This window comes from Pleurodeles waltl, chromosome 12 (assembly GCF_031143425.1).
Source record: "Pleurodeles waltl isolate 20211129_DDA chromosome 12, aPleWal1.hap1.20221129, whole genome shotgun sequence".
NCBI classification, from domain to species: domain Eukaryota; kingdom Metazoa; phylum Chordata; class Amphibia; order Caudata; family Salamandridae; genus Pleurodeles; species Pleurodeles waltl.
The window spans coordinates 102,950,378-103,094,556 of record NC_090451.1 but is presented as its reverse complement, the minus strand read 5'-3'; the positions used below and the strand labels follow the sequence as shown (position 1 = coordinate 103,094,556).

The window sequence follows — 144,179 nt, the reverse complement described above, 5'->3', positions numbered from 1 at the left end:
AATGTCTGTAAAGCACTTCGAAGCAAATTATGAAACAGACCAATGTCATTCAGGGAATGGGAGCGCATCATCCGTAGTGGACAACGCAGCTCAGTCCTAATCCTTGGACCTCAGATTACGCTGAGCATCAGCACCTACATATTCTCCCTCAGTGTTTTAAAATCATCGTCCTCACCATGATCTGTGTCTTCCCGCTTCAGGCTTGGAGAAGGAAGATGCTCCCGGATGTAGTAATGATGGAAAGGGAGGAAATGGCGGTGGAAGAGGTGGAGTAGATTGTGGCTAGACAGGTAAAAGTGCCACAACTAATAGTACAGATGCCTGTTGTGCTGCAGCTGGGGGTATAAACCCTGAAGGTGTAGAAGAGGGTTTCTAGATGATTAAAACCTTTGGCATAGGTCTGTTTTCATAGTCTGAAAGAAAGGCAATACGTTGAGAGGAAACTACATCACTGTAATCTACTAGCTGCATGTCATGCCTGCTGTAAGGCTGGAGAGTTAGTTCATGAAGATGCCGTTGGTGTTTATACCATGAACGAAGGGCCTCCTCTGGTTCGACTTGCATATGCATAAAACATTAAGGGGTGTATTTACAATCTTTTGATGCAGGGCAGCGCCGCAAGCCTTCTTGCTGCTCTGCGCTGCGTCAAAAGAGAAGGGCATGAATGTGCCAAATCTACAAGATGCGCTGTATCTACAAGATGACGCAGGGCAGCGCAGAATGCAGCACACATAGAAAAAGGAAAAAACAAGGAGACATTAAGGTATTTCTCCTTGCTGCGCCTCCTTTACGCCTCTCCTGAGGAGGCGTCAAATCAAAATCAAATCAAGGTTTATAGTTCGCAACTATTTACCCATAAGGGTCTTAAGGCGCTAAGGGGGTTTGTCCTCCGCTTCAGTTGAAGAGCCAGGTTTTAAGGTCCTTCCTGAATTGAGGCAGCGATGGTGACTGCCTAAGTAGCAGGGGCAGGGTAGGGTGTTCCAGCTCTTTGCCGCAAGGTAGGCAAAGGATCTCCCACCCGCTGTGGTCTTCTGTATGCGGGGTACAGGGGCTAGTGCTTGTTGAGTGTAGTGGCGAAGTCTGGTGGGGGAGCAGAAGGTGATGCTGTGGTTGAGATTGGTGGGTCCTAGGTCGTGGAGGACCTTGTATGCTTGGACAAGGAGTTTGAAATTAATTATTTTCTCGATAGGAAGCCAGTGAAGGTCTCTTAGGTGATTGGAGATGTGTTTGTGGCGGGGAATGTCCAGGATGAGTCTGGCGGAGGCATTTTCGATGTGCTGTAGTTTCTTCAGGTTTTTCTGGGTGGTGCCGGCGTAGAGGGCGTTGCCTTAGTCGAGCCTGTAGGTAACCCTTTGTAATCCATTTGTAGATCTTCCAGAGAAGAGCGAGGAGTCTAGGATGAAGCTGAGGTTGCATGTGTAGTTTGTTGGGGTCGGGGGTGGCGAGGATCGATGGCCACCAGGAGTCGTCCCAGGCTGATGTGGATGGTCCCAGGATGAGGATCTCGGTCTTGTCAGAGTTGAGCTTGAGGCTGCAGTCCTTCATCCAGGCAGCAATGGCTTCCATCCCGTTGTGGAAATTATTATTGGCAATAGTGGCGTTTTCTGTCAGTGAGATGATCAGCTGGGTATCATCAGCGTAGGAGACAATGTTCAGCCCGTGGTTCCTTATGATGGATGCGAGGGGGGCAATGTAGATGTTGAAGAGTGTGGGGCTCAGGGAGGAACCCTATGGAACTCTACAGCTGATCTTGATTTGTTCTGACAGGTAAGCTGGAAGTCTGACTCTGTGTTCTGCCAGACAAGAAGGAGCTTATCCATTGTAGGGCCTTTCCACGGATGCCAGCTACGTGGAGTCTGAAGGAGAGGGTGAGGCATAGGCTTTTGACACATTCCCAGGTTTACAAATCTTTGTAAATCTGGCAAAGCGTCAACATCCATAGGTGTTGCGTGGGAACACCCACCACAACATCCATGGATTGCCTCTGATGCAGAGTAAGTCAAGTCAACGGCTTGCGCTGAGTAGCCTTACTCCTAGCAAAGTGGCTTAGCGTGGTCTTGTAGATATGGGCCTACAATCTGCGCCATTGGTGCGTCACAAAATGTGACACACCGGTGGCGCCAGCTGCTTGTAAATATGGCCCTAAATCTTCAGCTCCAGTGGCTCTTTGGTCACTAATATCCTGACTATCCTACTCCTCACTAAATAAAGTGTCTACACTTTCCAGATCCTATTCCTCATCATCCTGGTCCATGTCCTCCTCTTCGTTTCACCTTCCTGCACTGAGAAGACTTCATCTGGAGGCTGACGAGGAACCCTGATGGGTGAACATGTAAATTAAAATTAGACTAAACAGGTAAAATGACTATAGCAGAAGATACTAAAAAGACTCAGGCAACCCAAGAAGCCGCTATTGAGGGAAGCACCTTCAGCTGAGGCAGGCACTGAAACGTCTCCAGAAGCTGACAGCAGTGCAACAGCTGACTGTGAAGGAACCAAGGGAACCCAAAAATTGAAGACACTGTTGATGGAGGAAGAACCAACAACTGTGAGTATGGAGCCACTATTCTGAACGTAAGAGTTGGCAGGTGAACAGCTGACAGTAAGACCCGACAATGCACACTGAGCGACTGTACAAGTGCATCACTATTAAAAAACTGACTAGAGAGGAGCCCTAGGACGACAACCAGTAATAATTCAAGCAAGTGAATCTATGAGAGATTAAGTACCCAAGTAGCATTTAAATTTTATCTAATAGGCTTCCATACGCAATTTATGAATCAAAAATTAAAAAGATGAATAATGTTCCATTATGAAGAATCCAAATTTGGTCAGAAGATCATAAGACAGACGGTATAAAGATAAACAGCAATTTGTCTTCTGTTTGGTTCCACACTATATTATGAATACTTGGATAAATACTAAATATACTGTTCGCTTTGCCTTTTAAGTTTAAATAACCACAACCACTTAATATTGGGTGAACCAATAAGTTACTTTAAAAAACAACATACAATTATTACATAAAATTATGTTTGGGAATAAAATTCAAAATATGTACTGAACGCTAAGATTGTGTTTTTAAAATGTAGACACATACAAGGTGCAACTTGGAGTTGTTTTTGCATGTATAGTATATAAACTAAAACATAAATAAAGCACAAATACAAAACGTGAGACCACAGTCCTCTTAGAAATGTACATCTGAATTATCCCTCTATAGGAAACCTTTCCATTTGTATATTTTCCCAGATTCCTACGAATCACAGGGTGCCTTATATCCCACAGCATAACGATGTAAGTAATTCTTTACATTTAAGTGGCTTAGTTGAAATCTTGAGACAGCTTTGAATATCCCCAAATACTAAGGTCTGGAATGAACAAGGGACATCAAGGCATAATGGGTTGGTTGCTGAACAGTAATGCTTCTTAGCAGGAAACCAAGAAACTGAATATGAGGTAAGTGTGTTGATAGCATAAGGAAAATGTTACTTACCCTATAAGTATCTGTTCATGACATGTAGTGCTATAGATTCAAGTACTGTGCATATTCCTGCCATCTACTGTTGGGATTGGATGTGTGCAAGTTGTTTTTCTTCAAATAAGTCTTTGAGTCAGGAGGTACAGTGACTTTTTCTCTTGATGATAATGTGCACGGTCATCGACTGACTCCATTGTTAGATTGTTTTCCCACACATCGGTGTGGATGGAATGTGAAGCAAAGTGATAAATAAAGATATGTTCATGCATAAGAGGAAAAGAGATAGTAAAAATACTGCAACAGCCACAGGCATCCAGGGAGGAGGGTGGGTACATGTGAATCTACAGCACTACATGCCACAAACCGATGCTTACAGGGTAAATAACTTTTTCAGTTTGAGGCATGTGTGGCAGTAGATACATATGCTGTGCATAGACTGTAAAGCAGTCCTCCCCAAAAACGGTGGCTAGTCTGTGGGTGTTGCAGTCAATTGGAAAAGTGTACGAAGAACTGCATGACCAACATGAGCTTGTTGACAGGTTAGGACATCCACACAGTGGTATTTTGTGAAAGTGTGCAGTGCATACCAGGTAGCTGCTTTGCATATATCAGCTATTGGGATGTTCCCCAAGAAGGCCACAGAGGCTCCTTTCTTTAGAGTAGAGTGTGCTCTAAGAGAGAGAGAGAGAGAGGGTAGAATTCTTTTGGCCTTAGCATAACATGTCTGAATGCATTTAACTATGCATCTGGCAATGCCTGACTTGGATACAGCCTTTGTTTTGTGAGGTTTGGAGAAAGCAGCAAAAAGTTGTGTCTTTCTAAAAATCTTAGTCCTATCAATGTAATACATGAAGGCTTCTTTTACATCCAATATATGGAGAGTCCATTCCGCAACTGAATCAGGTTGTGGAAAAAGCAGGTGGGTCAATTGATAATTTAAGATGGAACTGAGACAATACTTTAGGGAGGATTTTGGGGTTGGTGCAAAGGACAACCCTATCCACATGTATTTGGAATAAGGGTTCTTCCAGGGTTAATGCCTGAAGCTCACTGACATGCCCGAGTGAGGTCATTGCCGCTAGAAACGTCACTTTCCAAGAAAGAAACTGAAGAGGGCAAGTGTAAAGCGCCTCAAATGGTAGGCGCATGAGTCTAGTGAGTACATTGTTGAGACTGCATGAGGGTGTAGGAAAGTATCTGTTTTTGGCATGGTTAAACCCATTTTTTGCCTGTTTATCAGTGTGTTTAGACTGTTTTCACTGGGATTCTGCTAACCAGGACCCCAGTGATTGGACTCTCCTGTAAATTTGGTTGCTTTGGTACCCTTTACACCTCACAATTGGCACACTGGTGTACCTGTGTAAGTCCCTAGTATATGGTTCTTAGGTACCCAGGGCATTGATAAACCAGGGGTCCCCCATGGGCTGCAGCATGTATTATGCCACCCATCGGAGCCCAAGCAAACTATGTCTGCAGGCCTGCCATTGTACCCTGTGTGAAAAGGTGCATGCACCCTTTCACTGCTGGTCACTGTACAAGGTCACTGTAAGTAACCCCTATGGTAGGCCCTCCTAGCCCAGAGGGTAGGGTGCAGTTCCTGTGTGTGAGGGCACCCCTGCATGACCAGAGGTGCCCCTACGAACTCCACTTCCAATGCACTGGACATCGTAAGTGCGGGGAATCCATTTTATCCTTGTACTGGCCACAGGTCACTACCTATGGTCCAGCTACATAATGGTAACTCTGAACCTAGGCATGTTTGGTATCAAACATGTCGAAATCATACCCCAATACGAATGCCGGTATTGGTGGCATGATTTCAGGCACTCTGGGGGCTCCATAGAGGACTCCCCAGTATTGCCCCTACCAGTCTTCCAGGGTTTGTGGGAAGCACCACGATGCTGCAGCGCCTCAGACAGGTTTCTTCCCGCCTGCTGATTGAGCAGCTCAAGCAGGGAAAGACAGAACAAAAGATTTCCTGTGGGAGAGGGAGGCAACACCCTCTACCTTGGAAATAGGTGTTACGTGGCTAGGGAGGAGTAGTCTCCCCATGCCACCGGCTTTGTTTTGAAGGGCACATGGGAAGGCCAGTGGGAAGGCCTCCTTTGCTCCCTGCTCTGGCACCAAACCACACAAAGGAAAGGGGAGTGACCACTCCCCTGTGCATCACTACCCTGGGGTGGTTCCCAGAGCTCCTCCAGGTGGCCACTTGATTCTACCATCTTGGGAACGAGATGTGCAGAGGCCACTGAGAGCATCTGGTTGGTCAGGACAATTGACTGACGTCAGTGACCCTTCTGATAGGTGGCCACCCTCAAATGACCAAGCCTCCTGTTAGACCCATTTAGGGACTCCGTTGTGGGTGGGTCCCCAGATTCGGCGTGCAACACTCCACCTGGACTCCACTGCATCGACCTCTTCTGCCCCTGGCCACCGGAACCGCTGTTGAACTTCACAGGAACCAAACAAGCCTGCAACTTCTGAGACAACCTCACCTTGCAACATTATTTCTTCGGCTCCTTCCAGTAACTGCAACATTTCCACGGCTGTGCATCCTTTGGGTTTGGCAAGGCTTCAGATGCCCCAAAGAAGCAAGAAGGAATCTCCTTTGAAGTGAAGAAGCCACTCCCCTGCATCCACAGGCACCTAAGGCAACGACAACCGGCTACTGGGATCTTCTGTCATCTGGCTCCAGAAAGAATCTTCAACACAGATGATGGTTCTGAGTGGTCCTCTCTGCCTGCTGTCCAACTTGGGAGATGGTAAGCCCTTGCTTCCACTTGCAGGACAGTACCCCTGTGCACAGCGACTCTTGCAGTATCCAAGGCTTGTTGACTCCTGCTACAAGGGATCTTCAGGCTGCAAGTAGCCCCGTCCTCCAGCACTCCGTCCTTGCAAGGACAGTCTCTCCTCTATTGCTCCAGTGACGTGGGACTCCATTCCAGGTTTTCTGACTAGGCATCACTGCAAATTATTGTGCCTGCTATCAGGCTTTAGGGGCTGCGACTGCTTCTGCTGGCTCTCCTGACTGCTGAGGGTCAGCCCACACTGCCCTCAAGGGTCGAGTCCCCTGGACCTTGCTGGTCCTCTTTTTCGCTGCAAATCCTCTTCTGCCCAGATTTCCATTTGCCAAGGCTTGTTGATGGTCCTCCTGACCACTGATCATCTGCGATCCGGTGACCAACGTGGGACATCATCTGTATGACTCCAGGGACTTCTCTGCAGCTCCCGGGCTCCACATCTGATCGTCATCTTCCCTCGTCGTCCCGGATCTTCATCCGGTGGGTAGTGGCTCCTGGTCCGCCTGGACACTCGTGTGTGGACTGGACTCTGTCCCCTTCTTTTGCAGGTCATCTTTTTACGGAATCCACCATTGGGTTCCACTGGATTGGTTCCGTCCTTGCAATCTTCCTTCTCCTAGTCCCTTTGTTAGTCTTTGGGAAGATTAGGTAACTTACCTCTGCTCTCCTGGTCGCGACCTAGGTATTCACCTCTTGGGATCCCGAGTTCTCTCAGCTCCCTTCTAACTACTCCACATCCTTGGGTGGGGGACCTCACTTCTCATTCCACTATTTTAGTATATGCTTTGGACCCTATACGGCCCTAGCTATTTTCTGCTATTATTTGCCAGTGCTTGTTGTTTCTATATGCTAGTTCCTAATATTTACTGTATATGGAAAATGTCACTTACCTAGTATATGTCTGTTCGTGGCATGTAGTGCTGCAGATTCGCATGCTTTACATAGTCCGCCATCTAGTGTTGGGTTCAGAGTGTTACAAGTTGTTTTTCTTCGAAGAAGCTTTTTCGAGTCACGAGATCGAGTGACTCCTCCTCTTGGTAATACTGCGCATGGGCATCTAGTCCTTTGTAAGGTTGTTTTCCAGCAGGAGAGCGAAGTAAGGAGTGAAGAGTTGTATATGTACATATATATATAGTAAGTAAAGAAGATGTCTATGCGATGTATATACATATTTACAAAATACAGTACTGCTTCCGGGGAGGAGAGAGGGGGCATGTGAATTTGCAGCACTAAATGCCACGAACAGATGTACACTAGGTAAGTGACATTTTCCGTTTGATGGCATGTGTGCTTTGCATAGACTGAAAAGCAGTCCCCTCCTAAAATAAGAAGTGGCTAGCCTGTAGGAGTTGGAGTAGTTTAAAATAGTGTTTTAAGCACTGCTTGACCAACGTGCTTGTTGGCGAGAGAACACATCCACACAATAGTGTTTTGTAAATGTGTGTGGTGTAGACTATGTGGCTGCTTTGCATTTGTCTGCCATTGGTATATTTCCTAAGAATGCCAATGAAGCTCCATTCTTCCTAGTAGAATGTGCTTTAGGAGTTACTAATAGTTGTCTTTTAGCTTTAAGATAACAAGTTTGAATACACTTTACTATCCATCTGGCTAATCCTTGTTTGGAAATGGAATCACCTTTATGTGGCTGTTGAAAAGCCACAAAAAGTTGTTTAGATTTTCTAAAATCTTTTGTTCTGTCTATATAATACATAAGAGCTCTTTTGAGATCAAGAGTGTGAAGAGCTCTTCCAGCAACTGAATCCGGCTGTGGAAAGAAAACTGGCAATTCCACTGACTGATTGATGTGAAATGGTGAGCCCACTTTGGGTAGGAATTGTGGATTTGTTCTAAGTACTATTTTGTGTTTGTGAATTTGGAAGAAGGGCTCTTCTAAAGTGAATGCTTGAATTGTACTTACTCTCCTTAAGGAAGTGATTGCTACTAGGAAAACAGCTTTCCATGAGAGAAATTGAAGAGCGCAAGAATGCATGAGTTCAAATGGTGGACCCACAAGTCTTGTGAGCACAAACATTCCAGGCAGGAGCTGGCGGAGCTCTAGGTGGAATAACTCTTTTAAGGCCTACCATAAAAGCTTTTATGACAGGAATTCTAAGCAGAGAAGTATGCTGTTTTGGAGTTAGGCTGATATTGCTGTTAAATGAATTTTAATAGATGAATATGCAAGATTTGCTTTTTGTAAGGAAAGCAAATAACATACAATATGCTGTACAGATGCTTTAAATGAATCAACGTTTTAGGTTGACAGTAATGTACAAAACGTTTCCATTTAGCTGCAAAGCACTGCCTGGTTGTAGGTTTACATGCTTCTCTTAGAATACATTCTGATGGAAGCTGTAGATATCCAAACTCTATGACTTCAGGAGCCAAATCGCCAGGTTGAGCATACTGGGATTGGGATGCCTGATTTGACCTTTGCTTTGAGTCAATAGGTCTGGTCTGTTTGGAAGCTTGTGACGTGGTACTATAGATAGATCCAATAGTGTTGTGTACCAGAGTTGATGGGCCCTTGTGGAAGCTTTGAGTATCATAGCGAAGGAAGTGTGCCTAATCTTGTTGACCAGAAATTGAGTTAGTGGGAGAGGGGGGAAAGCATAAGCAAATATCCCTGACCAATTGATCCATAGAGCATTGCCCTTGGATCGAGGTTGTGGGTACCAGGATGCGAAGTCTGGCCATTTTGTGTTTTCGCTTGTTGCGAAAAGGTCTATGTATGGTGTTCCCCGATATGTGAAAGTCATGTTGGATTACTTGTGGGTGAATCTCCCATTCGTGTATTTGTTGCTGCGTCCTGCTGAAGAGGTCCATTAGTTGGTTGTGTATCTCTGGGATATACTGTGCTAGTAGGTGAATGAGACTGTGAATTGCCCACTTCCAAATTGTTTGTGCTAGAAGGGACAATTGGGATGAGTGTGTCCCCCCCATTTTTGCAGATAATATATTGTTGAGACTTCTGGTAATTGATTGTGAACCCTAGACTGTGTAGGGTATTGATTGGGTGTTGTTGAAAAGTTTAAATGGTACTGGCTTTTATTAGCCAGTGGTCTAGATAGGGAAGGACGTGTATGCACTGTCTTCTGAGGTATGCTGCAACCACTGCTAAGCATTTGGTAACTACTCTTGGTGCTGTTGTTACTCCAAAGGGTAGCACTTTGAACAGGTAGTGCTTGCCTGCTATTACAAACCTTAGGTACTTGCAGTGTGCTGGATGTATAGGAATCTGAAGTAAGCATCTTTTAAATCTAATGCTGTCATGTTGTCTTGTTTTTGTAACAAAGGGATGACATCCTGAAGAGCGACCATGTGGAAATTCTTGGAGAGAATATACTGATTGAGAGGTTTGAGATTAAGGATTGGGCTGAGAGTGCCATCCTTTTCTAGTATGAGGAAGTATAGAGAATATACTCCTGTTCCTTGTTGATTGATGGTAACTACCTATACTGCACCTTTGAGTAGAAGAGATTCTACCTCTTGTTTTAACAGAACAATGTGTTTGTGAGGAAGCCTGTGCGAATGAGGGGGAATGTTTGGTGGAGTGGAGAGGAGTTCTGGGCAATAACCATTGTGGATAATTGACAGTGCCCACTGATCTGATGTAACTTGTTGCCAATGACAGTGGAAATATTGCAGTCTTCCTCCCACAGGAGATGTATGCTGTGTGAGGATGCAGAGAGTGTCACTGCTTTGATGAGGCGGAGGCATCTCTTGTGGCAGTGGATTTGCCCCTACTTCTAAAATTGTGTCATCTATAGGAGCCCCTGAAAGATCCCCTGGAATAATATTGTTGTCCCTGTTTTTGTTGGGACGTAGATGCCTCTGATGTTTGAGGTTTAAAACCTCTGAATTAAGGCTTACCAAAAGTGCCCCAAAAAGGTGTTGTATAAAGGGCACCCATGGCTTTTGCTATATCTGAGTCCTTTTTTAATTTTTCAGTAATGGTATCCACTTCAGGTCCAAATAGTTGCTGTTTATTAAATGGCATATTAATGACTGCTTGCTGTATTTCAGGTTTGAATCCCGAGGACCGCAAGCAAGCATGCCTTCTGATCATAACACTAGTATTAATTCCCCTAGCTGCGGTATCAGCTGCGTCTAGTGCGGATCTAATCTGAGTGTTGGCAATAGCTTGTCCTTCTGCCACTACCTGCTTTGCCCTTTTTTGGTGTTCTGTACGGAGATACTGAAGGAACTCCTACATTTCGTCCCAATGGGCCATGTCATACCTGACTAAAAGAGATTGGGAGTTGACAATCCTCCACTAATTTGCAGCTGTAATTGCCACTCTTTTGCCTGCTGCATCAAATTTGTGGCTTTCTTTATTGGGGGAGGAGCATCCCCGGTGGACTGACTGTTGGCCCTTTTCCTAGCTGCACTGACCACAATGGAATCAAGCGATAATTGTTGTGATATAAAAATTTGGTCCGATAGTACAGATTTATATTTCTTATCCACCCTAGGTGTTAGTATCCTAGCCTTTGTCAGCTCTTTAAAAATGTCTTCAGGATGTTTTAACATGCCTGGTAACATTTGCATACATTGGTCCTGCTTATGTGTAGAGGAAAGAGTGTTGAATAGGAAATCATCCTCTATGGGCTAACAGTGCATCTGCACATTATGGTATGTGGCTGCTCTGGCAATTACCTGATTATAGGCTGTGGTGTCTTCAGTTGGAGATGGCCTTGTGGGATAAAGATCAGGGTCGTTAGATGGAATTGGATCAGAATCGTACATATCCCATGGGTCCATATTATAAGGATTATCACCCAAATAATCCGTGTGTGAGGAGACAGGAGACTGTGCAGAAAACTGTGTGGGTGAAGGTGGTGGTGGAGAATCAGAAAGGAAAGGCGAATGCGGTGGAGAAGGTTGATGCACTGTCTTTTGCTTCTCCTTGTGCTTAAATATTTTCGCTGGTGAAAGGCTAGGTTCCAAACTTTCTTGATATGACAGTTTCCTCTTGGTTATAGGAGGAAAAGCAATAATTTTCCCTGTATCCTTTTGGATCTGTATTTTCCTCTCCTTATGGTCCATGACCTCAAGAATGAGTCTATTGTCTGTTGACTCCCCTGAAGATGGAACCTGTTTACTTTCCACAAATTAATGCTCCAAAGCTTGGTGGTATACTCCTTTAAACAGGCCGAAAATGTGGTTTCTGAAGCAGATGGAAGTGTTTTCGTTGCGAAGAGGAGCCTGAATGTTTCAGCTCCGAAGAGGTATGTAGCCGTTTCGGTTCAGACGTGGAAGCTTGCATGTTACGACCCGATCCCGAAACAGGCATGGCAGTCTGTTCGGTGGAGTGCGTTTGGCCTTTTTCGACACCGAACCACAGGGTCGATGAGATGTAGTTTTCGGGTCCGACCATGGCCGGCAAGCAGTGGTGGACCCAAAACCTTCTGTGACTTTTTAAACTGCTTTTGGTGATGGGAAGGGGCTGGTGTATTCACGTACTGCGCCGCAGGAATAACTTGGCTGTCCCCATCTAAGTCACAGTCGGAGTCTGCGATGGAGACTGCAGTTTGTGCCTGTTCCTCACCGAAAATGTCAGGTGTTTGATCTGTTGATTTGGATGCCATCTCTAGCCATCTTGCTTTTTGATCCCGTAAAGTCTTCTTGGATCGGAAGGATTGGCATGCCTTGCAGATTTCCTCCTTATGATCTGGAGAGAGGCAAAGGTTGCACACCGAGTGTTGGTTGGTGTAAGGGATATTGGCGTGGCACCGATGACAGAATCAAAATGGAGTCCGATCCATGAGTCTGTGACGCAGTAGGCCACAGAAGGGCGCAGGGAACCGAAAGGGTGTTTAATCTATCCCGACGCTACATTCGGATCGAGTGTAGTCCGAAAACTTGTTAAAAAACGATATCGATGTTGAAGGGAAAGATAGAGAGGTTCAGATAGTACCAAACTATGATCTACCAGAGCGAGAGGGAACTTACCTCCACAGTTGGGGGGCTGCCTATAAGTAATCTAGTTCAGTGCTACCATAATAAAGTACCTTTAATTTTGTAACACTGTGTGGTTCCTTTCATGTGTGTTACGTTACTGTGTGACTGCTGTGGTACTGCAAGTGCTTTACACTCCTCCAAACTAAATCTTGGTTGCTCACCACAGCTACCCCTAGAGAGCCCTGGCTTCCTAGACACTGCCTCACTAACTGATAAGGGGTTGCCTAAACCTGGTATAAGGTGCAAACACCATAGGTGTCCACCACACACCAGGCCAGCTTCCTACAGAGGGAGCCAGTGGAACCCGGGAGGAATCACGCTTTGGAGACTTTCCATGAAGCCTTTAATGATGGTTATCCTGAAGAGAGAATTGTGTTGTCTATTCTGAAGACAGGCAGCTACTGCGGCTAGATGTAACTGTATGGAGGTAAAGGCTAGCCTAGAAATTTGCAAGTGAAGCAAGTAACAATGTTTTGTACTGTAGCTTTAAACAGGTCAATTTGCTTTGAGTGACGGTATCAGACAAATTTCTTCCATTTGGCTGCATAGCAGACACAGGTGGTAGGTCTGTGGGATTCCCTGAGAATGCTCATGCACTCAGGTGGAAGATTAAGGTATCCAGAATCTATGACTTCAGGAGCCAGATGACAAGTTTGAGGATCCTGGGATCTGGGTGTCTGATTTCTCCATGGTTCTGCATGAGAAGGTCCGGCCTTTTGGGGAGCCTGTCATGCGGAACCAGAGAGAGTTCGAGCAGTGTTGGGAACCATGGCTGGCGAGTCCATGTGGGAGCTACCAGGATAAGCATGAGGGACGTCTGCTGAAGCCTCCGAACCACAAACAAAAGAAGGGGTGGAAAAGAAAAGCATAGGCTAATATTCCTGACCAGTTCATCCATAGTCCATTGCTACTGGACTGTGGGTGTGTAAGCTGGATGCAAAGTTTTAGAATTTGGCAACTCTGGTGTTGTGAACAGATCTATCTGTGGAACCCCCATCTGTGAAAGTAACGAGGAGGACTTGCAGGTGAGTTCCCACTTGTGGACTTGTTGCAGAATCCTGCTGAGTAGGTCGGCAAAGTCATTGTCCATCCCCAGAAGGCCTTCTTCCAACAAATTATTTTTGTGGCAGGGAACCCAATGCCAAGTGGTCTGGGGTAACAGACAGCTGTGGAGAGCGTGTACCCCCCTTGTTTTTTAAGGTAGTACATGGCTGTCATACTTACTGTCCGCCCAGACATAGACAACTCTGCCTCTGAGGTGAGGTGAGGTAGCTAGGCTTTCAACGCTAGGTGAATGGCTAGAATTTCCAGATAGATGATGTGGAGAACCTGGCATTTAGTTCCCCACTGCCCCTGTACAATCAGATCCTGTGTGTGTCCCACCCCGTGAGGGAGACATCCGTTTTAACTATGATCTGCGGAACAGGGTTGAGGAAACGCCACCCACACAAGTTATTGGTGCCCCACCATTGCAGGGAGTGCGGCAGCCAATCAACATTGGATAATCCCAATGACCTTCTGCCTGAGAACACTTCTGTGCCAAACATTCCTGGAAACGTATACATGTGAAGTCTCACATAAGGTAATATAACAGTGCAGGAGGCCATCATGCCTAGTAGGTCCATGAGTGTCCTGACTGTGACTTGTTGATTTTGTTAGAAGAAGGGAAGCAGTGCCTGAAAGGACTGGATCCCAGCAGAATTTGGATAGGCTAACCCTACCTCCTTTATGAGAACAGCCACTAGGCAAGGCTGGATCTGTAGGGGTTTGGAGGTGGGATTTGGTGGTCGCTGACGGTAAACCCTAAGCGATGAATCAGACTGATTGTGACCTGTATATTTTCATGGCACTGCTTATGGGTGGCAGCTCTGATAAGCCAGTTGTCAAGATATGGAAAAACATGGATGCCCTGTATGCTACCACCGCAAGGCACTTGGTGAACACCAGAAGTGCAGTAGTGACCTCAAAGGGGAGCACTTTCATCTGCTAATACTTTCCGTAGACCACAAATCTGAGATATGGGTGATGAGCCGGATTTATTGGGAGTGAGGATGGGGGTCCTTTATGTCGAGCACTGCATTGCTAGAGAGGCAGGAAGACATCCTGAAGGGTTATCACGTGAAAATGCTCTGATAGGATGTATTCGTTTAGGAGCCTTAGGTCCAGAATGAGCCGATTGACCAGTCTTATTTGGGTCCTGTACCTTGCTGATGGCTGGGGGTGGGTTCTATAGCCCGTTTGAAAAGGAGTGCTTTAATTTCCTTTTTGTGTAGTTTTGATGTTCCGCTGATAGTTTGTGTCAGCGAGGTGGAATGGTGGGAGGTGTAAAAGTAAGCTCCAGACATTAGCGATGTTGGTTAATATCCAAAACCCACTGTTCTGAGGTGATGGTTTGCTATGTGGGAAAGAAATCTTGAAGGCGCCCCCCCACAAGTGTTGTGTGGTCGGGGGAAGAAGAGGCAAGTCAGGGTTTTGTGTTGGGTGTAGCTCCTTTTGGGGAACTACATTTGCTTGACAAAGGATTGCTGGCCCTGGGTGCGCTGGTAAGACGTGAAGGCTTCAGGGGAGGTGGTCTTTGAGCAGCACCGGTAAGGGGTGCAGTGAAAGGAGCTATGGAGAGCTGGTGTATGCAGTGCCCCCATCACTTTTGCTGAGTCTGTATCCTTTTCTATTTTTTCCAAAGTTTGGTCTACTTGTGGGCCAAAAAGGTGATCTCCATTAAAAGGCATGTATAGCAGGTTGTTCTGAACTTCCGGTTTAAAGCCAGCCATACCGAGCCATGCATGTCTGCATGGCAGAATGCTAATATTTACTTTACCCTTCTAGCAGCCGTGCCAGCTGAGTCTAGGGTGCAGTGAATAGATGTACTGGAAATGAGTTTGCCCTTAGGGACTATATCATGGCTCTATCTATGCTGTTTAAGGAGGTATTGGAGGAGCTCCTCCATTTTGTCCTAGTAGGCATGGTCGTATCTTGCAAGGAGACCCATAGAATTTGCAATGTGGCAGTGGTTGGCTGATTGCACAGCCACCAGTTTTCCTGCTGCATCTATGCATTTAGTTTCTTTATAAGGCATCTTCGCTGGCCTGGGAGCTAGCTTGCGTATGGGCAGTGGTGATTACTAGGGAGACAGGTAGGAGCTGACCACAAGTATGGAAAATGTCACTTACCCAGTGTACATCTGTTCGTGGCATGAGACGCTGCAGATTCACATGCTATGCTCTATCCTGCCATCTAGTGTTGGGCTCGGAGTGTTACAAGTTGTTTTTCTTCGAAGAAGTCTTTTCGAGTCAAGATAGCGAGGGACTCCTCCCTTTCGGCTCCATTGCGCATGGGCGTCGACTCCATCTTAGATTGTTTTTCCCGCAGAGGGTGAGGTAGGAGTTGTGTATATAGTAAAGGTGCCCATGCAATGGAGTAAGTATGTATGTACATAATGTGTATAAAAGTGATATATATTTACAAATTTACAAATGCACAAGTTTCATCAACCTATAATGTACAATTTTCATCAACTTATAACGGCTACAGGCTCCCGGGGAGGCGGGAGGGCGCATGTGAATCTGCAGCGTCTCATGCCACGAACAGATGTACACTGGATAAGTGACACTTTCCGTTCGATGGCATGTGTAGCTGCAGATACACATGCTGTGCATAGACTAGTAAGCAGTTATCTTCCCAAAAGCGGTGGCTTAGCCTGTAGGAGTTGAAGTTGTTTAAAATAATGTTCGTAATACAGCCTGTCCTACTGTGGCTTGTTGTGTTGTTAACACATCTACACAGTAATGTTTTGTGAATGTATGAGATGTAGACCATGTGGCTGCCTTACAGTTTTCTGACAAAGGTATATTTCCTAGAAAGGCCATTGTGGCACCTTTCTTCCTAGTGGAGTGTGCCTTTGGTGTAATAGGTAGATCTCTTTTTGCTTTAATATAGCAGATCTGAATACATTTCACTATCCATCTGGCAATGCCTTGTTTGGATATTGAATTTACTGCATGAGGTTTTTGGAAGGCTACAAACAATTGTTTTGTTTTGCGAAATTGTTTTGTTCTATCGATATAGTACATTAGTGCTCTTTTAATGTCTAATGTATGTAAGGCTCTTTCAGCTACTGAGTCTGGTTGTGGAAAAAAGACTGGGAGTTCCACTGTTTGGTTTAGGTGGAACTTTGATATGACCTTTGGTAAGAATTTGGGATTTGTACGGAGAACCCGTTTATGTATTTGTATAAAGGGTTCTTGTATAGTAAATGCTTGTATTTCACTCACCCTTCTAAGAGATGTGATAGCTATTAGGAAGGCTACTTTCCAGGTTAAGTATTGTATCTCACAAGAATGCATGGGTTCGAATGGTGGACCCATGAGTCGTGTTAATACAATATTGAGGTTCCACGAGGGAACTGGTGGTGTTCTTGGGGGTATGATTCTTTTTGAACCCTCCATAAATGCTTTGATGATTGGGATTCTGAAGAGTGATGTTGAATGTGTAATCTGCAGATAGGCAGATATTGCTGTGAGATGTATTTTAATGGAAGAAAAAGCTAGTTTAGATTTTTGTAAGTGTAATAAGTAGCTTACAATGTTTTTGGCGGAAGCATGTAGTGGTTGAATTCGATTATTATGGTAGTAATAAACACATCTTTTCCATTTGTTTGTGTAACAATGTCTTGTAGTAGGTTTTCTAGCTTGTTTAATGACCTCCATACATTCTTGTGTAAGGTCTAAATGTCCAAATTCTAAGACTTCAGGAGCCAGATTGCTAGATTGAGCGATGCTGGATTCGGGTGTCTGATCTGTTGTTTGTGTTGAGTTAACAGATCTGGTCTGTTTGGTAGTTTGATATGAGGTACTACTGACAAGTCCAGTAGTGTTGTATACCATGGTTGGCGAGCCCAGGTTGCTGCTATTAGTATTAGTTTGAGTTTGTTTTGACTCAATTTGTTTACCAGATAAGGAAGGAGAGGGGGAAAAGCATAAGCAAATATCCCTGACCAACTCATCCATAACGTATTGCCCTTGGACTGAGGGTGTGGATACCTGGACGCAAAGTTTTGGCATTTTGGGTTTTGTTTTGTTGCGCATAGGCCTATTTCTGGTGTTCCCCAGCGTAGAAAGTAAGTTTGTAGTATCTGGGGATGAATTTCCCATTCGTGTGTTTGTTGGTGATCTCGACTGAGATTGTCGGCCAACTGGTTTTGAATCCCTGGGATGTACTGTGCTAGTAGGCGAATGTGATTGTGAATCGCCCAATGCCAAATCTTTTGTGCTAAGAGACACAGTTGTGATGAGTGTGTCCCTCCTCGTTTGTTTAGATAATACATTGTTGTCATGTCTGTTTTGACAAGAATGTGTTTGTGCACTATTAGCGGTTGAAATGCTTTCAATGCTAGAAACACTGCTAACAGTTCTAAATGATTTATATGCAGTTGCTTTTGTTGAACGTCCCATTGTCCCTGTATAATGTGGTGGTTGAGGTGTGCTCCCCCACCCTATCATGGATGCATCTGTTGTGATCACGTATTGAGGCACAGGGTCTTGGAATGGCCGCCCTTGGTTTAAATTTATAGGATTCCACCATTGAAGCGAGGAGTGTGTTTGGCGGGCTATCAACACTAGATCTTGAAGTTGACCCTGTGCTTGTGTCCATTGTGTTGCTAGACACTGTTGTAAGGGCCGCATGTGTAGTCTTGCGTTTGGGACAATGGCTATGCATGAAGACATCATGCCTAGAAGTTTCATTACCAACCTCACTTGATAGTGTTGGTTCGGGTGCATGTTTAGTATTACATTTTGGAAGGCTTGCACCCTTTGTGGACTTGGAGTGGCAATCCCTTTTTGTGTGTTGATTGTTGCTCTTAAGTATTGTTGTATTTGACATGGTTGTCGATGTGATTTTTGGTAGTTTATGGAGAACCCTAGTTTGTGAAGGGTTTCTATGACGTATTTGGTGTGTAGAAGACACTGTTGTTGAGTGCTGGTTTTTATTAACCAATCGTCTACGTGCATGTGCTGTCTCCTGATATGAGCAACTACTACTGCAAGGCATTTTGTGAATACCCTTGGTGCTGTTGTTATCCCGAACGGTAACACTTTGAATTGGTAATGCACGCCTTGGATTACAAACTTCAAGTATTTCCTGTGGGAAGGATGCATGGGTATGTGGAAGTAAGCATCCTTGAGACCTAATGTTGACATGTAGTCCTGTTGTTTGAGCAAGGGAATCACGTCTTGAAGTGTCACCATGTGAAAATGATCTGATTTGATGTAAAGATTTAGTGTTCTGAGGTCTAATATGGGTCTCAGTGTTTTGTCCTTTTTTGGAATTAGGAAATACAGGGAGTAAACACCTGTTCCTTTTTGATGGTTGGGTACTAGCTCTATTGCTTCTTTTTGTAACAATGCTTGGACTTCTAGTTGTAACAGATCTAAGTGTTGTTTGGACATGTGTGCTCTTGGAGGCACATTTGGTGGCAAATGTAGGAATTCTATGCAATAACCATGTTGGATAATGGCTAGGACCCACGCGTCCGTAGTTGTGTGTTCCCAATTTTGGTAATAATCTGTGAGTCTCCCCCCCACTGGTGTTGTGTGGTGGGGGTTTGTGACGTTGGAGTCACTGTTTAGTTTGTGGGGTTTTTGGGCTTTAGAATTTCCCTCTTGTTTTAGGGAACTGTCCACCCCTATATTGTCCCCTAAAACCTCCTCTTTGATACTGTCCCTGGTATGTGGGTCTAGCTTGTGAGGTGGAAGGCTCTGTGGTCTGGCCCCGAAACCCCCTCTCTAAAGTGCGGCTTCCTAAAAGTCCCTCTGCTCTGTGGGGAGTAGAGCGCGCCCATGGCTTTGGCTGTGTCAGTGTCTTTCTTTAGTTTGTCTATTGCTGTGTCCACCTCCGGCCCAAACAATTGTTGTCCGTTGAAAGGCATATTCAGCACAGCCTGCTGGATTTCTGGCTTAAATCCGGAGGTACGTAGCCACGCGTGTCTCCGAATAGTTACAGTCGTGTTTACTGTTCTGGCCGCCGTGTCTGCTGAGTCCATAGCCGACCTTATTTGGTTGTTGGAGATAGTTTGGCCCTCCTCGACAACCTGTTGAGCACGTTTCTGGAACTCTTTGGGAAGGTGTTGAATGAAATGTTGCATTTCATCCCAATGTGCCCTGTCGTATCATGCCAGTAGAGCTTGCGAATTGGCAATTCGCCATTGATTGGCTGCTTGTGCTGCCACCCTTTTGCCTGCTGCATCGAATTTCCGACTTTCTTTGTCGGGTGGTGGTGCGTCTCCAGAAGTTTGTGAGTTTGCCCTTTTCTGGGCTGCTCCTACTACCACCGAATCAGGAGTTAACTGTTGTGTAATGTACACAGGGTCCGTAGGGGGAGGTTTATATTTCTTCTCCACTCTAGGTGTGATGGCTCTGCTTTTGACTGGGTCTTGAAACACCTGTTTGGCGTGTTTTAACATGCCTGGTAACATTGGCAAACTTTGATATTGGCTGTGCGTAGATGACAGGGTATTGAAATAGAAGTCATCTTCTATGGGCTCTGCATGCAGTGCTACGTTATGAAAAGTAGCTGCCCTGGAGACCACTTGTATGTAAGCAGTACTGTCCTCTGGTGGTGATGGCCTTGCCGGGTAGCAATCCGGACTATTATCTGAGACCGGTGCGTCGTACAGGTCCCATGCATCTGGGTCATCCTGGCTCATCTCTGTGTGCGTTGGTGACTGCATCATTGGGGGTGTTGCTACTGGGGACAGATGTGGCGATGGCTGTGGAGAACACTGTGGTGGTGTTTTTTCTTTAGCCACCTTAGCTTTTGGATTCATTTCCGCCTCATGGAATGCGAGCTTCCGCTTCATCTTGATTGGAGGAAGAGTTCTGATTTTCCCCGTGTCTTTTTGTATATGGAGTCTTCTCTGGGTATGGTCTGGCTCTCCCATGCCCAGCTCTTGTTCAAACCTGTGGCCTTGTAACTGTGAAGAAAGGCCCTGTTCTTCTGTATAGGAGCTGTGTTTTGGTTCCGAGGCTGCGTGTTTCGGCACCAAAACCTTTTCTGCAGTCTTTTTCGGCTCCGAAAGAAACCTTTTTGGTTTTCGGGGTGCCAACCTCTGGGTGCCGAATCTGGTCGGAGCAGGTATCTTGACCGGAGTCGGATGTCTTCGGCTGCTGGGAGGCCTTTTTCGGTGCCGATGTTTGGTCACCATGCTTTCGGGTAAAGCCATGGCCTGTTGGCGGTGGCGTCCCCTGGGCCTTCATGATTTTCGAGTGAGTTTTTGCCGGGGCTGGTTTACTCACGGTTTGTTGCCTCGTCGGCTGCTCGTCCAAGTCTGAATCTGGAATGGAGAATGTCTCCTCTTCTTCGACGTCGAGATGTCCAGCCGGTGTCGACGCCATCTGAAGTCTTCGAGCTCTACGATCCCGCAGAGTCTTCTTGGATCGAAATGCTCGACAGGCCTCACACGTATCCTCTTTGTGTTCAGGGGACAAACACAGATTACAGACCAAGTGTTGGTCTGTAAAAGGATACTTAGCGTGGCATTTGGGGCAGAAGCGGAATGGGGTCCGTTCCATGAGCTTTGAGGATGTATGCGGTCGGGCCGACCAGGCCCCGCCGAGGAGTGGAAGCCCCGAAGGGCTGCCGGAGCTCTTCTTTTCTTCGGTGTTGATGTGCTAGCACTAACCCGGTACCGAGCGCAAACAATACCGTCAAATTTTCCGATGAATAACTATCTTTTCCGAACCGAAACACGGAGCGAAGAGGAACACGTCCGAACCCGATGGCGGAAAAAAAACAATCTAAGATGGAGTCGAAAGGGAGGAGTCCCTCGGTCTCGTGACTCGAAAAGACTTCTTAGAAGAAAAACAACTTGTAACACTCCGAGCCCAACACTAGATGGCAGGATAGTGCACAGCATGTGTATCTGCAGCTACACATGCCATCGAACATATATATATATATATATGGAAAAAGTCACTTACCCAGTGTACATCTGTTCGTGGCATTAGTCGCTGCAGATTCACATGCTGTGCACATCCCGCCATCTGGTGTTGGGCTCGGAGTGTTACAAGTTGTTTTTCTTCAAAGAAGTCTTTTCGAGTCACGAGACCGAGGGACTCCTCCCATTTCGACTCCATTGCGCATGGGCGTCGACTCCATCTTAGATTGTTTTCCCCGCAGAGGGTGAGGTAGGAGTTGTGTATGCTAGTAATAGTGCCCATGCAATGGAGTGAATGCGTATGTACATAATGAAGTTTAAAGTAATATATTTACAAATGTACAAATGTTTAAGATCTACTTCTAAACGGCTACAGGCTCCCGGGGAGGCGGGTGGGCGCATGTGAATCTGCAGCGACTAATGCCACGAACAGATGTACACTGGGTAAGTGACATTTTCCGTTCTATGGCATGTGTAGCTGCAGATACACATGCTGTGCATAGACTAGTAAGCAGTTATCTCCCCAAAAGCGGTGGTTCAGCCTGTAGGAGTTGAAGTAGTTTGAAATAATGTTCTTAGTACAGCTTGACCTACTGTTGCCTGTTGTGCAGTTAACACATCTACACAGTAGTGCTTGGTAAATGTATGAGGCGTAGACCATGTTGCTGCCTTACATATTTCGTTCATTGGAATATTTCCTAGAAAGGCCATGGTAGCACCTTTCTTTCTGGTTGAGTGTGCCTTTGGTGTAATAGGCAGTTCTCTTTTAGCTTTAAGATAGCAGGTTTGAATGCACTTAACTATCCATCTAGCAATGCCTTGATTTGAAATTGGATTTCCTGTATGAGGTTTTTGAAAGGCAATAAATAGTTGTTTTGTCTTTCGAATTAGTTTTGTTCTGTCAATGTAGTACATTAGTGCTCTTTTGATGTCTAATGTATGTAGTGCTCTTTCAGCTACAGAATCTGGCTGTGGGAAGAACACTGGTCATTCTACCGTTTGATTCAAGTGGAACGGTGAGATTACTTTTGGTAAAAATATAGGATTTGTCCGTAGAACAACTTTATTTTTGTGTATTTGAATAAATGGTTCTTGAATGGTAAATGCTTGAATTTCACTCACTCTTCTTAGACATGTGATGGCAATTAAGAATGCAACTTTCCACGTTAAGTATTGCAGAGTGCATGGGCTCAAAAGGTGGACCCATGAGTCGTGTTAAGACAATGTTGAGGTTCCATGAAGGAACTGGTGGTGTTCTTGGTGGTATAATTCTCTTTAGGCCTTCCATAAACGCTTTTATGACTGGTATCCTAAATAATGAAGTTGAGTGCGTAATTTGCAGGTAAGCTGAAATTGCCGTAAAATGTATTTTAATGGAAGAGAAAGCTAGTTTTGATTTTTGCAAATGTAGTAAGTATCCTACTATATCTTTTGCAGATGCGTGTAAAGGTTGAATTTGATTATTTTGGCAGTAATAAACAAATCTTTTCCACTTATTTGCATAGCAGTGTCTAGTGGTAGGTTTTCTAGCTTGTTTTATGACCTCCATACATTCCTGTGTGAGGTCTAAGTGCCCGAATTCTAGGATTTCAGGAGCCATATTGCTAGATTCAGCGATGCTGGATTTGGATGTCTGATCTGTTGTTTGTGTTGTGTTAACAGATCTGGTCTGTTTGGTAGTTTGACATGAGGTACTACTGAAAGGTCTAGTAGTGTTGTGTACCAAGGTTGCCTTGCCCATGTTGGTGCTATTAGTATGAGTTTGAGTTTGTTTTGACTCAACTTGTTTACTGGATATGGAAGAAGTGGGAGAGGGGGAAAAGCGTACGCAAATATCCCTGACCAGTTCATCCATAGTGCATTGCCCTGAGACTGATGTTGTGGGTACCTGGATGCGAAGTTTTGGCATTTTGAGTTTTCTTTTGTTGCAAGTAGATCTATTTGTGGCGTTCCCCACATTCTGAAGTAAGTGTTCAGTATTTGGGGGTGAATTTCCCATTCGTGGATCTGTTGGTGATCCCGAGAGAGATTGTCTGCTAACTGATTCTGAATCCCTGGAATAAATTGTGCTATTAGGCGAATGTGGTTGTGAATCGCCCAATGCCATATTTTTTGTCAGGAGACCCAACTGTGTCGAGTGTGTTCCTCCCTGTTTGTTTAGGTAATACATTGTTGTCATGTTGTCTGTTTTGACAAGAGTGTATTTGTGGGTTATTATGGGTTGAAATGCTTTCAGCGCTAGAAACACCGCTAACAGTTCTAAGTGATTTATATGAAACTGTCTTTGCTGAATGTCCCATTGTCCTTGGATGCTGTGCTGATTGAGGTGTGCTCCCCACCCTGTCATGGATGCATCTGTCGTTATTACGTATTGTGGCACTGGGTCTTGAAAAGGCCACCCTTGGTTTAAATTTATACTGTTCCACCATTGAAGCGAGATGTATGTTTGGCGGTCTATCAACACCAGATCTAGAAGTTGACCCAGTGCCTGTGACCACTGTGATGCTAGGCACTGTGGTAAGGGCCGCATGTGCAACCTTGCGTTTGGGACAATGGCTATGCATGAGGACATCATGCCTAGGAGTTTCATTACTAATTTGACCTGTATCTTTTGGTTTGGATACATGGCTTGTATTACATTGTGAAATGTTTGGACTCTTTGTGGACTTGGAGTGGCAATTCCTTTTACTGTGTTGATTGTTGCTCCTAGGTATTGCAGTGTTTGACACGGCAGAAGGTGTGACTTTGAGTAATTGATTGAGAAACCTAGTTTGTGTAGGGTTTCTATGACATAATTTGTGTGTTGTGAACACTGTATTTGCGTGTTGGTTTTGATTAACCAATCGTCTAGGTACGGGAACACATGTATTTGCTGCCTTCTGATATGTGCAGCTACTACTGCTAGACATTTTGTAAAAACTCTTGGCGCAGTTGTTATTCCGAATGGCAACACTTTGAATTGGTAATGTATCCCTTGGAATACAAACCTTAGGTACTTTCTGTGTGAAGGATGTATTGGTATATGGAAATATGCATCCTTTAGATCCAGTGTTGTCATGTAGTCTTGTTGTTTGAGCAGTGGGATTACTTCTTGTAATGTAACCATGTGAAAGTGGTCTGATTTGATGTATGTATTTAATATTCTGAGATCTAGTATAGGTCTTAGACTTTTGTCTTTTTTGGGTATCAGAAAGTACAGTGAGTAAACTCCTGTGTTTAGTTCTTGTTTTGGTACTAATTCTATTGCCTCTTTTTGGAGCAATGCTTGAACTTCTAATCCTAGAAGATTTATATGTTGTTTAGACATACTGTGTGTTTTCGGTGGGACTGTTGGAGGGAATTCGAGAAATTCTATGCAATAACCATGCTGGATAATTGCTAGTACCCAAGTATCTGTTGTTATCTCCTCCCAATGTTTGTAAAATTGGCTTAGTCTTCCCTCCACAGGTGTTTTATTTTGATGGGGATGTGTGACTTGTAAGTCACTGCTTATTTTGAGGACTTTTGGGGTTTCGGAATTTTCCTCTATTTTTTTGGAATTGTCCCCCTCTATATTGCCCCTGAAAACCTCCCCGCTGATATTGGCTTTGGTAAGTGGGCCTTGTTTGTGATGTTGTGGTTTCAGTAGGTTGTCCTCGAAACCCTCCCCTAAAAGGTTTTTTGCGAAATGTTCCTCTGCTCTGCGGGGAGTAGAGTGCGCCCATGGCTTTTGCTGTATCAGTGTCTTTCTTGAGTTTATCAATAGCAGTGTCGACTTTTGGGCCAAACAACTGCTGTTCATTAACTGGCATATTTAGCACAGCTTGTTGAATTTCCGGCTTGAACCCTGACGTGCGCAGCCATGCGTGCCTTCTTATTGTTATTGCAGTAGTTACTGTCCTTGCAGCCGTATCTGCTGCATCCATTGAAGACCGTATCTGATTATTAGAGATACTTTGTCCTTCTTCCACCACTTGTTGTGCTCTTTTTTGGAACTCCTTGGGTAAGTGTTCTATCAAATGTTGCATCTCACCCCAGTGAGCTCTATCATATCTTGCCAAAAGTGCTTGTGAATTGGCAATGCGCCATTGGTTTGCTGCTTGTGCTGCAACCCTTTTGCCCGCAGCATCAAATTTGCGACTCTCTTTGTCTGGAGGTGGTGCGTCCCCCGAGGTATGAGAGTTTGCTCTCTTACGAGCTGCCCCGACAACTACTGAGTCTGGTGTTAACTGCGTTGTAATATAAACTGGATCTGTTGGCAGTGGCTTGTACTTTTTCTCCACCCTTGGAGTTATGGCTCGGCCTTTAACAGGATCCTGAAAGATTTGTTTTGAATGTTTTAGCATTCCTGGGAGCATAGGTAGGCTTTGGTATTGGCTATGAGTGAAGGATAGCGTGTTAAACAAAAAGTCATCCTCAATTGGTTCGGAATGCAAGGTGACGTTATGGAAAGCAGCTGCCCTTGCGATCACCTGTGTGTAAGATGTACTGTCCTCAGGTGGGGACGGCCTGGCAGGGTACGAGTCTGGGCTGTTGTCCGATACTGGAGCATCGTAAAGGTCCCATGCATCAGGATCATCTTGACTCATGGTAGTATGAGTCGGGGAGTGCATCAGTGGAGGAGTTGCTACTGGTGATGTGTGCACTGATGGTGGTGGAGACGGTGGTGGAGTTGTTTTCCTTGCCACCTTTGCCTGTGGCTCCTTGTCCTTTTCGTGAAAGGCAAGTTTTCTTTTTATTTTAATTGGAGGAAGAGTGGTTATCTTCCCTGTGTCTTGATGAATGTGGAGCCTCCTTTGAGTATAGTCTGGCTCTACAGCTTGAAGTTCCTCTCCAAATCTATGTTTTTTCATTTGGGAGGACAATCCTTGTTCCTCTGTATAGGAACCTGTTTTCGGCTCCGAGGCTGGATGTTTCGGAACCGAAACTTTTTCGGACGTCTTTTTAGGCTCCGAAGAAACCTTTGTAATTTTCGGCGTGGTGGTGTTTCGGTGCCGAATTTGTTCGGTGCCGCTGTGACGGTGCCGAAATTTCTCAGAGCCGATGTCTCGGGTCCGAGATTGCTGTGTGGCGGTATCTCGACCGGAGTCGGATGACTTCGACACCAGCGTGCCCTTTTTCGGTGCCTTGGCTCGGTCACCACTTGTTTGGGTTAAGCCATGGCCTGTTGGCGGTGGCGTCCCCTGGGCTTTTGTTGACTTCTCGTGAGTCTTATGTTTCGACGTCTTACTCACGGTTTTCGGCGTTTCTTCGGCCTCGAGCTCTTCCGGGTCCGACTCTTGGATAGAGAAAGCTTCCTCTTCTTCCTCGAAACGCTCTTGTTCTGTCGGCGTCGACGCCATCTGCAGTCTTCTGGCTCTTCGGTCTCTTAACGTTTTTCTGGACCGAAATGCTCGACAGGCCTCACAAGTATCTTCCTTGTGCTCTGGGGACAAGCACAAGTTACAGACCAGATGCTGATCCGTATACGGATACTTGTTATGGCATTTTGGACAGAAGCGGAATGGGGTCCGTTCCATCAGCCTTGAATTCACACGTGGCCGGGCCGACCAGGCCCCGACGGGGGATCGAAAAGAACCCCGAAGGGCCACCGGAACTCTTCTAAATTCGGTGTCGATCTGTTGTAACTAACCCGATACCGAACGCAAACAATACCAACGTTTTTTCCGAGATTCTAACTAACTTTCTGACCCGAAACACGGAGCGAAAAGGAACACATCCGAACCCGATGGCGGAAAAAAAACAATCTAAGATGGAGTCGACGCCCATGCGCAATGGAGTCGAAATGGGAGGAGTCCCTCGGTCTCGTGACTCGAAAAGACTTCTTCGAAGAAAAACAACTTGTAACACTCCGAGCCCAACACCAGATGGCGGGATGTGCACAGCATGTGTATCTGCAGCTACACATGCCATCGAACATATATATATATATAGGGTCAGAAGGAGAGGCCTTATATTTTTTATCTATCCTAGGTGTTATGACCCTAGCTTAGACAGGATTTTTAAAAATGTCAGGGGTGTGACACACCATGCCCTTGAGCATGGGGAGATACTGTGTGGAGGAAAGAGTCTCAAATAGGAAGTCCTCCTATAAAGCCTCCCTCTGAAGCTCTACCTTATGGCAGGAGGCAGCTCTACTGATGAGTTCTTGAAAGGATGCAGAATCATTGGGAGGGGCAGGTAGGGTACAGATCTGGGTCCCCTGGTGGCTCTATAATCGTAGGAGTCCCATGGGTCACCTTGTGGGGGAGGCCCAAATGTGTCCTGACCCCATCACATCCACCTGTGTCAGAATGTGGAGACCCCAGAGTTGCGATGTTAAGGGGAGCCCCTGGAGAAGGAGATGGGGAGGCTGAAGGTTGAGGCAGAGGGGTAAGTGGAGGTGATGGTGGTGCAAGGGGTAAAGGGTTGATAGCCTTACCCGCCTTTTTGTGCAGTTTTGTAGGAACTGGAACGTCAAAGTCCTCCTTGAAGGGCAGCTGACATTTGGAGGACAGAGCATCAGGGCCTAAGAGGGAAGCAAGGATGTGGCCTATGTGTGGGTGGATAACCAGCTGTTTATGTCTCTTATGGAGGATGGACCCAACGGGTCTGTTGTCGAACTTGGGAGGTCGATGCCACTCTGAGGGTGTCTTCTGTTTTGGCTCTGAGGTGTCCCTCGGCGCAGAGGTGGATGATGCAGAGGCCAAGGGTCAGATTTGTGCCTGTGCTGGCGTGGCCAGCGACGAAAAGCTCAGTCTAAAAGGCTTCTTTGGCATAGAGCTGGGCAGGGTTTCTCAAGCAATTAATTGGTGCCAACCATAGCCCTGAAGGCAGTGGCAGTCTGAAAGCCTGTCTCTGATGTTACAGAGGGGTTGCATGCCTTTTGGCTGAAGGCTGCTCTGAATGCATGCAGTGTCGAGGGGGTGCCGTAATCACAGCCTGCTGAGCAGATGGGAGGTCACTGATCGCCATGTTGGAAGCAAAACTTTCCTTGAGGGAGAAAGCCTCTTCATCCACAGCTGATGGTTGAAGTTGTTGTACCCACTCTAAGTCCCCTGGACCGAAAAAGTCTGGCGTGTCTTCTCCGCACATATTGAGTTTATGAGCTTGACTGCCACAAAGAGTCTTTTTGGAGTGGAAGGAGCGGCAGGCATCACCAGCTGCCTCGGTGTTCTTCCGGTGACAAACACAGATTGCAGACCTAATGGAGGTAAGTCTGAGGATATTTCGCATAGCAACGAGGACAATACCAAAAAGTACTCTGTTCCATCACTGATGAGGCATGGTGGAAAGATGCAATGAAAACAGGAGTAGGCCTTGACAGGTGGGGCCCAGGAGGGGCCGTGGTCGATACAGACCTTGCTTGAGTAGAATATTAAAACGTCGACCCTCAAAGGAAAGCAGGGGAATGCAGTAGAAGTACAGTACCAATGGAAGGAAGGTTCCCTGTGGACCGAAAAGAGCATCGGAAAGGTGTTGAACCAGAGTACAGGATCACATGTCTAAACCCGACTGTGGAAAGAAAACAGTCTAATAATGGAGCCGCATTATCACTAAGAGGAAGAGTCACTCCACCACGTGACTTGAAAGACTTCTTTGAAGAAAAACAACTTGCACACACCCGGGCCCAACACTAGAAAGCAGGAATATGCACATTTGTATCTACAGCCACAGATGCTTCCAGCATGCTTTTTTCCTCTGTTGATGTGGTATTCTGTTGGTGAGGCTTGCATGAATTTCATTATTTAGGCTTTCTTATTTTTGCTTTAGTTATTATGGATGATGGATACTGAGAGTGACATCCTAATAAGCTTAACCGTTGGTACCTGATTTTGGAGTGGCTTTTGAGAGAATCTGGAACAATACAGAGTCGTGATGAAGAAGTATAATGAATAGGTAAGAGGGAATTTAGGACGTTGGAATTTAGGAATATTAAACCCAGAGTTTGGAGATTATCACTTTTTGTGTTTGACTCTAGAGCTGTATTGCAGTTTTCTTGTGATGGTCAGTAGTCAATGGCACTGCAGATAGCATTGAGAATACTATGTTGCGCCAGCCAAGCCAGTTATCAAAGGCTTAGAAATTATATACAGATAAAAACATTCCTCTAGATGAGCCACTAATACTATAAATTCTCCCTTTAGAACTTTCCCTTAATTTCTCTCTTTTCTTTAATTCTAGTTGAGGAGACTTCTTTCTTTGAGTTTATATTTACAAACATGCATAAATGTTGTGCCGTTGTGTAGTGTAAAGACATTAATTTTTATGTGAACATAGTATCTGGACTATTTTGACTTGTTGAATTTCACTATTTTGTTATGCATTAGAGTTATTAATTGAGTATAACAGAGATGCGAAAGTCCAGATTCAAATCTGTTATTTTACAGCCCTGAAGAAGCAGTGGTGTTACGTAACATACGTGGGCTGTTCATGTGCTGTTTAGCGTTAGAATATTTCATCTATTTTCTGTGAAAAAAGGACTTCAGTACCAATACTGTCTGAAGAGAAAAATGGAATCTGGAACTTTGATAATTAATTGACATCATTAGTCAATGTTGGTTTTGATGAAATCTGATTTAGATATTGGTGGATCAGTTACTCTGTCACAAAGGTGACGGATGTCCCGTCCGCCGAAATCTAAATACAATTTTTTTCCTATGGGGATTTAGATTTCAGCTGACGGGATATCTGTCACTTTTGTGCCGGAGTAACCCATCAGCCAATATCTAAATCAGGCCCTTAGACTTGCCAATCATTGATGAATCAATGCATCGTCATGCTGCATAACATGCATTGGTGATTATGTAGAATTTACCATTAATCCCCATGCTTTTGTATTAATTGTTATAAACGTTTTAAGCCAGAGAAGAAACTGGCCTAATGGTTGAGTACACAGAGCGTACTGTTCTGCTGTCCCCAAATTAGGTGGAGTATTCAACAGGTCCCAAAGGTGAGACCTGCTGGCTTTGTTTTTCTCTATTTTAGTGGGTGCACATGCTCTAATAAATGCTTCATAATCTCAAATCGTTGATCATTTTTATTTGTCCTTTGATTGATTGGACTGGCCCTGGAATTAACCTGAATTTTTCGACACAGAAACACGAAGGAAGAGGTTTCAAAATCAATAAATTAAATCTTTATTTATCGTGTATTTAAAAAACACAAACGCACACTGACCCAAGGCCAGCGTTCAATTATTCAAATTAAAAAAGCACCTATAAGAGAGAGAGACATTACATTGTGCTACTTAGAAAGTCTAAGGAGAGAAACACACAGAGAGAAGGGCTGAGGGAGACGCGGTGCTGAAAAGGTATAAGGAGCTGGGAGGCGACATAACAAGCAACAGAAGGAACAGATAGAGCACAGCAGGGAAGACCTGCTGCATTTCTGTAGAGTGGAGAAGAAAGCAATGTTGGAGGGAGAAACACGTGCAGACACAGAGCGAAACACTGCAAGTGAGGTGGCTGCAATGCGGTGTACTGAGGGTCTCCCTGGGTCTGAAGGAAATACTGGAGACCATGGCTCAGATGGGATCTCCCAATGAGTCAGTAACTAACGATACTGGGGATAATGCAAGAGACTGCTATGAGGTCATCAACCAAATGTCAATAACTAGCCATAATGGCTACACTGTGATACATGGATGTGAAATGCTCTATCGAGTTTCACTTCCAGGAATCAATTGGTGGAGGGACACATGGGGGAGATAATTGAAGCAATCTTCCACGTTTCCTCCCATGAGTGAGCGCACTGGCTATAACGGGGAAACTGAGAGAGATGGTGATCTCCCAAGAGGCATTCCGATGGGTCTGTGAGTGGCTTTAAAACACATAGTGGGGTAATGGCCGAGGAAGTAAACCCCAAGGGTCCTACCATGTGTGTAACAGCCTCTTATGGAAATAATGGGATAGTTACTGCATGGTTCAGCTCTTGGGTTTGCGACCGGCTATAATAAAAATACTGAGAGAGGTGGCTGGACAACGACCTCTCGGGGTGACCCCAATGGGCTGTAAGGGCAATAATGGCAAAGATGGTTGGGAAACTACTTCTATAAGTCCCTTTCCTTAGTGTGGGTACCGGATGCAGTGAGAGATACTGGGAGAACAACTGCTGTGAATAAACTCCCCTTTGATCTCAGTCTCTTATGGATGGAGAGTGTGAATGACTGCAGGGCTACAGGGCCAAAAACTTCCTCACAACCTGTCCCTCGTGCAGTCTCTCTGTACTCCCTTTTTAACATTACTGGAAGACATAAGGTACACTAATATAAGAAACATTCCGCCCAACCCCTGGTATAAGACACTAAGCCAAGCTGGGCACAGCCCTGATTCAGCAGAAGTGAGCCCCAATCCCACCCACTAAAAGAAGCATCCCAAACCCCTTCATAGAACAGACACATTCTTGCAGTGCGCTCCCTGTTCCTGCTTAAACAGGGACAATCTCACATATATCCAAGAATACTGAAAAAGAATCCTGACAGAGGGGGCCGAGAAGAGTCCAGTGTGCTCCAGGCACTCGTTGACCCCGATAAACATTTGCACTGCCCAAACCAGCAATCGCCTAACACCATTCCGCCTCCCACATTCTCAAAGTTCAGACCCCGAACCCACTTTTTACAAACTGAGAAGACCCGGGTTCAGTCCAAGGTCTGCGGGCAGGGTAGTGTGCCACTATAATAAAAGTTGCCCCTTGCTCTGCTATTTGAATTGGCCTCTCCAGCTGATATACAGGATATTGTGGCAAAGCCTCAGAGGCACTGGCTCAGTAAGCTGTATACCATTTAAATAAAGGAAAGATCAGGGTGCAAGGGATAAGGGAGCAATGTTACCAACTGGAGAGGCATCTGAGGCAAGAGAAAGGAAAATCAGACAAAGTCCATCCTCAAGTCTGGAGGGGTCTTGTTGGCGATGACCCCACTGGTCAGTGCTGAAGTAAATGGTCCCCCGCCATTGTACCATTTAGCGAGCTAGCGATTTCCCTGTAGGGCATGGATACAAGGGGCTACCGCCAGCACCAGGTGAGCAGGAGGAGCCCCAAGAGCATTAATATGGGGGAAATCTCCACGGAGAGGCCACAGTTAGGTTGGTTTTGCCGATTGCCCTTTCCCGGTCGCTCTTTACGTGTACTGCGGCCCTCGTCTTGCCGGACACCCGGCTTTGGTCCTAAGGGCCGGTCTTCGATATAGCGCTCACCACCGCCAGATCCTCCGCTACCATCGTCATCTGTGAAAAGAAAATGGTAATTCATTGTACTGGCCATAAAGCTATCACATAACTTCCTTCTGCACTGCACTTTACAGTCATTCACAGAGCTGCCAACTGCAGTCCCTACTCGAGCTTAAGGCAAATCGTTACGCTGCGTACTGCGCATCCAACCTCTGAGGTGCTCAATAGACTTCTTCTGGTTTAAAGAAACACATTCAGACTCACACCTTCCCCAAAGCAATGCAGATCAGACACATTGCCCCGTCTGTGTTTGTAGTGGCTCTACCCATGTATTACTTATTCTGTGCATGAGAGAAGATTTCACTGTTACCAAGTGTGTTTTACTTGTGTTGTAAGCGAGGGAAGCTTTTATTCCAATCCAGCATGTGACAGCACTGGCCTTGTACCAAATGCTATGTAATCACTATCTTATGTGCAGTGTGATATCTGTGTACAACTCCACAATATGAGTAATGAGAAGGGAACAGCCTGCATGCACTTATGACAGGGAAAGATTGGAATCTGTGACACAGTAGCCCATTCAAGCACTCACAGGCTCCATCCTGAAAGTCCACATCGTTGCCACTGTAGGCGCTGCGCAGACGGTTGGTGGTAATGCGCAGTTGCATTATCTGCTGGCGAGTGCGTACATCCAACTGTTCAATGTTCACTTCCACCTCAGGGTTGTTTATCTGGTTCACCAGCCCATCCCCAGTCACATCCGGCAGATACCTGGCGGAGAGGTGAGAAAAAGCGAGAGAGGAGCGATGAGAGGAAGAGAGCAATAAAGTGAAAACTGGATGTGAAGCTCGGATCCCAGAGAACTCATAGTTCTCTTCCAGGGGAATCCTCATCAAAGTCATAAACATTGAATATTCCCGCCCTTGTGCGGGGACCCCGGAGCATGTATAAAATACACACATATAAAATATGCAATATGCACGAAAAAAAAAATATATATAGCATTTTTAGTAGCCATATCTTTCATACTAAATTCATATATACACGTGTAAAACAGCAATGCAGACTATATTCATAAATAAGCTAAAATGCTTTATTTCTATGGAGTTTTTTTTTTTTTAACATTATAAAATTACAAAAGAGAATAAATATCTACCCAATCCCCCAAAACTGGGCTTAGGGAAAATAAGCAGCAGCAGTATCTAGAGAAAAAAGAGAAAAAACTACATTGAAAAACAATGGAGCATTCTTAGCCAATAGGCTGCATGCAGGTTAACACAGGAGAACCATAAAAACTTTGGCACCGTGCCTTTAAGACCCTGAGCACCTCCAGTATCCCACCATGCCTCAGGGGTGAAGGAAAGGTGACAGTTGGTTCACAGTTAGGTCAGTTCTTTTTTCTGGCTTCTTCTGAGAGGATCCTGGAGCATTGAGCTCTCTATTTTTCTGAGTTTTTCTCAGAAAAATCCTTTAAAACAGCGTTTTTTCCTGTTTCACTCGACAGATAACATCTTTGTCTGAGTTTGGCAGTTTTTTCCTGACAGAAAAATGCCTTCACTTTTTGTCAAATGCCCTTCTTGTGGGAAGAAGAAAGCCCAGTCAGACCCACACTCTCTTTGTATTGTGTGTGTAAGGAAATGCCTCCTTGGCATGGTTGCCCCCTGACTTTTTGCCTTTGCTGATGCTATGTTTACAATTGAAAGTGTGCTGAGGCCTGCTAACCAGGCCCCAGCACCAGTGTTCTTTCCCTAACCTGTACTTTTGTATCCACAATTGGCAGACCCTGGCATCCAGATAAGTCCCTTGTAACTGGTACTTCTAGTACCAAGGGCCCTGATGCCAAGGAAGGTCTCTAAGGGCTGAAGCATGTCTTATGCCACCCTGGGGACCTCTCACTCAGCACAGACACACTGCTTGCCAGCTTGTGTGTGCTAGTGAGGACAAAACGAGTAAGTCGACATGGCACTCCCCTCAGGGTGCCATGCCAGCCTCTCACTGCCTATGCAAGTATAGGTCAGTCACCCCTCTAGCAGGCCTTACAGCCCTAAGGCAGGGTGCACTATACCATAGGTGAGGGTACCAGTGCACGAGCATGGTACCCCTACAGTGTCTAAACAAAACCTTAGACATTGTAAGTGCAGGGTAGCCATAAGAGTATATGGTCTGGGAGTTTGTCAAACACGAACTCCACAGCACCATAATGGCTACACTGAAAACTGGGAAGTTTGGTATCAAACTTCTCAGCACAATAAATGCACACTGATGCCAGTGTACATTTTATTGCAAAATACACCCCAGAGGGCACCTTAGAGGTGCCCCCTGAAACTTAACCGACTGTCTGTGTAGGCTGACTAGTTCCAGCAGCCTGCCACACTAGAGACATGTTGCTGGCCCCATGGGGAGAGTGCCTTTGTCACTCTGAGGCCAGTAACAAAGCCTGCACTGGGTGGAGATGCTAACACCTCCCCCAGGCAGGAGCTGTGACACCTGGCGGTGAGCCTCAAAGGCTCACCCCTTTGTCACAGCCCAGCAGGGCACTCCAGCTTAGTGGAGTTGCCCGCCCCCTCCGGCCACGGCCCCCACTTTTGGCGGCAAGGCTGGAGGGAACAAAGAAAGCAACAAGGAGGAGTCACTGGCCAGTCAGGACAGCCCCTAAGGTGTCCTGAGCTGAGGTGACTCTAACTTTTAGAAATCCTCCATCTTGCAGATGGAGGATTCCCCCAATAGGGTTAGGATTGTGACCCCCTCCCCTTGGGAGGAGGCACAAAGAAGGTGTACCCACCCTCAGGGCTAGTAGCCATTGGCTACTAACCCCCCAGACCTAAACACGCCCTTAAATTTAGTATTTAAGGGCTACCCTGAACCCTAGAAAATTAGATTCCTGCAACAACAAGAAGAAGGACTGCCTAGCTGAAAACCCCTGCAGAGGAAGACCAGAAGACAACAACTGCCTTGGCTCCAGAAACTCACCGGCCTGTCTCCTGCCTTCCAAAGAACTCTGCTCCAGCGACGCCTTCCAAAGGGACCAGCGACCTCTGAATCCTCTGAGGACTGCCCTGCTTCGACGACGACAAGAAACTCCCGAGGACAGCGGACCTGCTCCAAAAAGACTGCAACTTTGTTTCAAGAAGCAGCTTTAAAGAACTCTGCAATTCCCCGCAAGAAGCGTGAGACTTGCAACACTGCACCCGGCGACCCCGACTCGGCTGGTGGAGAACCAACACCTCAGGGAGGACCCCCGGACTACTCTACGACTGTGAGTACCAAAACCTGTCCCCCCTGAGTCCCCACAGCGCCGCCTGCAGAGGGAATCCCGAGGCTTCCCCTGACCGCGACTCTCTGAAACCTAAGTCCCGATGCCTGGAAAAGACCCTGCACCCGCAGCCCCCAGGACCTGAAGGACCGGACTTTCACTGCAGAAGTGACCCCCAGGAGTCCCTCTCCCTTGCCCAAGTGGAGGTTTCCCCGAGGAAGCCCCCCCTTGCCTGCCTGCAGCGCTGAAGAGATCCCTTGATCTCTCATTGACTTCCATTGCGAACCCGACGCTTGTTCTAACACTGCACCCGGCCGCCCCCGCACCGCTGAGGGTGAAATTTCTGTGTGGGCTTGTGTCCCCCCCGGTGCCCTACAAAACCCCCCTGGTCTGCCCTCCGAAGACGCGGGTACTTACCTGTTGGCAGACTGGAACCGGGGCACCCCCTTCTCTCCATTGAAGCCTATGCGTTTTGGGCACCACTTTGAACTCTGCACCTGACTGGCCCTGAGCTGCTGGTGTGGTAACTTTGGGGTTGCTCTGAACCCTCACCGGTGGGCTACCTTGGACCAAGAACTGAACCCTGTAAGTGTCTTACTTACCTGGTAAAACTAACAAAAACTTACCTCCCCCAGGAACTGTGAAAATTGCACTAAGTGTCCACTTTTAAAATAGCTATTTGTGAATAACTTGAAAAGTATACATGCAATTGAAATGATTCAAAGTTCCTAATGTACTTACATGCAATACCTTTCAAACAAGATATTACATGTTAACTTTGAACCTGTGGTTCTTAAAATAAACTAAGAAAATATATTTTTCTACAACAAAACCTATTGGCTGGATTTGTCTCTGAGTGTGTGTACCTCATTTATTGTCTATGTGTATGTACAACAAATGCTTAACACTACTCCTTGGATAAGCCTACTGCTCGACCACACTACCACAAAATAGAGCATTAGTATTATCTCTTTTTACCACTATTTTACCTCTAAGGGGAACCCTTGGACTCTGTGCATGCTATTCCTTACTTTGAAATAGCACATACAGAGCCAACTTCCTACAGTGTGCCTTCCTCAGAGTCACTGCCCTGACACTTGCAAGCACTGCAAGAACATGTCAAAGAGGACTCTGAAGGACAGAGAGAAGATCAGGCTACATGGGCTTCATGAGAGGCAAAAGACATCGTCCTCTTCACTTCCCAGGCAACCAGCAGGCCATTCTCAGGAGAGAATGGCCAGGTCGACGTCAACAGGTAGGAAAGTACCTGTTTGTTCCCCGTCGACGTCGTCGCTACCACCATCTCACCGGCATAGATCGCCGTCGACGGCGACTCGCCCGACGTCGAAGGATGCGGCGTCGAGGGAACATGGTCATCGCAGGGGCATATCTCCGTCAACGGCAGCCCGCCAATCGACGTCGATCCATCACCGGCGCGCCCGTTCGCCGCCGAAGACTTCTCGCCCCTTGACGTCAAGAGACACGACGTCGAAATCGCCACGACGGCATGAGCGACATCCGCCGTCGGCCACTCGCCGCTCCACGTAGAGGCACACGACGGCGAGTAGGTCAAGGTCCACAGATCGCCGCTCGACGTCAAGACACTCTACGTCGAGGCATTCAACGTCGAGACCGGACCAACCAGTGTGCCCTTCGACGTCGGCACAGCAGTCGACGTCGACACAGGTTTTACCTGTCGCGCAGGGAGTAGAGCATCGTCCTCCAGCAGATAAGGCACCATCTCCAGTGGTCTCCATACGGAGTGACTCATCTCATTCGAGAGCGGCATCATCGGGGCATGTTTCTCCCATCAACCTATCACCTAGATGGTTGGAGAGCCTGAATAGACCAGCGGCCTCCCCGGATTCACAATACTCTCAAATGTACTCTCCTACTGCCTCTCTCCTGAGAACACCATCGCCGACAGCGAGGGCAGGACGGGCTCGTTCTGCTCCTCGTCAACCGACCGCGAGGCCTGGGCGCTCTGTTACAGCGTCTCGCAGTAGGTCTCGTTCCCATCGGAGATCCAGGTCGCGATCAAGACACAGAAGATCACCCTCTTGGTCGTCGTCAGGATCATCTGTTGGGCGTTACTCCCCCACCTTAACAGATTCTCCACCTGCTAGGATCTCCCCGGTGGATGACATTACCACTTTTAACGAGGTGCTGTTAAGGGGAGCGCAGAAATTGAGTATAGAGGTTCCGGAGCCAACTACCTCCTCCTCAGTCATCTTTGAGACTCTGCAGCACAGATCAGTGTCGAGAAAGCTACTACCACTAGTGCCTGGCTTATTGCAGCCAACCATGGACACTTTTCTGACCCCAGCCACACTCAAGTCTGCCCCGGCTAGGATTCAAAAGAAATACAAGGCTCCCGAACAGGATCCTTTATTCCTAAGAAAGGATCCTCCACCGGATTCTGTTATATTGGCTGCAGCCCGAAAAACCCACTCGGTGGCATCATCCTCCACGGTCCCCCCAGATAAAGAGAGCAGGCATCTAGACTCTCTGGGGAGAAAGATGTGTGGTACGGCGGCATCTGCAATGAAAGTCTCTAGCGCTTCTGCACTCTTGGGCAGGTATGACCGTTCTCTGTGGGACTCCCTCCACAGATTCACAGAAAAATTGCCCAGAGAAGACAGACAGGACTTTCAAGAAATCCTGCAAGAGGGATGCCTGGTATCCAACCAGGTCATCAGCGCGGCGGCGGATGGGGCGGATTTAGCTGCGCATGGGTACGCGCATGGAATCTGTGCTAGAAGGTCTTCCTGGCTCAGACTGACTGGTTTAAAGCAGGAAGCACAACAGCGCATCCTAAACCTCCCATTCAGCGGGAACTCACTGTTCGGTACCCATGCAGATGAAGAGATGGCCCGCATGAAGACAGAGGTGGATACCATGAGGGTGGTGGGCCTGGAAAGGAAGAAAGATTTCAGGCGGAGGTACAGGCCTTATGACAGGCGCCCGTTCCAGCAGAGGGTTCAAACCCCTCACTGGTCCCAAAGGCCACAACAACGGCAAGGACGCCCCCCTTTTCAGGCTCGTAAACCCACAAGGGAGCGAGGGTCCAGTAGACCTCAACAGTCCACACCGAAGGCGCCGGCCAAACAATGAGATCTCGCTTCCCTCGACACTGTACACCACTCCGGTGGGGGGAAGTATCACGGATTATCTTCACGAGTGGCACTCTATCACAAAAGACAAATGGGTGCTCAACATTGTCGAAAATGGCTACTCTCTTCTTTTCAGACAGCCTCCACCACACTTGCCACCAGCCAGATGCATTCCATCTCATCTCAGCCTGCTGCACAAAGAGGCTCTCGCCCTCTTACAAAAGAAAGCAATAGAAAAGGTTCCACCTGCGCACAGAGGAAAGGGGGTTTACTCCCGTTATTTTCTGGTGGCGAAAAAGGGCCGAGAGGGCGTTTTCAGACCAATTCTGGACTTACGGCTGCTGAACAAGTACATAAGGAAACAGAAGTTCAGGATGCTAGCCCTTCACCAGATTTTCCCGCAACTACATCAGGGAGACTGGATGTGCTCCATCGATCTGCAGGATGCATATTTTCACATCCTAATAGCTGCCAAGCATCGGAAATTCTTGCGTTTCCTAATAGCTTCACAGCACTATCAGTTCAGAGTTCTACCATTTGGCCTGAAATCTGCCCCCGCGTCTTCTCGAAATGTGTGGCAGTGGTAGCGGCACATCTTCAAAAACAAAAGATCTTCATCTACCCATACCTAGACGACTGGTTACTGAAGGCTTACTCTCCGGATCAGGCGAGAAGCCATCGGGACATTGTGCTCAGGGTTTTCGAGTCTCTAGGTCTTCAAATCAACTACCAAAAGTCAACCTTGATTCCAACACAGAACCTTCACTACCTGGGAGCTGTACTAAACACAGAGCTCCAAAGAGTGTATCCTTCGGAGGAACGACTTTTATCGATACACAGGAAGTGTCAAGACCTGTTAAAAGCAGACGCACCTACTGCCCGTCAGGTGACATCGCTACTGGGCTCCATGGCTTCATGCATTTTCATTGTCCCAAATGCCAGGCTGCACATGAGGCCCCTTCAAGAGGCATTGGAGAGCAACTGGAGCCAAAGGACAGGTCGCTGGGAGGACAGAGTGCGGCTACCGACAGCGGCGCTTCAGTCATTGCAATGGTGGATGCACAGACCTCACCTGTCAGTAGGTTCTCCGTTTCACCAGGTAGTTCCATCCGACACTCTGGTAACGGATGCGTCTCTTCAGGGATGGGGGGCTCATCTGGGTCCCCTCCAAGCTCAGGGCCTGTGGTCCGACAAGGAAAGGAACTACCACATCAATCTGCTGGAACTCAGAGCAGTCCATCTGGCTCTCAAGTCTTTTTCTCCATTGATTCAGGGGAAATCTCTCCTAATACAAACGGACAATACAACCACAATGTATTATTTGAACAGACAGGGGGGAACGAGATCCCAATCTCGAGAGTCCCAAACGAAATGGCATTGGCTCCTGGCCAGGGGAATGTCAAATTACAGCGGTTCACCTGCCAGGTCAACAAAACGTGGAAGCAGATTTCCTGAGCAGACACCTAGAGGACGCACACGATTGGGTCCTACACGGCGAAGTCGCCGAGGACATCTTCGCTCAATGGGGTCGACCTCAATTGGATCTCTTCGCAGACGAAGTAAACAAGAAATGCCCAGACTTCGCATCCAGGTTCTACCGTCCGGGATCTCGAGGGAATGCCCTGTTGATCGACTGGTCAGGGATATTTCTCTACGCTTTTCCGCCGACTCCCCTCATACCGGCAGTGATCAACAAACTTTACAAATCCAGAACCAGAATGATTCTCATAGCGCCACAATGGCCCAGTCAATTCTGGTACACAGATCTCCTCAACTTTCGGAAAAACCTCACAGGAGGCTGCCGTGCAGACCGGATCTTCTGAGCAGGATGGAGGGCAGGATTCTACATCCCAACCTACCCTCTCTGAGCTTAACAGCATGGCTCCTGAATTCCTGCAGTATGGACACCTAGGGCTCTCGCAGGAGTGTATGAACATCTTGAAGGAGTCCAAACGGCCTTCCACGCGGCGTTCTTACGCTTTTAAGTGGAAGAGATTCTACATATGGTGCTGTCAACAAGGGCACAATCCCATACGGGCTCAGGAGGATGTCATACTGTCTTATTTACTTCATCTGGCCAAGTCCGGTCTGCAGGTATCATCTATTAAGGTACATTTGTCTGCCATTACAGCCTATCGTAAGTCACCTTCTCAGGAATCCTTTTTTACGAAACCAGTAGTCAAGGATTTCTTAGAAGGTTTGAAGAAAGTTTTTCCACCCATTCGGAGACCCTCTCCTCCATGGGAACTGAACATAGTACTGTCAAAACTTATGGGCCCTCCTTTCGAACCTATACACAAGGCCTCTTTACGACAACTTACGTGGAAGACAGCATTTTTGGTAGCCATTACTTCCGCGAGGTGGGTCAGTGAAATTCAGGCTTTGTCTTCAAAAGAACCGTACACAGTTTTTCACGATAATAGAGTGGTTCTGCGAACTCACCCATCTTTCCTTCCGAAGGTGGTGTCAGAATTCCACATCAATCAAACTATATCTTTACCAACTTTCTTTCCCCATCCCGAGACTCCGGCGGAGAAAGCATTGCACTCCTTAGACTTGAAAAGAGTGCTGAAATTTTATTTGGATAAGACAAAATCGATTAGACATTCCAACCACTTGTTTGTAAATTATGGCCATTTGAGGACAGGAGAGGCAGCATCTAAACGAACGATATTAAGATGGATAGTTTCTTGTATTGTTAATACTTACCAGCTGGCTAATAAACAATTACTAGCTAGGCCTAAAGCGCATTCCACAAGGGGAAAAGCGGCTACTGCTGCCCTCCTTAACAATGTCCCAATCTCTGAGATTTGTAAGGCTGCTACATGGAAGTCTGTACATACTTTTACTAGACATTACTGTTTAGATTCAGATGCAAGAGCAGACGCCCAGGTTGGGCAGGCCTCTCTGAGAAATTTATTTGCATAATACGTATCTACTCCTGCACTTCTATTAGACAGTCCGCAGAGTTTAGGGATGGGCTTGCTAATCTATTCAATGTTTATGACTATTGATGAGGATCCCCTGGAAGAGAAGGATTAGTTACTTACCTGTAAATCCTAGTTCTCTTCCAGGGGTATCCTCATCAAAGTCATAAACAACCCACCCTCCTCCCCGGATGCACGTCTCCTAGAAGTGCAGGACAGACCGTCTTTCGAATCAGTTTCACAGATTGTCACCGTAAAAAAGTACTGACCTAACTGTGAACCAACTGTCACCTTTCCTTCATCCTTGAGGCATGGTGGGATACTGGAGGTGCTCAGGGTCTTAAAGGCACGGTGCCAAAAGTTTTATGGTTCTCCTGTGTTAACCTGCATGCAGCCTACCGGCTAAGAATGCTCCATTGTTTTTCAATGTAGTTTTTTCTCTTTTTTCTCTAGATACTGCTGCTGCTTATTTTCCCTCAGCCCAGTTTTGGGGGCTTGGGTAGATATTTATTCTCTTTTGTAATTTTATAATGTTAAAAAAAAAAACTCCATAGAAATAAAGCATTTTAGCTTATTTATGAATATAGTCTGCATTGCTGTTTTACACATGTATATATGAATTTAGTATGAAAGATATGGCTACTAAAAATGCTATATATATATATTTTTTCGTGCATAATTCATATTTTATGTGTGTATTTTATACATGCTCCGGGGTCCCCGCACAAGGGCGGGAATATTCAATGTTTATGACTTTGATGAGGATACCCCTGGAAGAGAACTAGGATTTACAGGTAAGTAACTAATCCTTCTTGTAGCTTCCAAATTGCCACTCAACGTCACCCATCTACCCCATCCCCTGCAGTACCACATCTACAGATCCACATGAAGTTGCTGTGATCTGCCCTGTGAATTTGTGGCAACTTAGTTCCCGATCCTCACAATGTCTCACTTGTTCTCTTAGTTTACCTGGATCTATTGACTTATCTTAGAGCCTCAAACACCCCACCATCATGTGCCGATGACATGGCCACCTCCCCTCTCCTCTTTCGCTTTTCCACTGCTGTTACCTGCCCCGGGCCTGACCGTTCCAGCACTTGTCTTCATTGGTCACATCAGCTGCCACCTTGTCATCGCTGCAGAGTGTGTGTGGAAGGGTTACCCAGAAACGCTTCATGAGCTTCAGCTTCTCCTTCACGTCTGTGATCTGAGAAAGCGGCAAAGATAGACACTGATTATTCTCATATGGGCACTTGTGGGATGTCAATCCTTTAGGGCAAGCATACAAGGGAAAGTTTCAGCTCCACAAGAGGTTACCCTTAGAAGCCCTGTCTCTTTTATATCAAGTATCTCCTCTTTAACAAAGACTACTCATTGAAGATGAAGGACAAGGTGAGTGCAACTTCTAGAGGACAGTGGACGAATGACTACCTGTATCACAGTCATTATTAGCAACTTGTACTTACTGTTACCTCCTCGAGATTTTGGAAGATTTTAAAGCATCAGTATAAAAAGGTGGTTCACAACAAAGGCAACAATCATATTACAAAGCAGGAGACCTACATGAGAGGTGAAAACTGCTACTTGTTTTGACTCCCTGGAAATAAAATTAACAAAACAAAAAGACAAGAACATCGTAAATATATCCAGGGAAAGCTACAAGAGTGCAGCTGACGCGAACAAAATGTCTAATCCACAGGAAGACATCGGGTATTCATTATCAAGATTGCTTAACTCTTGCACGAGGTGGGATACACACAAGCAAAGTGAATTAAAACGAAATGAAGATAAACCCATGATGAATATACAATCAATACCAGAGTGGAGCAAATTAACAGGTACCAGGCTCAAATCCCCAAGGCAGGTCACACCGGACCACTGGAACTCAAGTAGATGCAGGGAACCTACAGAGAGGACAATCGTCCTAGGTCGTATATTATGACAGCCCGAATCCCCACAATCACAAAACTGTGTGTGCAGGAGTCTCATTTCACAAGGCATGGATTCACATTCTTAACAGAATTTATTTACGTGGAATCATAAACCAGGATATTGAAAAATTATGCCTGAGCAAATCTGCTCCCAGTAGTGGAAAGTGGACTTTTGCAGGCAAGCGTGCCTTGGAAAGTTGGTCAACAACCACAGACCTGTGAGTTTGGTAGTATTCATAAACCTATCCAAGGTACATTCCAACTCTGGATACATTAGAGACTTACCCCAGTCAACACCAGAAACAAAATGTATATACATGGTGGTGTGGGATTATGGACAATCTCAAATTTGTTGGAGAGTATATTTGAAGGGGTTTGTTCATGGGGAAAACATTTTTGTTGTAGAGAAAAAAAAAACATCAAGGGCAAATGCATTGTTCTATAACATTTATACATGCCCAAAAATGTCCGACTTTTACATTTGCGCCTATGTAAATGTTTACAAATGCGAGGACTCCTGGAAAGCTGTAACAATCACAGCATCCTAGGAGTACCATGGAATTTTTTTAATTTAAAAAATGATATTAAGGTAAATTCCCAAGAGTATTTTTTTTTTTTATAAAGCATTTTATTGCCGTTTTATACAATAATAACAACAACAACTTTTGCCCGTCCCAAGCTACGAACCACTTTCCAATACAGCAGAATCAGATTGTACTCCCAGCTAGCTGTGAGGGATGCAGAGCCCACAATTGCAACGGCTTGGTGTCAACATATTGTGATAGTCCCACCATTTTTTCCACACCTTGCCATATTTGTTGGGGCATCCCCGGGGCTCGTAAATAACTTCTTCCAATTTACCACCCCAGTTTATGCCATGAGTCCATGTCGGGATAGAGGGTGTCGGCGAAGAAGTCCAGGTGCGGGCAATGTCCCTTTTAGCAATCACCATGCTCACCCCCATCTCCAAGAGTAAACTAATTATTTATTTGGGAATATAGCCCTAAAAGATGAAGATGTAATGGGGGCAGCTAGGTAAGCAAGGGCAGAAACACACCAAGACCTAAAATGGACGAAAGGTTTTACTTACCTGTACTAATAGTTATTAGCTTCATGCTATTGAAATTCACATGTTGTGCATTACTCAGCCATCCAGTCAATGGTTCCAGAAATCACAGAAAATGTAAAAAAAAAAAAAAAAAACAATCCTTTCAAAAGTACTACCCCAAATGAAATAAAGTAAAGGGAAGTGTGCAGACAAAATTTAAGGCAGGACTTCCAAACACCTTGCGGCAAGTGCTTAAACAAGTCACAAAGATGCTATGTATTTTTGCACGTATGTTTTGGTATTTCTAAAGATTGAACCTAGCTTAACAGCAATGCAGCACTGTACGGGGTGCACACTCCAAAGGGATACAAGGTGGGGAGAGGATGTAGGGAGGAGGTAGAGATAGGGAAAAGAGTGAAAAATAAACCTATCTTAGATAGATTTCCTGGATGGAGTTCTTGTGCATAAGTTTAAAACGGGCTTCTCATGATGGCCACTAACACTCTGTTGTATTCCCGAATGGAGTTGTCAGATACGTGGAAGGAAAGTGCCGAACAGTCCTCTCTAATTCTCCTGATAGTCATGGTAAAAAACAAACAAGGGAAACTGGGTTGTGATAGAACACTTGCTGTGGTCTTTCATCAGGAGGAAAGGAGCTGCCTTGAACTGGAGCAACTTGTCCATTCAAAAGTTCTGTAAAACACACGTTGGGATGACCTGGTACAGTCTCTGGAGACAAATGAAACTCATGGAAAAGCATAGCCAAGGGTTATTGACCATAATATTAAACTATCCACTGGCACCAGACTGGATCAGGAAGATTTAACAGCCATTCTCCTTGTTGGTGTTATTTCGCTGAAGAAGTGACAAGCAGAACCGCATATAAGTGCCACCCCTGCGTGCTACCATCAGTTTGTTTTCTGACACTGTCCACACCCTCAACATGGAGCGCTCTCTTTACGTCTAATGCGTGGAAAGCTATTTCAGCAACAGAATTTGGGAGCAGAAAGAAGACTGGCAAATCAATGGTTTGATTTAGGTGAAACTGAGATACCACTATTGGTGAGAATATTTGATTGGTGCGGGCACGTATTTTATCCTTGTCTATTTGGAAAAAAGGATTCTTGCAGGGTTAATGCCTGGAACTCACTTACAAGCCTAAGTGAAGTGATAGCAACTAAGAATGCCACGTTCCATGAGAGAAATTGAAAAGGACATCAATGTAAAAGTTCAAATGGTGGACCCATGAGCCTAGTGAGTACAATGTTAACATTCCAATAACGCACTGGAGTTACCCTTTGCAGAATTACTCTCTTAATTCCTTCCATAAAAGCTTTAATGACTGAAATCTTGAAAGGGAAGTATGCTGTCTGTTTTGAAGGTAGGCAGCTGTAGCTGCTAGATGTAATCTTCTGGAAGTGTACGCAAAGTCTGCTTTCTGCAAATGAAGAAGGTACAAAAGAAAACCCTGCACTGACGTTTTGAAAGGATCCCATTGTTTGGATAGACAGTAGCAGACAAAATGTTTCCATTTTGCTGAGTACTGTGCTGTAGTAGTGGGTTGAAGTGCCTCTTTAAGGATATCCATGAATTCCTGAGGTAGTTTAAGGTATCCAAACTCTGAGCTCAGGAGCCATATCACAAAATGTAATTCCTTGGGATTTGGGTGCCTGACTTGACCATGGTTCTGAGTGAGAAGGCCCGGGTTGAGAGGAAGCTTCTCAAGAAGAACCACTGACAGTTCTAGAAGAGTGGTGAACCATGGTTGTCTGGCCCACATGGGGGCTCCCAGTATCAACGTGAAGGTTGTTTGTCTGAGCTTCCAAACCAGAAACGGAAGAAAAGGAAGAGGTGTAAAAGCGTAAGCAAGTATCCCTGACCAGCTTATCCATTGAGCATTGCCCTTGGACTGAGGGTACAGAAACCTGGAGGCGAAGTGTGGGCATTTTGCATTTTCTTTTGTTGCAAACAGGTCTTTGTCTGGGTACCCCCACTTTTGAAATTAGGGAAGCAGGACTTATGGGTGGAGTTCTCACTCGAGGACTTGTTGCTGCATCCTGCTGAGGAGGTCAGCAAAGTTGTTGTGTGTCGCTGGGAGATATTCTGCTAGCAGGAGAATGCTGTGCTGAATGGCTTGTCTGTGCTAGACGAAACAGTTGTAGAAAGTGTGTCCCCCTGTTTCTGCACATAGTACTTGATTGTCATGTTGACTGTGCGATTTAGGACAACTTTATTGATGAGGTGAGCTGTGAACGCTTACAACACTAGTTGAACAGCTAGAAGCTTGAATAACAGATGTTCATAGTGCGTTGTTTGGGAACCCAGAGACCTCAGGCTGTGAGATCCTGAAAGTGAGCAATCTACCCCATATGAGATGCATCCGTTGTTAGAATGAGCTGTGGAACAGGGTCTAGAAAAGGCTGCCCCTTTAACAAGTTGGTTTTGTTCCACCACTGCAGGGAGCGATGGGTGCGGCTGCCTACCAACACTAGATCCTCTAGACGACCATGCGCCTGAGACCATTGGCATGCGAGACACTCTTGCAACGGGCGCATGTGAAGACGGGAATGTGGCACTATGGCAATGCAAGAGGCCATCATGTCTAAAAGCCTCATAACACATTTGACTCTGATTTGGTGATTGGGGCAGAAATACAAGAGTTGTGTTTGAAAGTTTTGTATTCTTGCTGTGTTGGGATAAGCAAATTCCAGTTGCGTGTTGAGAACAGCCCTGAGATAGGGTTGGATTTGAAGAGGACGCAGGTGAAAATATTGAAAGTTGATAGTGAAGCCTAGTTGATTAAGTAAGTTTATGGTGAACTGAGTGTGATGTAGACATAGGGGCATATTTACACTCTTCGCCAAATCTGTGTTTTTTTTATTTTTTTATGCAAATTCGGTGCAAACAACTCCATATTTATATTGTGGCGCTAGACATGTCTAGCATCAAAATATTGGGAGTTTGCACAATTTTTTGGATGCATGAACCTACCTTGCGTCAATGAGATGCAAGGTAGGCATTCCCATCTACAAAATTGTGCTATCCCCATAGCTCCATATTTATTCCCCCATGCTAAAATGCCGCATGGATGGGAGGAGGGGCTAAATTATGGTGCAAAGCTTGCTTTGCACTATTATTTTACGCCTGGTCACACCAGACATTAGGGGACCTGTGAACCCATTTCCATGGTCAAACACCATGGAATGATTCACAGGTGCCCTCCCCAATCCCCAGGAACACCCCCACCCACACCAGAGGGACACCAGAGGATGGGGGACCCCATCCCAAGTAAGTAGGGTAAGTATTGGTAAGTTTTTTTTTTTTTTTTTTTAATCGGTTCCATTGGGGGCCCTAACTTGGGCCCCCCTGCATGGCACAGGGTGCAATGGCCAGGCCCAGGGGACACTTGTCCCCTGTGCTGGCCACTGGGGTGGTGGGCATGACTCCTGTCATTCTAAGACAGGAGTCATGTTTTGGGTAGTTGTGCGCCAGGAAATGGCGCTAGTTTGGTTAGAGGCAATTTTTTGCCTCTAACCAGGCTAGTGTTATTTTTTTACGCAAAACACTGACAAGTTCCAGCTGTTCCCAGGGAGTGTGTTTCTGTGTCATTGCTACCGCATGGTGAGTCCATCTTTTTCCCTCACCTTCCACGTCTCAGGCTGAAATTCAGCAAACACTTTGTCATCCTCAGACTGACAGTCGCTCTGCAAACAGAGGTTACACACTCAGTGTGGCTGCATTTTTGGGAGGATTTGTGATGCGGTTAGGGCAGAACCGGAAAGGTGTATGCTCTATACACTCTCTTCATTTTCTGACAAATGTCAGAAAGTCCTCGTGGGCCATCTGAAACTGTTGAATATCTTTCAGCATTTCCTTCAATATCTGTTGGTTCTTCACCTAATCAAGTTTTTTTGGTGCATTTCCTAAAAAAAAGTCTACTTTTCTGCTTTTCAACCCAGAACTCTCACCGGTGCTGACAGACTCAACAGTGTTACAACAGAAGCTAAAGATAGCAACCACGAAGAGTGCCTTCAAGGGTGTACAGCTGATATCACCCAAGAAGGCACATACCATTAAATGGTCGACACAGATGTCCACGTTAAAAAAGAGAGAGAGAGAAAAGATACTAAAAAGATTGTTCCAAACCCAATTAATCAATGGTGGAATAAAGCACAACATGTGAATGCAGAAAAGATTCACACTGTAAAACACCAATTACAAATGCGGCATAGCTAGCAAAAGCCATACCCACATAACTACACTTCGACTGATGTTATTGTCACAGTTCCGCTTCTTTCTCCTAGTAGCCTAAATTTAGTTTTCGAGTTCTGAGCAAGGCTCCCTTTGAGCCTGCGTCTTTTAAAACTGTTTTTGTGGTAAATCCCCACTTAAGCAGAAGGTTAGTGAAAACCAAGGCTCTCATAGTGATCCTCAAGGCAACAGGATTTTTTGAGGCAATTCTTTTGCATAGATGAATTGGTATACTTTTTTCAAACAATCACAATATCTAGCCAGGCTCTTTATATGTCTCTAAATGTAGAGGTCCACACAACTCACTAGATGCAAAAGGGAACCCCTGTTTGTCTCTTCAAGGGCAGGCTAATTTAGGTGTGAAAAACCTCTTTCTAGAGTCCCGAATAGATGTCTCACAAGACAGTTATCAAGTTTGCTGCCCACAGCATGACTTGGAGTAGCTACAGCGCAAGGGTCAGGAGAGATTGGGATAACTTTATAAGGGAAAGTGAATTGTTTATTCTTTTAGGTACATTTCTAAATGCAACTATCTACCTTACAGCTTCAGGTCCTGTGCTTCTAATACAAGTCTAAACTCATTTATCTTCAGAAAGCAGCTACTCTGTTTCCTAGCTTGAACAACCATGTGATAAGACGATATGGCCTATGCCTTACATAAATCATCTATTTGGCTTCTAATCCCACAACTACTGCAGCACATATGAGCCTTTCTCTGTTTTTGAACCACATGCCACAAATAATATCCTCTGTTCTGGCTTTAGGCAGCACATCCTGAACATATATGTTCTCCCCTAAACCGTTTATCTGACTCCAGGACCTGTGGCTATAACAGCCTAAAGACTATGAATGACATGTCATCCTTTTCTTATCTTCAGACTAGAAGACCTGCATCTCACATATGATACCCTTTCTGCCTTCCATCACATTCTACCCTGTGCTTTGCCTTCAGACCCCAAGAACTGCCTTTCATATCAAGCTCTGATGTCAATGCAAAAAAATCTCTTGCTCTCATACCAGTCTGTCCAAGTTTGTACCAGCTGCAGTGGTAGGCTTCTCTTCAGGAGAATACGTTCGGAACCTTCGTTTTGTTTCATCCTTGGGGGCCCGCTTGGTTCGGCCTGGGGCTGGTCGTGGATTTCCGCATCCTTGGTATACCTGGAAAGAGGAGAATACAAACAAAAATACTTTTTTTTTTCAACAAGGAATTTCAGATGTCCTGAGTCACGTTTTTTGAGGAACAACCAAGATGAGATCTTAGCACTACAAAAGCCACATTGTCAGAGTAATAACAGTTTTCAAACTAGAACTTTCTGCATAGCTGCCAAGGTTTCAAATTGCTATGTGTGAGATTTTCATAATTTCAGTGTAATTATGATTGACATTTCAATGACTATAAGTGACACTTTCTCACGAGCAAAACCAAGCAAATGAAGATAAAGGAAACAAAAATCTTAAATTACACCCATTTGAGCAACAACAAACTCCAAGACCTTAAAACTGCTGCATAGCACCAGAAATGGAAAGGCACTAACCTAGTGCCCTTATAACGTGATCGTACTGTTAAACAAATGTGGCAATCAATTAATTGCAAAAGAGTATCACTGCTGAGGCTGCATCTCAGTGTCCCATGTGGGACACCTGGGCCGAGGGAGTCTGAAAGGGGATATGAGAGGCCCCGAACCCGGATCACTCAGCTGCTGGTCAACCTTCATAAATTATAGTAGTCAGGCCTTGGCAAATCCGCAGCCGCCGCAGATAGTCACAACATGAATGGTGCGGGAGCAAGCCTCAGGAGGGGCTGACTGAGGCACACACATTGACACAGCCTAGGTCACAGCCCAGCAGCCACAGTGCCTGGCTGTATTATTTCAAAAAGAATTTGCAATGCAATGGGTCTCGCATTTGCTTGAGTTAGAGCTATTGACATTGTAAAAACTGGACTTTTCTTGCCACATGAAATGGTCAACCCTGCCTCATAAGTTGGTATTTTCCTGCCACATAATTCCAGAGGCCCTGCATATAAGTAAAGCACTTTTATTTACCTTCTTCCGCTATCTGTAGCCAAAAATGAAAATGTTGCCATTTAGCATCCTAATTTAAATCTGCCATGCTAATTCCAATAGAATACCACTTTCACCATCCCACCATCAGAGTTGCTGGCCGGCTAACACACAAGAGAAATAAGGAGAGATTAATAAAACATTAACAATTATCATATAAACCCAATAAAAACCTTTGTCAGAAATAGACTTTTGGCATTAGACTGTAGTGCTCAGAACAGCATCTAAAGGACACCACAATGAAAATAGAATTTGTAAGAAACATGGTCATGTACCCATATAGTTAGCCCATAGACTACATAACCTCGTGAAAAGAAAATGACCAAAAGTAATTCAGTGTAACCATATATTTAGTCCCTAGAGAAAATAGTGCATTATACATTTTCAGGCTAGCAGGCATACTGCAATGCTATTACAAGCAAGACCGTTAAAAGAGAAATTACTCTCAGCTGTAAAACTAAATTTCAAGCCATGAGAAACGTGAAAAAGACAGTGAAATGTGAGAGGGGTTATTATTTTGGGATCCCCAATAACCTAGTGTGGGACCCAGGGATGATCTAGACAGAAAGAGCAAGTTGTGGTGAACATTTTGAAGGTGGTGCAGGGAATATTGGACAATGTTGACTGTAATGCTCAGAACAGCCCCTAGAGGACACCACAATAAAAATATAATTTGTAAGAAACATAGGGGGTAATTCTGACCCTGGCGGTAAAATCCGCCAGGGCCAACGACCGCGGGAGCACCGCCAACAGGCTGGCGGTGCTCCCATGGGCATTCTGACCGCGGCGGTACAGCCGCGGTCAGAAACGGAAAACCGGCGGTGTTCCCTTGCTGCGCCGCCATGGGGATTCCGAGCCCCATATGGGGTGTCGTGGGGCCCTTGGGGGCCCCTGCAGTGCCCATGCCAATGGCATGGGCACTGCAGGGGCCCCCGTAACAGGGCCCCACAAAGATTTTCAGTGTCTGCCATGCAGACACTGAAAATCGCGACGGGTGCAACTGCACCCGTCGCACCCCTTCCACTCCGCCGGCTCCATTCGGAGCCGGCATCCTCATGGAAGGGTGTTTCCCGCTGGGCTGGCGGCCGGCCTTCTGGCGGTCGCCCGCCAGCCCAGCGGGAAACCCAGAATACCCACGGCGGTCTTTTGACCGCGCAGCGGTATTCTGGCGGGCCCCGCCAGGCCGGCGGCTACTGCCGCCGGTCGGGGTCAGAATGACCCCCATAGTCATGTAACCGTATAGTTAGCCCCTAGAGGACATGAAAACAGAATGGCAGAAAGTAATGCAGTGCAACCAACCATATATTTGGCCCCTAGAGGGCGTAGTGTACTATATGTTTTCAGAGCTAATATGCTTGCTGCAACAGCAAGCCTCTTAGAGCCAGCTCTAAAACAAAAGTTCCAGCCATAAGAGACCTTAAAAAGGGACTGAATGGTGGGAGGAATTATTATTTGGGTGTTCCCATTAACCTAGTGTGGGGACCCAGAGATGACCTAAACAGAAACACTGCATCGTGCAGAAAGTTTTGGTGGTGGTCCTATTGTCCTAGGACCACCACAGGCTGAGTTATGGGCACAAATGTTGTGAAAAAGAACACTTGCAAAGCATTATGGGTTGAGTTTTCCAGAGTGCAGTGAATATTGTAGTATCAGTTCTCCCACTGTGCCAGAACAACTCGTTGCGGATTTCTGTGTTTTCAGGACAGCTATGGAGAACAAAGGGGAGAGCCAAAAGAAATGACTCTGATTATGTAACAGTGTGAACAATGTGACCAGCGCTCCAATACCGCAGATGGAGTTTGCGCTGTTGGGGCTGTGAGGGCCACGGCTGCCATGGAGTACAACAGGGAGAGACAAAAGAAACAATTAGTTTGCCCATGCTGAAGAATATCGACAATCGAGCAATTATCCATGTAACAGGGTCAGTCTGCAAGGCGGTAACAAAACCTTCCCAAGGTGGAACAACCATATAAAACATTTACCAATGACATCACAGGATGTTTGAAAGGCATGCCCACAAGAGAGTGAAAGTGATGGGTGTGAAATGGGTGGGGTTAAAAGCCCACAGATAAATAACAACAGGTTGGGAAGCTCTTGCTCACTCAACGTAAAAAAAAACATTCTGTTCAGTATAAAAATCCGACCACTGCTCCTGGGTCGGCGTGCCCCCGCTAATAACATGGCATGTGAGTCCGTTGAGCACATAGCTCAGTCTAACAAGCAGTTTATACCTGGCAGTCACAAAAGTGTTTACTTTATTAATTACATCTTTTTTAATTATATTACTGGCTCTCACTCACAGGCACTTATTGTTTATTCATCATGATGGATGAAATGTTAGGCAGCTCAGCCTAGTCGCCGGCGCTGTGGCCCAGTCGGCTGGGGTCGGATCCCGCTCACGTGATACAGCTACCGCAGTGCCTAATGCGAGCATCTTCTATTTGCTGCACCCACTCTCACAACGACTGGCCTGCCTCAGTGACTTCAGTCAGCCAAGCTCTGGACCTGTGGTCCAGGGATCCCATCCAGATCACTGGATCCATATTCAGCAGCTCTCAGTCTGGCTTGCCCTGCACTGACGATGGCGAGGGTCAGCCATGCGGCCGTCGTTGGGGTGGGGAATAGATCCTACCACTTCAACCCCGCCACATCTGTCGCGGTGTGAGCGGCGAGGTCAGGGGGAGCTTTATATTTTGACTTAAAAGAAGCACAGCTAAAATGTAATGAATTGAAAAGTAGCTGCTCGCACCACGGGCAGCAGCACTCCAGGACGGTCCTGTGACTCACCTAGCCTATTAAACTGTGTAATTCACTCACTCACAGTCTACTTCTTACTAGTCAAGCCATTCGGCACTGACTGTAGTCACTTTCAGTTATGCTTGTGTCTCGGCCCGGCGGGGGGTGTCTCACAAGCTGGATACATTGTAGCAGTACTCACAGAGAGCTGCAAGCAGATCTAGCCAATCCTCTTAGCCTCTGCATGCCAGGAGCAGCACTGCAGCTCAGTTGATCATATGCATTATAGTAGCACTCCGCTTGACAGCAGGGGAGGAGCTATAATGCTTGATTTTCCATTTTAGGCCCATATTTATACTTTGTTTTGCGCCGTATTTGCGTCATTTTTATACGCAAAAGCAGCGCAAACTTACAAAATACAATTGTATTTTGTAAGTTTGCGCTGCTTTTGCGTCAAAAAGCGGTGCAAATGCGGCGCTAAAAAAGTATAAATATGGGCCTTAGTGCGCTGATACGGACCAACACACTGAAATGCATTAAACTAATGCCTGATGTGTGGTACTTGGCAGGGATGTTTTTGCCTGCACTCCTTGACATGCTGGGGAGAATCTTCTTCCCCTCTGCACTGATTCAAAACCCAAGACAAATGACCAAAGTGACACAGCTGGACCAAAAGAACAAGTTACTTACCTTCGGTAACGCTTTTTCTGGCAGATACAATAGCTACCTGTGGATTCCTTACCTTATGAATTCGTCCTTGCGCCAGCTCCCGACGGAAAGTCTTCTTCCCAGCTCTCCACGTCTACGAGGACATCACAATTGCACAGCTCCACGCGACTCCGTCTGACGTCACCGTGCCAATAAGAGGTCCTCGCCGGCGTGCTGACGTCAGTTTCACCCATTTTTTACGTGCCTTTGAGGCGAACAGGTGAGAACCGACTTCCACAACAACTTCAATAAATACATATATACATAAAACCTTCATGATGCAACATAATCAAAAACCATCATTTATATGTACAGGATAAAATATCAATATATACATATCTTTACAACCACTTATCCTAGTGCAATCAGACAGGCAACGGGGAGACGGGTGGGATTGTGAGGAATCCACAGGTAGCTATTGTATCCACCAGAAAAAGCATTACCGAAGGTAAGTAACTTGTTCTTCTGATGGATACAAACTACCTGTGGATTCCTCACCTTATGAATAGAGTCCCAAAGCAGTACCGCACTCGGAGGTGGGTGCCTGTCTGATTACACCAAGAAATCCTGTAAGACAGATCGTGCAAAATGGGCGGCCCGTCCAAACCTCCGAATCCAAGCAGTAATGCTTTACAAAGGTATGGAGGGACGCCCAAGTTGCCGCCTTGCAAACGTCCACCACCGGGACCCCCCTTGCCAGGGCCGAAGTGGCTGATATCCTCAGGAGGAACTTTCTTTGCCAGTGAGTAGCAAACTTTTATACAAAGAATGACCCACCTGGAGATTGTTCTTTTATGGACTGCTCTGCCCTTCAGCTGACCTACATACCCCACAAACAGCTGATCCTCCAGTCGAAAGTCTTTCGTCCTCTCAATATAAAAACTGAAAGCCCTTCTAGGGTCCAATTGATGGAGTCTCTCTTCCTCTTTAGAGGGGTGGGGAGGAGGGTAGAAAGAGGGAAGGGTAATAGTTTGCCCTATATGAAAAGGAGTGACAACTTTTGGCAGGAAAGCCGCCCTGGTTTTCAGTACCACTTTATCAGGGAAAAACAAGGTAAAGGGGGGGCTTTATGGAAAGGGCTTGAAGCTCTCCAACTCTCCTAGCAGAGGTTATAGGAAAACAGTCTTAAGGACCAAATACCTTAAAGGACATGAATGCATGGGCTCAAACGGTGAACGGTGAACCCATCAGAAATGTTAAAACAAGATTTAAATCCCACTGAGGCATATGAAAGGGTGTGCGAGGAAACTTATTAAGCAAGCCCTTAATAAATCTATTTACAATCGGAGATTTAAATAAAGAGGGCTGGTCCGGGAGGCAAAGAAAAGCAGATAGAGCAGCCAAATAACCTTTAACTGTAGCCACTGCACAGCCTTTCTTTGCTAAATCAAGAGCAAATAACAAAACATCTGAAAGGTGGGCATTCAAGGGATCTTTCTGTTTCTCTCCACACCAAATCACAAATTTAGCCCACCTACCGGCATAAATGGAGTTAGTGGAGTGTCGCCTGGACGATAGAATAACATCCACTACATCCGGTGGGAGAGAAAAGGAACTCAGATTGCCCCGTTCAATCTCCAGGCATGAAGGTGCAGGCTCTGGAGGTGGGGGTGTAGACCCTGCCCCTGCGACAGGAGGTCTGCCCTGAGTGGGAGACGGAGCGGATGGTACTTTCAGAGTTGCAGAAGGTCTGTGTACCACACCCTTCTCGGCCAATCCGGTGCCACCAAGATGACTTGGGCCCAGTCTTGGTGAATCTTCCTCAGGATCGAGGAATCAAGGGTATGGGGGGAACACGTAAAGCAACTGTCCGTCCCAGGGTATTTGAAATGCACCCCCCCCCAATGCTCCTTGCATCGGATACTGGAGACTGCAGAACGACGGGCAGTTTGTGTTCTCCAGAGTGGTGAATAGATCTACCTACGGAGATCCCTACATCCCGAAGATGTACCGCACGTATGTTCAGAACCCCGGCCAAATTATTTGCTATCAAACAAATCTGATGGTCCTGAGCCCAGGACCAGAGCCGCAGAGCTTCTCCGCAGAGAAGGTACGACCCTATTCCTCCCTGCTTGTTTACGTACCACATCGCAGTAGTGTTGTCCGTGAGGACTTGAACCGACGGACAGCGAAGGGAAGGGTGGAAGGCCTGGAGATCCAGGCGTATCACCCGCAGTTCCAACAGATTTATATAAAACATCTATTCAACCGGAGACCAATGACCCTTGATCTCCAGATTCCCCAGATGAGCACCCCACCCTAGAGTGGAGGCATCCGTTACAACTGTGGCCACTGGAGGTGGTAGTGAGAACGGCCTTCCTTGGGAAAGGTTGCCGTCCACTGCCCACCATTGGAGATCCGCTGCAGTGTCCCTGGAGATCCTTATCGAATCCCCGAGATCTCCTTTGTGCTGAAACCACTGCCTGCGGAGGCACCACTGAAGAGCCCTCATATGCCAGCGCGCATGAGTGACCAACAGAATGCAAGAAGCAAACAGACCAAGCAGGTGTAAGACCTTGAGGACTGGAATAACCGCTCCATTTCGAAACATTGGAATCAGCGCCTGAATGACACGAATCCACTGAGGCGGGGGATAGGCCTGATACAATGTTGTGTCCAGTACTGCCTCTATGAACAGGAGGTGTTTAGAGGGCTCCAGGTGAGACTTGGGCACGTTTACCGAAACCCCCAGATCGAACAACAACTGGGTTGTCACCTGCAGGTGATGCAGCACCAGCTCTGGAGACTTGGCTTTGATCAACCAATCGTCCAGGTAGGGGAATACGGCTATTCCCTTCCGCCTGAGATGTGCAGCAACCACTGCCATCACCTTTGTGAGGACTCGAGGTGCTGAAGTAAGCCCAAACGGAAGGACCGCAAACTGGTAGTGTTGCGACCCCACCACAAACCGGAGATACTTCCTGTGCGACTTGAGTATAGGGATATGAAAGTACGCATCCTGCAAGTCGACAGACACCATCCAATCCTCTTTGTTCAACGCCATAAGTACCTGCGCTAGCTTTTTGAATTTCTCCTGCTTGAGGAACCAATTCAAAATCCTCAGGTCTAGGATTGGTCTCAGGTGACTGTCCTTCTTGGGGATCAGGAAATATCTTGAATAACAATCCTGACCCCTTTCTGCTCTGGGACCAACTCTACTGCACCCTTTGATAACATGGGCAGAACCTCCTGTTGTAACAACAGGAGATGGTCTTCTGAACAAAACGAGGGACGGGGGGTGGGGAGGAGGGAACTCCTTAAAAGGGAGAGCATATCCTTTTTCCACAATATTCAACACCCAGGAGTCTGTTGTTATCAACTCCCAATCGCGGAGAAAAAGACAAAGCCTTCCCCCTACAGGAGAGGCATGTTCGATAAAGTGGGGAAAACTAGGGTTGCTTCCCATGCTGTTGTCCACCAGAGGAGGCGGATGAAGATGAAGGGTGCTGCTGGGCTGCCCCTCTAGCTGTAGCCCTCCCTCACCCTCAAAGGGATCGATAGGATGGATTGGCAGGTTGGGCCGAGTACTGGGGCCTCCGAAAAACTGCCCCACGACCAAACCCTCTGAACCTGCGAAAAGGCCTATAAGGGGTAGCAGGGGTAGCCTGTAAGCCTAAGGACTTTGCTGTAGCCCGGCTCTCCTTAAAACGTTCAAGGGCAGAGCCTGCTTTCTCGCCAAACAGCCTTTCACCATCGAAGGGCAAGTCTAGTAAGGTGGTCTGTACATCTGAGGAGAATCCGGAGGACCTCAGCCAAGCAGCCACCTTGTAGCAACAGATGTCCCCATTGCCCTGGCAACTGAGTCCGTTGTATCAAGGCCAGATTGTATAATCTGCTGCGCGGCAGCCTTTGCGTCCGAAAAGAGTGTTCCAAAAGGCCTCTGAGCTTCCTGTGGCAGATCCCTGACCATAGCCTTGGCTGAGTCCATAAGGGCGTGGACATACCTGCCCAGCACACAGGTAGCGTTTGCAGCCTTGAGCGCCATGCTGCAAGACGAAAATACCTTTTTCGAAGACTGTTCCATTCGTTTGGACTCTCTATCAGACGGGACTACAGAGAATGAACCAGGAGCAGACTTTGTGGAGCAAGATGCTTGAACCACTAAACTCTCCGGGGTTGGATGACGTGAAAGGAACGCAGGAACCCCGGTTGCTCCCCTATGCCTCCTTGCTACAGCTCTATTCACAGCCGGAGACAAAACTGGTTTCCTCCACAAGTCCATAATAGGCTCCAACAATGCCTCGTTGAAGGGCAGAGAAGGATCAGCCGAGGACGTAGAGGGATGCAGCACCTCAGTTAGCAGATTTGTCTTCACCTCTGCTGCAGATAAAAGCAGGTCTCAATAGTCCGCTGCCTTTCTAATGACCGAATGAAATGTCGCTGCCTCCTCCGTAAACTCCCCTGGAGATGAAATGTCCCATTCCGGGGAAGTATCCAGCCCACTAGCTGACCCCAATCCTTGGTATTCATCTGAAGGCTCTACAAGCTCACCCTCTTCCAACTGCCGGTATTCTTCTTCTTCAAGGAGACGCAAGGACTTCCTTTGAGATCTCAAGCGGGATTCTAGCCTCGGCGTCAACATCGAATCCACCGACGCCGAAGACACCGCTTCTGAATCCCGACCGGGCACAGAAGAGGATGGATGGATCCGAGAATCCCTCAGACCCGGCGCCGATACGGACTCCAACGGCACCTTCTTCGGAGTCGGCCGGCACGCAGGTAATGGAGCCGGGTGGCCAGGGGATAGCATCCGCGTCGGCTGACGCGGTGATGGCAACGGCGCCACGGATCTCGATGGTGACGCCATACCTCGTGGAGACATCATCGGCGTCGACCCGGCGCCCTCAACCGGGCATAACGGCATAAACGGCCCCATCTTTTCCTGTACATATAAATGATGGTTTTTGATTATGTTGCATCATGAAGGTTTTATGTATATATGTATTTATTGAAGTTGTTGTGGAAGTCGGTTCTCACTTGTTCGCCTCAAAGGCACGTAAAAAATGGGTGAAACTGACGTCAGCACGCCGGCGAGGACCTCTTATTGGCACGGTGACGTCAGACGGAGTCGCGTGGAGCCGTGCAATTGTGACGTCCTCGTCGATGTGGAGAGCTGGGAAGAAGACTTTCCGTCGGAAGTTGGCGCAAGGACGAATTCATAAGGTGTGGAATCCACAGGTAGTTTGTATCCATCAGAATATATCTCTACACATATTTCACTGACAATCATCTCACAGAGTAATATATGACACACTACTGTGCAAATACAACTATTATCAAAATGCTGTTATACAGTATTTACATGACTATCTCACCTTGGTTGACGTCTGCACTGTGTTTTCCTGCATATACATTATCCCTTCTGAGATTTTCACTCCAATAGAGTCTGCAGCCAGCTCAAAGTTGAAAGGGCCTTCCAGTCTCTCCGCCACCTGAATCAGAGCATCTGATGGAAAACACATATGCATATTGAATTTTACAACTCAAGAATTGATGGGCATAAAGCCTCTCCTACAGTGTTTAGGTTATTAGCCACCAAAGGGTGAAACTAGCCCAATAACCTATACCCATACACCATGAACCCAATGTAGTCTCTACCCTACCCCCACAGCAGCCTGCTAGGTATCCATGTTACATCTAGCTATTACCCAACGTAAAGGTAGTATCCCTTCGGTGGCATTGTGGAGGAGGAGGCATATGCAAGCAGTATTACAGCCTTTACCTACCACTACTGCCCTAGGGAGGAACCTTTAGCCTCCAGTCTTGTCACTGTATCTGTTCTACCACCAGCATAGAGAAATGTGGTGTGTGCACACATGGCAGCTTCCACCCTCAGCACTCCCTACTCCAACGCTCTCTTCATCTCGATAGGAAAACATATTGATTAGGCAGTGCGATCAGGACGCCCTTTTAGTCTCTTCCTATTTCAGAGTATGCAACAAAATTAAAGAAAATCTGATTCACTTTTTTGATATACATCAATCCCCTAAACATGATAGGAAAAAAATTTGAAACCTATGTTGAATAGAATCAATATTAGAACTTGCACTCTTGCTATACATTTTATGTGACGTGGCCAATACATGATTATGTTCAACAATGTGATTCAGTGTGCAGACATCGGCTGAACAAAATTGACACTGGATGACAGTTTTATTTATAATGTTATTTACTCCTCAGATTTTTTTAATGAACTATCTATTTTACTGTACTATGGTTCAACTCAGTGATTAACAATGTAATGCGTTTCTGTATTGTAGGCCAGTCTTTGACTTCTTGATATGTTTTTGGTTGAGCCTGCCAGACAACACAAGCTATATGGGTGTGAAAGACCTATGGTGGCCTTACCAAGCACTTACAGTGGGCTTTCAGACCATTTATTTATTTATATTTTTACCAACGTTTGACTTTATTGTCACTCTCATTTGCTTGCTATTTGGTGGCTTTCTTTGTCAATCTTGGTTTTATCCCTCCCCAGAGGCACAGGCTCTTTACCAACCTCTTGTCTGACTGACTTGTGTCATTCTGCTGCTCACTTTTCAAGAACTACTTGCTAGTTTTTGTTGTGTACTCCATCAGAGAGCATGAATTTTCCAGCTCTCTTCCTCTTGTGTTTCTCCCAACTCCCTCAAACACCTTCCTCATCATCGTCTGTGTGTGCTCTCGCTCTCATGGCTGCATGCTCTCTTTCCTGTGTACTATCTGAGTACTTCCTGTGTATCACCTCATGCTCCTTGGTTTGCGTCCCTTGTGTGATTCTCTCAGTGCATTGCTGTCTCCCTCCTGTGCCTCTCCCCCCACATATCTCTCAAATGTGTTCCTCCACTGCTCCCAACCTCTGCGGTTCTTTTCTTGAAATACATTTTTAAAATATATTTTCATCAGGGCCAAGCTGCCAATTGCTGCCAGTCTCCCCAATCCTCGCTTTACAGGTGAGACAGTAGTGTAAAATTAAAATACCAAAAATGAAAACAACTAATAAAACAGGAACCAAGCCCTTCCGTCAAAAAGCCCTGCTTGGTAAAATGTCATAATGAATGCTGAGAATGTTCATCCCGTTGTCTTATTCCCCGTTGTATTATACAGGTTCCATAACTCAACTCTACAATATGGTTCAACTGTATAAAAACTCACATAACTTTAATTAATTGACTCGCCTTTCTGAAAACTCTGCTCCTCTAAATTAATCTTTCAAACGCAGCGCTACGAGGCCTCCGGGTAGCTGGCGCTATATAAGTCTCAATAACATAACATAACATGAAATCCTGAATGTAAAATATGCCTATATAATCAAATTAGAACTGGGTGGAGTGGTAAAATTACTTGGGAAGCCCAACCTTCCACAACACTTTTATCAAAGACCCACCCCCTCCATGGGGCCCAATCTGTGGGAAACCTTATAACCAACAAGTGCTCCTCATCAGCACCAAAGATAGGCACAAACACAAGACTCCTCCCCTGTAAACTCAAAACTCTTTAGCGCATATCAAATTGACTTCTCCCACATGGATGTTGCGGTAATCCGGTTGCAAGAGCCAGTATTTCTACCATGCTCATGTAGAAAAACCTAAAAACTGAGGATATCACTATGCTAAGTGAAACCGCTAACCAAGCAAGGAGACATACTCTATGGTGTTGCAAAACCAGACCACTCTAGATGGCTGTCGTTGGAAATCCCACAGTAGACATTGCTCTTTAAACTGAGACACACAACAGCACCAAGAGCTACCAGCATGAACACTAGGTTCCTCTGCACGGGAACCCTAAACATCAGAGCAACATTCCCACACACACACACACACACACACACACACACACACGTATGCCATTACATACACTGGTGTCGGGATGACCGCAACCCCAATCCTGTATGGGACTCCCCCTACAGGCAAACACACAAAAAGCAAAAGTCAATCTGCAGCAATCAACCCTGGCAACAGTCAGTGTAAATGGCAAGCTGACTACACAAGAACCACCTAACATGACATAACCAGAGCTGCAGAACACTCACCTATGAAGTTGTTCCATTCTACGTCTAGGTCGGCCAGGTTAGCCAGGCAGCCCTTCATGACGTTAAGACAGAAACCATTGCAGGGCTTGAGACTAGGCATACCACGACACAGAGGGCAGTAGGTCATCCTCATGACAGCACGAAGGCACTCACCCGTTGGGCTGATCTGCAGAGGGAGAGAGCAAAGATATGCAGTCGGAGTATACACGAAGATGCAGATTAAGTATCATAATAAAACCCTGGCATCAAGTTAAAAACCACAGGAAGCTGGAAGAAAAGGAGAGCTGCGCTGCTGCTCTGTGAGCCCCTCTGACAGCTGCTAACATAGAACACGCGTTAGTGCCTGAGAGAACAGAGACAGCTTTAGGGGGGTGCGAGCGGTGCAGCCGCACCGGGTGCTGACCTGGATTGAGGGGTGCTGACCTCAGGGAGAGGTTGTGTTTAGCAATAACTTAAAAACGTGGGATTTAAAAGCACCTGCTGAAAGTTCCTTGTGCGTTCAGCCTTCAGGAAGCAATTAAAATGTCAAGATACCTCTTGTGATTAAAGCTCTTGCTAGGAAGAGAGATGGGAGTTTTGGCCAGCAGCAGCTCTAACTCACCATAAAACAACACAGAGGGTTATTACACCTGCTGAAAAACTATATTTTATGTGATAGCTGAGTGGATTAGTAAAGCCAGCCTTTACAAGCGCTTAAAAAAAAAAAAAAAACGAATGTATGTGAGAGGCGGGGGCTACGGAGAGATGAGGGGCACATTTTCCGGGTGGTAGTTAGGGAATCAAAGGAGGTGGTCTTGGGGTGGAGGGTGCCGAAAAAGACTGTCGCACAGGGTGACACCAGCGCTAAAGCCGGCCCTGAACAGAGATATCAAGTGATACAGCAACACACTTGCCACACCTCAATCCTCGTTGATTCCATTATAGAATGTAATGACACACACTGTCTGTCCAAAGAACGAAAATAACTAACACATAGATGGTAGTATGTACTCCTCTTTCACTGCTTAGAGTAGTGGTTCCCAACATTTTGATTTCTGTGGACCCCCACTTTAACATTAATAGAACCCAGGGACCCCCACTGAATCATCATTGGAATCCGGGGACCCCTGCCTGAATCATTACTGGAAGCTGGTGACCTAATTTGTCAATATTTGTTAATATTTTTTTATTTTCTTAGTTGTCGCAGACCCCCTGAGAAGGCTTCACGGACCCCTAGGGGTCCCCGGACCACAGGTTGGGAACCACTGGTTTAGAGGAAGAAATTCTGAACAATCAGAGACACCACTTTAGTTCAACTGGTTCAAGGTTGGTACCACACATTGGGGAGGAGGAATTGGTGCAGAGAAAAGGTAACATGTATGCTGAATGCTGAGGTGGAACTTAAAAGAAACCCACTGGATAAAAAAAACACAATCATATTAAGTAAATTAAAGAAACCTCAACCCTATTCCAGAATTGTGGATTTTTGGCACAATCCAGATCAAAAGTGGTGGGTTCATGGAAAATCTCTCAGCATATGTGCAGATCAAAGGAACAGTCCCAGAAAATAAATCCGTGATCCACCCAACAGGCCCATGCGGTAGAAGTGGATTAAAAGAACATCCCTTGCAGAGGAGGTAAATTCGAGAGTGGCAATAGCAAATTAAGTAAATCTACAGTCACAGCAGAAACATGTGAATCTATAAAATAGTTCCAGTTGTTGTATTCCCAGTAGTGTTAAAATTGAAAAACCAATAATAAAAACATAACAATAAAATAGAAACTAAGCCCTTCCATCAAAAAAAACCTGGCTTGGTAAAATGTTATGAATGCTGAGAAAGTTGACTTTTAAAGCTGCATTATATAAACAGCAGAGGTGGTGTATAAAGAAAATGAGGCAGATATAAAAATAAAAAACATCTCAGAGTCAGTGTATCATTGGAAAATGGCGAGTTAGTAGTAAAGGCGGACTTGTCAACAAGCCTCTCATCAGAGCTGGTGGATGGATGGAACAGCCTCCAACACATTGGTGGATCAGTGGGACATCTCAGCTATGGATGGTGCACTCATATATCAGCACCACAGAGATGCGGTGGATCCACCCACACCACACGTGGCAATCTAATTTAAACATGGGGCTCCACAGAGAGAAATATTCCTCTGAATCAAATGTACCCCCTTTCTACAGCCTGAAAGCTTTTTTTTTTTATTTTTTTTTTTAAGTCTTTATTTACCACAATCTGACTCAAGGTGGGGCCCAGAGAACTTAGGCAACCTCCAACCACTCTTTGCCTCTCTCCATCAGGAGGCTCTAGTCTGGAAAACAGAGCTGAGTCACCGATCGTGTGGTGCTTAAGGTCCACAAATCAAGCTTAGGATCAGAGGCAGTGTAATCATCGGACAATCAAGGCCCCAGGAGGGGAAACTGATGATGTGAACTTTCCAACCAATCTCTCAAGGGAGCCCAAAGTTCCTGCTCCTTCCTCCCCCTCTTCAAGTCCCAAGTAGAGTTACTATTAGCGCCTCCAACCAATCGTGCAATGTAGGGGGGAAGCAGTCACCCTTTTTCTTCAAATTTCTCGTCTAGCCAACAAAATCATATAAAAGAGTAGCTTAATCTTTCTCCTCTTATGTGTTAACTGGCTTTGTTCCTGAAAAACCCCAAAGACAACCAGGGAGGGGCCAACCTGACAATTGATCCAGAGTACCTCCCTTATTCCCTCCTCCACCTTACTCCAAAACTTGGTGAACTGGGGGCAGCTCATAAACATATGAAGACCATCTGAGCTGTCAAGACGACATTTCTTACAGGATAAAACTGTTCCTTGCCCCATCCTGGATAGTTTTGCAGGTGTCCAGTAGGCCCTATGAATAGTGAAAAAGTGATTGCTTCTCAAAGACGCCGGTTGTACTGTCTCGTATAAAAGGGCATTATAAGCTTGCCATAGATCTATAAGCTGCTGACCGACAGGTCCTTCCCACATACTTTCTCCGGAAGAGAAAACGCTCCATCCACTGTCTCCATAAGCAACCAGTACAGCTTTGTTATCTTCCACCTTGGGGGTGGGGGGGATTAGAGCATCGAGACTCTTCCAACTTATCCGAGACCCCTACTTCCTCCTTCACATTCTTCAACCAACCTGAAAGCTTCTTGTGCTAGAAAGAGTTCCTCACCTTGGAAGCCTTGGTGACAATATCACGCCCTGTTGCAAGTCCTTGCATGAAGGCCCTGGCTGCAATGAATGCCCGAGTAACCTGGGGGTAAAAGGAAAAAAAACATTATTCTTTATTATGCACTTCAATTATATCTGGGATCATTAGCTGTATGATTCAATATTATTGAACATCATGAATATTGATTATTTACTATCATTCATAATAAAAAACAAATGTTTATTGCTCATCATTATCTGATATTATTTACATTCATTATTGTTGGCTATATCTTTTCAACAAGATTAAGGGTTATAGTTAAACATTAGTCAACTACATAAAATGTGAGTTTAATAATATCCATCATTCTATCAAATGCCAATAATATTGATTCTTCTTTCTTGTTCAACTAAGTCTAATATAATTCCTAAATCATATTAAGGGTAATAATTATTACCTAATATCATTAGTATTTACATTTTAATACCACTCATTATCCTTGACTCAAATATACAGGTCTCAGCCATAAAGTAAACCTTGTTTACTGAGCACAACCGGGGCACCCTTCCAACTACGGAAATACATTTTTTGAATTTATCACTACCATAACGCTGAATGCCCATACAATATTAACACCAACACCATCTAAAGGCTTCTAACCCAAACTCTTGTTTGCTGGAAGACATTTTTAGGCACTATGACACTACTACCTATGTAGTAAATAAAAACATTTTAACAGGTAACTTTAGTATTTGGGTTCAGGTGAAAAACAGCACTGATGGCCTCATTGGGTCACAGTTGCGGTTGGACTTCCGCCAAAGCGGTGGTCTGACAGCAACATTACGACTGTGGTAAAAGCGCCACGTTCAGACCACCGGCACTGCCACTTTTCGTCCGCCAGTTGGCATGGCGGTGCCGACTGTCCCAATCTGCCAGGGCAGCGCTGCCCTGGGGATTACAACACCTCTCTCCACTGGCGTTTACATGGCAGTGAAGCCGCCATGTAAATTCTGGCGGAAACAGGGTGCCAGGGGGCCCCTGCACTGCCCATGACTTGGCATGGGCAGTGCGTGGCCCCCCTGGCCAGCACCGTCGTGCTAAGCAGACAGTGATTTGCATGACGGGTGCTAGTGCACCCGATGTAATACAGCATTGCAGCCGGCCGTATTATGAGCCGGCGTCAATGTTGTTGTGCGTTTCCCGCTGGGCTAGCGGACGGAAATGAAAATGTCACTTACCCAGTGTACATCTCTTCGTGGCATCAGTCGCTGAAGATTCACATGTTGTGCATAGCCCGCCATCTGGTGTTGGGTCGGAGTGTTACAAGTTGTTTTTCTTCGAAGAAGTCTTTCGAGTCACGGGACCGAGGGACTCCTCCTCTTTGTCTCCATTGCGCATGGGCGTCGACTCCATCTTCGATTGTTTTCCCCGCAGAGGGTGAGGTAGGAGTTGTTTGTCAGTAATAGTGCCCATGCAATGGAGTGAATAAGTATGTACGTATCTAAGATTTAATATATTTACAAATGTACAAAGTTGAAGCTAACTTCCAAGCGGCTACAGGCTCCCGGGGAGGTGGGTGGGCACATGTGAATCTTCAGCGACTGATGCCACGAACAGATGTACACTGGGTAAGTGACATTTTCAGTTCGATGGCATCTGTCGCTGTAGAAACACATGTTGTGCATAGACTAGTAAGCAGTTATCTCCCCAAAAGCGGTGGCTCAGCCTGTAGGAGTGGAAGTAGTGTGAAATAAGGTTCTTAGTACGGCTTGGCCTACTGTGGCTTGTTGGGCTGATAGCACGTCTACACAGTATTGCTTGGTAAATGTGTGAGGCGTAGACCATGTGGCTGCCTTACATATTTCGTGCATTGGAATATTCCCTAGGAAGGCCATGGTAGCACCTTTCTTTCTGGTTGAGCGTGCCCTTGGTGTAATGGGCAGTTGTCTTTTTGCTTTAAGGTAGCAGATTTGGATGCACTTAACTATCCATCTGGCTATACCCTGTTTCGATATTGGGTTTCCTGCGTGAGGTTTTTGAAATGCAATAAACAGTTGTTTAGTTTTTCTGATGTTTTTAGTTCTGTCGATGTAGTACATTAGTGCTCTTTTGACGTCTAATGTATGTAGTGCCCTTTCAGCTATGGAATCTGGCTGTGGGAAGAACACTGGTAGCTCTACCGTTTGATTTAGGTGGAACGGTGAAATAACCTTTGGCAAAAATTTAGGATTGGTCCTTAGGACTACTTTATTTTTGTGTAGTTGGATAAAAGGTTCTTGTATTGTAAACGCCTGAATTTCACTTACTCTTCTTAGAGATGTGATGGCGATGAGAAATGCAACTTTCCATGTTAGGAATTGTATTTCGCAAGAGTGCATAGGTTCAAAGGGTGGACCCATGAGCCTTGTTAAGACGATGTTGAGGTTCCATGAAGGAACGGGTGGTGTCCTTGGTGGTATAATTCTTTTGAGGCCTTCCATAAATGCTTTAATGACAGGTATCCTAAATAGTGAAGTTGAATGGGTAATCTGCAGGTATGCAGATATTGCTGCTAGGTGTATCTTAATGGAAGAGAATGCCAGGTTCGATTTTTGTAAGTGTAGTAAGTAACCCACTACATCTTTTGAAGATGCGTGTAATGGTTGAATTTGATTATGATGGCAATAGCAAACAAATCTTTTCCATTTGCTTGCATAGCAGTGTCTAGTGGATGGTCTTCTGGCTTGCTTTATGACTTCCATACATTCTTGTGTGAGGTTTAAGTGTCCGAATTCTAGGATTTCAGGAGCCAGATTGCTAGATTCAGCGATGCTGGATTTGGATGCCTGATCTGTTGTTTGTGTTGCGTTAACAGATCTGGCCTGTTGGGCAACTTGACGTGGGGTACTACTGATAGGTCTAGCAGTGTTGTGTACCATGGTTGCCTTGCCCACGTTGGTGCTATCAGTATGAGTTTGAGTTTGTTTTGACTCAATTTGTTTACTAGATATGGAAGGAGAGGGAGAGGGGGAAAAGCGTACGCAAATATCCCTGACCAGTTCAACCATAGGGCATTGCCTTGAGACTGCCTGTGTGGGTATCTGGATGCGAAGTTTTGGCATTTTGCGTTCTCCTTTGTTGCAAATAAGTCTATTTGAGGTGTTCCCCAACGTTTGAAGTAAGTGTTTAGAATTTGGGGGTGAATTTCCCACTCGTGGACCTGTTGGTGATCTCGAGAGAGATTGTCTGCAAGTTGATTCTGGATCCCTGGAATAAACTGTGCTATTAGGCGAATGTGGTTGTGAATTGCCCATTGCCATATTTTTTGTGCCAGCAGGCACAGCTGTGTCGAGTGTGTCCCCCCCTGTTTGTTTAGATAATACATTGTTGTCATGTTGTCTGTTTTGACAAGAATGTATTTGTGAGTTATGATTGGTTGAAATGCTTTTAATGCTTGGAAAACTGCTAGTAGTTCGAGGTGATTTATATGCAGCTTTCTTTGATGTACGTCCCATTGTCCTTGTATGCTGTGGTGATTGAGGTGTGCTCCCCACCCTGTCATGGAAGCATCTGTTGTTATCACGTATTGTGGCACTGGGTCTTGGAAAGGCCGCCCTTTGTTTAAATTTATGTTGTTCCACCATAGAAGCGAGAGGTATGTTAGGCGGTCTATCAACACCAGATCTAGAAGCTGACCCTGTGCTTGAGACCATTGTGATGCTAGGCACTGTTGTAAGGGCCGCATGTGCAACCTTAAGTGTGGGACAATGGCTATGCATGAGGACATCATGCCTAGTAGTTGTAATATCATCTTCGCCTGTATTTTTTGTGTTGGATACATGCGTTGTATAATCTTTTGGAAATTTTGAACCCTTTGTGGACTTGGAGTGGCTATTCCCTTTGTTGTATCTATTGTGGCTCCTAGGTATTGTTGTACCTTGCACGGCAGAATGTGTGATTTTGCACAGTTGATGGTGAAACCGAGTTTGTAGAGGGTTTGCATGACCTGATCTGTGTGGTGCGAGCACCTTGTCAGTGAGTCGGTCTTGATTAGCCAGTCGTCTAGATACGGGAATACGTGTATTTGCTGCCTTCTGATGTGTGCAGCCACTACTGCTAGGCACTTTGTGAAGACTCTTGGTGCAGTTGTTAAACCGAAGGGCAATACTTTGAATTGGTAATGTATTCCTTTGAATACGAACCTTAGGTATTTCCTGTGCGACGGATGTATTGGTATGTGGAAATACGCGTCTTTGAGATCTAAGGTTGTCATGTAGTCCTGTTGCTTTAGCAATGGTAACACTTCTTGTAGCGTGACCATGTGAAAGTGTTCTGATTTGATGTAGGTGTTTAGTGTTCTGAGGTCTAGGATTGGTCTCAGTGTTTTGTCCTTTTTTGGTATTAGGAAGTACAGTGAATAAACTCCTGTGTTTATTTGTGTCTTTGGTACTAGTTCTATTGCGTTCTTTTGCAATAATGCTTGAACTTCTATTTCCAGAAGGTCTGAATGTTGTTTTGATAAATTCTGTGCTTTTGGTGGTATGTTTGGAGGGATTTGTAGAAATTCTATGCAATAACCATGTTGGATAATTGCTAAGACCCAAGTGTCTGTAGTTATTTCCTCCCATGCTTGGTAATACTGACCTATTCTTCCCCCCACTGGTGTTGTGTGGAGGGGATGAGTGACATGTGAGTCACTGTTTGGTTGTAGGGGTTTTGGGGCTTTGAAATTTTCCCCTATTCCTAGGGAATTGTCCTCTGTATTGGCCCCGAAAGCCTCCCCTTTGGTACTGTCCCTGGTAGCTGGACGGTGTGGCCTGTGAGGTGCTGGCTTGTGTGGCTTGACCCCGAAACCCCCCTCTAAAGGTTGTTTTGCGGAAGGTGCTGTAAGTGCCTCTGCTCTGCGGGGAGTAGAGTGCGCCCATGGCTTTAGCAGTGTCAGTGTCCTTCTTGAGTTTCTCAATCGCCGTGTCCACTTCTGGTCCGAACAGTTGTTTCTCATTGAATGGCATATTGAGCACTGCCTGCTGTATCTCTGGTTTAAAACCAGACGTTCGTAGCCATGCGTGCCTTCTGATAGTCACAGATGTGTTAATTGTTCTTGCAGCTGTGTCCGCTGCATCCATAGAGGAGCGTATCTGATTATTAGATATGTTCTGTCCTTCCTCAACCACCTGTTTCGCCCTTTTTTGTAGCTCTTTGGGTAGATGCTCAATGAGGTGTTGCATCTCGTCCCAATGGGCTCTGTCATAGCGCGCAAGTAGTGCTTGAGAGTTAGCGATGCGCCACTGGTTTGCAGCTTGTACTGCGACTCTCTTTCCGGCTGCATCGAACTTGCGGCTCTCTTTATCTGGGGGCGGTGCATCCCCAGATGTGTGGGAGTTGGCTCTCTTGCGAGCTGCTCCTACTACGACGGAATCTGGTGGCAGCTGTGAGCTGATGAAAACAGGGTCTGTGGGAGGTGCTTTATATTTCTTTTCCACTCTTGGTGTTATTGCTCTACTCTTGACCGGCTCCTTGAAGATTTCCTTTGCGTGCCGAAGCATTCCTGGGAGCATAGGCAGGCTTTGGTAGGAGCTATGGGTGGAGGAGAGGGTGTTGAATAAGAAGTCATCCTCGACTGGTTCCGAGTGTAGGGACACGTTGTGGAACTCTGCTGCTCTAGCCACCACTTGTGAGTATGCTGTGCTATCTTCCGGTGGTGAGGGCTTTGTAGGATACGCCTCTGGACTGTTGTCCGACACTGGGGCGTCGTATAAGTCACAAGCGTCTTGGTCCTGATCACCTTGGCTCATGGTGGTGTGAGCCGGGGAATGTGATGGAGTTTGTGCCGGTGAAACGTTAGTTACAGGTGGAGGAGAGGGTGGCGGAGTTACCTTTTTCACCATTTTTGTTTGTGGTGCTTGGTCTGATTGAAACTCCAGTCTCCTTTTTCTCCTAATAGGGGGAAGGGTGCTTATTTTCCCCGTTCCTTCCTGTATAAAAATACGTTTCTGAGTGTGGTCCACTTCAGTGGATTGCAACTCTTCCTCAAATCTATGCTTTCGCATCTGAGAGGACAGTGATTGCTCCTCTGAATAGGAACCAGTAGTTGGGTCGGTTGCGGGTTGTTTTGGCACCGAAACCCTGTCTGTACTCTTTTTCGGCTCCGAGGTGACCTTCTTCTTTTTCGGAGTCGAACCCTCTCGGCGTCGATCTTCCTCGGTGTCGCTGTCTCTGCGTCGAGCAGTTTCGGCTCCGCTATCTCGGCGTCGATGTTTTTCAGCAGCACTTTCTCTGTCCCGAGAAGGCTGCGTGCCGGTGTCTCGACCGGAGTCGGACGATCTCGGCACTATTTCGGCCTTTTTCGGTGCCGACGGTCGGTCACCGAATTTATGGGTCGAGCCATGGCCTGGTGGCAGTGGCGTCCCCTGGGCCTTGTCACTTTTCTTGTGTGCTGGCTTCGACGTCTTACTCACAGTTTTTTGGTCGTCGAATTCCTCGGAGTCCGAATCATTGATCGAGAAGGTTTCTTCTTCCTCTTGTTCCTCGAACTCTCGGTGAGCTGTCGGCGTGGACGCCATCTGCAGTCTTCTGGCTCGACGATCACGGAGTGTTTTTCGGGACCGGAACGCACGACAGGCCTCGCAAGTCTCTTCACTGTGCTCAGGCGACAGGCACAGGTTACAGGCCAAATGTTGGTCTGTATACGGGTATTTGTTGTGGCATTTAGGACAGAAACAGAACGGGGTCCGTTCCATCAGCGTTGTTTTACACGCGGTCGGGCCGACCAGGCCCCGAAGGGGGATCGAAAACTACCCCGAAGGGTACCGGAGCTCTTCACTCTTCGATTCGGTGTCTATTCTAACTAAGCCGATCCTGAACGCAACAATACCGACGTAATTTTTCCGATATTTAGCTAACTTTCCGTTCCGAAACCCGGAGCGAAAGGAACACGTCCGAACCCGATGGCGGAAAGAAAACAATCGAAGATGGAGTCGACGCCCATGCGCAATGGAGACAAAGAGGAGGAGTCCCTCGGTCCCGTGACTCGAAAGACTTCTTCGAAGAAAAACAACTTGTAACACTCCGACCCAACACCAGATGGCGGGCTATGCACAACATGTGTATCTACAGCGACAGATGCCATCGAACCTGTGTTTCTGCCTGCTGGCCCAGCGGGAAACTCATAATAGGGCCAGCGAGAAGGAGACCGCACTGGCGGTCTCCTGACCTGCGGGAGTTTGGCGGGCGGCCTTTCCCACCCGCCAACCTCCTAATGAGGGCCTGAGTCTTCAAAGTCTTCCACAATGCCAACTTCTCAGTTTACCTATCTAGACCTACAGAGCTTATACCAAACAGTGTGCTTGCTGGATCATCCCTTTGTGCCGCCTTCTGGGACTTGAAGATAGGCATACTGCCCTAAGGTAATAAAGGGCAGATACTAGGAGCTGTGTTATTTACTTGGTTGCCCATTACTTAAACTCTGTATGGCAACTCAGGAAAGGAAGTAATAAGTCTCTACTGCACCATGCACTTTAATTTTAACTGGGATAGTGTTTTTTAATGTTTTTAATATACTTGGGTTGTCCGTTATTTTAATTTCGGAGGCCATTTTAGGAAATGAAGTAATAAGTCCTCAATGCATTTTAACTTTTATTGGGTTTGTCTTTTCCGAATGATCTTAAGTGACCTTCTGTACCTCTTGTTCAAGTACAATAATCAGGCAATATGACTGTGGAAAGGCCCTATTAAGCTACTGGCTTTTTGGAAATTTAAAATTGTGCTTAAGGTTTTTTATTGTATGAATTGTTTTTATTGCTTTGTTTTATACTGATGTTCTTGTATGTATACTTTTATGGTTTTCTATAACCGAAATAAGGTTAAATGATGATGATGACACTACTATGTAGGCACTAAAAACATTACAACAGCTAATTTCAACATTTGAGTTGAGGTTAAAAACACCACTGAGTCCTCAAAGTTTTCCACAATTAAAAACTTTTTACGAACAATCAGGTTTGCAGGCACGTAGAAAGAAAATGTGGAAATCGGGATAGGATAAGGATTAACTTGGCTGCTGAATTAAACGAGCATTTGCAATGCAATGGGTCTCGCGTTTGCTCGAGTTAGAGTTATTAGCGTTTTTAAATCCTAACCGGACTTTTCTTGCCACATAAACTGAAAAGTAAAATAGTTTCATAAAAGCGAGCCAACGGCTGCCATGAGCGCGAAGCAGACACACAAAAGGAAACAGATCTTCGCTCACAGTGAAACTTTTCAGCTAAAGTGCAATTATCAATGTAACCAGCAAAAGTGCAATCATCCATTAACAGGGTTGAAAAAAGTAGTCCAGACGCCATGCAGAAAACATGGAGTCTCGTATGTTTTCAGTAGCTGGTCGGCGAGCTCGAGGAGGGCTAAACACTGGAAAAGGCATGACGTATGCATGCCTTTCACTAATGAAATCAAGCAAATTTTAAAAGGAAAGCCCACAAACCAACCAAACTGATGGGTGTGGTTAAAAGCCCATAGAGAGATTACACCAGGGACAGAGCGCTTTGCGCGCAACCTTAAAAAGAGGCTTGAAGAGTGCCATCACTGTGGCAAAACAAGGTTTCAAAGTCCCTGCAAACGAATAGGCTAAAAAAAAAAACACAGAATGTCTTTACTAGCTAAATATATTGACTGAACGCAATATGTTTTCAAATGATTCTGGGCCTTCTCTTACAAACTGATCTAGTGTTTCTAAAACAGAACAGTCTCCACACCAACCCTTTTATATCCCTGCTTACATTCGCCCAATCTATGTTCCATCAGATTCTAAAAAACCTTCATATAATTCTGAAAGCACCAAGTTTACTGGTGACTCACATCAACCCAGCAGATAGCCACCTGTCAGGGTTTTCAACAGGGCTTCAGTGATGGCCATTCACTAGATAATTCACAAATTCTTTTAAGAGGGCGCAGCTCGATCTGCCTTGAAGCACACCATAATTACGTATTTGGGCTCAACTCACTGATCAGTGGTGGCCCACTGGAAATCTTCCTCACATCTCCAGGATTATGGGCAGATTAGCTTTGAAACAAATTCAAGACAGCATCATAAATAACAGACTATTGAGCATCAATCATGATTTTGACCTAAACATGGAACCAAGTCAACACTTGCACTAAAGAATGCATTATATAAATTCTAGCTAAGGGCCAACGTACTATCTTCATCCTGCTTTTGGCCTTCGATGTGGCCTACCACAACATCTTATTTTGGTGCATTAAGAACTGGCTCAAACACTTTCCTACAGTCTAGATTGACTGTGCTCCTTTCTCTCCAGCAACAACCAAATAGCCAAGGTAATCTCTTATTGCTCAACCAGCAAACTGATGATCCTACAAAGTTCTACACATCTATCTACATTTCCCCGCACTGAATACTTTTTCTGTTCTTTTTTTTTAAACAATGTTGCAGGATTGTTATCGAGAACAGAGATTCCAGCTGGCCACACATGTTCAGAAATGGTTTGTGGTCACTACAAATTCCGATGGAGGAAAAGGCAACTTCTGAGGGAACAAATGGGGCCAATAATGGCATTTAAACAAGCTGATCAGGAAAAAGATTCCTCCTTTTCAAATGTACTTAGTTGTGTGGGGCTCCAAAAGTTGCTGCTGTATCTAAAGATCACCCTTACTAAACCTAGCTAATCCTTAAACTCCTTGCTGGTTAAGCTGTAACACAGTATCTATGCCACCCTCATAGAACAAGCCACAGCTGAATAAAGGAAAATAAAACAGGGCATCAAATCTACTAACAAGTAATTCAATATGGAACTAGCAGAGCGGAAAGGCACCATCCATATGTATGATCATAGAAAAAGCAAGTCAATTTTGGTCGAAGACAACCTCATCTGTAAGAGATACATGACACACTACCACAAAGCCATTGGGAGAGCCAAAAAGCCTACTTTTTAAAATGCACCTACAAGGTCTATAACGAAGTAAGAATAAAATCACCATCTATTAAGAAATGGCTAATCCAGATGACCTCAAATGTACCTCAAACACCTCTCAACAATATTCTAAAGATCTGCTAGATATTCTCTGATTCCAAACTAAGCACTGGTATTGCAGTCTCTAACAGTGCTTCACCATCTTGCTAGTCATCAACCATTACAATGCACAATACACTTTTAAAACGTTAGCTGGAAACGGAGGAGATGTGATAATTGGCTGTCCGTGACTTAAACATCTAACTTAACAGCTGATCAGTCCCCTGCTGGACGTAACAAACCATTTTGCACATTCTTATTTGAGGTATCACCTTTTTTTTCTTCAATGGAGCAGTTTCTGGCCCTTTACAACATGCCATATCACCTCAGTTCTGGTAAAAACATTGTGTAAATTTACTGACTAATCTCTAATAAGAACTGGTGCAGGTGCAGATGAACAACTGGTGAAACTGCTGCAGGGACATGGGCACAGCCTGTAAGCAGGAGTACCGTCCATCCCCCACATAACCACTGCAAAGCCACATGGGGAGCAGGCAATCCTCTCTCAGCTTTCTAAAACACTGTCCTGGCCTGCCCTGACCCTCTGATCATCCTTAGACTTCTAAGCCCGACCAGCCCTCCCTCTGACATCTTCTGCAAGTTCTAAGCAGATTGAAAACGTCACTAGATTTGTCCCTAGCATCAAGAAAAAAACAGCAGAAAAGAACCTGTTATTCCGGAGACCAGCTGGTTATTCCTCATTCTGGACCAACCCCCTTCAGCACAAACCCTTTGGCTGCCAGTTTACAGTAACACTGATCAGGAAAGGGCGCTGTCTTCAGTTAAGGTAATATCTGTGTCCATATGTTAATGCTGCTTGAACTTGCACTAATGGTTGATTAATGCTAAGTCTTTATTATTAGGGCGCGCGCTTTAAGGAAACGTCGTTGAACTCGGTCTGCACTGCTGACAGTAGCCTCAGTATAAAAATGTGTACCCACGTTTGCAAAGTTTAACAATATGAGACTACGTATAATGATCTCAGAATTCCCTCTAATGAGATGGAAATATTTTCAGAAGCTTGAAAGCAAGTTTGATGAGTCAAATTAAATGTTCACAATAAAGAGCAACTAGGAACAAATGTTTTACTAAACTGCTGTGAAACTGTAGGTACCATTACTTTGAAGCATCATCTACTAAAATGTGTTGCTGCATGCTAGTATTCCCCACAAATACTCATATTGGAAAATCAGTGCAACCAGTTTCAACAAGATTATGGCAAATATGAAAATAAATATGGCAAAGCCAATAGGTCTGACATTGCGTGTCTTACTTTGACATGGTTTTTATTAAAACCCTGTTGTTGTGAGAGCTGCCAGGCCCCCATCATTATAATAAACATTGGCAAAAAGCAATTATATTTCTTGGTGTCAAAAAGCACACATTGCCACAGTAGTCACTGGCACTAAACAAAACTTTGTGTGCTAATATGCTCCTTGTGAAAGAGCAGTATGCTTTGGCTCACAGCCAGTCTACAGACAGATGGAGAGAGACAGAATTTTAATGAAAACAAAGGATCTTGGTTAATGTCAGACTGAATTAGGGGCCCAATTCTTAAATAAAGTCACAAAAGTGCACCCATGATATATGCCCTTACATTAGTGAAGATTTACAGCTTTCAAAAATTCACAAGAATTTACATAAGTAGGCCAGGAGATCATACTCCTAGAAAATATTTGTGAACTGCATTTTAGCATGAGCAAATGTGTATGTGTAGATTTGCTCATGCAAAAATCTGTTGAGCGTTTACAAGTTCACTTTTCCTCTAACCACTTTTTTCCTAAACCTGGAAGAAGTTTCACTTCTGACCCTTGTCAGGACTACATTTCCAATCTTCCTGGCATGGGAAATAATTAGAAACGAGCTGGTGAAGACCCCTAAAACATGCAAGTTAGCGGGCTTGCACAGGCTGCAAGGCGCATTCCAACCCTGGACCTGTTGCTTAATTTTACCTCCATCCCCAGTATGTAGATCTGTGCAAAGGTAGCAAAATGTGAGAATACCTAGATTTCAAACCCCACTTTAGTATGAGCCCTGGCGTAATCTGTAGGCTATTATCACAGCTCTTACATAATGAGATTGCTGCTATTTTATATCGCTGCACTATGGTACCAAAAGGACAGGTGGATTTTTTTACAGGACAAGAAGATTTATGAAGCAACCTGTCCCATGAAGAAGTAGATATTTTATTAAATGCCACAATCGGGGACCTAAACCACCTACAGTCACACCACAAAATAATCCAGAAAACTCATAATGAGTGATGATGACAGCCTCAGTTGCAATTTTTAAAAAGGAATAACAAAACAGTATTCTTAAGCGAACGCAAACTGTTGTTTACTTTGGTTCTACTCTCACACTAGTCTAATATGTACGCAGAGACCTAGACCTGTTCATTCAATGAGTGACGTCCCGGACCTGTCCTGTAAACTGGAGGGGCACTCTAAACGTTTTCTCCTTGTGTCCACAGTGTACTACTGTGCCTGAAATGCGTTTAGCAGGTACAGCTGTGGAGTAGCTAACCGTGTTGTGAATTAATAGTTGTGACCAGTCCTTTTTATCAGTGCCACTGGTGTGGAGATCTACGGGGCCGCACATGTAGCATTCTGCTTCTATGTGCTAACCCAGATCTTATCACTAACATCTCAAGTGTGTTTGCATGTGGCCTAAATGACACATTGATTGTGTGTGTATGAATGAGCCAGTGTAATGGAGGCCTTTGGGCCCATCTTTGAAACCCCTGGCCTCTTACTACACACGAGATGGAGGTGAGGCTATTTCCCCAGATGATGGGAGTGTCCTGCTGACATTCCTCAGAGGTGGAGGGAAAAGGCATTTGTGTTACTGTTAGAGGTATACTTTGTTATGTATTTTTGTGTATTGTTTTGAGGTTCAAATCGTAGAAGTTGCCTTCGCCGGGTTCCTGGTCTTCCAGTAGTGATTCAGTGAGGCTCCACAGAACTCTAAAGGTTAAGAATCGCTACCTCTTTCCTTGCCTTACTATATCTGACTCTGCTTCCTCCTCTTACGCTTCTCCCGTTTCCACCATTCTCTTTTCCTCTTCTTGCCAACTCCCAACTTCTAGTTATTATGATGCTATTCCCATCTTTGGGGACCAATTGCCCACCTAACTTGTATTCTGTTTACATACATTTTTGTATGCATAATTAATATAAACTGTTTGAGTTTTCACAGAATTTTTCCCAACAGCATGTATTGAGTCTGTCGAGTAACACTGCCCGAAACCCTACCCCTGTAGGTGGGTGACTGCAGACTACGCCATGCCTCTGTTGCACGTGCTAGAAATTACTGTTGTAAGGCCTGGGTAACCAAGTCTGAACGCTTTACTTTAGCCGCCTGAAAAGAAGGTGTACAGGGCGCGGAGCCTGCTGTGCACTGAGGAAACTTCAATACCCGAAGCTCCTGCATGCCTCCCTTACCGGTGATGCTCGATGGAGTGGAGGCGTGAGACAAACTAGATGTGGTATGTGAGTGGGTGGGGAAGTGAAGGTATTCCGACTGCCATCTGAGGGGTCAGCACTAGATCAGCTAATCCTGTGAGCCGCCACTCTCCCCTTCTGTGGAGACATGAGGGACACAATGTTGGGAGATTATTTATGAGAAGCTGTACTGCGACCAATGAAACGTTAGAGAATGAGATGGGGAGAAGTCAAGCCTCCCAGAGAAACTAGCGCTGCACCAGTGTCGATGGATAAAGTTGGCGAGGATTTCTGCCTTGGAGGTGCAGTTGGATGTTTCAGTCCTTGATGGTGATTTCTTTCTGGGCCACTTGACCAGGGTCCAACAAACAGAGACTGGAGGCAGGGAGGCTCTCATGGTTATCCAGACGACTGATCCTGTGTGGAGGCAGGGGAATCTGCCAGGTCCCTTGTCTGTAGCTGGCACTGACAATGCTGTCCGTATAACAGAGGTTTACATGTCAAAGCCCTTTTGATTCTCAACCTCTGGGTTGGTTACATGTTCCCCCTCTCTTCACCTGCGCTCTACAGTAGCCATAATGGAAGCACTCTCTGCAGTCTGGCCATTCCCATATGAGATACAGAAATAGCAAACACGTGTTAATGTCCCAAACCAAGATGACCGCTCTATTTAGTTAGATTACCCAATCCATCATGGTGGTTGCATTTCCAGAGTGATTAACATAAGCCAATCCTGCTGTATAGCCCTTGGCCACTATTTACCAGTTCTCTGCTCCACATTTTAGCCTTTGCAACAGTTTATCCTGAACCTTGAGGCGACATGCCTGTGCTGCTGCTTACTGGGAATCTCGGTTGGTTTAGAGCTCTGCGCTACTCTTGTTTGTTTTGATACAGCCCCTGTATCCAGAACTGGGCTGGTGTACAGCGGATTGTGTGGATTTTGGCAGGTGTTGAGTGGAAGCTTACATAAGCATACACTAGTATTTAGAACCGAACTTACAGTGGGGGTGGGGAGGACCTAATGTTTCTTGTGGTACCAGAACATTTCCCTTTACTTATGATTTTGCTGTTCCACAACAGCTCCTGTTGATCTCTGCTTCCGCGCCAAACCAGTCCACCTGTAATCAATGCTCCACAGAAATCTATTCAGCACATAAAAATCCAGGGTACATTCAAGGAGGGCATTTTAGAAGTGAAGTTGGATGGTGGAAAACAAAATCAACAAACAGTGGAACAATCAGACCAACTCAACTCTGCATTAGAAATAGAAAATAAGGTGATAAGAGTGGACATTCAACAAAGAGACAGTTTACAATTACTTCTGTCATACATCTGAAAGATAAAGTAGAATTTCTTGAAAATGCCACAACTGCCACCGGGTTCAGAATACTGAGTGCCCCCCATATCTCTTCTACATGACAGATGGAGGTTTGCAGTCATGAGCCATTTGACCATTCAGAGCAGGCAGTAGTTACACTTGTGACACAATACCTACTATCTTGAGCTCTGAGGCATCTCAATGGCTCTCACCAAGATTGAAGGTAAACTACGAGGGGGAACTAGATATCTCTGCTCACCCTGAGGCTGCCCACAAATCTGTGAAAGACCAAAGAAGCAAGCAGGCAGGTGATGCTGAGTTGAGCCTACATCAGTTCTAACCCGTTGTGCAATGTCAGGTTCCTGACGGGACTGCAGTAACATTTGCCCTCTGTCCTGGGACAGAAGGAATCAAGATGTATGCTTCTGTTGTCCAACTCTTTGTTGGAGTTTATAGTTCTGCGTACTCATGCTGCAATTTGTATTTCCCTCCGGCTCCTTTACTGTTTCCCTTCTAGAACACGGTTACTGAAGATTAGTCGTGTGACTTGAAATCATTAAATAAGCAGAGTTGTTTGTAGCTTGATGACAGCACTGTATTATCACTATTTGAGTTATTATTTGTTGTGAGTATTGCTGACTGCTAGTGATCTCTGTTGTTTCCTTTTTCTTTCCAGTAGTAAAATATTCCAACATAAAGTGGTTCGCAAACATGGCATGCTGCATTAGAAAGCACGTGTTTTGACAGGTGAGACCTTATCTGCAAGGTCTGTTCCCAGAAAAATTGGTTGTTTCGCTCTTAAGGACTCTGAACTTTGTTGGCACAGCCCACTCTCAAATGTAAAATGTTAATTTGCACTGCTTTAAAGCTTTTTCTGCAAATGACCAATTGATATGGACCTGAGACCACAGGCTGCAGAGTTCAGTGGGTACACTAGCACTACAAGGATTGACTGAATATATAGTATGGGTCACTGACATGTGAAACACCTAACCAAACTCTTCCTATCTTTACGTTTATGACCATAACTTGTGTGCAGATAAACTTTTTTGGACCATACATGTATTTTTGACTTTCCTCCTGTCTCCCTAATGGACTCACCTGGACCTTCAGCTTGCGTGGTACGTCCCCAAAAGGGCGCAGCTGCTCGGAGTGTTTGCTCACACACTCCAGGTAGTCTTCTGTGAACTGGTATTGGGGGTTCACGAGCTGGAACATGCGCTCTAGGAGGCGGGTCCAGAAGTCACCCAGTGCGTCTTCTAGGTGCACCTTCCCTCCCAGGTAGTACTGGTGCAGCTCCTTGAAGAGCTCATCGAAGACCTGAGCGTTCTGTGTGTACAGGCGCCCGTATGTCTGCGTAAACATCTGGCTCATAGACTTTTCTGAAATGTAGATCAGCTCACGGAAGAACTCTGCAAAGAGAAGGGAGATAGGGAACAGGTTGTTAGAAAACATCTGGATAGCCTGAAGGGTAGAAAAAAGAATAAGGCAGGTGGAGAGAGAAAGGGAACTTTCAAGCAGGTAAAAAGGGCAAGGAGGCAGGCAAGGGGCAAAATGGACAGTTAAAGGGGATTAAAACAGTGATTCCTAGTCAAAGCAGTAAGCATCACTGACAATCCTCATGACGCAAATATTAAAATGTTGTCACTTGGACTACTGTAATCTTACAGACTTTGGCCTCAGTCAAAAGAACGTCTGTTTAAATTACACAGAGCTCAGACATCTCAGCCGTCCCTCAGGTTATGAAGATCCTGCTGCCTTAGGTTTCAGAAAAGGAGCGCTACTAATCAGATTAACCGGTCATCTAAGGCTCGGGCCTGAAGTAGCAGGGCCATCCCATGACAACTGCTTCAACAGTAAGACATGATCCGCCTCTCCTTCATTCCCTAATCACACCTAACTCGTGTCTTCTGTATCCCAGTCATATGATTTCAGGCGGAGAGTAAAGGAGATACCGCCCACCTTCCTGACATTTTCTGCTGTCACTTGGCAGACTCCAGCCCTCACCTCCCACACTAAGCTGTCAGACACGGAAGCAGTGACCCCCTCACCGTGGAACTTGCGGTGACGCTCTGTGAATACAGTGAGCAGGAAGTTGCTGCTGTCCTCCACCAGCGCCTTGAAGTCCATCTCGCTCTGCCAGTTGAGACGCTCCTCCGTCTCGCTAGCGCAGCAGGTGTAGTCCTGAGGACAAATGCGAAGGTGCTCGCCTGGAAGAGGGAGAGAAGAAAATGAAGGCACAAACATTCATGAACTCAGGAAAAATAAGACCTGTACCAGAATTTATCAGCACAAATAACAGACCAGATGAAAACCCTCAAATGCCATCAAAGAAAATCTTTTTGTTCTCAGTATTTTCAGATGAAATATAAATTAGTTAGGGAGTGCTCATCAAAGAAGCTGGACTAATGTGATTTTAGGTGTTTCTTTAGAGGTCAGAGTAAGAGTAACATAAAGTTATCCAGATTTGTTGTGGTACAAGATACAAAATAGGAAAAGGCAAAGAAACAAACCTCTTAATTCCAGAAAATGATGACAACAAGCCCTAGATGTATGGTATTTGCCAGGACTCCGCTGAGAGTCCAATTCTCTGAGTTGGTTCCAACTAAGGGGAGGACAGACAGCAATAGCAGGCCGCACTCTAGGGCATAAATGGGTGCTGTAGAACTACCAGTGGACCAGTGACTGCCATTGGTCTACAAGAGAAGTGAAAAGCTGCTGAGGAGAGCTGGGTGCTGAGGCAGTACTGGGCTCCTCAACAATCGTTCAAAGGAGCCTCAAGCTAACTTGTGGGTGTAGGATTGCAGAACATAGTGATACTATGTGAAGGAGACTCAGCTCAGATGCGCGCCAAGCACATGAGGGAGCACAAAAGAGATACCAGCTAGCATGGAGAAAGGGAGAGGTGACCCATTGACAGATGAAACTCAAGAACGGAAATGGGGGGCTTTGGTTTGTTGACTGAGAATTGTTTAATGGTGCAAGGCTGGCTGGAGCACGTGCTGAGTCTTGGAGGCGAAGAGAGTGACTTGGGAGACATAAGACAGAGGAAGTGAAGCAAGGCGTGTGCTCTGGGGATAACACAGTGGCCATGGAGGAGCTGGAATGGAAGGAGATGGGAATCAACGCAAAGCCTTTGGAATAAGCCGAAGGAACAAGATTAGAAGACATTCCTGGGAAAGCTTACTTAGCAAAGGTTGAGTAAGAGCCGATATTTTGCACCTATAAACAAGAAAGATACACTGAAATATGGTAAGCACAGAAGCTCACATCTGACCAGATAAAATAATACACGATCAGGAATCAGTGTTCATGCCATTATGGACAATGAGGAAAGACTTCGATGGAGGCCCCAAAGTCGGCACATTTTTATGAATTATCTTGCTGGTAATCCTATGGAAGACCAGTTGGGAGGGGGGTGGGGGGGAGGGGGGCAAAGCCTATTTTGCCGTGGCTATGGGGCCTGAGATCCACGAAACTCAGGTTTTACTATTTAATAACATTCAGAAGTATTATACAAGGCAAAATGCGCAGTGAGCATTTATTTCTATCTCAAGACCTGGAGGACAGAATAAATGAATGGGTGAATAACTCCATGTAATCGCTATTAAAACTGTGAAAACTTGCTGTCTGCGAAGTATCGTTTGCAAACACAAAATAAATCTGTGTAATCAAAGAAATATTTCTGGGGTGGAAGGAATACAACTCATGTTTGATTGAACAGCAATGGAAGCAATTATAAAACTGTAATACTCCAGAAGGACTTGAAACTCCCTACGTTTATTTCCAGATTTAACCCAGACTCTACATTGATTTAGGGTTCAGAGCGCAGACGCCCAGTGACCACGCTGTTAGTCAGCCCCATCCAACAATAAACCGTAGCTCATGACCACGAAAAAGGTCACTGGCAAAAGACCCATTCCTGGAAATGACAGTGGTGAGAAATTCCAGCCGTGGTTGACTCAGCCAGTAAATGATGCCAGGCGCCGAGACACAGTCCCTGGCACTGCAACTGAGCCCAGGAACGAGGGAAGAAAACCTCAGTGGTATATCTGACTTAGACCTCCCACCACACTACAGGGCACTAGAGTGGCAAAAACACCAAACTCCCAACCTCCAACTAAAGATCGTCGGGGCAGTGCTAGATCTCTGCCATACCAACTTCTGGTGCCTCTTAGACCTCTGAAATACTTCCCACAGTAGTCCGACAAAAATGAAATAAAAAAATACAGATGATGCAAAATAAATTCATCAAAGTGCCAAAATCCTGATGAAAACCAGCCACCGCTTTGAAACTGCTCCTGGAGAACAGAAAATTAAATTCAAGACCCTCTGTCTTGTGTATAAAGCCTGTGGGGCAAAGGTACAAAGTGTCTATGGAAAGTGACCCCATATGACAATCCCCTTAGTCTAGCCTCTCTGGAGCAGTTCACTGAGCAAAGACCAAGCACAGGGGTGGTGCATACATGTGTAAGACAGGGTCACTGGCAGCTCTGGAAGCCTGACAGCAACACCTAGTCTCTGATCACAGGAGCAAAAGCAGAGTGAAAGCTGTGACACAGGGTTTAAGGAGACAGTAAGTTGCTGTGCATGTAATATATCTAGGGTTTCAAGGCATTACACACTGCAGATGGTGTACTAGTTGTGCCAGGACTCCTGGAGAGGTAGGTGCAAGGGCAACTGATGCAGCCTGAAGAAGTTGAAGAGTTGTAAGCCTTGAGAGGCCACGATCCGCGAGAGATAGAAAGGCATGATGAAGGAGAACCTGTTTGCTGCGGAGAGCTGTGAGAAATTCACAGACATATATGTATGTTTGTATGCAGAATTTCCACAGCACAAACTAAGCCACAAGGCAGCAAGGTCAAAGGCGAACATAAGGTCAATGAGTGACAGAAGAGGTAGCTGGGTTGAAGAATGTTAATGCATTGTGATGTGATGCTCTTTAAAGAGTTGAGTCTTCAACTCTTTCCTAAACTGGAGTGGCACTGGGGTGGTCCCCTTGGATACGGGGATGCTGTTCCAGATCCTGGGTGCACAGATGGAAAGAGCTAGCAGTCTTTAAACAGCTGAGTCTGCAGTCTGAAGATGTCTTGGCTGTGAGTGTGTCGAGAACCATCAGAGATAGTGAGCATTTGAGGGCCGTGGGCTCAGAGTGCTGGTTAGGTCCAAGGCCACCCTCTCACCGCTCCCAGTGAACGTGTGAAGGAGCAGCAGACAGTACAAGGGTCTGGAGCTGAGAGCACCAGAAAACTGCACGAAGTGCAAGACCAACAAACAATGTCAATCTGCCCGAGGGCTAGGGTTGGAGAAGTGCAGGAAGTGTGGCCCAGGAGTCCTATATTTTTCTGTGTGAAATCTCTGCCCCAAATGCAGTCTTCGCCCACGTAGGTATACATTTTAATAGTAAATATGGGCAGGCCGGGGGAAAGGGGCTGGAAAATGGGAATTACTACTAAAGAGGAGGAGGTTAAGGAAGGACTAGGCAGGAATGTGCAGCACCTACAAAGGGAGTAAGCTAATCCCTATTTACAAACAGCACTTCTACAGCCCAAAAGGACCCTAAAGGGTGTTAATTGTACTACAGCTCAGAGCTGAAGTAAGTCCAGCGCCACTCATGGACAACTAGTGGTACTGCAACACCATCCCTTAGAAAATAATAGAGGCAGAAACTTAAAATAAAAGCCCATCAGAAATAAGGTTACATTTAATTATTTAAAATGATTCAAAATATACATACATTTAATTTAATGTGAAGAAATCATCTCAAAATGAAACATTTTTTAGTTTTAATCTATTTTAACAATAGTTTTTAAATTTAAAATTAATGTAACATTAATTTCTAATTAAAATATAAATGATTTGCTTTTAATTAGTTCTCCCTAAGAGAAAGTATAAGGAAATATATTTAATTTGATTATTTTAAAAAAGTATTTAGGCATAAAATAAGTAAAATAATGTAAAATATTTCTCATGCACAAAGCACTATTCAGACCTTATCCATTGGCTATGCTGAATCACATTTTATTAAGACAAGCTATTTTTAGGGCATGCTGGCCCAGCCTGGCAAGAGCTATCCAGCTGGCAAAGAACATGTGTTTTTTTCCCCCATAAAGAAAGTGAATGAATCTTATTTCTATTTTGTTACGTTTGCTGTGCATTCAAAGACTGAGGTCAAATATCAGCTAATGTCTTCTTACAAACTGCTGCTTATTTTATACTAGAGACTGGTGTTTACTTTTCTTTCTGTGACTGCAAAGTAGAGGCTTTTGTAAAGTGAACTGCAGACAACGTTGCTGGACACACAACATGTAAATAGCTTGTAAATGAATTGTACAAATATTTCAAAATATATTTCAGTAGTTATGAAAGCCCTTTTTTGTAACTCTGAAGTGAGATGGAAACAAAGATTTTAATAGGATCAAAACAAATTAGAATACTTGGTAATGGGCAAATGATAAATATTTGCTGAAACACTTCCACACATTATCGATAATCAGTAAAACTACATGTGAGTAGAAAAGACTGTGGTCATTTTAATGGAAAATGTCTGTCTGTTAATGATGGTGTGCTACCACACCAGGCTTTAGTAATATCTTTATTAAAAGGGAGAGTTTTGAAATACGAACTGAGAAATATTCCTCCCCTGATGACAATGTTATTAGTGAACTAAAAGGCATGTCACGGGCCATGTGTACCCTCTGTGTGGGCTTGATTCTCATTATAGATGGAGCAAAAGTTTAGTCGATCAAATTAAAAAAATGTACAGCAGACACGCTCAACTCACATATTTGAAGGTGATCTCCTATGTGAAAATGACGAAAAAAAGTAGATTTTCCAAGTAACTAGACCTGTAGGTCTGATCAGATTTTTCGAGGCCTGCTATTAAAAGAAATGTTACAGCATATTAACTCATATTAAATGAGCATCAAATTATTAATTAAAATGTATTTATTTAATTTAATTAATAAGTAACATTTATCAGAGTAATTTTAAAATACCATCCTCCACGGTAATATTTTTATTCAATATGCATTAAAATCTTGATAAGATTTAACTGGAGAATGAATTTAAATGATTTTTATTTTGTAACAAAAACGTAACTTATTTTTATTTTCGAATTAAATTTGTATTCTTTTTTAGAACAATTACGTCACATATTGTGTGTGTGTGACAATAAAATATATACATGGTCACTGTTCTATATGGCAGTGGTTTGCAATACCTGTGAGTGGCCATGTGTCAAGGCTGGGCTGGAGTACATTTATTAACACGGTATCACTTTTAGGGCTGTAGTAACTTTAGAAGCGAGGTTTGTGAAAAACAATGAGCTTACTCTTTAGTGATTGTAGTAGCCTGCCTTTCTCTTTCTTACTTTGACCAAAACCCATTTTGTTGTGAGTATTCCCCTTTTTTTCAGTCACTCCCCCTTGTACCTCCCACATTTACTACTAAAATGTCACGTTATGAGTGCGGAGGTGGAGATGGCCAGACAGAAAAAATAGGAGAGGCGTAGGTCTCCTTAGCGAATAACTGTATAGTACATGAGTGGTACTGCTGTAGCACTACTTCAGGAACTACAAAATGCATTTTGTGAATAGGCCCCAAAATGTGTACTAAGTGTATAGTGAAGGAGTTTCCTTCTTAAAACAGCTTAACATTTTCTTTACACAGCATCTCTGGAGCTTTTCTGTGGATTCATTGGTACGGCCTGCTTCACATGGCCATTCCCAGCATCTGTCCTCCTTGACAGGACACCTTCTCCACTCTTCCCCTCTCTGCAGGTCTTCTCTCACCAGATTTACCCTGCAGCCTTAAAGGCTTTACGCCAGGCTTCCCCAACTAGTGGCTCGCGAGCTACTGGTAGCTCTCCAGCTACCTGTGAGTAGCTCTTCTGTGTGCAGACCAGCCCACTACATTATATTTTGCTTGACTGAACTAATATATGTGTACTAAAAGTGAAAGTTTTTATTTTTCAGAAATCAGAAGGTGATGCTTGGAGAAAAAAGGTTAAATTCCCAAAATAGTTTTAATGATGATATTTGACTGGTAAGACTTTGGGCACTGGGGTGACTTATTACTAATATCATTACTTTGGTGTCAGAGGCATTGCAGCTATGGCTGATATATATTAGACATATACAGGCATTCCACAATGACAAAGCCTTTTTACATTACTACTGGCAACTCTGCCCCGATGCACTGAGGCAATCACTGCTGGTTATCTTGCATGGGGTGGCCACTAATGTAATCGGGTCTAATGGGGACACTATTACAACCCTAATACCATCAATCGCTCAGACTTATTTTTACAGAACATAAGTAGCTCTTATTACAGAAAATGCTGGAGACCCCGGCCCTACTGTTCTTCTCATCAAGTCAAATACAGCTTTATGCTTCTGCGAGTCTTCCAAATGTTTGGGCACTGGTGGCGTTTCTCATTTCCTTGTCCACTGGTTCTCTTTTCCTTTAATTTCGGTTTCCTTCGTTGATTATTGTACCACTTCCGGTAGGTCTCCCCCCTGCCTGGTGCATTGATAGAAAGAAGTCTACACATGTTCAGGTACAACATACAGCATTGATCTATTGCTGCTGGTTACGTATAAGGTTAAATAAAGTACTTAGGTAACACTGAAGCCCAGCAGTAGCGACTGATGTTTCCAGCTCACTCTCCAAATCCTCTTTGACCCTTTTCAACAGCCACTAATGGAGTCAGTCAGGGCATTCACAGCATCATCACAAATGTAAGGGTTGTGCATCTGTAAGTACACAGAGCATCCACAGCACTCCGCGTGAAAAGCAAATATGCATACACAGGGCACTTCATTAACTACACAATCTGCCCACATACAGAGGGCTCATGCACTCATTTGTAACAGAGCTACTGTATTCACACCGAGCCATTACATGTTATTTTATGACACACAAACAATCACACACCCAGGCCATCTGCACGCACGTCATGTCACGTACAGATATGTGCACAAACAAGCAGTCTGTACACACTATCTGTAAGACCATACAACACTCACATCTGACAGGATTGCACTCTACAACCACATTCTGTAAATAACCACCCAACGCAAGGAATACAACGTGAATACATCTTTAAGGAAATCTTTATTGCCTATCAACTTACACACAAACACAAACACTAGCATTTAGAGAGGCCGCATGTGTGCACATTGTAGCATGCCCTGACAACACAAATCTCAGCACCCTGGAATGTCCCAGAGAGCAAGTAAAACATCTCATCAGTACACTGTGCAACCATCCATGAAAATCGATATTGCAGTAAACGTTTCATATAAAGCCTTCAGCCTGCACTCATATGGCATTCACACCACACACACACACATCTTAAACAGATCTGCAGAAGTTTTTAGTATGCTGATAAACTATATTTTAACGATCACACAACATAAGTCTCAAAGCACAAATGGCTTGATTACAGCCTTGCGATGGCGGTCTGACCGCCCCATTATGACCGCGGCGGAGCCGCCACGGTCAAATCGCCGACACCGCCACGATGCAGCCAGCCTACAGCCTTGTGATTGTAATCCGCTAGCCTTTCTATGGTGGTACACACCACCATGGAAAGGCTGGAGGAAAGGGGGTGTCGGGGTCCCCTGCACTTGGCATGGGCAGTGAAGGGGCCCCCATGCACAGCCTCATAGCGCATTTCACTGCCCGAATTATGGGCAGTGAAATGCATGACAGATGCTGTCGCACCCGACAAACCACAACATTGCCGCTGGCTCAATTACGAGCCTGTGTCAATGTTGTGGTGAGTGTTCCGCTGGGCCAGCGGGCGAAAACACTGCAATATGGCAGGCAAAAGACCTCCATTACTGGTGGTATTTTGCCTGCAGCGGTTCCGGTAGGCCTGTAAAAGGACCGCTGAAGTCGTAATGAGGCCCATAGTCCTCTAAACATGCAGATTCCAGCGTGTAAATAAACACAAAATATTGTGCACACATTATCAACTGCCTCCATTAACACTGGTGTGCACACTGCACTGCATTTACACACAGCCTCCAAATAAACAATTATCTGACCATATACAAATTGCAGCATGGCCCAAAGCACTGTAAACTTCACAAGCACAGCAGTCTGCATTTGCAGACATAAAATGGTTACCTGTACTGGAATCTGTATTCACCCCAGTATTTGTTCCAACACTGCATTGTGCGCAGAGAATATAGCTTGGTCACAAATCCATTCAGGTGACAGACACTTATTCAGTCCCTGTCAACAGTTTCTGCTGGTTGTTAGTGTTACCTACATACTTGGACATTGTGTGTCACCTGTGACTAAAGATAAACCCCTTGTGTTGTAGCCAAGCAAGAGAAGAAGACTTTGTTTTTTCAATGAACAGCACGGGCCTGGGCCGCAGCGGTGCTCCCAGTGGCATCCAAGGCCCGATGCGGAGTAGCTCAGAAGACACATGTACACTTGAGATAAGCAGCCTTGTAGGCGCCCAGATGTTCAGCTATGAGAACAGCCAGGCCTTTTGAGTTCTGTGCTCCCTTTGGTCTGGTGCCTAGAACCTGGTTATGTAGAAGAATGCAGAATGGCTTAGGATACTGGGTGGTCCAACCGAGATAGACCGCCACCCCAGCGCCCTTGGTTTCCGAAAACGATAGGGAATTAGCATCACAAACTACGGGGAAGCAGTCAGTGTTAAATTTGTGCCAGTATTTGCAGGTGGTGGGCACTGGCACTCACTGGATGGTACCGGGTATTAAGTAAAGAGGTGCCCGTCCTCTTCTTTCAGTCTTCAACTTCCCTTCTATTGCGTGAAACCTTTTCACTGGGGAGGGAGAGAGGGAGAAATTTGGGAAAGTATCTATAGCTATAGATACTGAAAGAGACTTGAATGGACAAAGACTAGCTTGAGGGTTATTAAACTCCAGGTGAGTATGAAGCTAATACCCAAACAATGCTTAGGCGGTAAAATTATACAAGAAATAAACTTACCTTGAAGACTGTAATCGGCCTGGATGTCCACACTTATTCCACCAGTGCAATAAAGGCCCTAAAAGTGGGAGTTTGTTTTTGGAAAACAAAAAAGGAATGACCACCTCACCCTGGGAGTTTTCTCCCAGGGTGCGGGGGGGTCAATAATTTTTTTTTCGGCCCACACCACCAGGTTTTTCTTGGCGGTGATGGATATAAAAAAAAACATCAGACCGTCCACTCTAAATAGAGTGGGCAATGTGATGGCTTTACTATGATGGCCCATACTCCGTCGGAGGGAGCTTTAAGTCCAAGGTGTCCCTGTTGGGTGTGTCTATGGAAACTGATGACCCGTCAATTTCAAATGAGGCATGCAGACCATCACTTCGATGGACAAGGTATTACGTCATATTCACAACAGATTACCCTGTCCATTAACTTCTAAATCAACCTCTTAGTTTTTATCATCAAACTTTGAAAAGCAGAAAAAGGCAGAAAAGAGAGATAAAAGGAGTAAGATAGGAAATCAATGAAGAACGAGAAAACAGGAATGAAAAAGAGTAAGACAAAGACTTGAAGTGTAGGGAGGTGGAAAAAAAGAGCTATGAGGTGGAAACAAGAGGAGGCAGCCTTGGTATATGGCAATTCCGGCATCCCATACCTCAGTTGAAGTGTTTCTCAGAACAACTTTGGGCTCCTGTACTTATATATTTACAAATTATCCTCTGGAGGTAGTACAGGATGAGGAGGTACAAGGCTAGAAGCTCTGAAGGATGGTATGCCACAGTGATAACTTTTAACCCAGAGTAAGGTGCAGGTGCGGGCTGTCTGGAGTCTTCCTGAGCACAGGAGGAAGGCAGTTTCTAGGAATCCAACAATGCTACTGAAATACTTTATTGTGATGGCCTGAAGCTTTGTTGAGATGTTCACCACATCTGGTGTGTGACCATCAACCATATATGCCACTCAAATAAATTAACTAAAAGTCAAAATGTTGGAATGCCAGCGCTGGACGATGAAATCTACCTGATGGGCTCAGCACAGAATAATCTAAAATCAGAGGTCAACATGACAGTCACCATCCCTCATATAGCCATTCAGAATGTGTTTTGTTTGGCAATCATGGATTTGTTTTGATGCCTGCATGTTAAGGCGACAGGCATAGGTGTTGAGGAGGCTAGAAAAATGGAAGCCTCTGCTAAAAAACATCTGTAATGCGAAAAAGTTAAAGATTAGGAAAGGTGCAATCCTGTTATTTCCAAACCTAAGAAAATCAACAACTCCTGCATCAAGAACTGCAAGGTGCTAAAAAAGGGCTGCTAAACTACAAGTAGATTCCTGATTATGACATCCTATCAATCGGTTTATTTCAGATCAAAAAGCCCTCATGTTCCCCAATTGTATTGCTCAAAATATGTCCAGAAGTGCCAGATCAATGTAAGATCTTCAATATCTTCATATAAGATACGTCTGCATACAATTAAACTACACTGACACTTTTTCACACAGTGGTTATTCTGAACACAATGTACACACAAGGAAACTAAATGTAACCCATTTACATGAAAATTTGTCATGGATCTGGCTCTACTGGACCTACATTGGAAACCCTGCTCTGAACAGAGGCAAACAACCTTTACTCTGAAGTTTTTACAACATACTACAATTACCACGCATTTATTACAACGGAGTGGCTGTTACCACGCAATTCTTTACTTGTAATGGTGTTTATCTGCAAAATATTAGGTAAGTAGTTTTTTGCACTTTCTAGTGTAATAATAGCCATGACATAAATTTGGATTTTTAAAAAAATGTATGTTCTTTTTTTATTTAGAGTTTTATGGTTTATAGTGTAATTAGGTTGGTTTTGGTAATTTTACTTACGGCTACCCTGTGAGTGAAACGGCAGTATTTCCTATCACCTTATTATTTTTAAAACATGAGTATTATTTTCATAATAATTTCTAGTGTATATGGATTTAGCCTTTAAATATAGAAATAATTCTTTATCTTAAGGTATTTTTTCAGATTACTAATATGACCTCTGTTTTCGAGATCCGTCAATTTTTGTTGATGAAATAAAAAATAAAAAAATGCAAACTATAACGTGTAAAGCTTAATGTTTACTTTTATTTAAAACTTTTTCAAAGTTGGTGGTCTAATCAACACTGCACATCAAACTAATATTAAAAAAATACAAAGAAATTGTATGCCTGGTGAAAGTATGTGGGGTAGTCGTTTGAGTAATGAATGCATTTTTCATGTAACTGAATGTAAATGCATGGTAATGGTATGTGTATGAAATTCTGTGGTGTAAAAACATGCGTGGTAAAACAAAGCGTAGTAATGTCATACAACCATAATTATATATATATATATATATATATATATATATATATATATATAGAGAGAGAGAGAGAGAGAGAGAGAGAGAGAGACGTACGTACATTTAGGGTTTGGATTCGGTAGAAATATAGTGGTGAGGCTATTTTTAGGGTTTAGGAGTGGGTAAGTGCTTTGGGTCATTAGGGTATTTTTAGGGTTTAGGGTGGGTAAGGGTTTTGGGTTATAAGGATATGTTTAGGGATGGGTAAGGGAACTGAGTTTTAAGGTTACTTTTAGGGTGTAGGGGTAGGTAAGGGTATTGTATTATAAGGGTGTTTTAGGGTTTAAAGGATGGTAAGGATATTGGGTTGTAAGGGTGTTTAAGGGCTTAGGGTGAAAAAGGGTATTGGGTTGTAAGGATATTTTTAGGGTTTAGAGGCAGGTAGGGGTATAGGATGGTAGGGTGTTTTTTTTAGGGTTTAGTGGTGGGTAAAGGTATTGGTTTTAATGGTATTTTTAGGGCTGGGGTGGGTATGGGTTTTGGGTTGTACGGTTATGTTTAGGGATGGGTAAGGGTATTGAGTTTTCAAGTTATTTTTAGGTGTGGGAAAAGGTATTGTGGTAAGGGTATTTTCAGGGTGTATAGGCGGGTAAGGGTATTGTATTATAATGGGTGATTTAGGGTTTAGAGGAGGGTAAAGGTATTGGGTAGAAAAGGTGTTTTTATGGTTTAGGTTGGGAAAGGGTAATGGGTTATAAGGTTATTTTTAGGGTTTAGGAGTGGGTAGGGATATACGGCGGTAAGGGTATTTTTAGGGTTTAGAAGTGGGTAGGGGCATTGGTTTGTAAGAGTATTTTTAGGGTTTAGAGGTGGGTAAGGAAGTGGGTAGTAAGGGTCTTTTTGGTATTAGGGGAGGGTAATAGTATTGGGTTGTAACGGTGTTTTTAGGGTTTAGGGTGGGAAAGGACTATAGGGTGCAAAGGGTATTTTAGGGTTTAGGGGTGGGTAAGTGTATAGGATGGTATAGGGTGAAAAGGGTGTTTTAGGGTTTGGGGCAATGGGTGGGTATTATTTTTAATACCCTAGTATTAATTTCATAGCAATTTATATGTTGCATTAAAAAACATGTACTCCCGGGACATGAAGAAAGGGGTTTAGGGGTAAAGGTTTGGTAAGTGTTTTGAAACTTCAAAGTACAGTATCTATTTTTCCTGTGAGAAATAAACCTGTAACTGATATAACTGGCATTTAAAATAGTAGGTGGCAGAGTTACACTGTGAGTGAAACTCAGGTACTGGTTAGTTATAATATTATTAAAAATCCGAAGTAATGGGATGCATGGTGAAAGTGTGCGTGCTATATATACACATTTTAGTCAGAGTATTAGGGTTTATTGTATATTTAAGTTGGTTTTGGTATTGTTACTCACGTTTATCAGTAGGTGGCAGTGCTACAATGTGAGTGAAACCCCGGTACTGGTTAATTATAATATTATTCGAAGTAATGGTATGCATGGTGAAAGTGTGCGTGCTAGTCGTTTGGTGGTAAGTGTATTTTTAATGTAAGCAAATGTAAAAGCTTGGTAATGATATGCATGATAAAAACTACGATGTAAAGACGTGTGTGGTAAAACCATGCGTGGTAATGTCATACAACCCTAACAGAGGCCATAAAAGATTTCAGTGAGACTGAGAAGGCGTTTGTTGGTGCAAAGGGGAGATGTCTAGTCCTTGATCTCTCTTGCTGGAGTGAACCTAAGGCTGTGATGCTACTGAACCTCTGCTTTGGGATGGAAGCTTGTGGAGGGGCAGGGTGACGAGGGAAGGAGCCCTCTTTCTGATATTTGAGACCCTCTTAGGAAATAAAAATGAGACATATACTTTGCATGTTTGTTGCTACATACTCAGAGCCCAATTCCCAAACTGCATTTTGCAGTATGTTTACTTACTACAAAATTCACTTCACAAAACTACAGATGTTGCACATGAAAGTTTAGTGCTTACTAATACATATGGGAGGTACAGGGGGAATAGTGGGAAAATTGGGGATACCTACTGCAAAGTCTGAGGAGTTTACGGAAAGTAAGGAGAAGCTTAGGGAGTAACAAACTACTACAGACACCCACCCACAAAAGAGTAAACCAATGGGATTCACAAACAAAATTTCTATCATTACTACAGCCCTAAAGGAGCTAGAACAGTAACACGTGTGGCCTATTATTTAATATTACAGTTACAATTCTTCCAGAAACTCTTCAGGCTAGGTATACCAGACACAACAAAAGGTATCTAGGGGTCTGGGTAACAAGACATATTTCAGAACTATATGGCCCATTACTTTCTCCCAGTACTTAGAAATGTGACTATGCTAATACACAGATGGACACATCTCCCATTCTCTAATCTAGGGAGAATAGCCCTAGTTAAAATGCCAATCCTCCCACTATTTTTTTTCTTATTCTCGACTTTACTGTGCCATATACAAGTTAAATGCCGCTCCAAAATAGAAAGCAGGGTTAGCAGCTTTATGGAGCCCAATAAGTAATATCATATTAGCCTTAACAGTTATATCTGGATACAACGGAAGACAGGCTCTCACGAACTGATATTATATGTTATTATCAAGCTGCTTTAGCACAATATTTTGTACAGAGTTTCAGTAGGAACTGGTCAGTAGCACCTTGCTGATTCATTATTACTTCTAAACATTTATCTAATATTCATCTAATATTCTTTTGGTGCCCTTGGACACATGTTAACGAGAACTGTAATTTAGGCCTCTCAATAAAGGCGGCTTTGCAGTTCCTAACAGTTTGGGGGGGAAAAGTAAGAGATTAGTTAAGCATTTTCTACTTTCAGACAAAATTATGGTTTAGTACTATTTAAACAATACACTCAATGATGGCAAAAATAATATTTTGTTCATATTGTCAATTTTCTGCACTCTTGTTCCATGAAGGGAATAACAATCTGTTGAACCTACTCAAAAAATCTTGATTGGTGCACGGGCAATCCCAGACAATCTGTTTAAGCCTTGCAAAGCCAGAATGCATGGCAGAATATGCTATCCAAAACCAGACTGGTTATTTTGACATCCACTTGGTCAGAAATCTTCCAGTTCACTTTATCCTGTCCCCATGGCACTAACCTGAGACACATGCGATTTTTCTCACACTGAATGCTGTATTACACTATTACATAACTTTAATACGATAAAATCACTAATAGGTGCCACAGGTGCTGCATTGATAACATAGGAAATTGGTTACATATGACATGGGGATGCCCAAGCTTAAAAATGTATTGGTAGGCTATCTTTAGATTTACGGCTAAAGTTGTGACACTTTCGGAAATAAAAAACCTACTTCAGAGACGAATATATTGACATTAGATATAAGCAGTCTAGAAAAAATAACAGAAAATTATTTTCATTGGCATCTGAAGAGTCCACTCTATAACATAAAAGTGGAAAGAGGTATTACCCCTTGAGTTCACGAACTGAAAGCAAAAAATTATTCATATACATAAACACGACTATTGTCAAGGCTTGACAAATGGTGCACTAAAAGGTTCACCAAAATATGGAGTTTGTTTGAGTTAATGACCAATGAAGCATTTTAATAGTTGATGAAAGGGGGAACAAAGGACAACGAGATACTTCAGAAATTACTGTTCTTGTCTGAATAATGAGCACTTAAGTTCTGAATTTTGACCTGAATGAACGAATTCAGATTTCTTACGTATACATCTAATCAAGAATAACAGTATTATACCTAATTACTTATAGTGTAAGTTAATAGATAACTTTTTATAGTGACTACCTGAAATCAATACAAAAATATATACAAAAAACAGGAGTATATAGACCCCAGCCCAGCCTTGCAGTAAGTCGAGTACCACACATGGCCGCTCACAGGTACTAACAAAGCACTACCGTAGAAAATAATGGCGACAGGGACTAATAATAACACCCCATAGGAAATATAAATTTAATTATAAATAATCATTGTATTATTCCAAAATGTAATAATACACTTTATTAAAAAATAAATTAAACTTTAAAAAAATGTAAAATAATGTGAATTACCGCTACAGATATCTTTTACAAAAATGTAATATATATTAAATATAAATAAAAATGCTTCTTCTGGCAAATAGATAGTGAAGTGAGACTCTTGCTGTGGAATGGGAAAGAGCCTCGTATAGCGCTAGCACAACTGGTGATGGGGTGTATGGCGGGGGGATCACATTATTAGATATTAGAAAATATTATTGGGCAGCACAAATGGTAATGGTGAATGATTGGACCTTCGCACCTTTAGCGAAGCAGGCATTGCGGGTAGACAGACGCATGATAGAAAGTACGGGGTACCCCCGCAGTTCTCTACAGAAACCAATTGCAGATCCCTCTCCCAAAACACACCCGCGCGCAGTAGCCCAGGTCTGGAACTAAGCCACGGGGCACCTGGGGTGGGGACAGAAACTGACAAGATGAACTGCTCTGTGGGACAGCGATCCCCAGAGGAAGGTGGGCAGGATGGAAGGCTTCGGCCCTTGGGACACAATGGGAATGTGAACTTTGGAGAACATTTGGGACAAGAATTGTGTAATGGCCCCTGAAACTCTCAGGCAGGAATACCAACTAGAAGAAACTGAAGTATTCCAGTACTTGCAGATAAAGCACATGTTAGCGTCCGGCATCCATAAAGATGCTACAGTTGAAGAATCCCCGCACCTGGAGGACAGAGTACTGCAGGAGCCATTGTCTAAAAAAGTGAACTTCCTGATATATAGGAAAAGAATTAACAATTATATAACCTACACCAATCGTACACATCAGAAGCAACCTCTAGTACCATCATGTGCAAAATAGGTAGTACAGGTATAGTTGGCAACATTTTACACCTCAGCAGCACATCATCCATATCCTCGCACCAACCTACGTATCAACCAGCCAGAAGATATCAGTTTAAATATACACCTGCCACATGCACACAACAATTAAAAAACATAACAGCCACCCCAATCCAAGTAACAGACAACTGTGCACAAAAGGTTCCACGCATATGACTGGATCTTGCCAGCACTCACCATCATAATACATTATGAAGCAATACACTGGTTACTTCTATGCTTGGCGGCCACTAGCCAGCATCAAACAATAAGAAAGACAACCAAAGACAATGATAACACTACCTCAAATGAACGAGAATCACAGAATCCAAAAGGACATCCAGATTTCATAAGCACTATGGAACAATGCAAATGGTAGAAAAGTACCACACACAAGCACATAACCTCACATGCTAAAAGCTTTACTGCAAAATCAACGAGGCCTTGGTAGCTGTGGACGACAGACACTTCTGAATCTCTTTCCAAAGAGATCACTCGTTCCCTATGGTAACATCGACTGAGGTTAAAACAGGTGGGCGAGTATGTGATATTTTGATGACTCAGTTGCAGTGTATTTGTTTTAGACTTTGTGAACTTAATTTATTGAGAGTCAAAAATTATGCTAGAATAGAAATGGAGGGGAAAGCACTGGAAAACCTACTTTTCGTGGGAGAAATGAACATCAAGTTTTGTAGACTCAAACTTTTCCTGCAATTTCCTTTCAGGCGGAGAGCTTCACCCAATGTATTACCATTTCAAAATGTAACGAAGATCAAAGGTTGTGTACCTTGCTGGTGAAATCCTAATCTCGCTTACTTGCACTCCCAGCTCTCATGCCATTGTTCCTCAATAGGCCAGTGTCTCTCAGCTCCAAACTGGTTCAAAATCAGAGGAGAGAACCTGTTCAGCGGAAATGACAGGCTGTGGCTGGGGAAAGGAACTTCCACCCTGGGTGACCGCCTCTTTACCACCCACCTTACACGTAGCTTCAAAAGAAAGCAGAGTATTGAAGTTTTTGGCTGTAGCAGACAAGGGCGTTTTTTTCCTGCCTCAGCCTGAATTGTAACTAGCCTTTAATGATGCAAGTAAGGAGTCTTTTGTGTAACACTTGGTAGTTTAGCATTCTGGCTAGTTTCCACCCTTTCCGGTTGCCTCATACTGCCCTCCAATTGGGGAATTGAATAGAATTGACCTACGAATTGATGCTGCAGAAACCTTTAAACAGCACAGATTTTTTGGATAATGTATGCTTTTACCTTATATGGTCTTAGTGGTCGATAGTGGATAGCTTTTGCATACAAACATTCTATCTTTTCAGAGTCGTTAAAACCCACAAGTCGGTTCATCCGGAAGGAATTCTCCTAAACATCTGCTCTTGTAGGACCACACGCGGCCTTTGTAGGCTTCGTCTAGGTATAGAGAGACGTCCCCTGCTGGTGCCTCTGAAGGGAACACAGGCACTTTCTGCGAATCGCTTCTTCCAGCGCCAGTGGTACTTTTATGCTCAGTCAAGTCCATTCCAGTTCCAGGACTTCCAAGCTGCAGGACAGGGCACTCAATGAGCTACACACTAAAGTTTAGCAAAGCAGTCTCTTCTGCCCCGATCAACACATCTATTGATTAAATATAGCGGCTCACCTTCAACTTATGTCAGTGTTTTCTCACTTCCAAAATATGCAAATTATGTGACTTCATGGTTATTGATTTACTATGTTTTCCTATGGAGCTCAAAAAAATACACCTTACTTGTTACAGCATAAATGGCTCAACGTCATCCTGTCTTTTGTGATATACCCCAAAGAGCTCTTTACAAAGTACTCTAACACAGATATGCTATTTAAACTTTCAAATAAAAAAATCCGCTTCACCCTGGTGCTTAGAAAACTAACACTCCACTAGAAATGGTGGAAGGCAGAGTTATGGAAAGCGGATACAGAAAGACAAGGAGGCAGATTGCGGCAGTCACGGTTTAGTGCAGACAGAATCGCGATAACCAAAGAGAGTGGAGACACTTGGCATTAAGAAACATGACCAGCGCTCTAGGGGTAAACGAAACACAGTATCCTGCAGGCTGGGGCGCTGTTTGGCGCACACACAGGGTCCACCTGATGGACCTGGACACGAGATGCAACTCAAAAGGGTTCTCACCAAAATCGAGACCCTCTGATTTGCCCAAGGGTGTAATGTGGGTGGTTTGCTTTCTTTCCCCGATACCGCTCAGCCCAACACCAGTAACTCCTTAAGTCCTGGATGGCTCAGCATCCTAGACGTTCTCAACTGTCCCCCAGGATCTCTGTGCAGATGCCCACCCTATGAGCAGGTGGCCAACCAGCCACTAGACATGAGGCTGAAGATCAAGAAGACAGATGGTTGGGAGAGAAGTCACAAGGCTGGTCCAAAGGAAACCTGGCTCTGGATATCTGCACTGAAGCAATAAGGGACTTGTGCACGCCATTAGGTTTGACCAGCTGGTGGGTGCCTGCACTCTTCCATACCAGCCACATATTTCCTGACCTTGCCAGTAAAATAACAGATTCCTACATGATGCAGTGACAGGAGCAGAAGGAAAGGACGGCATTGAGGCAAATCGATAAGGCGATGAGGAACCCCTAAAAGGGCATCTTTGAAGGTGAGGATCCCTGATTGTGGAGAGCAGCCCTGAGAGTGGCAGTGGCCACTTCTGTTCAGACAGACACTGCTGTCGACTATACATAGTCTCTCAGTTGGCCACATCGCTAGACACGCTCACTCTTTATTGTTCCTTCTTAGAGATGGTCTAATTTGTTGTACAAATATCTGCTCAGTACAGAGTCTCACATGAAGTGCTCACCAGTCTGCATCTCATGAGCTGCACACAGTGACCTGCGTGTGTCTGCAAAATTTAGTCTAAAAAAATAAAATCTTAAAATAGGAAAAGCTGTGAAGCGCCTGAGTAATTTTCACACTCTAACACTTAAGTGAGAAGAAAACCGAACACCCATAGGGACTTGACAGGTTCCCGCTCTCCCACAAACAGTTCTGGTGCTGCACAGCTGAACTGAAGGCAGGATGTACCAAACCCTGCCCTAGACCCTTCCAAGTTCACCTCTTGAGCCTGATTAAACCCATTGTGGCAAAAAAGTCACAGGAATAACTTGAAGTTCTCACTGTCTCAGCAAACGCATATCCATCACCAATAAAGTAGTGTAGGAAAGTAGCCTCTTTTTGTCATGCTTTTGCCTGCTGTCAGTGTGTTTTGACTATGTTCACTGGGATCCTGCTAACCAGGACCCCAGTGACTATGCTCTCTCCCTCTAAATTTGGTTGTTCCTGACCTAGTACACCCCACAACTGGCATACTGGTGTCCCCATATAAGTCCCTAGTACATGGTACCTAGGTACCCAGGGCATTAGGGCACCAGGGGTACCAGGGGTTCCTCATTGGCTGCAGCATGTATTGTGCCACCCATGGGAACCCTTGTAAAATGTGTCTACAGGCCTGCTATTGCAGCCTATGTGAAAAGGTGCATGCACCCTTTCACTACAGGTCACTGCACCAGGTCACTTCAAGTCACCCCTATGGCAGGCCCTCCTAGCCCGGAGGGCAGGGTGCAAGTACCTGTGTGTGAGAGCACACCTGCATGAACAGAGGTGTCCCTATGAACTCCAGCTCCATTTCCCTGGATTTCGTAAGTGCAGGGAAGCCATTTTACTCGTGTACTGGACAAAGGTCACTACTTATGTCCAGCTACATCATGGTAACTCCGAACCTGGGCATGTTTGGTATCAAACATGTCTGATTCATACCCCAAATACAGTTGCTAGTATTGGTTTATGATTCCGTGCACTCTGGGGGCTCCTTACAGGACCCCCGGCTTTGCTCCTACCAGTTTGCAGGGTTTTCCTGGGCAGCCCACGCTTCTGCCATCCTACTGACAGGTTTCTGCCCTCCTGCTGCTTGGTCAGCTCAAGCAGAGGAAGGCAGAACAAAGGATTTCCTTTGGGAGAGGGAGGCAACACCCTCTCTTTTTGGAAATCGGTGTTACATGGCTAGGGAGGGGTAGCCTCCCCAAGCCACTGGTATGCTTTGAAGGGCACATTTGGTGCCCTCCTTGCATAAACCGGTTTGCGCCAATCCAGGGCCACCCGGTCCCTGCTCTGGTGCAAAACTGGACAATGGAAAGGGGAGTAACCACTCCCCTGTCCATCACCACCCCATGGGGGGGGTGCCCAGAGCTCCTCCGGGTGGCCACTTGATTCTGCCATCTTAAATTCAAGATAGGCAGAGGCCTCTGGAAGCATTTGAGTGGCCAGGACAGGCAGGTGACATCACAGTCCCCTTCCGATAGGTGGCCACCCTGCTAGGTAACCAATCCCCCTTCCTGGGCTATTTAGGGTCTCCCTCTTGGGTGGGTCCTCAGATTCGACGTTCAAGATTCCAGCAGGTCATCTCTGCATCGTTTACTTCACCTTCTGGCCACTGGAACGTCCAGGAACTGACAATCTCCAACTACAGAGACAACTCTGCTCTGCAACATTGTTTCTCCAGCTCCTTCCAGCAACTGCAACATTTCCCTAGCTGTGTATCCTCTGAGGTTCCAGCCTGCACAAGACAAAGAAGGAATCTCCCTTGGAGTGAAGGAGTCACTCCCCTGCATCTGCAGGAACCAACTGCAACGACGACTGGCTGCATCAATCTGCTCTCCTCCAGAACTGCATGGATCCTGCATCACAGGTTGTGGTCTGGAGTGGTCCCCTTGGTGGCAGAGATGGATGCGTGTGTGTATGTGTCTGTGTATGTGAGTGACTGTGTTTGGTACATACACTGGTAGAGCTGTATGTGTGTTGCACTGGTAGAGATGGCTGTGTGTGTGAATGTATGCTGAGACAATGCATGCTGGAACCACGCATGCCTGAACAACGTGGTCGGAACAACGACCGTGTTGTTACCACTAATGCCTTTACCACGAATACCTTACCAACGATTTTTCGTTGTAGAGGCATTCCTAGTAAAGGCATTAGTGAACTGCGTGCATGGTTCCAGCATGCGACCCCTCTGGCCCCCCACCCCCGCCCCTACAAATTACCGCAACCCCGCACCTAACACCACCCCAACCCCCGCCCCTAAAATTACCACGACCCCCCACCCCTAAAACCACCCCCGCCCGAACATTACCGCGACACCTCCACCCTTCCCCTAAAATCACCCCAACCCCCCACCCCGCCCCTAAAACCTAAACTACCCCAACCCCCACACACAAAAAGTAAAAATACCCCGGACCCCCCACCCCCGCCACTAAAACTAAAAATACCCCGACCCCCCACCCCTAAAACTAAAAATATCCAACCCCCCTCCCCGCCCCTAAACCACCCCAATTCCCACCCCCTAAAACTAAAAATACCCCAACCCTGCCCCTAAAACTAAAAATGCCCGACCCCCTCCCCCTTCCCTAAACCACCCCGACCCCCCACCTCTAAAACTAAAAATACCCGACCCCCCACCACAGCCCCTAAAACTAAAAATGCCCCAACCCCCTCTCCCGCCCCTAAACCTAAACCACCCTGACCCCCCCCACCCCAGCCCCTAAAACTAAATATACCCCAACCCCCGCCCCTTAAAAAGCCCCAGTCCCACCCCACTTACCTGATCACGTCGTCCTCCTAAGCCGACTCCCTTCTTCTGTGCCTTAACCACGCATGTGCGTGGTTCAGCACATGCGTGGTTAAGGCACCGAACAAGGAAGTTGTGGTTAACAAAAGCGTTGTTCTGCTTTCGTTGTCCACGACTTCGTTGTTCGGGAGTCGTGGTTAAGGCTGCTTCCCTGTGTGTGTATGTGGTTGTGTTTTGATGCATGCACTGGGAGAGCTGTGTGTGGTGCACTGGTAGGGCGGAATGTGGGTTGGTACATTTTAGAGTGGTGCATGTCTGTGTATGTACTGGAATCACAGGGGTGCTCTGAGTCAGGAAAGTGGTGCATTAGCAGAATGATTTAGGTTTGCTGGAATATAGAAGGGGGTGCAGAATGTATCCCCTGAGCTGTGCAGATTGGGTCTCATCTGAGGGATCTACCCAGTATGATCAAAGGTGGCTGCCGTGAACTCAGTGGTCAATAGAATATCTAACAATGGTCCCATGGGACTTTTTTTTATCAAAGGTTACTTCTAAAAAATGTATCACAGGTAAAGTTTAATCCATATCAATAATTCAACAGCAATTATGTACACAAGCTTCTTTTTTTTCCCAGAACAAAATTATTTTATTTTCATAAATCACAATGTTTCTAACATAAATGATCATAAGTTTCTCCTCCCCACTTCTTGAATTCCACAAGAACCTGATGAGCTGCCTTTTAGAGTATTGTACCTAGGCCCTACGTTTGGCTACACTCTCACCTGCTCAGTGCCAGTATATCCTCGAAGATGATAGCACACTCTACAAATCTAAATAACACATAACATAACATAGGATAACGTAACAGTGAAGACAACAGAGTGCTCAATTAGTGCACATAGATACAACTGAACATAAAATCACTGATACGCTTAAGCCTGTAATATACTTTGTATTCATGGAGAATTCTCCAATATTTTATCAGATTTCCTTCTAGTGGAAACCAAGTTACAAACTAAGGTGTATTTATTGTCGTTTCGCCCCAATGTTTACTTAACGGGTCTCATTAGGGCTTCTACTATGTGTCTATCAAGGGTATGTAATTATAAAAAAATCTACTTGACGATGGGACAGGTTGTTTCATAAATTTAGTTGTCCTGTGAAAAAAATCTACTGGTCCCTTTGGTGCCATATAGTACGGCAACAAATTATGGCAGCAATCTCATTATATAAGAGCTCTGATAACAGCTTTTCCGAATATGCCAGAGCTAATACTATAGTAGGGCTTGAATACTAGCAATTTCCTTATTTTACACCTTTCCGCAGGTCTACATGGTGGGGCTAGAGGTAGCGGTAAGCAATAGTTCCACAGTTGGAATGCCTTTTTGAATCTGTGCTAACCTACCAATATCTTGCATGTTGTAAGGGTTTTCACCAGTATTTCTCTAATCATTTCCAATACTGAGAAAGGTTGGACATTATAACTTCTTCCAGGGTTAGGAAAAAATGGCCAACCCGAAAGTGAACTTGTAAATGCTCAACAGATTTTTTTTTCTTATGAGCAAATTAAACACATGCATATTTACTCATGCTAATATACAGTTCACAAATATTTTCTAGGAGTACGATTTCCTGATCTACTTCTGTAAATTCTTGTGAATTCATGAAGTATGTAAATCTGCACTAATGCAAAGACATATACCAGAGTCCAACATAATGCAGTGATAGGAGCAGAATGAAAGGACAGCATTGATGCAAATCGATTAGGCAATGAGGAATCCCTCAAAGGGATCACTTCTGTGACTTTCTTTAAGAATTGGGCCCCTAATTGGATATGGAGTTAACCAAGACCTTTTGTTTTATTAAAATGTCATCGCTCTTTCTCTCCGTCTATTGGCTGGCTTCACTGTGACTGATCCTAATTGTAGTACTCACTCTTACTCATCTCCTGGATACCCTCACAGGTGATAAGTTTTGTGCTCTACAAATGTACATCCCATTACATTGACTGCAATCTGCTCTTTCAGAAGGTGCATATCAACACACAGAGTAGTTTTGTTCAGTGCCAGGAACTTCAGTGGCAATGTGTGGTTTATCCGAACAAAAACTATTTTTTCTTTTTTGCTAATATTTGTTACAATGGTGAGGGCCCAGCAGCTCCCACAAACAAAAAGTTTTACAAAAGCCTTGTCAAAGCAAGACATGCAATGACAAAAGCAAAAGACTGACAACCAATGTCAGAACTATTGGCTTTGCCAATGCTTGTTCAAATTCATGTTTTCCATAAACTTGTTGAAACTGGTAACATTGACTTTCCATTCTGAATATTTTTTGGAAATACTAGTGTGCATCAATCATTATTATCATCCAGCGTATGTGCTCATTTGTGATCAAGTTTCATGCCATTAGTGATTAGCGCCCATGAGTTAACGGCGAGCATGTGAGGCCCTGCACAGGAACAGATGCACTATGTCCGCTGGTGTCTTGTTTACCTTTCCTAGTCCCAAGGGGCTTTAAGGGTCAGTTCTTGGTCTCATACACTCTTCTGGGACTCCTCATTGCAGTTCTGATTATATCACTCCCCAACCCCCTTGCACGCCTCCTGGGCCTGGGAGGGGACCCAGCTGCTGAAGACCATTATCAGAGCCAGGCTCATCAGCCAAGAAACTGCTGGTCTCTTCAAAGCAGCGGGTGGAAGGACAAAGACCGACGGACATTGTCTAACTGATGACCGACTCAAGGCTGCACCATGTGCAACACTGCCATACAGCCTCAGCGATGTAAGCTCAAAACTAAACGTGACCCAGCTAAGAACGTTCACTTGAACATATACATACACATATCGCCCAAGTGTGACAAGGCAAGATACCGCTAAACTGTCAATATTCCTGGTTTTTGGTGATCATCACTGGATTTAATAGTCGCATACACATGAGACTTTATACAACAAAGCAGAAATCTCAGACTGAATAACAGAATCAATCTTCAATGATAACTTCTTTGTGGGAGAGCCTTCACGTAACTGCGAGATATGGAACAGTCATTGCCGCAGTCACAATCTAAAAATAAACAAATCCTGCACACAACCTGATTTAGTCCGTAAAAAGCGAATTATATAATCAGTTAATAATCACATTTGAATAATTTAGAGGATCCAACAAGCTGATAAACACACAAATGGTGAGAATGATCTACATACTTTTCCAGCACTGCTAACATGCGCAACTACCACCACTCAGGCCTACTTCACAGGATGTCTGAGTCACCCTATACAGGGCTCTGAGAGTCCCATCACTGCATTATTCTTAGTTTTTTGCCCTCAGTTGGACCCTCGGGACAGCAGAGTCAGTCATGCCATTAAGTGGCTAATTTACTTTAGAATTTGCTAAAAAAAAGATTGCACAGACCATGAGCACCAATGCTGGAACCCTCTTGTCCTTTTCAAAGGATGGCTTCTGTAATGCTGCTCCTATGGCTGGCTAATGAAAAACTTGGGAGGCAAGTCAAACCTAGATCTGACAACTGCCCATTTTCTACACTCCCCTCAGACCCCTTTCACAAGACAAGCTCGCACTTGCAGTCTATAGGGAGTAGCTTTAGGTATAAAGATGTAGGAATGCCTTATGCCTCAGAGACAAACTCTGCCATCTATAAGAGTGATCTCACAATCTGACGTAAATAAAGCATTGAAAAAATAAGCACTGGCATGGCTAGCACTAGCAGAGCTAACACGTCTGGCCTTATTTATTATTATTTTTTGCAAGCATATGTTACAAAAATGAAAAATATAAGCAGCCACCTAAACAAGCCCACTTATGCTTAGAATAAAAAAAAAAAATTCCATCACTGAGACTGTTCAACTACTTATGTTTTGTAAACAATACGTTTTTTTCCCCAGTTGAGCCATACATTTTATTGCTATTATCTGTGAAGGGGAAAGAATATATTGCCTCCTAACCAAGCACTCAAGTCTCAGGCAGCTACAATTGTACGAATTTCAAAACAAACATTTTTTAAAGAGGGGAAGAACAATAAACAGCTGGCATTTAAAGTCAATATAATTAAACATTGCAAAGTCAACAGGTCACGTCTATTGACTTAGTAAATTCAGATCTATTGGACTCTCCAATGTTTATTGCCCTTGTTCCGCATGAGCAAAATCAAAAAAAAAAAAAATAATGTTTGCGAATGCTGAACAGCATAAGCAACAGAAAAAAAGTTAAATTAAAGAAGTGTGATGATGATGTCTGTGTGTTCGTGCATAATTACACATGCGTGCGGAAACGTCATAACATGACTTTCATTTTTCATGTACTATTCCAAGATGAGGACACCCATCTTAGAGCATTAAATGAAATACATTTAAAAAATGTGGCTTTAAGAGCATCATATCAGAGGAGCAGCCCGACAGCAAATTGCTGCTGCCGGGCCCACCCAAAATAAATAAATATCTTGTATGGGTGAGGTAGAAAATGAAGAGCTGGCAAGATAGAGTGACAAAAGCAAGGGGTGAACAACGGAGCAGTAGTAGGTTAAAACAAGCATTTGCAATGCAACGGGTCTCGCGTTTGCTCGAGTTAGAGGTATGTGCGTTGAAAATTACTAACTGGACTTTTCTTGCCACATAAACCGAAAATAAAAAGTAAAACAGTTGACATAAACAAGCCAATTCAAAGTGCCACCGCACACGTGAAGAAGACCCTCAAAAGGAAAATGAAGTACGCTCCCAGTCAAAGTTATCAGCAAAAGTGCAATTATTCATGTAACAGGGTCGATGACAAGGAAGTTAGAAAACCGCCCTAAGGAGGGACAAACATAAAGCAGTTACCAACGAAAACAAAGGATTTTTGTAAGGCAAGCCCACAAACGAGTGCTAGAGATGGGCGTGTGGTGGGCGTGGTTAAAAGCCCAGATACATACCAACACGTCAATAAAGCAGCGCTTGTGTGCTGCTATGCTCAACCTAAAAAAAAAGGGAAAAAAAGGAAAAGCGGGACAGGGAGGTCAGGAGGAAGCAAATGAGGAACTTGGGGGTGTGTGAAGAATAAACGTAACTAAAGCCAAACAGCCTGGGCTGCGAGAAGCAATGGATGAGCTAGGTTTAGGGCTGAGTAACATGGACAGCTCTGGTGGAGGGGATATGGAAGGCAGCACACATGTGAGAGCAAGAAAACATATACACACTAATGGGGGCTAAAAGCAAAAGAAATAAGCATTTGAAATGCAATGGGTCTCGCATTTGCTCGAGTTAGAGCTATTAGCATTGTAAACTGTTAACCGGACTTTTCTTGCCACATAAATTGAAAATAAAAAGTAAAACAGTTTCACATAACTAACCAAACTTTTCTTGTCATATAAACTGAGAAGTAAAAGTTTCACATACGTGAGCCAAAGGCCACCATCAGCGCAAAGCAGACACACAAGGGGATATAAAAGTTCACTCGCGGGGAAACCTATTGGCAAAAGTGCAATTATCCATGTATCCGGCGAAAGTGCAATTACCTATGTAACAGGAAGGAAGTTATCCAAAGCGCTCGACTACTGCCCAGTGAGATCGCGCTGCTAAATAAAGAGAAAAGGTAGTCCAGAAAATGGACAGAAAACATTGAGATTTGTATGTTTTCAGTAGTTGGTCGTGCACTCGAGAAGGGCTAAACACCAGAAAAGGCATGACGTATGCATGCCATTCACAAATGAAAGCAAGTGGATTTTAAAAAGCAAGCCCACGAACCAATGAAAGTGACTGACGTGACATGGGCATGGTTAGAAGCCCAAAGACTGATTACAACGCAGGACGGAGCGCTTTGTTCTCGCCCCTAAAAAAGTAGTTCCCTGAGAGTAATCAGTGGGAGAATACAATTTATCCAAATGAATGGATAGTAAAGAAGTTATGCTCCAGGTCAGTGGTTCCCAACCTGTGGGCCGGGGACCCCTGGGGGTCCGAGAAGCCTCCTCAGGGGGTCCGCGACTGCTTAAAATTTTTAATAACATTAGGTTCCAGCTATCAGTAATGACTCAGTGTGGGTCCCCGAGTTCCAATAATGATTCAGTGGGGGTCCCCGGGCTCCAGTATTGATAAAATGGGGGTCCACAGAAGTCAAAAGGTTGGGAACCACTGCTCCAGGTGGAGGGACAATTTATCTTTATGTCTGAGATCTGAAACGAAATGTCATCATTTCCAAGTGCGTGACTGCGATAATTATTACAGTTTTGCACACTGATAAAAGGCTATTTAAGAAACTATTACATCAGTTTCACAGGCACCAACTTACAATTTAGAGCATTTTGTAATCAAATGCCTACTAACAAAAAGTCTCTTGTGACACACATTTTTAGAAAAAATGTCCCACTTTCCCAATCTAATCTCCACAAGACCTTTTTATAACACCATGTTTTTAGGTAGGAGAAAAATAGCTTTCAAGTATGCCACCCTGGTCGCCTGCCTCTAGCTAAAAAAAAAAAAAACACACAAAAGCTTCTTTTTTTAAAAGTGTTTGGGGTGAATCAACGCAGGTAATGAAGGGTGGAAGCATCACCGGTGGCATGGGTGAGGCCACAAGCAAAACCAGGAGGCGCAAGTGGTGGCTTTGGGGTCCAAACGAAAGACAGTTACCTGGAACTGGTGGGGAGAAAACACACAGGCGAGAGGCCAACTCGGATGTAGTGGGGGAGAAGCACACAGGCAAGAGAGATGAACATAGAGTGCAGCAGGGGGAGAGAAGCACATAGGGGAGACAGTTGGAAAACACATGAAGTCCTGTAGAGTGTTTAAACGAAAAGAAAAAGTAACACCTAAAAAAGTGAGCAGAGGAAGGGCACATTAATATATCATGCTCCAGGGAAGGGGCAAACATAAGAAGACGAAGGAAAGCTCACACATGCTAATGAATAGAAAGCAAGCAAATAAGAGTGACAATGAAGCCAACCAATGGTAAGCAAAGAACGGGTTCTAACGCCACTGTGGGCTAATAATTTGTCTTCACAAGACTAAAAAAGCCTCCTAGGAAAGCATCTCCCTGGAAGGATCCCATGTACCCTGTGTAAAGACCAAAAGAAAATGTCACAATAACACAGATGCTAATTCCCTTGGGTTGCATCAACGTCCTCATTACTCATGCAGGAGGAAAAGAATGTTCAATCAGCAGATAATAAAATTATTTTCCTTTTGGCGAAACGCCTAGTCTTCTTGCTCGTCAAGTGACTCATAGCAGTTATATCACGGACTAGGTTACCTTATTATTTTTAATACTCATCAGGGAATCATCTCAGAAAAAAATTAAAACATGATTCACATCCTAGGTTTGCCTTGTTTACCATCCCTTGCATCTTCTCTGGTATCAAAACAACACTTCTGTCATCGCCGGGTTCCTAAAGAGCAAGTCCATCTCACCCCAAAACATCCTCAGCCTGGCCAGATACAGAAGGCCTGTCTGGACTCTCCTCTATAGGAACAGGAAGCCATTTCTACAGCATTCTGTCTGGCTCTTTGTAATTGTTTCTGGGGCTCGCTCAGGTAAGATACTAATTTTATGTGGGCAATCAAACATTAGGGAGTCTCTCCCTTTAAGGACTCTAAAAATTCAAGCTCTGTCCCAGGAGTCCACAGCTATAAATATCATCCCTACCCTTTTCCTTTTAGTAGATGGTTGCATAGTGCATTTTTAAGAACTAATTCTGTGATCAATGGCGAGAAGATCCTTCTCAACATCCACTATCTTAAAGACAATTCAGTTTTTTAATTGCTCTCACAGATTCTTCCTTAATTGGCTCAAGATTGTCTTTCCCATCTAACCACACTAACATTCAGTGCTTTAATCTGGCCTTCAATCTGGAGATGGCAGGTTCTATCCTTTGCAGGGCTTCGAGGACAAGACCCCAGGCGAGAGCTTCCTCTCTGGTTCCCTCACTTTGTTATTTGTAGGAGCTGAAAAAACAGTTCTGGTCTTCTCTCTTGCTCTACTGTTTTCTCAGTGTAATGCTGCAATACACCAGAAAGCAACATCAGAGGATCATCAGCACGAAATGCTTCACACTAAGATGACCAACCCTGTTGAACAGGTCTCCATTGCACTCAGGCAGGAAGAATACCAGGTCCACTAAAACACTGCTCTGCAACCCCAAAGCTGTGCCGAACTTCATCCACTCTGGTATCCAGTGCAGGAGCAGATACAGATTTTATGCAGTACCCATACCCATTCAGAGGAGACAACAGCTGATGGCTAGTCTCCGTTCTAAAGGAGGGGAGGGTATGAGGGAACAATGCTGACCTCCTGACAAGAACAGGATCACAGTGCACAGATCCATACCTGTTAGTCTTCCACTGCTGGCAGCCTTCCTCGCCAAATCCATCCAATAGGTCCAGGCTTGGAACACAGCATATCATGGACAACAACGCTCTCCAGGTCAGGGCCCACGACATTCTTGACCATCGATTCACAAAATCCCACACATTTCTTTCATTGTGGGGGAAGATGAAGCCTCTGGCTCAAAATAAGTTCAAAGATCAAAAGCTCTAATAACAAGCATTTGCAATGCAATGGGTCTCACGTTTGCTTGAGTTAGAGCTATTAGCGTTGTAAATTCCTAACTGGACTTTTCTTGCCACTTAAATTGAAAATAAAAAGTAAAACAGCTGACATAAGCGAGCCGATTCAAAGCGCCACGGTCGCTATGAGGGTGAAGGAGAGATAAAAATGGAAAAAGAAGTTAGCTCTCAGTCAAACGTATCTGCAAACGTGTAATTGTCCATGCAACAGGGTTGATGTCCAAGGCGGTATCAAAACTGCCTCATGGAGGGACAAACGTATAGCATTTATAAATGATAACAAAGAATTTTTGAAAGGCAAGCCCTTGAACGAGTGAAAGTGATGGGCGTGTGGTGGGCGTAATTAAAAACCCACATAGAGATTACAACAGGCCAGAGCACTTGCGCGCTCAACCTAAAAAGTGGCCATTTTGGAAAGTAGCCCAGCCTTGGTGTATATTGCGCAATTAAGCCATCAGTGTTCACTAATCTGGAAACAGTGACTTCACAAAAATATGTCAAATCACTTGGTCCAAAGTGACCACTTTGATAAGTAGGCCAACTCACCTGAGTTCCTCAGTCTTTCTCCTTAGTACAAAATGACACTTAAGATTTTCAATCTTTCTCTTCAGTGCAGTCTCAGTTGAGGAGCTCAATATTTCTTGTCAATGTTTTTCATAACTTATGATCCTCCGTTTTTTGCCTCTGTACAAACTATCACTTGAGATGCTCTGTAGACTGCCTTGCACGAGGTGTTCAAAAGTAATTTGCATCACTGCAATCATTAAAGTCTTAAAATTGGAAAAGCTGAGAAAAGTCTCTGGCAATATTCACACCTAAGCAGTGAAGGGATGTGAGGAGATAACTAAACACCTAAGAGTGCGTGACAGGTTTCCGCTCCCCACCAACCCCCCAAAGACTTCTACACAGCTAATCTCAGGGCAGGCAGTAACAAACTCAGCCCTGGATTCTTCTGAGCTCAGCTGCTACTGCTATCTGAGATCATCAGGGGGTCTTTAGTCATGACATCTTGTCCCATGGGTGGCCTACCCACAAAGAGCCACCACAACTGAGAAGAAGTTGCCTATGCACTACAGGGCTATCTATGAGTGTTTATTTGTTCGTGAAAGGTTCATTGGCAGAGAGGGCAAGAAGTCTCCTCAAAAAAGCAGATGATTATCCAGAATTCATTCCCTGAGCTGTGCTTCCTTGCGCACCCTCAGCCCAAAGTGGCGTAGGGATGCTGTCTGTGGTCACAAGTCACTGCTCTAAGACTTGCCTGAGTAATTATGATTGTTTTAGTAACCCAACCCCCAGTGAGGTCCCAGTGGAGAGGAGGGGCACAGCTGCTGCAGACCATTATCAGAGTCAGGCTCATCTGCAACAGGGGTGGGGACGGCTGGGGAAAGACAAAGAAAGGCAGGACAGTAGCGTGACTGATGACAAGAGCACATGTGCATGCATACACACACACACACAAACACAAAAAAGTAGATGGACGAACACAACAAATCTGGCAATACAATTATAGTATAATTTGGTGGCCATGAACAAAAAAAAACATAAGAATGCACATATCTCATACAGTGTTTCAGAGCTGCTGCTCTATTCTTGCATTGCTGCAGATGGGCTCTCAGATAACAGTCCTTCATGGAACAGTTCGGAGTCACAATCGGTGATTGTGAGCTTACCCCAAAATAAAACCGATGATGCGCAGTTCAGAGGATAATTACTATGCATATTTTCGAGGACCGAACAGTGGGAGTCCACAAGTGGTCTAATTGTATGACCTTCCAATAATGGTTACATGAGGGTCTCCTCCTCCCGCACCACCACCCCTCTCCTTTAAGGCCACCTCGATAGACCTTCATCTGCAGCTGCTGCAGACTGCATGCAGGATCTGCTCTGAATGTGTACAGGACGGAGGTTGTAATGCTGGAATCAACTTGTTGCTTTTGTCCCTTCTGGTAAGGTTGCTCCAGTAGGGATCATAGAGAAAGGTTTGAGAGACAGCCACGCTTGGGGAAGCGGGTGATGCCAGTTTCTACCCCTTTCTTCTCTTAATGCAACACCAGTTCTCCTTTAGAATCTACCAGAGATGATCTAAGGCAGCAGTTCTTAACCTTCTAGCTTGTGTAGACCCCAATGAATCACAACTGGAATCAGGGAACTCACACTGAGCCATTATTGGAAGCCGGGGACCCATGGCCTAAGCCCGTTCTGTGATGTGAACCACAAAACATGAAAATACAAAAACAAGTACACACCAAACAAATGCTAAAATATTGAAATATTTTGTTTAATTTGCAATCAAATATACAATTTTTTTTCAAATTTCCAGTGTTGCTTATTTTTTTTATATTTTATTCATTTTATTATTATATAATATTATTTAATTTAGAAAAACAGATGTAGACCCCCTGAGTAGGCCTTGCAGACCCCCACAGGTCCTGGAGGACAGCTTAAGAACCAGTGGTCTAAGGAGTAATTACTGAACACCCCGTCGCCAGTAAAACTGGCTTCCAATGGTAAAGAGGCTCTAGGAGAGAAACTTATGCAGAGAGAGAAGGAAAAAGGAAGTCTTGACATACAGGCTCCCCTACCAAGCAGAACTTTCTTTCAAGAGGGGAAAATATATTTATTGGTTGGCAAAATATTTACAAATCAGTTCAGGCAGCAAGGGTGCATGGCTGAAAGACGCAAATAAATGTTAGTAGCGAGCAGTCACTATCCCCAAAAGGAGTACACTGACTGTCAAGTACAGTATTATGGCAACCTTGGGACTAGCTATCAGATAACACAGACCTCGTGGAGGCTATAAATGCTTTCAATCACTTCCAGTCTACAGATCACTGTAATTAATATAGTCCACCTTGAGCCCATATGACTGTCCAACTACTGTGCATCACTCATTTACCTATCATACGACAAATTATCGAGAAAACATTGTCTATTCTATTAGAAAATCAGATAAGCAATGTCCTAGTAGGATACCAACCCGACATGAGACCATGCTACAGCAAGAAGATGCCACCCTTTAGGTGGTGAACAACGCCATCTTAATTACTGACAATAATCACCCTTGAATCATGATCATACTCTGCCTCTCAACAGCCTTTGGCACAGTCAGCCACCAAGAGTGGAGAAAACACTCTGGAAACAGGTATGGGCTTCTCCAAGGCGGTCTTCCCGTGGTTTGCCTCCTACCTTATGAACCACCACCAGCTCGCCCAGAAGGGAGCCTCAGAAACTCTGCATCCGCGGTGGTGCCCATCCTGTTCCACATCGGCATCAAGATGCTGATGACACCTAGTTCTACCTGAAAGTATTACTGGCTCACCACATAGAGAGTCTCAAAACCTATCTCAGTCCTAACCAGATACTAATGTAAAGCACCTACCTAAAGCTCAATACAACGGAGTCAGAATTCTTCATGTTTGCCAAGAGCAACAAAGATTAAATTGTCGTTATTAAAATTAACCCCCCCCCCGGACTCCTCCCACGACAGTGAATTCAAAATCAACCGATTCACCCCTAACAAAGCTCCTGTAAGAACATACTGCAAAAAACACAAGACACAAGCCTGATACTAACTTTTCTTCCTGAAAACAGTGAAAACCTTTCCTACCTGACACCTATTTCAGAAGAACAAAGTACGACACTTCTCTCACCTCACGTAGGTGGAAGCAAAGCTTTGCTCAACACGCCTCCATGTCCCCTGACATCAAACTGGCGCCCCGGGAAGGCACCTTGCAGACTGCAGCATATCCCCTCAAATACCGGAAGAAGTCTGACCCCCTGACCCCGACAATGAGTGGCCCACACTGGCTCCCCCTTCAAGTCGCATCATCTTCAAGAGCAGGTGCATCACTTACAGAGGCATCAGAAGTACCATCCATGTACTACTGACCCAGAAAATACCCATCCCAGGTGAACAGCGCAGCATTGTGAGTGAGGATATTGCCAGAGTGGGAACGAATACAAGAAAGAAAAAACACAGAAGGCGGGCCTTCCCTGTCTGCACACCTAGGTGGGGAAGGACATCCATGTCAACACATGGACAGGTGTGATCTTCCTGCAGTTCAGAAAAGAACTGGAGACACGCCGCTTCAGAGAACACCACCTCCGCGCAAGACAGGAATTAACCACCCCTGACCATTCCGCTCCAAAAGAAAGCATCGTGACATAAACCTTGCACCGCATGTTCCGGCCTCCACTGCCCTCTAGCGAGGTTTGTGCGTTACAGATACCGCGACATCCGCGCAAGTCTGGCTCGTAGTTTCCAGCAGATCTGTCTTTGGAGAAAGAGGAGGAAACAAAGCCCAGCCCTGTGCAGCAGGGGCTGCCACACAGGACGGCAGCGCATTTACAGGAAATGTACTTGTGCAGATGGTCCCATCATGTACCACATGACCTCAAAGTCTACCATGAAGATAATCTACAATCATTCACGACAAAATGTGATGAAAACGATGGGGCCTGGACTGCAAACTGTGAGGTGCAGGTGTCCCCTTTACAGCTCTTACACCCAACAAGTTCTCAACTTCCAGGAAAATAAGGAGAAAGCTATCTGATCAGACATCGAAAAGGATCTTGGGTCAAAAAAGGGCATTAAATACGGCATCACACCCCTTATTAGAAAATGTGTACCTCGGGGTAGCTGCTTGTCGTGCCATTAGTAAGTAAACCTGGAACAACCTGACACAATATAAACTGAGAATGAATTACAAAGTTGGAGGTCACGTTTGGAACCATGCCACCAGAGGCCCTGCCGCAAATCCATCATGGTCAAAGAACCTACCACGACACTTACAGAGAGGGCAAAAGGTTAGCTGACCCCAAGAGCACATGATGGAAGTCTAGGAGAAGAAAAGGAAATCATTAGCTGGGGAGCCCTCTGCCAACCCACATGAAAAGCAGGGCCCGCAGTGCCCAGGTCACCTTTGTGAAATAAAGCCATTCGATTAACAGGATTGTATCATTTTTGGATCAGGTGAGACCAGTTCCATTGTAGCCAGGAGCCACTCTCACAACTTGTACCTGTGCTGTGTGCACGCACACATACACACACACACATCTGTGTATTTGCTGCTACTGATCGCAGCCAAACATCTCACGTTATTATGAAAGAGAATGCACCAATTAAGCTGTGTAAAAAATAATAATAATGATAATTAAATAAAAAATGAGTACTGCTCCAGTGGAAGCTGTGCTATACGTGCAACCAGAGCTCAACGACAACTCATTGCTGGTCTGCTGGGTGGTACAAGGACCGTCTGATCAATGACAAGGGATTGAGATGAAGGGTGCTCTGGTCTGTGATTTGCCTGGGGACATGGAGATATAGGAATCAACTTGTGCTTGTGGTGTTGTCTCTTGCCCTAGACACATCACCCACCTTCGTTGCTACCCTGGCAGGGGTTATTGGAAGTTTCAGAGACCTGGGCTTCCTGAGACATCCTGGAACCTGTGAACAGAAGCAGTGCCTTCTTACAGATATCCCCAGAGGTCTACAGCATCCAGTTACAAAGGCTTCTAATCTGTTTCTGTCTGAAGGATGGGCTCAGCAGCTGAGCAACCAATATTGCTAAACTTTTGTTTTGGGAGGTTAGGAGGCAGCAGGGCTCCAACAGGGCAGCCTGTCGGTCCAGCATCTGCAGGAGATATCAGAGCTGCGTGCTTCGGTGATGGTGGCGAGTGGAGGCAAACCCTGGCCAGGCACCTGCACAAGAGGGGTAAACCAGCCTTGTGCAGGACCGGACAGATGTGCTGAGAGCACCACTTTGGGAACTCACCCTCGGTCTGACGCTAAGGTGTCTGCTGCGGTAGCAAAGCACTGAACAAAGTAATGGTCTCAGCAGAACAGCTACAGAAGCCCAGGGCTCCCCAAGAAGTCTCAAACAACCACCGCAGCCCAGGAGACACCGAACGGTTTGGGTGCTTCTAGTTCCTAACCCACTACTGAAGGCTGAGAGAGGACCTACAGCCAACCACAGGCCAGCAACATCTGGACACTCCTTCAGAGCAAACGGCAACAAGACTGTCTCGTGCGGAAAACCTGCATCAACTGTCCATGACACAAAGCTTCAAGTCTTCAGGGTCTACACACTGTTGTGCTTTGTTTGTTCCCCTGCTTTCTTTCTCCAGCCTGATCCCTCTAAAGCAGGCGACACTCCCACCTTTTCATAGGGATTTGCAGTTTTTGACAACATCTGGTCTTCCAACTTTATGTGCACTGTTTGCCTTTGTGACCCGGCGTGACCCTCACCCCTGTACTTTAACAGCAGAAGCTGCTCCCTCGGGCAGGGTACCACAGGAGGCCTGATGTCCGCCCAGCAGAAGGCCGTGTAATGTCACCAGAAGAGGCTGATATAACCCAGGCTATCGTCTTAGACTGCAGTGAAGGCGGCATTGCAAGCACCCTCATGCCTTGTAATCTGGGTAAACCTCAAGTGGGTGTACCGCACTGTATCCGGGTCAATAATCCTGACCTACAGTCACACTGCTTCCGGTACATGTACGGAGCACCCTGTTCACCTGTACCTCGTCTACCTAACCTCATTAAGTAGTGTATCTACCCACTACATGTACATATACTTGCCTTATGAAGATGTAGTGGATGCAATATAAGGGGCCGGGGATGTAATAACGGGCCAGTGCTATAATGTGATAGCGAGTGTATAAAGCCTTAATACTTGCCTTGGTCTAAGGCTGTGAGGTCCTGAGGGGTGGTCCCTGACATCTTGTATCAGCACCTCCGATGCCACCCCTACGCCGCCTAGCCTGCCGTGGCCCACGGAGAAGCCTCGTCCACTGCGCAGTGCATGTCTCTTGTTAGGCTCATGCAGTCCTTTGATAGCTGAAAGTGCCCATCTCCCGAACATGAAATGCCTTGTCTTTCAGGGGATGAAGCCATGTCTACTACCTCAGCCATCAGTCGTGTGCCCCGGCTGCAGACAGACAAGGAGCCTTCAAGGGGAGCTACCTTTAATGTATGCGGAGTCTAACAAAGGCACCCGAGCTGCAGCGAGGTCCTGGCGTCGGGGACTCCCGGTGCACTGCACCAATGGCCTGGGGGTGCACCGAGGCACCAACAGCATCACTCAACCCCTCCCCCTCTTCTTGCAAGCATTTGATTGAAAAAAAATAGGTGACAGCGTCAGTAGCACTGGAACTAGGGGTGCTGCAGCACCCCAGTAAAACGTGAAAGAGTTTCGATGGAGAACAAGCAATAAAGGGGCCCCTCAACTCTTCGTCCTCTGGTAGCTTTGTTGTGGTTCCTTGACAGATCCCCCACGCCACTGGCGGTGGCGGGAGGGTAAAGTCACGCTTGGGCCGCACGGTGTAATATCACTGCCAGAGGGGTCAGACATGGACCGGTGAGCAGGCCTGCACCCTCAGTGCACGGTCTGGGGGAGGCGTTACGGGGCTGGGTCACGCTCTCTCGCCCCAGCCCCCAGGGCCCCCGGTATATAGACACCCACGTGCATTCTGCTTGCAGTGAACGGCTGGCTCTCCCGGAAGCACTGCAAGGGTGAGTGTAGGTGTACTGTGCAGGCAGCAAGGACCCTCTGCCTGGCTGCTCTCCAAGGCCACAGAATGCGTGGCTGCGCTGTAAAGAGCCAGTTCAGCGAGGCGCTACACACCTGGATTCCTGGAATCTGTGCCTGGCGGGATCCCCGCACAGCCGGATTCCCTGGCTGCATAGCGCCTCTGTAACCCCATCCCAGCACTGCACAACAGGATTATCGGTGGTACTGCTGGCTCCACTGCGTCAGCAACTCAATTCCTCAATGAACTGGATAACTGGGTAATCGAGCTGCGCTACAAAACTGACTGCATTACTTTGCACATCTGGATTCCCTCACTTCATAGATGAAACCCTAAGCTCACCGTTTCCCTTCCCGCAGTAACAGCTGGATTCCCTCGCTGCACTATAAACATTCCGACTGCACTGGATCCCACTGAAACACTGGAGTCCCCGACTGCACCGCACAGCTCTATCCGCTCGTGCTTTTATTCTTTTAAGATCCATTGTCTGCCATGGAGCCTCTGTCTACGTTGAACCGATAAGATTGCCACACTGCACAACAAAGATAAAACCCCTAAATACACCGGATTCCCGCATATTATAAACATCCCAGGGATCCCATGGAGTCTCTGTTCACATTATACAGCTGAATTCCCTCACTGCGCTATACATCTCCCTGGCCGCACCGGATCCCACTGCACGCACAATGGATTCCCTGTCTACGTTGCACAGCTGGATTCCCCACACAGGTACTACATATCCCCTAACTGCACTGCATCCCACTGACACTAACACTAGATTCCCTGGCTGCACTGCACAGCTGGATTCCTTCATTCTCTGAAGATCCCTTGACTGCTTTTGGTTCACTGTCTGCACTAAGCAGATTAAATCTCTCACAACACAAAGTCCCCTGAATGCACTGGAGTCCATGCAAGACTGCCTCGATACACTGGATTCCCTGGCTGCACTGCACATCTGGATTCCTTTATTCTCTGAAGATCTCCTGGCTGCTTTGGGTCCTCTTGTCTGAGCTGAGCAGCTGGATTCTCTGACAACACAACAAGGTCCTCTGAATGCACTGGAGTCCATGCAGGACTGGTTCGATACTCTGGGCTCCCTACCTATAGGGATTCATTCCTTCATTCTCTGAAGAGCTCCTGACTGCTTTAGGTTCCATTTCCACGTTGCACAGGAGGATTGTCTCACAACACATCAAAGTCCCCTGAATGCACTGGAGTCCTTCGAGACTGCCTGGATACACTGGATTCCCTGTCTGCACTGCACAGCTGGAACGCCTCAGTTCATTACAAAGTTGGATACGTGTCCGCACTGCCGAAGATGCTTGGATATGCACAGCTGGTTAAATCTACAAGGGTAGATAGGCTCCTAGAAGCCCCGCGTGCCCCCCAGCCGCGCCTTCTCCCCCCACTCACTACCCACTGCCCCGGCTCCTACTTACCCGAGATGAGGCTGGGCGGCACCATGCTGAGGCTGAAGCCTTTGCCCCCCAGCACCTGGCGGCTGTCGGCGCAGCTCCGGCCCCGGGCCTCCCAGAAACAAAGGCTCAGCGCGGCGGCGAGGAGGAGGCAGCAGCCCGGGCCGGAGGGGCCCATCTCGACAGAGGGGGGAGCGAGGCTGGAGCGGGAGAGGAAGGCTCGGGGCCGCGGCGGTGCCCTGGAAAGGGCGAGGAGAGCCCGGGTGAGCCCTGGAGCCGCAGCCGGCGAGCAGAGGACGGAGAGGGAGCGCAGACAAAAGGGGCGGAGGTAGCCAGCGGGGTCCAAACGCACACCATCTACTCGTAGCGCTACCCATAGGATAACACGGCGGGGAAGGCAGGGCCGGCGCAGACAATGAGGCGGACGGCGCCCGCGGGGTCCAGGTGCACACCCTGTATCCGCGCAGCTTCCACTGGAGCGCATGGGAGCAGGGTAGGACCAGCAGAGACAAAGGGGCAGAAAGAGCCCGCGGGGTCCTAGAGCCGCCCGCATTCGCAGCCACCCACCCATAGGGGTAAAGCGGAAACAGCGCAGACATAGGGTGACCAGATTTTGAGGAGCAAAAACCGGACGGAACAGACATACTTTACACTCACTTTTATATATGGCATGTCCCGTTTTTTTGCGTAGCATGGTCAATGTGTGCATATATATGTGTGTGTTTACACCCCCCCCCACACACAAAATTAGCTAAGGCTTGACCTCCCACCCTGCATCCCCAACCCACCCCCACACACCTCTCTCTGCTCCCCACTCCATCTATCTGCTGGGAGCAGACAGGGGATTGTGCTGTCTGACAGTAACAGATCATTTACTTTAATTATTGCATACTTTGTAGGCGTCTGTTAAAGGAGAGCATAACTTGAATTTATGCTTTCCTAGATAATCTGACCTTTGTCCCAAAAACCGGGACATATATGTAATGATCTGACTTTTGTCCCCAAAACCGGGACATTTGTTTAAAATTAAGAGAAGCATCGGGACACCGGGGCAGTCCTCTAAAAACCAGGACTGTACGGGGAAATCCGGGACGTCTGGTTACCCTAGGCAGACATGCTCATGGAAAGCGCTTACAGGACAGAGTTTGTGCTATATAAGGCTGCAAAAATAAACAATAAGAGCCAGTGATATCATGGATGCTTGGGTCACGACGAACAGGGGTCCCGAGTTAGACTTTTGAAAGGTAAACTCTGGTGGTCAGGCGCGTCCTGGGCTTTTCCAGAGGCCAGTAGACCGGGCGTTTAAGAGATGTTCTTCATAGACGAGACACACTCCTAGGCCCGAGCCGTAATCATGCACATTGTATAGTATTCTAATTCCAATTATAAAACGCTTACTGTCCCCGGCGAAGCTGTGGAGCGCTTTAGGCGGGGGAGGAGGCTGCTCTGGGAACCCAAGGTTAGATCATTGTTTATTGGCCATTGTGGGTTACTGCGATTAATTATACAGTTGTCAAGAAAAGCATGTGATGCCTTTATTTAAGTTTATTTGGTTTTAGGTTAAATTAATAGGAGTTAGGTGTGACGATTAGGAGGGAGTATGTGAGTTCATTTGGATGGTTAAAGGGATACATAAATGAGCTAGAGGGGATGCAGGGTATTGCAGAGGACTTAGTTGTGATCTTTGACATGATCTGTGGGCAATTTGTAGTATTGCAATAATAGAGGTTCAAGGAAACACGTGTGGCACAGTAGACTGTTCAGAGACAGAAGGTGTGCAGGGATGGAAAGTAGGTGAGCGTTTCTTAAAGCAGAAGCTTTACGTCAAGGTCAGTTTTCATGTAGGGTTTTGGGAACATATAGGAAGATTTTGAGATAGCATGGAATCCGAGGATGCAACGCTATAGAAAGAAACAACACTATTTGCATGATATCTAGTGCCGTATGTGGTACATTTGACAGGCACTAGATTGAGATGAGTAATCTGACGGTTGCTCGGCCACTATTAGACCACCACTTCAGCAAGGAGAGCTGATCAGCTCGAGCTCGAAGTGCAAAGTAATGGCCGGATGCATATATTGTGAAATATCAAAAGTTTTAGGCAGTGCTTGAAGGAAGCAGTAACCTTGTGATCCTTGCACATGAGAGAAAATAACAAGGTAGGTAATGCAGACATCAAAAATGGGATTCTTCAAATGCTGGAGCAGATGTCTTCTGCTGTTCAGCTCAACAGTTTGTCTCACACTATTCATTACAAAAGCAAAGTGGATCCATTTGGATGCTCCTGCTTTAGCATGGCAAAACATTGTGGAGTGGTGAGCGCTCCCAGACAATGGAAATGTTTTAAATAACCACACACAAAGCAATGGTGAGCTGGGTGTTCCCCTAAAACCAAAATGGTAGACTGACTCACTTCAGATGATGAGTATGAGCATCAGTTATACTGTATGGGTTACCGAGGTCAGCTGGGAGCACAGAAACAGTATAGGTAATTTTGCCAGTATATTCCTTGACAAATGTGTTACTATAAGGGGTACCCTTCTCCGACTAGACCATGAGGCTATAAAACATCCTGAGTTAAAGTTTGCAAGTAGTGTCAATGCGAAGGTAGCTTTTCCTCTTTCTACATATGAGTAGCTACTAATCGACAAACAGTTAGATAGGGATCCTTGAAGCCCCGATGAATGCCCCTGACTAACTCTGACACAAGCCACGGCAGAAAAATGTTGGCCCTAACCAGATGAAGTGCTCATTCTACTAAGTTATCATCGGTTTAATTAATTTTAACAATACCAAAGGCACCTAACAAATAAAGGAAATCCATTGGGTTTACCTTGAGGTATTTTAACTGCCCCCTTCCGGGTCTCTCATTTATCCATATCTTTTATGAAGAACTCCCTTGCTCTGAGGTTGAGTCCACCTTAATAGGATAAGGTGAGGAAGCTTGCCACAAGACATGGGTGAGGCTTGCCTATCCAGAATAAATGATGCTCTTAGTCATCATCTGAAGTAAGTCAGTCTCCCATTTTGTTTTTGGGGGAAGACCATGATCACCAACACATTATGTGTGGAGGGCAAGCAATGGTTGTGCCTCTGCCTCTTTCTCTCTGTTAAGAATGGGACTATAACACTTTCCTGTTAGAAGAAAGTGGAAATCCAGTGGAGATCCACACATTCAGGGGAGTGGAGACAGGACTACTTATATAAATTCCATGAGGAATTTGTTAGCAAAGAGCTGCTGATTAATTCTCTCCAATTCCTGACACTTGGTGGTTGGCAGGGGTGAGGATGGGACTTCAGTTTTTGTTGTTCACAGGGAAGAAATTTCTCAGCCAGCCTGTTATTTGCCTGTTTCTTGCTGCTGGTTCAGAAAGGTTGAGGTGCAAACATTTATTTCTTCATTATGCTCACATTGTAGGGGCTCCTGCTAGGAGACACACCCAGTGCCCCTCCTATACTTGCAAGCTCCAGTGTCTCGGTGTGCAGCAGAATAAAGGACAGCTGTGATGTGAGCGGATTGCGTTTTAGGTGGTTCTGAAGAAGTGCACAATTCTCATCTATTGACCTTAATGGTTGGTGCAATGTGGGAGAAAGCGCACAAGGTATTTCTGCACCTATTTTTACTGTCTCTGTCCTTTTCCGAGTGCCATGGTATGTTTCAAATCAGGAGCAACTGATTGCAATTGTGCCTACTCTTCTTTTAATGTAATGTTAATACCAACACTCAAAAAGAATCCAGGAAGAGTGGCTTTCAATTCTTAAGAGGTGAAACTGAAAGAATGTGCTCAGGGGATTCTGCAACATGGGCAAACTGCACCGTGCACCTTGCTAAAATGCAAACCAGAAGTACTCAGAGCTCGGTAGCATGTTTGTGGGAGGGAGGCAGGTGGGTAAGGACCTAAAGCTTAGTATGGGCAGGAGGTATAAGGGGAATAGAGAAAAGGAAGGAGGACATTGGAGGCAACTCTAAATTGTAAGGTGCAAGGTAAGTAGTGAACTGTCAAGCACTTCTTTAAAGTGAGGTATAATGTAGCAGCTTAGGGGCTCATTACGTGTTTGGTGATCAGACAAGCCGACCGCCAAACTTGCAGAGGAGACTGTCGCGGAGCTGGATGTCTCCTCCCAGGCCCATTACGAGGTTTTCACTGGGCTGACCGACAGAAACCTTCGAAATCAGAGGTTTCTGCTGCTCAGCCCAGCAAAAAACTTGTGGCAGCATTTGCCTCGGCTCCTCATGGAGCCAAGGCCAATGCCGTCGCATACAGGGGCCCTCCAGCACCCTTGGAATGCAGACAGTGCACATTCAGAGGGTGCTGGGCAGGGGCCCCCCTGCACTGTGTTTCCGCCAGCCTTTCCATGGCAGGGTCCCCACCCTAGAAAGGCTGGTGGAAACGGGAGTTGTGATCACAACTCCGACCATCATGCCGCTGGGAGCCATGTTCCTGGCGGGGACAGAGGTTCCCTGGCAGTCCGACCACCAGGGTCGTAATGTGGCAGTAGGACCGCCTGGAGTGAGGCGGTCTGACCGTCACCGTAAGTCACTCATAATTAGGCCCATAGTGTTTTAACTATTCATTGAACCAAATTATTGAGAAAAGGACAGACAATTGCCTTTTATCAGCATATGTGGGGTAGTCCATTATGCAAAGTACTATTTATCCATGGGACATGTTAAAACCTTGCATCATTCCTGTACCCAGGGAACAGTGGTGGTTAGTGGTACTGTGAGGGATGACAGTCAAGCTGGAAGAATTCCACAGAAACGTCAAGTTTGTAGTCACCATGCATTGAGTGTGGTGAAGCAACTAAATATAGAACAGAAACTATAGAGATAAAACATTGAAAAGTTAGATAAGAGTCTAAGGAAAGCCTAGAGATTTTCTAAGGATCATTGATGTAGCAACATGATGTGTAAGTGGTGTATGGACTATTTACTCATGCTGTACAAGAGTTTTTCCTAAACTGTGGGTTGCGGCCCACTGGTGGGCCATGGAGATGATATTTGGTGGGTCGCAAAAGTCCAAGCAATAAATAAATATGTCTTTAAATTTCGTATTCATTTTGTCACATTTGCTGCACTTGAAAGACAGAAGTCATGTGTCAGGGTATGTCTTCTCACAAATTGCTGTTTTTTTAAACATAGGGACTGGTGTTTACAAACGCCTCTCACTTTTCGGTTAGATAAAGAAATATAAAGTGAATTATGTGACAATCTTCCTGGGGTACATGAAGCATGAAAGGAAAGGCTGAAGGATGTAATTTTTTTGGAACACAACAAAATGTAAATCCATGTAAATTAGAAGTACACAGTCAGCAGTTATTAAAGCTAAAATGAGCATTTGTTTGTAGTTCTGAAGTGTGATGGAAACAAAGATTTTAATAGGATCAATACAAATGAAGACATTTTACTTGACAATGCACAATGATAAATAATCACTGAAACCCGATTTCCACACCTTATAATTATGTGCAATATAGTTTTCTCAGTAGAACTGCATGTCTGTGCAAGTACAGTGACCATTTAATTGGAAATGTGCTGTCTGTAAATGATAACGAGCTACCACACAATGCTTTAGTTAGTTTAAAAAAATGCCAGCATTAAAGCTAGGTGGGTTGGAAACGTTTGTCTTACTAAAAAGTGGGATGTGGTCCATGCAAGTCTGGGAAGCACTGCTGTAGAATATCAAGGGTTGAGCTATGAGAATGTGCGGATGCATAGGATGTTGGGGTCGGCATGCTGGTGAAGTCTGACAGTTAATGACACTTGGAGGGAGGTTGGAGTCCTAACAGGAGCTATCAGGCTGTGGCTGTAACATAAGGGCCTAACATGAAATGAAAAACGTACTTTCAACCTTCATGGCTCCAGGCTCGGGACTCTGCAGAACAGCTCATTCAGCCATGTCTTTCTGTGAAGGGGAAGGGGAGGTAAGAGTCACCTCAATACAGGTGGAGAGACCCCTTTTTGGTAGGGTTGTTTAGGATTGCATTTGAGAATGAAAGATAATCAATCAGTTTTTAAGGGAGCTTGGGATGTTTTAGGTTTTAGACCAGCAATGACAAGGCAGTGCTGCCCATCATCTACATACTGATGGATGAATATAGCATTGCCAAGAACCATCTACACATTCACTTCTCTATGCAGAGGTTTAACAAGAGTGTAAAAAATGGTACCACGCTACAAGGCGATGTCAGTCAAAGTAGAAAAGCCCTATCAGGAGCCCTCAAGAGTCGAGAACCCCTCATAAATCTACATCAATGCATATAGGAGAACATGTGAGTAGGGGACAAACCACAAAGACAAAAGTGTAAGAGAGCATGCTGGCTCTGACAGTCTGCACTGTGCATAGCTAGAGGCCAACAAGATAACAAGTGAGGCAGGCATGACTGACACAGAGCTTGCCGCGCCAAAGAATGCAGCACACTTTTATAGACTCAGAGGCAGAACACCGTGGGGTACACCACCTGTTAAAAAATGCATCACATATCCACAGAATCACTCACATAACATCTTGAAACATTTGCAGCAACAAAACAGACAATGAAGGGAGCATCATAGGTCAAAGAATGTACCAGATGTAGAAAATCCACTTTTTTTGCATGGTTCCCCTCCTTTTGCTGTGCAACACACTGCTATTTTTACTCTGCACACTGAGAAACCAGTAACTGATTTCCCACTGCGCTTGCTTACTTTATGGATTATAAGTATATTGTATTCACTTTCTAACCTTCAGGTGCAGTCTTCCTGTTCTTTACATTCGAGAGCTGCAGAAAGACTGGCTCTCTTTGCATGCCCTCACAGACTTCTTTCGTCATAAGTGGGGAGTTGGAGGGGCAAGGGTTAGCTATCTTCGTCGGAAGCCCAGGAGAAAGAGAAAAATGCGAATGGCTGTCGCTATCCATTCCTATTGCGAATAACCAAAGAGTTTGTAAAGCTTGGATGCTATATTGAGGATATATATGTTTTCAGCCTGTTCTTTCATGGAAGTCTACAATCAGGGTCATCAAACCATTTTGGATGAGAGCAGTCTTGGTATTCCATGGGAGAGAATCCATGTAACTGGGCTATACAAGGGCATCACAGTTTTTTTACATTACTTGTGTAAGCCTTTGAAAGTTACAAGCTGATCACTCAGCAAGTTTTTACCCATAAGTAAGAGAGAGTAGTAAACAGGAAGAGGAAGAATCACATTAGGGGTGTATACCCACCTCTGTTATGTGGTATGTACCTTCTGGTGTTTCAGATCAAGGCATCAGATTTAACACTGGTATACCTGTGTTGCCTGCCCCCTTTGAGACTGGGAGCCAGACCCACTAACTGGAGGGAGGTTGTGTATTATGTATTAGTCACCAAGTCCATACTTGTGAGGCTCTCACATGATGGAACACAGTTGAAAATCTGAGAAGAGAAGACAGACAGACCTGCACAGGTTAGCGTGGTGCAGGACTTGGAAGTGGACAGAGACTGCTGAACTGCAGATGGGGGTGCCACCCCACCTCCACAATCAAGTCCTGAGTGTTTTGATCTCTGAAAGGGTCAGTATCAGCTGATTTTTTGTTGGTTCACCGGGTCATAACAGAACACCTTCTGTTGCAGCAGGTCAGTTGTTACCGCTCTAGCAAGGAACTTGGGGAAGATTCTTTACTGGAACTGGAAAGTGAGTGACAGAGCTAAGTTACACTCGTAGTGAACTAGTATTCGGAAAAAGGAATATCCAAAAGGAAGGCAAGGACTTTGGAGTCAACAGCAAGGACTGGACTGGCAGGTGAGAAGGAGTTAGGTGAGAACCATCTATTGGTTTAGGCAGACTTGGAAAGACCAGAGAGACTGTGTGTGCCATGGAAACACAAGCTAGAGTCACCCCACAGGAACACTGTGAAGTTTGAAAACTGTGAACTTTGCCTGCCTGTGCAAGGCAAGAACTCTCATACAGGCCCTCCAGCCTGTCAGGCTATAGACAGCATGGTGCTGGGAGTTGTGCTTGTGACGCGAGGTGGAAGAAACCACCTGTGAGTGCTGTACTGGTACTTTCACTGACAGTCCATACAGAACGGAGAAGCCATGTGGGATGAAACTGTCACTTTTTGCAATTCTGCAGTGGCTGACAACAATGTTATCCTTTAGCCTTAGTCTTAAAATACTTTCTGATTTTATTAAATTGATCTGGGAGATTTACTGAGTGGTTTATTGATCCAAGAGCTGTGCTAGTACTGCTAAACCTTAACACATCTTCAGAAGCCGCCTTGTGTCTCGAACCTGCACTATTCAGGTGTAGATGAGGCTGTGTTAGAGTAACAGTGCTTGCCTGATTAGTGCCTAGTTTTCCACTGTGGTGGGAGAATTTGCCCCACTGGGCAACCAGGATTCCTACACCATATATCTAAGAACCACCCATACAACAGCTCATACCTAGGGGAATAATGCTCGTGGGAGCCTAATCCTAGTGCTGTATGTACATATGTAGGAGGCTGGACTGGCTTGTAGTGAGTACCAAGGGGTACTTGCACCTTGCACCAGGCCCAGTTATCCCTTATTAGTGTATAGGGCGTCTAGCAGCTTAGGCTGATAGATAATGGTAGCTTAGCAGAGCAGCTTAGGCTGAACTAGGAGACGTGTGAAGCTACTACAGTACCACTTAGTGTCATATGCACAATATCATAAGAAAACACAATACACAGTTATACTAAAAATAAAGGTACTTTATTTTTATGACAACATGCCAAAGTATCTTAGAGTGTACCCTCAGTGAGAGGATAGGAAATATACACAAGATATATATACACAATAGCAAAAATATGCAGTATAGTCTTAGAAAACAGTGCAAACAATGTATAGTTACAATAGGATGCAATGGGGAAACATAGGGATAGGGGCAACACAAACCATATACTCCAAAAGTGGAATGCGAACCACGAATGGACCCCAAACCTATGTGACCTTGTAGAGGGTCGCTGGGACTATTAGAAAATAGTGAGAGTTAGAAAAATAACCCTCCCCAAGACCCTGAAAAGTGAGTGCAAAGTGCACTAAAGTTCCCCTAAGGACAAAGTAGTCGTGTTAGAGGAATAATGCAGGAAAGACACAAACCAGCAATGCAACAACTGTGGATTTCCAATCTAGGGTACCTGTGGAACAAGGGGACCAAGTCCAAAAGTCACAAGCAAGTCGGAGATGGGCAGATGCCCAGGAAATGCCAGCTGCGGGTGCAAAGAAGCTTCGACTGGACAGAAGAAGCTGAGGTTTCTGCAGGAACGAAAAGGGCTAGAGACTTCCCCTTTGGTGGACGGATCCCTCTCGCCTTGGAGAGTCGTGCAGAAGTGTTTTACCGCTGAAAGGACGCCAACAAGCCTTGCTAGCCGCAAATCGTGCGTTTGGCGTTTTTGGACGCTGCCGGGGCCCAGGAGGGACCAGGAGGTCGCAAATTGGACCCGAAGAGAGAGGGGACGTCGAGCAAGACAAAGAGCCCTCACTGAAGCAGGTAGCACCCGGAGAAGTGCCAGAAACAGGCACTACGAGGATGCGTGAAACGGTGCTCGCCAAAGTTGCACAAAGGAGTCCCACGTCGCCGGAGACCAACTTAGAAAGTCGTGCAATGCAGGTTAGAGTGCCGTGGACCCAGGCTTGGCTGTGCACGAAGGATTTCCGCCGGAAGTGCACAGGGGCCGCAGTAGCTGCAAAGTCGCGGTTCCCAGCAATGCAGCCCAGCGAGGTGAGGCAAGGACTTACCTCCACCAAACTTGGGCTGAAGAGTCACTGGACTGTGGGGGTCACTTGGACAGAGTCGCTGGATTCGAGGGACCTCGCTCGTCGTGCTGAGAGGAGACTCAAGGGACCGGTAATGCAGCTTTTTGGTGCCTGCGGTTGCAGGGGGAAGATTCCGTCGACCCACGGGAGATTTCTTCGGAGCTTCTGGTGCAGAGGGGAGGCAGACTACCCCCACAGCATGCACAAGCAGGAAAACAGTCGAGAAGGCGGCAGGATCAGCGTTACAGAGTTGCAGTAGTCGTCTTTGCTACTATGTTGCAGGTTTGCAGGCTTCCAGCGCGGTCAGCAGTCGATTCCTTATCAGAAGGTGAAGAGGGAGATGCAGAGGAACTCGGCTGAGCTCATGCATTCGTTATCTAAAGTTTCCCCAGAGACAGAGACCCTAAATAGCCAGAAAAGAGGGTTTGGCTACCTAGGAGAGAGGATAGGCTACTAACACCTGAAGGAGCCTATCAGCAGGAGTCTCTGACGTCACCTGGTGGCACTGGCCACTCAGAGCAGTCCAGTGTGCTAGCAGCACCTCTGTTTCCAAGATGGCATAGGTCTGGAGCACACTGGAGGAGCTCTGGACACCTCCCAGGGGAGGTGCAGGTCAGGGGAGTGGTCACTCCCCTTTCCTTTGTCCAGTTTCGCGCCAGAGCAGGGGCTAAGGGGTCCCTGAACCGGTGTAGACTGGCTTATGCAGAATTGGGCACATCTGTGCCCAAGAAAGCATTTCCAGAGGCTGGGGGAGGCTACTCCTCCCCTGCCTTCACACCATTTTCCAAAGGGAGAGGGTGTCACACCCTCTCTCAGAGGAAGTTCTTTGTTCTGCCATCCTGGGCCAGGCCTGGCTGGACCCCAGGAGGGCAGATGCCTGTCTGAGGGGTTGGCAGCAGCAGCAGCTGCAGTGAAACCCCAGGAAGGGCAGTTTGGCAGTACCAGGGTCTGTGCTACAGACCACTGGGATCATGGGATTGTGCCAACTATGCCAGGATGGCATAGAGGGGGCAATTCCATGATCATAGACATGTTACATGGCCATATTCGGAGTTACCATGGTGAAGCTACATATAGGTAGTGACCTATATGTAGTGCACGCGTGTAATGGTGTCCCCGCACTCACAAAGTTCAGGGAATTGGCTCTGAACAATGTGGGGGCACCTTGGCTAGTGCCAGGGTGCCCTCACACTAAGTAACTTTGCACCTAACCTTTACCAGGTAAAGGTTAGACATATAGGTGACTTATAAGTTACTTAAGTGCAGTGTAAAATGGCTGTGAAATAACGTGGACGTTATTTCACTCAGGCTGCAGTGGCAGGCCTGTGTAAGAATTGTCAGAGCTCCCCATGGGTGGCAAAAGAATTGCTGCAGCCCATAGGGATCTCCTGGAACCACAATACCCTGGGTACCTCAGTACCATATACTAGGGAATTATAAGGGTGTTCCAGTAAGCCAATGTAAATTGGTAAAATTGGTCACTAGCCTGTTAGTGACAATTTGAAAGTAATGAGAGAGCATAACCACTGATGTTCTGGTTAGCAGAGCCTCAGTGAGACAGTTAGGCACCACACAGGGAACATATACATGCACACCTATGAGCACTGGGGCCCAGTGTGACAGGGTCCCAGTGACACATACATATAGGCCACAAACCTATGAGCACTGGGGTCCTGACCAGCAGGATCCCAGTGACACATAACAAACATACTGAAAACATAGGGGGTCATTCTGACTCCCGCCGGGCGCGGTCACCGCGCGCCCGGCGGGAGCCGCCAAAATACCGTACCGCGGTCGGAAGACCGCGGTGGGTATTTTGAGGTTTCCCCTGGGCTGGCGGGCGGCCTCCAAAAGGCCGCCCGCCAGCCCAGGGGAAACCGTCCTTCCCACGATGAAGCCGGCTCGTAATCGAGCCGGCGGAGTGGGAAGGTGCGACGGGTGCTGTTGCACCCGTCGCGTATTTCACTGTCTGCCAAGCAGACAGTGAAATACTCGTAGGGGCCCTCTTACGGGGGCCCCTGCAGTGCCCATGCCAGTGGCATGGGCACTGCAGGGGCCCCCAGGGGCCCCGCGACCCCCCCTACCGCCATCCGGTTCCCGGCGGGCGGACCGCCGGGAACTGGATGGCGGTAGGGGGGGTCGGAATCCCCTCGGCGGCGCAGCTAGCTGCGCCGCCTTGGAGGAATCAAAGGGGCGGCGGTACACTGGCGGGAGACCGCCAGTGTTGCCGGTCTGACCGCGGCTTTACCGCCGCGGTCAGAATGCCCTGCGGGGCACCGCCGGCCTGTCGGCGGTGCTCCCGCCGACCCTGGCCCCGGCGGTCTAAGACCGCCGGGGTCAGAATGACCCCCATAGTGTTTTCACTATGAGCACTGAGGCCTGGCTATCAGGATCCCAGTGAGACAGTGAAAACAGTGACAAACACCCGGACATACACTCACAAACAGGCCAAAAGTGGGGGGTAACAAGGCTAGAAAGAGGCTACCTTCTCACACAACCCCCCCCCAAACGAAGGACAATAAGGCTAACCTTGGCCAGTTGAGACTTTATTGTCTAAGTGGTGATAAGTAGAGAGTAGCTCTGCAATAGACTGGTTACTCCCTTTATCATCCACTATATGGTTACTTCCCTGTGGGGATGTAAACCACCCTGTTTGAAGTTTTTTAGCTAAGCAACAATGTGAAGATGTATTTTCAGAGTTTCTATCAGTAAGTTTTAGTTTAGAGCAGTGGGAATTGTCCACTGAACCTATTTGTAGTGATGGAAATGCCAGACAGGGATGCTGTCTCAGAAAAGCCATAGCTGGGCAAAAACTTTGTCCATCTGGCTGGAAGAGAGAACAGGGATGCTGTTTCTCTTGAGTTGGAGCAGGGCAGGGATGCTGTCCTATGAGCTCCACACTAGGGCAGGGATGCTGTCCTAAGTGTTGTGAGGTAGTGCAGGGTTTCTGCACTAAAGTATCTCTGGGAGGATTGGAGGGATGCTCCATGTTAACTAAAATGGTGCTGTTTTTCTCACCAATGTTAGTTATCCCACAGAGAGGTACTTCCACCTCAGGGAGTCCAGCTTTGCCAGCTGGTGATTCCCTTGGAACAGGTGCCACCCCAGGAGAGGTTTCTCCCACCACAGGAATAGTATCCTGAATGGTAGGGTGGTTAGGGGATACTGTGATACCCTTTTTACCTGTTGATGGAGAGGGATCCTGAGTTTTCAGGCCTTCTCTCCTTTGCTTTTTCATTTCACTTGAAATGAGAGGGAACAATTCCTCAGGGATGCCCAGCATGGCTGCATGGGCATAAAACTCTACATCAGCCCAACCTGAGGCCTCTAGGTCATTACCTAAGAGACAGTCTACAGGTAAGCTAGGTGATACCACCACCTGCTTAGGGCCAGTAACTCCACCCCAACTAAACTGAATCATAGCTAAGGGAAGAAACTTAGTGGAGTTATGGACATCAATAATCTTATACTGTTGTCCAATGATGTGTTGTCCAGGAGGCACTAGGTTTTCAGTCACCAAAGTGAAACTGGCACCTGTGTCCCTGTAGGCCAAGGCCTCAACACCATTTATTGAAACTGTCTGCCTGTACTTATCCATTGTAAGGGGACAAGCAGCCAGTGTGGCAAGGCCAGTGCCACTAGGTGTGACAGAAACTGTCTTGGGACTGACTACCCCAGTTTCTACTATGGACCCATAAGTGAACCCAACTACACCCTTTGCTTGACTGTTGCCAGCAGTCCCACCACTAGTACCACTACTGCTAGGGGCACTAGAGCTTGATGTATTAGTGGTGGTAGGCTCAGGGGGTTTACCTGGACAGGACTTATCCCCTGGCCTATGGCCTCTATTTTTACACACAAAGCACCAAGGCTTTTTAATGTGTGCAGGTTGGGAAGAAGAGGAAGAATTAGTTTTATCCCCACCCTCTGAAGAGTGTTTAAGATTTGAAGTGGGATCTTTGGTTTTACCCTTATCCCCATGCTTATCTTGAGATTTTTCACCATCTTTCTTCTTATTGCCATCTTTGTCACCCCCTGTATGAACTTTTCTGTTCACCCTTGTTCTGACCCATTTGTCTGCCTTCTTTCCCAATTATTCTTGGGGAGAGGTCAGATCAGAGTCTACCAGGTACTGGTGCAACAAATCAGACACACAATTATTAAGTATATGCTCTCTCAGGATTGTGTTATACAGGCTTTCATAATCAGTAACTTTACTGCCATGTAACCACCCCTCCAAGGCCTTCACTGAATGGTCAATGAAATCAACCCAGTCTTGTGAAGACTCCTTTTTGGTCTCTCTGAACTTTATCCTGTACTGTTCAGTGGTTAAGCCATAACCATCCAGGAGTGCATTCTTAAGAACTTGGAAATTATTAGCATCATTTTCTTTCACAGTAAGGAGCCTATCCCTACCTTTTCCACTAAATGATAGCCATAGGATAGCAGCCCACTGCCTTTGAGGGACATCCTGTACAACACAGGCCCTCTCAAGTGCAGCAAACCACTTGTTAATGTCATCCCCCTCCTTATAAGGGGGAACTATCTTGTGCAGATTCCTGGAATCATGCTCTTTTGCAGGATGACTATGGGGAATACTGCTGCTGCCACCATGGGTTTCTAAACCCAACTTCTGTCTTTCCTTCTCTAGTTCAAAAGACTGTCTATCCAAATCCAGCTGTTGCTTTTTAAGCTTCAGTCTGGTTTGTTCCACCCTCAACTTATTGAGTTCCCTCTCTAACATTCTGTCATCAGGGTTGGTGGGAGGGACATGTCTAGAAACAGAGCTATGATGGGAATGAACAGAAGGAGACCTGTCCCTTACAGAAGCCACCCTAACAGCTTGGTTTACAGAAACATTACTACCAGTATGGTGAGAATAAATGCTTTTGCTATGATGTGAGACAACACTATTTATTTGGTGTGGCTCATCATCATTACCAACTATGCTAGACTGTCTAGTAATGGGCAGGCTAGGAAGTTTCTTTCCTGAATCTTTTCCTGGGGGAGTCCCTGAATCAGATTGAGAACTATTAGGTACCTTTTCAACAGATGAGGCACCTATGGCCTTATCCTGTTCTCTAAGCATGTTAAGTAACAGTTCCAAGGAAGGATTCTTCCCTACACTCAAACCTCTCTCTATACAGAGACTCCTTGCTCTTTTCCAGCTAAGGTTGTCATATGCAAGTTTGGACAGATCAACACTTTGGCCTGTGCCAGACATTTTTAGAGAGAGTTAAAGTGATAGAAAAAGAGAAAAAAGTTTTCAGAACTTTTTGGAAAGACAGAAAAAAACTTTTTAAACTTTTAAGAACTTTTTGAAAGTTTAGGAGTACTTTTCAGCACTTAGAAAAGAGTGAAAAGAGGAAATGCAAAACTTTTTGGCTAAGTGTATATACACTGACCTTGTTTTGTATATTTTTCTCTTATGAAAAGTACAATGACAAGAGTGGTAAGTAGTCTCAAGCACTTATCCCACCACTGCACAACCAATGTAGGAGGCTGGACTGGCTTGTAGTGAGTACCAAGGGGTACTTGCACCTTGCACCAGGCCCAGTTATCCCTTATTAGTGTATAGGGTGTCTAGCAGCTTAGGCTGATAGATAATGGTAACTTAGCAGAGCAGCTTAGGCTGAACTAGGAGACGTGTGAAGCTACTACAGTACCACTTAGTGTCATATGCACAATATCATAAGAAAACACAATACACAGTTATACTAAAAATAAAGGTACTTTATTTTTATGACAACATGCCAAAGTATCTTAGAGTGTACCCTCAGTGAGAGGATAGGAAATATACACAAGATATATATACACAATAGCAAAAATATGCAGTATAGTCTTAGAAAACAGTGCAAACAATGTATAGTTACAATAGGATGCAATGGGGAAACATAGGGATAGGGGGCAACACAAACCATATACTCCAAAAGTGGAATGCGAACCACGAATGGACCCCAAACCTATGTGACCTTGTAGAGGGTCGCTGGGACTATTAGAAAATAGTGAGAGTTAGAAAAATAACCCTCCCCAAGACCCTGAAAAGTGAGTGCAAAGTGCACTAAAGTTCCCCTAAGGACAAAGTAGTCGTGTTAGAGGAATAATGCAGGAAAGACACAAACCAGCAATGCAACAACTGTGGATTTCCAATCTAGGGTACCTGTGGAACAAGGGGACCAAGTCCAAAAGTCACAAGCAAGTCGGAGATGGGCAGATGCCCAGGAAATGCCAGCTGCGGGTGCAAAGAAGCTTCGACTGGACAGAAGAAGCTGAGGTTTCTGCAGGAACGAAAAGGGCTAGAGACTTCCCCTTTGGTGGACGGATCCCTCTCGCCTTGGAGAGTCGTGCAGAAGTATTTTCCAGCTGAAAGGACTCCAACAAGCCTTGCTAGCCGCAAATCGTGCGTTTGGCGTTTTTGGACGCTGCCGGGGCCCAGGAGGGACCAGGAGGTCGCAAATTGGACCTGAAGAGAGAGGGGACGTCGAGCAAGACAAAGAGCCCTCACTGAAGCAGGTAGCACCCGGAGAAGTGCCAGAAACAGGCACTACGAGGATGCGTGAAACGGTGCTCGCCGAAGTTGCACAAAGGAGTCCCACGTCGCCGGAGACCAACTTAGAAAGTCGTGCAATGCAGGTTAGAGTGCCGTGGACCCAGGCTTGGCTGTGCACGAAGGATTTCCGCCGGAAGTGCACAGGGGCCCGAGTAGCTGCAAAGTCGTGGTTCCCAGCAATGCAGCCCAGCGAGGTGAGGCAAGGACTTACCTCCACCAAACTTGGGCTGAAGAGTCACTGGACTGTGGGGGTCACTTGGACAGAGTCGCTGGATTCGAGGGACCTCGCTCGTCGTGCTGAGAGGAGACCCAAGGGACCGGTAATGCAGCTTTTTGGTGCCTGCGGTTGCAGGGGGAAGATTCCGTCGACCCACAGGAGATTTCTTCGGAGCTTCTGGTGCAGAGAGGAGGCAGACTACCCCCACAGCATGCACAAGCAGGAAAACAGTCGAGAAGGCGGCAGGATCAGCGTTACAGAGTTGCAGTAGTCGTCTTTGCTACTATGTTGCAGGTTTGCAGGCTTCCAGCGCGGTCAGCAGTCGATTCCTTATCAGAAGGTGAAGAGGGAGATGCAGAGGAACTCGGCTGAGCTCATGCATTCGTTATCTAAAGTTTCCCCAGAGACAGAGACCCTAAATAGCCAGAAAAGAGGGTTTGGCTACCTAGGAGAGAGGATAGGCTACTAACACCTGAAGGAGCCTATCAGCAGGAGTCTCTGACGTCACCTGGTGGCACTGGCCACTCAGAGCAGTCCAGTGTGCCAGCAGCACCTCTGTTTCCAAGATGGCAGAGGTCTGGAGCACACTGGAGGAGCTCTGGACACCTCCCAGGGGAGGTGCAGGTCAGGGGAGTGGTCACTCCCCTTTCCTTTGTCCAGTTTCGCGCCAGAGCAGGGGCTAAGGGGTCCCTGAACCGGTGTAGACTGGCTTATGCAGAATTGGGCACATCTGTGCCCAAGAAAGCATTTCCAGAGGCTGGGGGAGGCTACTCCTCCCCTGCCTTCACACCATTTTCCAAAGGGAGAGGGTGTCACACCCTCTCTCAGAGGAAGTTCTTTGTTCTGCCATCCTGGGCCAGGCCTGGCTGGACCCCAGGAGGGCAGATGCCTGTCTGAGGGGTTGGCAGCAGCAGCAGCTGCAGTGAAACCCCAGGAAGGGCAGTTTGGCAGTACCAGGGTCTGTGCTACAGACCACTGGGATCATGGGATTGTGCCAACTATGCCAGGATGGCATAGTGGGGGCAATTCCATGATCATAGACATGTTACATGGCCATATTCGGAGTTACCATGGTGAAGCTACATATAGGTAGTGACCTATATGTAGTGCACGCGTGTAATGGTGTCCCCGCACTCACAAAGTTCAGGGAATTGGCTCTGAACAATGTGGGGGCACCTTGGCTAGTGCCAGGGTGCCCTCACACTAAGTAACTTTGCACCTAACCTTTACCAGGTAAAGGTTAGACATATAGGTGACTTATAAGTTACTTAAGTGCAGTGTAAAATGGCTGTGAAATAACGTGGACGTTATTTCACTCAGGCTGCAGTGGCAGGCCTGTGTAAGAATTGTCAGAGCTCCCCATGGGTGGCAAAAGAATTGCTGCAGCCCATAGGGATCTCCTGGAACCCCAATACCCTGGGTACCTCAGTACCATATACTAGGGAATTATAAGGGTGTTCCAGTAAGCCAATGTAAATTGGTAAAATTGGTCACTAGCCTGTTAGTGACAACTTGAAAGTAATGAGAGAGCATAACCACTGATGTTCTGGTTAGCAGAGCCTCAGTGAGACAGTTAGGCACCACACAGGGAACATATACATGCACACCTATGAGCACTGGGGCCCTGTGTGACAGGGTCCCAGTGACACATACATATAGGCCACAAACCTATGAGCACTGGGGTCCTGACCAGCAGGATCCCAGTGACACATAACAAACATACTGAAAACATAGTGTTTTCACTATGAGCACTGAGGCCTGGCTATCAGGATCCCAGTGAGACAGTGAAAACAGTGACAAACACCCGGACATACACTCACAAACAGGCCAAAAGTGGGGGTAACAAGGCTAGAAAGAGGCTACCTTCTCACAACATATCACTGAAAATACAACATGGGGGAAATGCAACACTGTCACAGGGTGCACAGAAGAGTGAGACAGAGGGATTTAGTTTTTTTATACTTACTAAGTCTGTTTCATTAACAGAGGCTACTCTTACTTCAGTCTTTAACACACTCGGTGAATACAAATAAAATACACTTTGAAGTATAGCTTCGATTTACTGCTGATATCACTACAACAGAGTTCGTCACCTTCACAAAAGAAACAATAAGGCAGGAATCAGTATGAATAAAGGGATATTTTACTGTGCCACTCCTAATGACCAGAGTCTACACCAAACTCTGAGTTAATACAACACAGATAATTCTCCTGTGATGCAATTTATCATCAAAGAGTGCACCTTTTTTCTACACACTTCAACCTTCTAATGGGGCAGTTTAGTGATTCTTTTTACGAGTCACCTGTGATTGAAAGCGCTTTCCTCTTTAATGAAATGTCTTTTCCATGCCATTTTCTAAATACTTGCCTCAGGCCATGACCCTAGGACTGGTTTGTGGAGTCTGGGGAACATCACCCATCGTCCTGTGCCCAATGGGTCCCACAGCTTCCTCCTAGTATTCAACTCTGTGTTTTCTCTTTCATATTCACCATTTGATTTGACCTCCCTCCTCGGTTAGGCCCTCCCTGAACAGCTTCTTCATTTGCTCCACTCCACTTGCTCGTTGCCTCACTGAAATATTTGGTGACTCCTCTACTTTGGTCTCTTTCACCATCATGTGTTCTACTGTCAACTTCTCCAATGAGTATCTTCTTAAGGTTATCTGTTCAGTTGTTGTCTTCTCCACATTCTCCCTCTGGACTCCTTCTGAAGCTCCTCTCCTACACTTGCTCTTTGCCTTGCCATCCTCTCTCTGGCGGTGCTTTCACCAGAAAGAAGTGTCTTTAAATATTCTGTCCACAGCAGATGCCAGTCCACCAACGGTTAAACTTCCAGGTTAGTTTTCAATTTGACTTCCTCTGAGATCTTCAGACCCTGCCCCCTTGCTAGATATATACAAGCCCAACATGTATGCTGCCAGTTGCATACAGAAAACATGGTCCCATACAAGGACTAGCATAGGCAATGGGTCTGAGGGAGTTACTGTAGGAGGCTGGACTGGCTTGTAGTGAGTATCTAGGGGTACTTGCACCTTGCACCAGGCCCAGTTATCCCTTATTAGTGTATAGGGTATCTAGCAGCTTAGGCTGATAGATAATGGTAGCTTAGCAGAGCAGCTTAGGCTGAACTAGGAGACGTGTGAAGCTACTACAGTACCACTTAGTGTCATATGCACAATATCATAAGAAAACACAATACACAGTTATACTAAAAATAAAGGTACTTTATTTTTATGACAATATGCCAAAGTATCTTAAAGTGTACCCTCAGTGAGAGGATAGGAAATATACACAAGATATATATACACAATAGCAAAAATATGCAGTATAGTCTTAGAAAACAGTGCAAACAATGTATAGTTACAATAGGATGCAATGGGGAAACATAGGGATAGGGGCAACACAAACCATATACTCCAAAAGTGGAATGCGAACCACGAATGGACCCCAAACCTATGTGACCTTGTAGAGGGTCGCTCAGACTATTAGAAAATAGTGAGAGTTAGAAAAATAACCCTCCCCAAGACCCTGAAAAGTGAGTGCAGAGTGCACTAAAGTTCCCCTAAGGACAAAGAAGTCGTGTTAGAGGAATAATGCAGGAAAGACACAAACCAACAATGCAACAACTGTGGATTTCCAATCTAGGGTACCTGTGGAACAAGGGGACCAAGTCCAAAAGTCACAAGCAAGTCGGAGATGGGCAGATGCCCAGGAAATGCCAGCTGCAGGTGCAAAGAAGCTTCGACTGGACAGAAGAAGCTGAGGTTTCTGCAGGAACGAAAAGGGCTAGAGACTTCCCCTTTGGTGGACGGATCCCTCTCGCCTTGGAGAGTCGTGCAGAAGTGTTTTCCAGCTGAAAGGACTCCAACAAGCCTTGCTAGCCGCAAATCGTGCGTTTGGCGTTTTTGGACGCTGCCGGGGCCCAGGAGGGACCAGGAGGTCGCAAATTGGACCTGAAGAGAGAGGGGACGTCGAGCAAGACAAAGAGCCCTCACTGAAGCAGGTAGCACCCGGAGAAGTGCCAGAAACAGGCACTACGAGGATGCGTGAAACGGTGCTCGCCGAAGTTGCACAAAGGAGTCCCACGTCGCCGGAGACCAACTTAGAAAGTCGTGCAATGCAGGTTAGAGTGCCGTGGACCCAGGCTTGGCTGTGCACGAAGGATTTCCGCCGGAAGTGCACGGAGGCCGGAGTAGCTGCAAAAGTCGCGGTTCCCAGCAATGCAGTCTAGCGAGGTGAGGCAAGGACTTACCTCCACCAAACTTGGACTGAAGAGTCACTGGACTGTGGGGGCCACTTGGACAGAGTTGCTGGATTCGAGGGACCTCGCTCGTCGTGCTGAGAGGAGACCCAAGGGACCGGTAATGCAGCTTTTTGGTGCCTGCGGTTGCAGGGGGAAGATTCCGTCGACCCACGGGAGATTTCTTCGGAGCTTCTAGTGCAGAGAGGAGGCAGACTACCCCCACAGCATGCACCACCAGGAAAACAGTCGAGAAGGCGGCAGGATCAGCGTTACAGAGTTGCAGTAGTCGTCTTTGCTACTATGTTGCAGTTTTGCAGGCTTCCAGCGCGGTCAGCAGTCGATTCCTTGGCAGAAGGTGAAGAGAGAGATGCAGAGGAACTCGGCTGAGCTCTTGCATTCGTTATCAAAAGTTTCCCCAGAGACAGAGACCCTAAATAGCCAGAAAAGAGGGTTTGGCTACTTAGGAGAGAGGATAGGCTAGCAACACCTGAAGGAGCCTATCACAAGGAGTCTCTGACGTCACCTGGTGGCACTGGCCACTCAGAGCAGTCCAGTGTGCCAGCAGCACCTCTGTTTCCAAGATGGCAGAGGTCTGGAGCACACTGGAGGAGCTCTGGACACCTCCCAGGGGAGGTGCAGGTCAGGGGAGTGGTCACTCCCCTTTCCTTTGTCCAGTTTCGCGCCAGAGCAGGGCTAAGGGGTCCCCTGAACCGGTGTAGACTGGCTTTTGCAGAATTGGGCACATCTGTGCCCAAGAAAGCATTTCCAGAGGCTGGGGGAGGCTACTCCTCCCCTGCCTTCACACCATTTTCCAAAGGGAGAGGGTGTCACACCCTCTCTCAGAGGAAGTTCTTTGTTCTGCCATCCTGGGCCAGGCCTGGCTGGACCCCAGGAGGGCAGATGCCTGTCTGAGGGGTTGGCAGCAGCAGCAGCTGCAGTGAAACCCCAGGAAGGGCAGTTTGGCAGTACCAGGGTCTGTGCTACAGACCACTGGGATCATGGGATTGTGCCAACTATGCCAGGATGGCATAGAGGGGGCAATTCCATGATCATAGACATGTTACATGGCCATATTCGGAGTTACCATTGTGAAGCTACATATAGGTAGTGACCTATATGTAGTGCACGCGTGTAATGGTGTCCCCGCACTCACAAAGTTCAGGGAATTGGCTCTGAACAATGTGGGGGCACCTTGGCTAGTGCCAGGGTACCCTTACACTAATTAACTTTGCACCTAACCTTTACTAGGTAAAGGTTAGACATATAGGTGACTTATAAGTTACTTAAGTGCAGTGAAAAATGGCTGTGAAATAACGTGGACGATATTTCACTCAGGCTGCAGTGGCAGGCCTGTGTAAGAATTGTCAGAGCTCCCTATGGGTGGCAAAAGAAATGCTGCAGCCCATAGGGATCTCCTGGAACCCCAATACCCTGGGTACCTCAGTACCATATACTAGGGAATTATAAGGGTGTTCCAGTAAGCCAATGTAAATTGGTAAAAATGGTCACTAGCCTGTTAGTGACAATTTGGAAAGAAATGAGAGAGCATAACCACTGAGGTTCTGATTAGCAGAGCCTCAGTGAGACAGTTAGTCACTACACAGGTAACACATTCAGGCACACTTATGAGCACTGGGGCCCTGGGTTACCATGGTCCCAGTGACACATACAACTAAAACAACATATATACAGTGAAAAATGGGGGTAACATGCCAGGCAAGATGGTACTTTCCTACACAACCCCCCCCCAAACGAAGGACAATAAGACTAGCCATGACCTGATGAGTCTTCATTGTCTAAGTGGAAATATCTGGAGAGTCCATCTGCATTGGAGTGGCTACTCCCAGGTCTATGTTCCACTGTATTGTCCATTCCCTGTAGGGATATGGACCACCTCAACAATTTAGGATTTTCACCTTTCATTTGTTTTAGCC

At 45.5% G+C, this 144,179-nt stretch overlaps 1 protein-coding gene across 1 annotated transcript; it reads right to left on the bottom strand.

Annotated features, from left to right (window-relative positions):
- Positions 1 to 30,252: 30,252 nt before the first annotated feature.
- On the bottom strand, positions 30,253 to 121,970 carry GPC2 (glypican 2). The gene is made up of 10 exons (XM_069216280.1): positions 121,518 to 121,970; positions 82,291 to 82,449; positions 81,341 to 81,651; positions 65,499 to 65,579; positions 62,346 to 62,511; positions 59,650 to 59,780; positions 49,845 to 49,985; positions 42,668 to 42,804; positions 32,897 to 33,075; positions 30,253 to 32,361 (listed from the first exon to the last, which is right to left on the bottom strand). Exons 1-10 carry the CDS (start codon positions 121,669 to 121,671, stop codon positions 32,141 to 32,143), a joined length of 1,680 nt encoding a protein of 559 aa, XP_069072381.1. The 5' UTR covers positions 121,672 to 121,970; the 3' UTR covers positions 30,253 to 32,140.
- Positions 121,971 to 144,179: the final 22,209 nt, after the last annotated feature.

Excerpts from the sequence above, each read along its gene's own strand:
- GPC2 (XM_069216280.1), bottom strand. The coding sequence starts at position 121,671 with ATGGGCCCCTCCGGCCCGGGCTGCTGCCTCCTCCTCGCCGCCGCGCTG. Across the intron at positions 65,580-81,340 it reads CACGCAAGCTGAAGGTCCAG|GTTACTCGGGCATTCATTGC; the intron begins GTGAGTCCATTA and ends TTTTACCCCCAG. Across the intron at positions 33,076-42,667 it reads AACGGTCAGGCCCGGGGCAG|GTATCTGCCGGATGTGACTG; the intron begins GTAACAGCAGTG and ends CCTCTCCGCCAG.